The 115,067-nt window shown below is 44.7% G+C and overlaps 11 protein-coding genes across 23 annotated transcripts; 5 read left to right on the top strand and 6 right to left on the bottom strand.

Annotated features, from left to right (window-relative positions):
- Window positions 1–2,868: 2,868 nt before the first annotated feature.
- On the bottom strand, window positions 2,869–9,476 carry LOC124060959 (mitotic spindle positioning). Of its 2 annotated transcripts, none has more exons than XM_046392402.1 (5): window positions 9,384–9,476; window positions 5,145–7,221; window positions 4,212–4,471; window positions 3,769–3,807; window positions 2,869–3,505 (listed from the first exon to the last, which is right to left on the bottom strand). In XM_046392402.1, exons 2-5 carry the CDS (start codon window positions 7,093–7,095, stop codon window positions 3,416–3,418), a joined length of 2,340 nt encoding a protein of 779 aa, XP_046248358.1. In that variant the 5' UTR covers window positions 7,096–7,221; window positions 9,384–9,476; the 3' UTR covers window positions 2,869–3,415. The 2 variants fall into 2 exon arrangements, with proteins under 2 accessions (XP_046248358.1, XP_046248357.1); XM_046392401.1 differs by lacking the exon at window positions 9,384–9,476 and adding an exon at window positions 7,421–7,477.
- Window positions 9,477–15,841: 6,365 nt separating this feature from the next.
- palm1a (paralemmin 1a) lies at window positions 15,842–26,294 on the bottom strand. 6 transcript variants are annotated; one of them, XM_046392672.1, is made up of 11 exons: window positions 26,225–26,258; window positions 22,366–22,411; window positions 21,863–21,985; window positions 21,403–21,483; window positions 19,728–19,855; window positions 19,492–19,555; window positions 19,255–19,276; window positions 19,122–19,184; window positions 18,681–18,746; window positions 17,870–18,001; window positions 15,842–17,239 (listed from the first exon to the last, which is right to left on the bottom strand). In XM_046392672.1, exons 3-11 carry the CDS (start codon window positions 21,875–21,877, stop codon window positions 16,665–16,667), a joined length of 1,146 nt encoding a protein of 381 aa, XP_046248628.1. In that variant the 5' UTR covers window positions 21,878–21,985; window positions 22,366–22,411; window positions 26,225–26,258; the 3' UTR covers window positions 15,842–16,664. The 6 variants fall into 6 exon arrangements, with proteins under 6 accessions (XP_046248628.1, XP_046248626.1, XP_046248625.1 ...); XM_046392670.1 differs by lacking the exon at window positions 21,863–21,985 and having other exon boundaries at window positions 26,225–26,294; XM_046392669.1 differs by lacking the exons at window positions 21,863–21,985; window positions 22,366–22,411; window positions 26,225–26,258 and having other exon boundaries at window positions 21,403–21,581.
- Window positions 26,295–28,221: 1,927 nt separating this feature from the next.
- map1sa (microtubule-associated protein 1Sa) lies at window positions 28,222–41,940 on the bottom strand. The gene is made up of 7 exons (XM_046391828.1): window positions 41,724–41,940; window positions 38,606–38,707; window positions 36,307–36,389; window positions 35,861–36,001; window positions 31,399–34,552; window positions 30,919–31,142; window positions 28,222–30,833 (listed from the first exon to the last, which is right to left on the bottom strand). Exons 1-7 carry the CDS (start codon window positions 41,893–41,895, stop codon window positions 30,678–30,680), a joined length of 4,032 nt encoding a protein of 1,343 aa, XP_046247784.1. The 5' UTR covers window positions 41,896–41,940; the 3' UTR covers window positions 28,222–30,677.
- A 1,180-nt stretch (window positions 41,941–43,120) lies between these two features.
- trmt13 (tRNA methyltransferase 13 homolog) lies at window positions 43,121–47,491 on the top strand. Of its 2 annotated transcripts, XM_046391738.1 has the most exons (11): window positions 43,124–43,296; window positions 44,178–44,224; window positions 44,342–44,408; window positions 45,002–45,061; window positions 45,134–45,203; window positions 45,277–45,383; window positions 45,724–45,909; window positions 46,179–46,251; window positions 46,325–46,399; window positions 46,476–46,863; window positions 47,146–47,491. In XM_046391738.1, the coding sequence occupies exons 1-11, from the start codon at window positions 43,153–43,155 to the stop codon at window positions 47,321–47,323; spliced, it is 1,395 nt and encodes a 464-aa protein (XP_046247694.1). In that variant the 5' UTR covers window positions 43,124–43,152; the 3' UTR covers window positions 47,324–47,491. The 2 variants fall into 2 exon arrangements, with proteins under 2 accessions (XP_046247695.1, XP_046247694.1); XM_046391739.1 differs by lacking the exon at window positions 45,724–45,909 and having other exon boundaries at window positions 43,121–43,296.
- A 145-nt stretch (window positions 47,492–47,636) lies between these two features.
- lrrc39 (leucine rich repeat containing 39) lies at window positions 47,637–51,856 on the bottom strand. Of its 2 annotated transcripts, none has more exons than XM_046391741.1 (9): window positions 51,468–51,856; window positions 50,665–50,894; window positions 50,110–50,218; window positions 49,845–50,001; window positions 49,619–49,755; window positions 49,076–49,221; window positions 48,845–48,997; window positions 48,605–48,754; window positions 47,637–47,876 (listed from the first exon to the last, which is right to left on the bottom strand). In XM_046391741.1, the coding sequence occupies exons 2-9, from the start codon at window positions 50,790–50,792 to the stop codon at window positions 47,693–47,695; spliced, it is 1,164 nt and encodes a 387-aa protein (XP_046247697.1). In that variant the 5' UTR covers window positions 50,793–50,894; window positions 51,468–51,856; the 3' UTR covers window positions 47,637–47,692. The 2 variants fall into 2 exon arrangements, with proteins under 2 accessions (XP_046247697.1, XP_046247698.1); XM_046391742.1 differs by having other exon boundaries at window positions 47,703–47,876; window positions 48,573–48,754.
- A 132-nt stretch (window positions 51,857–51,988) lies between these two features.
- Window positions 51,989–58,182, bottom strand: dbt (dihydrolipoamide branched chain transacylase E2). The gene is made up of 11 exons (XM_046391740.1): window positions 58,036–58,182; window positions 56,964–57,096; window positions 56,534–56,609; window positions 56,218–56,399; window positions 56,006–56,133; window positions 55,674–55,908; window positions 55,243–55,409; window positions 55,076–55,153; window positions 54,811–55,002; window positions 54,655–54,726; window positions 51,989–54,413 (listed from the first exon to the last, which is right to left on the bottom strand). The coding sequence occupies exons 1-11, from the start codon at window positions 58,078–58,080 to the stop codon at window positions 54,246–54,248; spliced, it is 1,476 nt and encodes a 491-aa protein (XP_046247696.1). The 5' UTR covers window positions 58,081–58,182; the 3' UTR covers window positions 51,989–54,245.
- A 1,618-nt stretch (window positions 58,183–59,800) lies between these two features.
- Window positions 59,801–64,230, top strand: rtca (RNA 3'-terminal phosphate cyclase). Its single transcript, XM_046392677.1, has 11 exons — window positions 59,801–59,980; window positions 60,126–60,226; window positions 61,023–61,166; window positions 62,001–62,124; window positions 62,218–62,276; window positions 62,363–62,504; window positions 62,731–62,852; window positions 62,961–63,019; window positions 63,300–63,394; window positions 63,803–63,907; window positions 64,007–64,230. The coding sequence occupies exons 1-11, from the start codon at window positions 59,930–59,932 to the stop codon at window positions 64,103–64,105; spliced, it is 1,101 nt and encodes a 366-aa protein (XP_046248633.1). The 5' UTR covers window positions 59,801–59,929; the 3' UTR covers window positions 64,106–64,230.
- Window positions 64,231–66,557: 2,327 nt separating this feature from the next.
- On the top strand, window positions 66,558–83,499 carry cdc14ab (cell division cycle 14Ab). Of its 4 annotated transcripts, none has more exons than XM_046392031.1 (16): window positions 66,558–66,970; window positions 68,449–68,539; window positions 69,704–69,779; window positions 70,915–71,007; window positions 72,036–72,115; window positions 74,149–74,215; window positions 74,550–74,612; window positions 75,002–75,089; window positions 75,252–75,482; window positions 75,892–76,030; window positions 77,508–77,694; window positions 77,776–77,876; window positions 78,173–78,220; window positions 78,403–78,531; window positions 78,998–79,352; window positions 80,573–81,053. In XM_046392031.1, exons 1-16 carry the CDS (start codon window positions 66,871–66,873, stop codon window positions 80,594–80,596), a joined length of 1,872 nt encoding a protein of 623 aa, XP_046247987.1. In that variant the 5' UTR covers window positions 66,558–66,870; the 3' UTR covers window positions 80,597–81,053. The 4 variants fall into 4 exon arrangements, with proteins under 4 accessions (XP_046247987.1, XP_046247986.1, XP_046247989.1 ...); XM_046392030.1 differs by lacking the exon at window positions 80,573–81,053 and adding an exon at window positions 81,296–83,499 and having other exon boundaries at window positions 66,559–66,970; XM_046392033.1 differs by lacking the exons at window positions 78,998–79,352; window positions 80,573–81,053 and adding an exon at window positions 81,296–83,499 and having other exon boundaries at window positions 66,559–66,970.
- Window positions 83,500–84,471: 972 nt separating this feature from the next.
- vcam1b (vascular cell adhesion molecule 1b) lies at window positions 84,472–94,421 on the top strand. 2 transcript variants are annotated; one of them, XM_046392336.1, is made up of 10 exons: window positions 84,472–84,671; window positions 86,162–86,464; window positions 86,780–87,076; window positions 87,581–87,841; window positions 88,048–88,320; window positions 88,402–88,680; window positions 90,909–91,211; window positions 91,637–91,909; window positions 92,848–93,108; window positions 93,230–94,421. In XM_046392336.1, exons 1-10 carry the CDS (start codon window positions 84,626–84,628, stop codon window positions 93,388–93,390), a joined length of 2,457 nt encoding a protein of 818 aa, XP_046248292.1. In that variant the 5' UTR covers window positions 84,472–84,625; the 3' UTR covers window positions 93,391–94,421. The 2 variants fall into 2 exon arrangements, with proteins under 2 accessions (XP_046248292.1, XP_046248293.1); XM_046392337.1 differs by lacking the exon at window positions 86,780–87,076.
- Window positions 94,422–101,372: 6,951 nt separating this feature from the next.
- On the top strand, window positions 101,373–107,486 carry slc30a7 (solute carrier family 30 member 7). Its single transcript, XM_046391905.1, has 11 exons — window positions 101,373–101,548; window positions 101,836–101,937; window positions 102,949–103,062; window positions 103,179–103,266; window positions 103,379–103,508; window positions 103,625–103,816; window positions 103,974–104,021; window positions 104,630–104,765; window positions 106,202–106,292; window positions 106,412–106,561; window positions 106,914–107,486. Exons 1-11 carry the CDS (start codon window positions 101,469–101,471, stop codon window positions 106,959–106,961), a joined length of 1,179 nt encoding a protein of 392 aa, XP_046247861.1. The 5' UTR covers window positions 101,373–101,468; the 3' UTR covers window positions 106,962–107,486.
- A 2-nt stretch (window positions 107,487–107,488) lies between these two features.
- Window positions 107,489–113,992, bottom strand: dph5 (diphthamide biosynthesis 5). Its single transcript, XM_046391906.1, has 7 exons — window positions 113,662–113,992; window positions 112,745–112,869; window positions 111,701–111,809; window positions 110,512–110,632; window positions 109,484–109,523; window positions 108,955–109,058; window positions 107,489–108,094 (listed from the first exon to the last, which is right to left on the bottom strand). Exons 1-7 carry the CDS (start codon window positions 113,794–113,796, stop codon window positions 107,862–107,864), a joined length of 867 nt encoding a protein of 288 aa, XP_046247862.1. The 5' UTR covers window positions 113,797–113,992; the 3' UTR covers window positions 107,489–107,861.
- Between the last annotated feature and the right edge of the window lie 1,075 nt (window positions 113,993–115,067).

Below are 115,067 nucleotides of genomic sequence, written 5' to 3'. Positions count from 1 at the left end.
CTATTTTACATTAAAGTAAAGTGACATATTTTGTCATTGGAGGGAACTCACTCCAACGAAATTAGACTGGATTGTTTCTAATGTGGTCCATGTGGCTGGATAAAACTCACCTGCTTACTGCCAGGTTAACAGACGTGCAAAGGAACAAAGTACTTAACAACAAAGTATTTACTTTGCATCTTATTTACAGTTACAACAATCAATCAATCAGAGAAAATAATCAACAGATCAATCCAGAGTCGACCAAACAAACGACACAGGAGTCACGATCATCTGACCACAGATCAGTTCTAACAGTACAACGGTGTACTGCACTCTGCACTTTTACTTTCAGTACTTTCAGTACATGAATATACTTACATAATTCACATTTTCAGTACTTTTACTTGGAACAGAATCTGTTACTCCTGTAACGCTGCAGATCAAATCTTTGTCTTCAACTGAACACAAACATGAAGACGTGTGAAGGTTCGTTACAGTCCAACGATTGTCTCATCACACACACACACACACACACACTGCCGCTGCCTGATGTCCTGCACCTTCAGACTCATTATGCAGTTTCCATGGCAACAGTGTTGATGGCTGATGTTGAGATAAGAGCTGCAACACACACACACACACACACACAAACATGGCACCTCATGGAGATTTTTGTTTCCCAGTTTGTCGTTTGTTGAGGACACATTAACGTGGTTGTGTGCATTTTTTGTGTTTTTGTGAGAGAGTGACAAAGTGACGACTACCTGATGTACATCCTCATAACCTGGTCCACCTCCGTCAGTTCAGGTGCTGACTGAGAGCTGCGAGCCTTCGTGTTAGTGTGCAGAAACAGACAGGAGACATCAGGGACGTATCGGGGACGTATCAGGGACATATCGTGTTAGTGTGCAGAAACAGACAGGAGACATCGGGGGCATATCAGGGACGTATCAGGGACGTATCAGGGACGTATCGGGGACGTATCAGGGACATATCGGGGACGTATCAGGGACGTATCGTGTTAGTGTGCAGAAACAGACAGGAGACATCAGGGACGTATCAGGGACGTATCGGGGACGTATCAGGGACGTATCAGGGACGTATCGGGGACGTATCAGGGACGTATCGGGGACGTATCAGGGACGTATCGTGTTAGTGTGCAGAAACAGACAGGAGACATCAGGGACGTATCAGGGACGTATCGGGGACGTATCAGGGACGTATCAGGGACGTATCGGGGACGTATCAGGGACGTATCAGGGATGTATCGGGGACGTATCAGGGACATATCGTGTTAGTGTGCAGAAACAGACGGGAGACATCAGGGACGTATCGGGGACGTATCAGGGACGTATCGTGTTAGTGTGCAGAAACAGACGGGAGACATCAGGGACGTATCGGGGACGTATCAGGGACGTATCGTGTTAGTGTGCAGAAACGGACGGGAGACATCAGGGACGTATCGGGGACGTATCAGGGACGTATCGTGTTAGTGTGCAGAAACAGACGGGACACATCAGGGACACAAACTGTTCAGAATATTAAAACTGATTGGAGTCACATAAATAATCAAATATAAAAACGCATCACATATTGTAGTAACTATGCTAGACATTTAAGGAGGATTATTAAGGCGACCACAGCTCACCTCCACAGCTACACACTTTGTACTTCTATACTTGTGAGGACACACTGATACAATCTGTAGCCCTACATGAACTAAATGTGTAACATCCAACCCTGAACTGAACCAGATTTTAACCTGAACCTCAAAACCAGGTCTCAACCCTCACAACGAGGCCCTCCCAAACACAGGCAGACAGACGTGCCCAGACACGCACACACACACAGAGTTGTGTTTCCATCACTTTTGGGGACATTACATTGACTTCCATTTATTTCCTGGAAGATTAACCACCATGTAACCATAACAATAAGCATAACTTGCCTAATCCTAACCTCAACCTAACAGATTTTTGTCCCCACAACCACAGGAATACACGTATACACACACACATGCACACACACAAACACACGCCTCCCTCCAGCAGCCAGTGTGTTGCCATGGCAACAGCAACAAGGACTGCATGTGTGTGTGTGAGAGAGAGAGTTCAATTTATCATTTTAACGGCTTGGCGTGAGAACGTTTGCTTTCATGATTGGGAGTCTTTTATTTTGAAGGATCTGGCTCAGAATGCAGTGAATCTCTGGATGAAAGAGTGGCGATCTGATTGGATGGCAGCAGGTTCCTGCAGACTGACAGATGGCGCCACCTACAGACTGCAGAGCTCACTACACAACACATCCTGATGATTACTCTCACTGTCAACCAGTTTATGTTTACATTTATTACACTATAGCACAACTGCAGCACTACGTTTACCTCCTTACAGGAACAGCTGATGAAGAACAGAAACACTAAACAGTCCAGCTTCACTGAAAGACTTTAAGGGTCATAAATGTGACAGGAAGTGATGTCAGGAAGCTGTGAGTTTCCTCTGAGCAGGACTTTAAACTCCTCCACCTCATCAGTCTCAGCTAATCAAAGACGTTTGCATGTTAACTGAGGTGAGGAGAGTCAGCTAATGATGCTAACGATGCTGCTGCCCTGCGGCACAAACAGAGGAGCGATTAGCATCACAATCAGCTCGTTAATAGCAAGCAAACAGCTCATTAACAAGCAGAAGGAGCAGCTGTCTGAAAAACTGCTGCACAGGTTTTACTTTACTGTCACTACTGACTCACAGCACAGCCAAAAGTGTTCATGGCTATACATGAACACTGTAAAGTATACAAACTAGTATTATGAGTATTATTACCTACCTCAGCTCATGAGTAATCTTATATTCTGCGATCCTGGTGCGCGATTCTGTTCAGATTGTTTTCAGTGTGAATTTAACATTTCCTTGTTATTGACAGAGGTTAGAGCTCTGGTCCATTTTCACCGCCCCTCCCCCGCCCGGGTCTCTTATTGTGACATCTTAACAGTCTGAGAGCTGACAGTTTGAAAAATAATTTTTATTCTTCTTGTGTTAATTTGAGAAGCGTCAGTATGAAATCATGAAAACAATCAGAAACTTCCTGTTCTGCTGCGTCAGGTGATTAAATGAAAACAGACAGATTGCTGCTCTTTTTCACTCACTTTATCTCTCATTTATTTCTGCATTTCTTGTTTCTGTTGGAGGCTCTACTCAGCAGCTGGCAGCTGATTGGTCGAAGAGGGGTTCTGTCATCTTAACTGACCAATCAGGGGCAGTACGTTCTTTGGAGTGCTCCAGTATAAAACCATTGTAACCTCAGCTGAAGGAGAAAATCAGTGAAAAGTCCCGTAAGCGAAGAGATGCTCCTACTGAACAAACAGGAAGAACCAGAGGAGACGTCATGTCCTCGCTCCCACCATTGTCCCATGCACATCGTGGTCCTGGATCTGGTCTCACTGAGCCTCCTGGTTGGAGAACACTCCAGCCTCCCAGCGCAGAGCAAGTTTGTTTTTATGTCGAATTACACGAGTGGACTCAACTACCTGAGAACAGATGAGACAAGAAGACAGACAGACAAGGAAACAAAAGACAAAGATACAGGGAGACAATGAGACGATGATACAATCAGACAAGTTAATAAGGAGAACAAGTGACAGAAATTCAAGGAGATGTGGACTGTTGGTACTGAACAAAGAGATCTCTGAGTTACAGTAAAATAATGGAAAAACTAATTCAAAGCATCACAGGTTCAGGCAGAGGATGTCAGGCTGGTCAGGGTGCAGTGAAAGTGAAGTGAAGGTTGTACCTCATTATTCACGTCGTCGACCGGCAGGATTCCTGCGTACTGAAAAGAGAAAACAAACCTGTAACGAACGTCTGACGGACCTGCTGTTCAAAAATCATCAGATGAGTCATGTGATCATGTGCAGTTTTTCATCCCAGCTCCGGTTGGGGTAGTTTTTAGTTTCATTCCTGTCAGTTGTGATGAAGTTTTACTCAGCAGAGTCCACTGACAGCAGTTTAACTGACGCAGTACCAGAAGGCAAACCCAAGCAGAGTAAACGTGAGTTTAACAAAGTCTGCTTGGATCAATTTAAATGCAAAACAAAGTCAAATCAAGCACTTCAGTGAATGAATATGTAGGTCATCTGTAGGTCAGCTGTTTTAAACCAGCCAAGTCAAACTTTATTTTGACAGAATAAAGCATGAAACCTTCAAAATAAAAGCCAAGAGGTGCTGATGACTCACTGAGCTCTCCTCCAGTTTCAGCTGGCTTCGTCTCTGCTCAAAGTCCTGCAGCAGAGTCTCTGTCAGACCTCTGAGAGCAGGGGGTGCTGGCTGGACCACTGTGGGGGAGGAGGAGGATGTGAGGGTGGAGGAGGAGACAGGGCGAGAGGAGGAAGAGGAAGGAGGAAGAGGTGAGGAGCTCCAGGGCTGAGCGGTGACGAAGGAGATGGAGGGCAGACGGGTGAAGGGCCGAGAAGATGGAGAGGAAACGCTGGTCTTCTCTGAAACACAACGGGAAGAAAACTACATTTATGACACTGTCTGTGACATCACATGTGACAGTGACCTCTGACCTCACTGCGTCATCAACAGATGATTGGTTTTGTGACATGACTGAATATTAAACATGCTGACCAGTGAACGTGTCTGGACTGTGTTGGAAACCAGCTGGTGGTTACTGATTTACACAAAGTGAGCCTGGACCACATTCAGCAGCTGAACTTTGGTCGCGCTCTCATTAAGTTACTCATTGCTCTGCAATGTTCAGTATATGTGACAAACAGCAGCATCCGTGCTGCACCTCTGAGCGGAGCTGCTGATTGGTCGAAGGGCAGCTCTGAGTGAGAACTTTGACAGAAATAAAAATGATCCGTGTGCGGGTTAGCTTTCATTATCTAAACCTCACATCTGCGTTGGCTTTCTTTTGCTGCTCCAGCCTTTGTCTAACCTGCTGCTCATGGCGACTCATGATGGCTAACTTAAATTTATATTAGAGTTTGATCAATATATTCGCTGATATTAGCTTGTTACCAATTAGTTGTTATGGTGAGCTTAAGATGGACTTTTCACACAAATTGAATGATGGATTTATGAAGAGCTGCTGCAACACCAAAGTGATGAAGGCACAAAGTTGCCCTCAGCTGCCTGAATGGAACCATGATACAAACTCCTTACCTGTGATCACAGGTGGGTAGAACTGACTAATGGCCATCTTGGTTGCCTGTTCCACCAGAGGAGTCGGAGAGAAGAGCTGTCCATCAGTTTCCTCCCTGGATGCCCTCAGCTCCCGCAGCTCCTCCTCCCGTCTCAGAGCCTCCTCGATCTCCTTCTCAATGAAATCTGGAGTTCCTTGTCCTCTGGACTGCAGGCCGGTAGACTCCATGCTATCCCTCCAGGACCGAGGCCATGTTGAGGTTGTGTCACGCACAGGTGTTGGTGCTGTGGAGGGTGGAGAAGAGGAGAAGTGGGAAGATGAAGAAGTCATTCGATCTTGCCGGAAACCTCCTGTGTCCTGGATCTCAGAGTCCCTCACTGAGAAGGAAGATGGAGCTGAATTCATTTGACTGATATACAACTGGGTTTCTTCAGGGTGTCGATGAGGACAGCAAGGTGACGGGAAGACTTCGGCGTCTCCAGACTCAGACTGAGGTCTTTGTTCTGTCCTCTTGTCCTCATCTTGTTGATTAAACTCCTTGGTTACGTCCTCCAGCTCCTGTGGAGGATCTAGACCGTATCCTCCCAGGATCCGTCCCTGCTGCTGAGGCTCTTCCCCCCTCTGGCTCCGTTTTTGTATTTCCCGCTTGATGATGAAGCTCACTCGGCTCTTCTCTTTGGCTTTGAGAGGCGTTAGCGGCAACTGTAGACGTTTGGTTTTGATCTCCACCATCTCTGCTCTGTTGTCACTGTGCTTCAGTCCTCGAGAGCGTCGGAGGTTCTCCTCACGTTCCTGAGCTAACCGGATCTCCCTTTCAATCGGGGTCTCATAGTTGCTTGTGGACTTGCTGCTTCTGCTCTCTTGAGTGTTGTCACTTAACATGCCTTCGTCACTGGTATAGCCACCACCCACCTCCACAGATAGTTCTTCCAGACCAGAGTCCAGGTCCTCAAACACACTGCTCTGCCGACTGAGACTGTCCTCGGTCCGGTACACTGTCACCTTCCTCTCCCGATGCGTCTCATTTTCCTCTGATGGTTTAAACTGGGCTGTGTCCTCACTCACCTCCACACTGTCTGTCTCCACCTGCTTTGATGAGGACACATCAGGATTTGGCTGCAGAGACGTGTTCAGATGTGTTTTTGAGGACCTCAGAGGGCTGAGGAGTGCAGTCAGCTGGTCCTGCTCCATCTTCAGGAACTGTTGCCGCACAGTGCTGAAGTTGATCTGCTCGTTGTCAATGGTCCCAGGCTCAGCAGGCTGGGGAGGTTCTGGTCTGGACCTGACAGGACTGTAGCTCACACTGAAACCTTCGGTCAAACTGTTTGTAGATTTGTTCAGATCCAGATTCTCCAACATATTCAGCTGATCTTTGAATGCTGGTTTCTTCTTCGGTGCTTGGCTGCGAATGATCTCCTCTCGAAGCTGCTTCTCCTCTTCCTTGTGAACCACTATGACACCATTGTTCAGATCCACTTTGTACTGTGAGTCTCCATTGCTGTCTGAGAACAGACTCTGTGGCTTTTTGCTGCTGCTGTAGGTCTGTAGTTTGAATCCTCTCTCCTCCTTCAGGGTTTCCAGCTGAGTCTGCCTTTGTGGTGAGACCATCCAAGCTTCATTCAGCTCGGCCTCAGGACTAGTTGGGTCCTCCACAAAGGAGTAGAAACCACAGTGAGAGCCCGTGCTGCTGCTGGGACTGCTGGGGTTGCTGGGACTGCTCGGATGCCACTCGTCACTGGTGCTCCCTCCATCCTGTGACACTGCAACCTGCTGGACCTTAACCACCACATCCTTGGATCCGTCGCCTTGCTGTGAGGAGACGACCACTGAGGAATGACTGTGCCCGACAGAGATGCTGTCAGAGCTGAAGACTTGATCATCTGGGTTGGGGCCAGCGATGGTGCGCAGGTCTGAGGGTTGCAGCAGGGGCGACAGAGGCTTCAGCACCCATCTCCTCGGGGTGCTATCCATGGCTGCAGGGGGCGCTGTGGTGCCTGCAGGGGATGGAGGTTCTGACAGAGGAAGATGCTGAACGGAGCTTGATGTTCGGAAACTCTGAGGAGTTAGAACATCCTGACAGTCGCCTGCTGAGAGTCTCTGAAACAAAAGAGAGGATGTTAATATGGAAACAACAGAAAGGACTACAACATGACAACAACAACAACAATGAAGCCAGTTTAATAGTGACAAAAACAATCTTAAAGAACTGCAATAAATCACATTTATTTTGAAATTAGATTTGACTCAATATTCATCTGTTTGTTCCTTAAAAGTTTATTTCCTGAAACATACTAACCATAACTGTGTCAAACCTTTGAATCAGCTCAGTGTGTCACAGTCCTATAAAATGTGACTGAAATATGTAAAACATGCTTTAAGGAAGGCATGCAGACCTTTAACTAAACTCAAAGTACAAACGCAATCCTCTAAAAAAAAAGTCCCGCATTCAAAATTTTACCAAAGTAAAAATACAGTATTGTAAGCATTTGTATTATAAGTAAGTATTAACAGCAAAATATATCCTGCAATATGATCAAGTGGAAATACTGCACATACAGCACAGGAGTAAATGTACTCATCAGCTGCATTTTATGTTTTGGAGGAAATGACTCTGGAATGTCAGTAAAGCTTATCAAAGCTGATTGAGCAGCAATAACGCGGTTTATGGCCAACAGGTGAGTCTGCCACATAACCCAGAACTGGAAGATCAGTCAGTTCACAAATGTTTATCTATTCTTCACTAATAACGTCATTTTCCTGTACTTTTATTTTGAAGGCTCCCTGTTCCTTATTACTTTGTTCTAATGTAAGTTTGTTTTGCCAGCTTGGGTTTTGTTCGCATTAACCAGGAGGTCGACAAGTTTTTGAATCTGATCATAAAACAAGCACACAGCCTGAACGAGGCCAAAGATTAAAATGCAAACTGAACTTCCTCCTTCAGTTTGAACTCTCCGGACATCGACAGTGAGGTCAAAGGTCACCTGGGGATTTTTGGCTGCTCTACTCTTTGACCAAATCACTGAAAAAAAAAGTTTTAGATTTTAGTTTGAGTGGAGCTGCGAAGAGTCCTCGCTGGTTCTCCTCATCCTGTGTTCTTATTTTAGATGTTTCTTTAATGGAAGTTCTGAACGTGACTGTGGATGATGTTACCAAAGCACTGCTTTGAATTATTCACACTTTGTTTTTCTAACCAATCGGGTGTTTCTGTCTCTAAATACTACAATGCTCATGAGCCTGCTGTTGCCATGGAGAAGAAGAGTGGTGGTCGTCATGGTTACTCAATTCACCCACTCATTTGCTGACTGCAGATTGGTATCAGCTTTCTCAGCGGCTTCATCTTGAGATTCTACCTGCTGTGAACGGAGCATGTGACAGAATGAAGCTCTGTGATTGGCTGAATATGAGAGAACTGCTTCCTGAAAGTTCTCTCCTGCAACGTTTATATCCACATGCTTCTTGTAGCTTTGAGCTTTACTGTATCAGCAGAGGCTGAAGACGCTGCTGAGAAATGAGGGCTCAGCCAATCAGACGCTTCAGACGACCCCATTCAGACAAACAGAGACGCTCGTCTGTCGGTGTTACTTCTGCATTACAGCATTAGTTCAGTGTGTCTGTGGGCACGTGATAAGCCCCGCCTGCTGCTGTCGGCTGATAACACGCACCCCGGCTGCTATCAAACAGACAGACAGACGAGCAGGCAGGCGGACAGACAGACAGTGTGAGGAGTAACTGACAGAAGGTCAGAGGTCACCGTGTGGATCGAAACAAACCCTGAGGATGAGGAGAAAAGTGCAGCAGTCTGCCTCTGTCTGTCAAAGACATCTGAGCATCATAACGACCCCATGATGGGTCCAGTAGCGCCGTCATCAGGACACACTTTGCATGTGCAACAGCATCAGGATGCTGTCTGTGATTAACTCTGCGGCCTGTAGGAGGCGCTAACAGCAATCTGTTTTACATGAGAAATCTTTACAAAAAACTGTCTCATCCACTAAAAACTTTCATTCATTTTTAAAGAATGACATCATCAGTGATAATACATTAATCATTAACCAATACGTTCATACGTGAATGTATAGAAGAGATTTGTAGCTGTTGGAGCTGTGGATCTGAGCTGAACTTTTCCCAGCTTCTTCATGTTTTTCAGAGGTTCTACTAAAGTTGTATTAAACTGTTCTTGTTATTATTAAATATGATTTGCTGTTAAAGATGATTTTATTAATCAAATATTGTTTTGTTATTAAAGCGGTTTCACCTACCTGAGATCAGGTTCCTGTCAGCAGCTGTGGAAGCTCAGACTGAATAACTGACTGACATGACAAAGTTCATCTTCTATCGTCCAATCAGAGACTCCACCCACCGCACTGCACACACACACACACACACACACACACGGTACTTCCATACTTGGGAGGACCCTCCCTGACATACTGTAGCTCTGACTTTTGAACTAAAACCGAAGCATCGAGCAGATTTTTGAAGAAACGTCAATCAAATTTTATTAAAATTTTGTTGTTTACACAAATCATCATTCTGGGAAAATGAAACAAAACTTCCTCCAAACTGACAATCTCCATACAGACCAGAAAATTAAAGCATCAAACATTAGAATTTAAGGTGGAGTTAATGCATCAGTTCTTTTAATCAAAGGCAAATTTCTCTTTCAGACCTTAAATTTTATACACCAGCCAATCAAACACAAGCATCATTTTACTGTTCTTATGTCTTCTGCTATGAGCAGCTATTTAGACGTATTTTTACCTGTCAGTGTATTTATTACCACATGTAGTCATTAAGTTTATTAGCTTTTGAATATTTATGTGATTAATTTTCTTCATTTGCTTTTTCCTGTGTGTTTCTGTTGATTTGTACGGTGAGCTGTTGCTGCCCCCTGCTGGTCAAACACAAACTGAACCAAACCTGCTCACAAATGCTTTGCTTGCCTGTCTGCCTGCCTGTCTGTCTGTCTGTCTGTCTGTCTTTGCACTTTAAGTCTCACCTTGGTGTTGTGCTCCAGACTGTGACAGAGAACCTGCCAGGGAGGCGTGTACCTGAACATCCTGGTCTAACTGGATCTGATAGAATCTGACTGGTTCCTACTGGGTCTGGTCTGTATGATGACGACGATGATGATGATGATGTCGGTCACACCTTCAGCCAGCAGGAACCAATCACCATCAGCCCTGAAATAGACAAAAACTGAGCTCTTTAACCTGATTGAGACACCTGCGACGTCCTGATTGATGCCCCAAATTGTTGCTGTTGTTGTGATGTCCAATCAGAGAGCACCGATGATGTGAACAGGAAGACACAAACAAGCTGTGATACAAAACTCCAAAAAATAAACTTCATATGATCTGATAAACTGTTTTATTTATCAGTTCAGAAAAGAACTGACGACTATCTCACTACTGAGAAAACCAATGAGAAATGTTTATTTGTATCGAATGTTATTGTTATTGACAGAAATAATTGGATAAAACGTTTTTCCAAACTACATTTAAAACAGAGTCTGTTTGTCAACAAACACCTCAGTGATGTAAACAAACACCTGATATCACCAGAAAACATCACTGACTCGTTTACTGCTTGTGTCTGTGAGCTGTCAGTTGCTGTAAGAGTTGTTGAATGTTGGAGGTGGGCGGAGTGAAGATATAATCTATTTTTCTTTACATTATGATTAAGAAATTCTTCCAGCAGCTGATCAGAAACAGGAAACGCTGACAGACAGTAAGGTGATGTCATGATGATGTCACACAGGTGAGTACAAACAGAAGCACACAGAACATGGACTCACCCTGCAGGTTCAGCTCCGCCAGCTGATGGAGGACAGATCCAGACTGTCTGTGTGTGTGTGTGTGTGTGTGTGTGTGTTGCTGAGCAGTAGAATTTGTCAGGAATGCTGCTGACCAACAGAAACACACATGCACACAATAACTGACCACACCCACCTCACACACAAACACACACACAGATACAGAGAAACTTTATGAGATTCTTTTTTTCCGTCTTCACAGAAACCAAAGCAAGTAAGAAGGGTGACAATAACAGCATAATCCTGTCATTACTTCCTGTCACATCGTGGGGTTTGTTGGCTATTTGGAGTGTGTGTGTGTGTGTGTGTGTGCGTGTGTGTGAGAGAGAGTGAGTATGTGTGTGTGTGTGTGTGTGTGTGTGTGCGTGTGTGAGAGAGAGTGAGAGTGTGTGTGTGTGCGTGTGCGTGTGTGAGAGAGAGTGAGAGTGTGTGTGTGTGCGTGTGCATGTGTGTGAGAGAGAGTGAGTATGTGTGTGTGTGTGTGTGTGTGTGTGTGTGTGTGTGTGTGTGTGTGTGTGTGTGCGTGTGTGTGAGAGAGAGTGAGAGTGTGTGTGTGTGTGTGTGTGTGTATGTGTGTCATAAGATAAGATAAGAAAACCTTTATTTGTCCCACAAAAGGGAAATTGCAGCATTTCAACAGCAGGGTACAAGAACAGCACTGGAATAAGAGTTACAGGATCAGAAGTACTTAAGATAATAAAAATAAAAAATATATAAGAAATATAAAATAAGCATAAACACAAAATAGCATCTACCTATCTACAACTCAACTACAAAGCTCTGCATAAGTAATAATTTCTTGATGTGTGTGTGCGTGTGTGTGTGTGTGTGTGTTGGGGGGGGTGATGAGGTGTGTGTGTGTGTGATGAGGTGTGTGATGGGGGCAGGGTATCAGACAAACAGTCTGTAGCTTTAAATTTAAATGAAAGTTCAAGTTTATGTGCCATCAGGAGAAGTTGTTGTTTCCTGCAGGGGGCAGCACTGAACCTCAGTCAGCAGGTTGCCAGGACAACATGAGGCGGCTGTTGGTTATGTGCACAGAAGGAGGAGGAGGACGAGGACGTGTTTCTGTTTTAACTCTCTACAAACTCCCTCAGTGTGCTGCAGAAACAGAGAAATGTCTTGTAGCTGTTTAGTTAGAATTTTATTTGTGGCAGAATCTTTAAACACTGATTACTGATCCAAAAGACGACAATTTTTTGATGTTTCTGGTTTTATTCATGTTGGATTTTTAACCTCCTCTGGTCGGTGAGAAGTGTCTCAATCTAAGAATCTGAAAACTCACCGACTGAGAGGCAGCAGGCGTCGCTAAGGTGAGAGTTCAGCATCTGTAAAACTGTGGTTCAACACGGACAGAAAGTGATTCATGAAGTCATTTAGCTTCTGTTCTGTTTTTACAAAGAAATAAACCAGCGTGATGTGTCTGAACCTGCTGAGATCTTTATAAACCACAAGTTCAGAATCTGTCCGATTCCTGCAGTTTCGGTCTGTTGTTGGATCATTTCAAAAACTGTGACGGACACACTGAGACCCTGAGAAAAAAGTTCAAAGGGCTCAGACTGTCTGAACATCTTACAGACCAATTTATCCTCTCAGTGAAGTTTGATACCTTTTGATATCCTTATCCCACGTCAGCCCAGCTGCAGGAAAAGTATTCACTTTTTTCACGACAGGGTTGCCAGTTCTGATAATTACGATTTGAATGTTATAGAGCTGTGTATTTGAATGGATAAGCCAAGAGAATTCATCGTTCAAAGTGATGCCATATGCAGATGACCTCCTCTGTAACAAACTTCCATCCACTCTGGACAAACTTGATCAGTTTGGGAAATTGTTTGACTAGAAACTAAAGGTGAAAAGAAGAGAATCCTGCTTAGGATCTTGGCTTAGTGGTCTCTAGATCCTCTGAACTCCTTCTGAAATTTAATCTAACCCATTTAGTGGATTAAAAATGATAACAGTCCCTTCCAAACATTTTTTAAAATGATTCTAATTTTGATCCCACCCAAAAGACTTGCAGTCACCTGACATCCCCGCCCACCTCCTCACCTGCATCTCATTTCCTCTTCATCCTTGCAGATACTGAACCAACCCTTCAACTTCCTGTTTGTTTAATATCAAAGCTGCCTGGTGAGTCCTGGTGGTCTCTGGGAAGTTTTGTTGCAGAGTCCAGCAGCAGCAGGAGGAGGAGGAGAGGGAGAAGAACAAAAAGGAGGACCCAGTTTGGTTTTGATCCTGCAGCGTGGAGCTCATCCTGTTAAATTAAACCCAGAGTCTACTTCCACAGAGCCAGCCGCTAATCGCTTCCTGCTAAGAGCTAAGAGCTGAGTGCTTGAATCATATCATGAGGTGGAACAGGGACAGATCGATGGACTCAGATGGACTTCACAGACACCTGTAGCATCATCATACTGTTGAATGCTTGAAAACTTTGGTCAAATGGCCCACAGTGTACAGTAATTCAGATGACACAATAAAAAATACAACTAATAATCCTAATAATGATAATATGTACCATATTTATTTTTGAAGATGTTTGCTTTTCTTGTTGTACACATTTATTGATGTTGTGAGGTTTGATAATGCACGTACAGAAGGCTGAATCACTTGGATTAGTTGGACACATAAAGGTTGGTTTTCATCCACCCACAGCAGTGACGGGTAACTGCGACCTGGTGGCCAAGTCCAACCCTCAAACAAAAACAAGACAGTTAAGTTTACACCAAAACTGAAACACGACTTTTCATAAATCTGCTACAGGTAAAAATGTAAATGTAAAGCTCGTGCACCACAATAAATATGAGCTTGTGACATCTGATAATAGTATGATTTAGAGTCTCAGAGACATGGCATGCTGACTTTTTCCCCCAAAGACAACGACAACAAAGAAGGTACTTTAGTTTGACCGAAGTCGGTTTTGTCTGGTGTGTGTGGACAACCTGTCAGTTACTTTTCAAGTCCTGTAGTGAAACACAAAGCGAATGTCTGAGTCTGCAACTCTGTTAGCACAAATGTATTGAGGGGAAGATGAATTCTGATACAGTCCTAAAGTAAAAGGTTTTATAAATGTGTTGGATTCTTAAATTAATTGAAATAATCAAAAATAAAATACAATAAGTTGACATCACATAGGCCTGTAAAAGTCCTGATCCTGAGCTGAGGGTTTAAGTGAACCGTTTGGCAGCTCATCTGTCAGTTTCTGAGTGATGTAGTAAACCTGCAGACATCCTCCATCAGTCACCGTTAACATTACTGTTAAAGGAACAGTTCACCCAATAAAAAAATAAATGCAGTCATTATCCGCTCACCTGATGACTTAATTTTCATTGTTGGATGAAGAGTTTCTTTGACAAGCATTACAGAGTCCTTCGAGGTCTCACAGTGCATTTCATCCTTTACTTTAAAAGCCTGCAAGTCCACCAGTGTTCAGTCTGAGATTTAGAGTGCAGCTTATAAACTCCTTCAATCATAAAGTTGTTGTTTTTACACTTTGATAACAGTAATTAAGACTTTATGTATTTTTAGCTCAGCTAGCCAGAAGCTGCAGGTTGTCAACCAGTATGTCCAACACCTTGGCCCAGGACAAACTTGAAATGTATTGATCACATTCTTGATCCTCAAAACGTCTCTCAGTGAGACAAACGAGGACCGTCTGATCCGTTTCTTCTTCTTTCGTCTCTCAGTCATCTTTGTTGTGTTGTCGCCGTGGCAACCATCCGTCAGCAGATCAGTTCAGATCTGTTAATGGAAGACACGAAGCCATGTAAACCCGATGAGGACGTCTCGCTGCTTCGCGTCAGCCCAACTGATTAAAAATTTCAGCTGAGAGACAAAAATCTGCTGTGATCAGTTTTCAGCAAAAGTGACGACAGCCGTGAACTACTTTACTGTAACTGAGTCACAACAACATGGCCACTCTGACAGCAGATCAGTGAATGAGTCAGGAATAAATAATGAGCTGTACTGGGTTTGTTTTAAGCGCCTGGTCACGCTAAAGGATTTCATTCCTGATGTCAGCCTGTCCACCACTCTGGTCCAGAGTGAAATATCTCAGCAGGTATAGGATGGAATGTGGTTCAGACATTCATGTTCCAATCAGGATGAACTGTAATAACTTTGATGATCCTATGACTTTTCATCTAGTTCCACCATCAGATCAAATTTTTCATTTGCCCAATGAAATATCTCAACATCCACTTGACGGATTGCCACAGGAATTTGTTTAAACACTGTGGGCATATAGCATGTCAATGTTAGCGTTTAGCTCAAAACACCAATGTGTCTATATGCAGGAGCTAGCATGTAGACACTGTGTTTTCTGACCATTGACATAGGGGAAGATGGCTGGTGTGTCTCCACCTCCTTCCACTGTACAAAAGTGAAGCCAAAATATCCCTGATACAAGCGCTGCCATCTTGTTCTGGCGATGTCATTTGGAGCCAGAGTCTGTGCAGTAGTGATGGGGAGGTGGAGCCGTGGCATCGAGTTCCCACACATACAACCCAACAATCAGGAGCAGCGCTCAGCGGTCAATTATCATATTTAAGCTCATTTTTGTACCATCAAATAACTAATTAAAACCGAACTGGCGAAAAAATGAACAAAATGTACAAAGCTAATGATGTACCTAAAATGACCAAAACCATCTTTGGGAAAAACTGATGTCCCATCGACTAACATGGAGGGGGGAGGGGTTTAAGACTTGTACTGGAGCCAGCCACCTGGGGGTGATCCAGATGTTTTGCCTTCACTTTCAGACAACTCTCATCTCATCTCATCCAACTTCAGTCAACACAGTCAGTCTGCTAGTGGTAGCCATGTGACTGCTGCTAATTAGTGCTAGCAGCCAGAACACAAACCGTGAGCTGCAGTGAAGCCAGAAACAAACACGTTTGTGTCTGGCTGCCAGCATTAGCAACCTGTTCAGAGTCAGTTAGCGTATGTAGAACCTCTGCAAAAACAACCTGGAAAAACGACTCTGCCACTGTTATCATTGTTAGGCGAACACGTGCTGACAGGAGGGGTTCAGTGAACAGTCCGATCAGGTATCAGATGTTCAGTCAGCTGTCAGTCATGGAGGGTAAATGAAGTGAAAGAAGGGGGGTCATGTTGACTGAATGAATGAAATCTGCTGTATTTTAAGCTGGCAGCTTTGAGAAACTATTGTTTGAAACAAAGTGCAGTGATATCATGCAATGTGATGGAGGATGACGGAGGCTGTGATCTTATAGAAGTACAAAATCATTTTTTTTCCTTTCAGCACTGAGTCGAGCCTTCAGGTCATTTTATTATGTTTTCTCACGTTTATAAAACCCTCCAAAGAACTGAAAAGACTCCAACAAACTGAGTGAAACTCATCAAATAAATACAACTTTAAAATTAATTCACGGTTTTATATCATAGAGCTTATAAAGAGAGAGAGAGGAGGTTAAAGTTACAAATGCCAGGACTGCTTGGCTAATGCTAATGCTAATGCTAATCAGATGCACTGAGGCGTCACAATTGGAAACGTGAGCAGTACAAAAGTAAAAAGGCTTCAAGAAAACATAAATAGATAAAGAGAGGTTTTATAAAATGGAGAATGAGGAAATAGGAAGTGATGTCATGTTGTTAGAGGCGAGGCTGAAGGCAGTGGGTGGAGTTTAGTTTCTGTAGTTTTGTCCTGAAAGTCTCCTTCTTTTGTATTTTCATATTATTATATTTCAATGCAGCGCCCCCTGCAGGATCACATGATGCTGCAGCACTTACATGGCTGCTTTTCCTTCTTAATCTCCACTGCCTTTCCCTTCACCCCCTCTGCCTCCCCTGCCGTCTCCCCATTACTCGCCACCGCTGTCGCAGCCTCTGGAGGTTTAGTGGGAGACGGTGGGGCAGCTGAGGCAGGTGGAGACACAGCTGCTGTCTCCTTCTTCTCTTCACCTGGTGACGTTTTTCCGTTAGCGTCTTCGATGAGCACCAGCTCGGCCTTCACCGTCCCCTGCAGCCCCAGCACCTTCTTTGTCTCGTCCTCGTCCTCGACGTTCTGGTATCCCATGAAGACCATGGTGATGGGGTTCTCCGCGGTGGCCTCGGCCACGTTCGGCTCGCCGCCTGCTTTGGCTTCCAGCCCAGTGATCTCTGCTGCGATTGGTGGCGGCTGCTCGGGACCCGCCTCTTCCTGGACCTCTGCCGTCGGAAGAGAGGTCACCGTGGCGACAGTCTGTGACATCATCGAGGCCTCGTCAGCTTTGTGGATGAGCTCCTCGACCTCAGAAGAGCTGAGCAGTTGGACGCCATCTTCGCCGTTCATCTCATGGACCACTAAGGGATAGACAGAGACAGCCTCAGGATCTGAGTCCGGATCAGAACACCTGGCGGTTACATGGCTGATCTCCAGCTGAAGGACCAATTCTGCTACACTTATGTCACACTGCACTGCACCACACCTGTACACAACTGCAGCAAGGTGAGAAGACAAACAAGTGGAGGTTGCGAAAACAAGGTTTTCGTCAACAATCAGGCCTTCAGCTGCAGACGTGCGTCTTCCTCCTCCTTCAGGTCTGTACTGAACTCCGTCACCTTCTGAAGTTTGTCACCTGACTGTCAGGTGGCCTTGTTTTGTGCCTTAACCGTCTGATGAGACGCTTAACTGTCAGACGCATGAGGAGGAAGAGGACAGTGTAGTGTGACCATACGTCATCATGCTGGGCTAAGACAGGAAATCATCGTTACTGTACCCACATTCTGCACAGTTATGGAAACACTATCTTTGTGGTATAATTCGTGCAGACAGGAGTTTACAGATTGTCTCTTTAATCCCAGGAGGAGTTTTACTTCTTTAAAACTGGAAAACGTCTTGGTTCAAAAAGGATTTTACCGCCCTCTACAGTAGTTCAGCAGGTAACCTCCACTAAAACCAGCTGTATTTTGTTTTGAATTTGCTGACATCACCTTTCTGCTCGTCCTCGTAAACTTTGACCCCTTGGTGAGAAAGGTCAACAGGAAGTGTGGTGTTAGTAGACAGAACCCTGGTTTCCCCCGTCACTTTGTCCCGCTCTACTTTAATCTCCACCGAGTACATGGCTGGAGAAGGAGGGTGGGGGTATAGAGGCGGTCACACAGGGTCAACAAAACAAACACACACTCAGCCATCCTGCTGCTCATTTAAGGCACAAAAATAAAGATGGAGAGCAAACATGACATGTGGATTAAACATGAGACATTAAGGCTGACACACTCACACACACAGGGAGGGACGGACAGACAGACAGACAGACAGTTGTTAGAGACAGACAGGAGGTTAAATGATACACATGATCCCGAACTTTTCCTTTTCCTGTCACATGATGTACCTGAGGTTGGCAGAGTTTGGAGGCTCAGTGAGTGGAAGTTAGTCGAACCCAGAGTTAACGGCAAACTTATCGGCGAACTTATCGGCGAACTTATGGGGGTTTGGTTGTTGGCTGCAGCCCTCAGTATCGTGGGTTCAGGGTTTGAACACCTCGAACCACAGATGCTGACTGATGCGTTTCTTTGGTTTTGTATTATTTAGAGACAAACAGTAAATACGGTGACACATCAAGTAAACAGGAAGTGATCAGCGGCTTCTCTCTCGCTGTAAGCGCAGCTGCTGTGACGATGAACCCAACCAGCCAATCAGAACTCCACGCTAACTTCAGGTAGGACATCAACAAACTGAGTGATGAAGAGTTTTCTGTCCTGGCGCCCCATCTGTTTGTCTGTTTCTTCTTCTATGACTCACCTCTCTTCATCTCGTCAGCCGCCTCTCTTGGTTTGTTCATTCGAGGGCTTTTGTGAACTTTGACCTCTGCAAGGGCTCATGGGAAAGAAAGGAGGCGGGCACAGAGACAGAGCAAAAACTGAAGCTCTGATTGTGAGGTCATCAGAACACTTTACTGATTCCTCTCTGATCCATTAACTCAGCATAATCTGATTACAACAGCCTGCATATGATAATCTGATTATGATTACAATAACCAGATTTTTATAACGTGACTACAGTACTGATAATATGACTCGTGTAAGCTAACCACGATCCTACTATCATAATCCGACCACCAGTGTTCTGGTTACAGCAATCACATCAAAATAATCTGACTTCTTTAATGTGATCTGTAATCTGATTACTGTGTTGAATTTACAGTGACAGGACCCATCAGAACAGAGTCCAACAGAGTCTCACCTTGGACGACATGAGCTGCAGGTGTGTCCTGCTGACGGATGCTGTGACCTTTGACCTCTACAGCTGATGACAGAGACACGATGAGAGGAAAGAGAACAACGACACAAAAACATCCAGAGAAGAAGAAATTTACCTTTAACTGATCCTGATGACACCTGCAAGCACAAAGACAGGGAGATGAAGTCACTGTAGTCCAACAGGAAACACGCCAAAATGATAAACTACAGTCTGCCAAACTGCTAGCGCCACCTACAGGCAGCAGAGCAGACAGCATCGGTCACCTAACCACTGTAATTTGGCTGGTTTAATCTGATTCGAGCTACAGAACCCAGCGGGAAGCAGTAAACCAACTGTGTGAGTGTGTACTCACAGTAGTGTGTGTTATGGTCTGACACACTCCGCCTGTTTCCAAAATGAGGAGCTCCTTCTCCAACCTGGAACCATCAAAGGCACACAATAAATTCTTTGGATGTTTACTCTGGCTGGAAATCAGAGATGCTGATGTCTTCAGTCGACTTTGTTGTAACTGTGAAACGAGTTTCCTCTGGGAACGCGGCCTCAAGTCGGAACAACAAAGCAGAAACGACTCCTGGTTTTAGATCAGACCTGTTGATGGTGTCCTCCAGGGTCCTGGTCTTGGCCTCGTCCTGCTCCAGTTGTCTCTTCACTTCATCCTGCTCTGGTCCAGCAGATGGCGCTCCATCCAGTAGCCAGCGCTCCCTCAGAGCCTTCGACTGAGCACAGACAGGAAACACATTCATGCTGCGTTGGCCCTTTTTCAAAGCATTAAAATGATCAGTAATGTGGCACAAAGATCAAGTTATGAATACACGGTCACTCGGTCAAGTTTAAAATTTAGTTTTTCATTTGTGTGAACATGATCAATGAGCAAACAAACAATTTTAAATCAAATTTTCATTTTCATGGTTGACGATATTTAATTATTGACAGAATAAAAAAGAAAGCTTGAATTATCATAACAGCTGAGATAAACTGATGTCACTACTACAATCAGGTCAAACTTTAAACTGGCTGTGATGGGCTTTTGTCTCCCCCTTCTGGTAAGAAGAGTAACAACACAATGTTAGTTTATGTCGCCGTGGGCACCTCATTGCTAGGATGTTCATTTATGTTATGTTGTATATTTATATGTTATATGTATACGTCCTGCACAGCATTTTAGCGTTACAGTTTTGTTTTAGGTCATACACTGTTTAACAATTGAATAATATAATAACAATAGAAAGAAAGATGCTTATTATGAGTTTTAGTTTTTAACTTTAATTTTGGGTTTTCAGTTTGGTCGTACAGAAACAGGTTTTGTTACCAGCTTGTATGTGTCCAACATGTGCAGCACCACTCATGTGATTAGTAACTTTTAAAACTGCTCCCACACTGACAGCTTGATTCAGGTCAGTGTTGGCCTCTGCGGCATCAGTTTCTCCTCAGTTCTTCACTGACTCCAGATGAGTTGATATTTGAAGCTGACGTGTTTCTGTGTCTGAAGGTGTCGTGTGATCAGACGTGAACAGCTGCGTTAAGAATAATCAGAGTTATTTTAAAGTAGCGGCTGAGAGTCTGCGAGCGAAAGCAGTCGCAGCGTTTCTGTCGTTCCTGCACTAAAACCAGCTGATCTGAGATCTGCTGCAGATATTTTTACTCTGCAGCTGTTCACAGCCTCGTCAAGCTCAGGGTCACCACACCTCTGGATGTACACTGTAAAAATATCCTTACACTATAAAAAAACACTTTCACTGGCTCTAAACAATACAGCCAAGGCTACAAAGGGCTGTAGGTTTACTGGCCGTGCTCATTAGCAGGTTTATATTGTTTTTAACATTTATTATTTCTTATTTTATAGGAGAAGTTATGACATTCTTAAACATTTTAAAAGCAGCTATGGCATGTTTATTTATGGATTATAGATGATAAATACACAGGAGGTTGAAGAAGAACGTGACTTTGGCGGGTAGATTAGAGAAACGCGCTACAGTCAGAAGAAATCCTGATCTCTGATTGGCTGGCAGGTGTGTCCTAAAACTGCACACGAGGCCTTTTCAAACTAATGATAAGACTGAATTATCATTTCCTTTTCACTATGGCTGTTCAGGCAGTTAGAAATTAGCACAACATTGCCGTTCACACAGTTAGCATAAGAAGATCAAGTCCACTCCGAACGGTCATGTGGTTTATACAGCGTGATGGTGTCCCAGTCAGGAAGAAGAAGAACCAGACCGGACAGGGTTTCTCAGCAGAGATCCGACCCATCAACCCGTCTCACCTTCAGGTGCTGCAGAGCTCTCCTGTCGTCCTCCAGCTGCCGCTTCTTGTTCTCTATCTCAGTCTGCCACTTCCTCTTCTCCTGATGCATCATGGGAAACAGAGTGCGACACACAGAAACAGTTAAAGCTCCGAGCACGAGGAGGCTGGAAGGTATCGTCCTGTGAGACATCACCTGACACTTCAGCTGCTCTCACCTGTTAGACATCACCTGACACTTCAGCTGCTCTCACCTGTGAGACATCACCTGACACTTCAACTGCTCTCACCTGGCACCTGTCATTACAGCTAACATTTACCGAAACACACGACTGTGATTTTTTGACAGGTGATAGGGGAAAATGGTGTGTGTTCGGGAGCCAACGAAGTCAGTTACATTTCATTAGCTGCTGAACACACATCATTTTCTTCAGCTACTTTCACACACGCTGACAACTGAACTGAGCTGAAACATGAGACACCTGAAATGCTTTCATTCATTCCACCTCAGTTGATCTCAGCCACTGGAGGTTCTTGCACCTCAGCAGACTCGTCACGGATTCAAGACCTCAACATGTTCAGATGTTTCACCCTGTGTGTACAGCCTGCGAAGTGAAAACACTTCAATTAACCTAAGAAAACCTTTTACAACGTCTAAACTGTGTGTTTTACTGGGCCAAGAAGCAAACGAGTCACAAGAACAAATGTGATTCAGCGTTCTGATTCACAGCAGGATGATTGAGTTACACTGGAAGTAGATAAGAGTGTGTGTGTGTGTGTGGATCAATAAGTGCATTAGTGAAAGAGCACTGAAACAGACCTCAGATCAGCTCACAGGGTTCAGGGTGTGTCTGGAGTTTTAAAATATCTGCTGCAGTCAGAGGTTGACTCTCATACGCACCGGTGTAATCATACAGTACATGTGTGTGTTTAAACATGTGTGTTGAGGTGGTGTGTTCACTGACAGTATGTAAACTGGACTCACTGAGAGGAGCTGCAGCCGATCCTGCTGACAGAGAGCTTCACTCACCCTGAGAGACAGACAGACACGTGAGGACAGACTTCACCAATACACATATCAAGCAAGACAAAATACATTAAACTGCAAAGATTCAGGCTTAAGGACACAGTTTTTCAGCTCTGAATTACATCCACAGGAGGTGTTGGATCAGTAAAGTCTGCATCACTGCAACAGACCATCCAGTCAGTAATTCATCTCTGACACTGGGGGGGCGGCGGCCTCGCCCATGAGGTCAGTGGTGTGGGTGGGGTCACGGTTTGTTGATCGATTTATCTTCGAACACGGACAGGAAGTCACAGCATCACGTACGTTTCAGACGGACTGATGAAACGCTCTCAGTAAAATATGAGGGAACTGAAGTGAGGAAGCATTAAAGCTGTGCTCAGATTTCAGATTTCCACCTCGTCTCACCTGCATAAATTTGACCACTGGACCGTTTGTGTTTGTTTGTTCCAAACATCACATGAACACACAATACGGACATTAGCTGTAAGATCTAATGATCTCATACTGCTGTTAGCATCAGCAGGACCTGCTGGACCCCGCTAGGCCCTGCTGGACTCTGGCGGGTCTCTAAGGTTTTGCTTCAGGCCTCCGACATGCTCTGGATGTTTGAGTGTCAGCGTCACAGAGCTGCTGTTCATCTGTGGACATCACATGAGTTAGCCGCTAGCTGTTAGCTCGCTGCTACTGAAACGGCTTTGTTCAACATGGTGGAGTGAGCCAACAGAGCTGATGTCCTGATGACAAATGTGTTTCTGTTTTACGGACAGACAGGATTTACAGTTAACAGACTTAACTCCAGAACACGGTCTTGGACTTTACTTGGCCCCCGTGCTGCATCTTCTTCACTGGGTTTAGGTAAACCACTCAGCTTGTAGGATTTTTGTCTCTTCAGACTCTGACTGTGAGAAATGAACTCTGTTTCAGCTGAGAGGTTGTTTCATGTTAAGAGGGTCAGAGAAGGAGCATAAAGTCAGATTTTAATGTCCACACGTGTACACCTAAACAGGTAGACACAGAATCACTCAAAGGAACTAATAATTAAATGCGTTAAATTTATTACTGGGATAAAAACTTTAAGACAGACATACGACCTTTCGTCTCTCGGCTGACTGGTGTTCACTGGGTCTGCTGTTAAACAGTTAAACTGGGAACCAGTTGAACTCTGCTGAGCTCAGCACAGTTTTCTGGTTTTGTTTTAGTGGAGCTGAACTCAAAGGCACCGTCTCCATGGAGACCGGACTCAACAACAGACCATCTGAGCTGCAGAGAGAAAACACTGTGTATACTGGATCCACTGGAAACCAGCTCAGACTGCAGAACAGCAGCACTGGACAGACAGGAAGTTAACCGAAGAGAGCAGAGCAGCTTCTCCTCACATCCTGCTCTTCCCCTCCACCTGCAGTTTCCCCACCCACATCCTCACCTGCGGCTCATCCTCTCATTGGTCCTTCAGGTTCACTTTCAGTCACATTGTGACCTCTGTTGCGTTGTGGCCACAGCTTCGACTCTGGTCACATGATCGAATTCAGGGTGTGGTCATCACCTGTCCTGGTTTTGACTGCTGCCTGCCTGAACTCAACTCATCTGCCTCACGTCAAATCAAAAGCAGCTTCCTGTTGTTGTGTCCAGTCCTGACGCAAATCAGCTGCTACCCGCCTGCACCAGTACAGTCCAGCACAGTCAGCGCAGCACAGATGTGGACAGATGTGGACAGATGTGGACAGATGTGGACCAGTCGATGGATCCCAATCAAATGTTTTACTCTGGTGGGTGAAGTGATGCTGCCCACAGTTCACAAGCACTCGAGAGAATTCACAGAAAGGTTAACCGGCTGTGAGAGGCCACACACTCATAAAATGGAGGACGGTAACTAAAGTGACACGTGAAGTGAACAGGAAGTGATGTCAGCACATCAGCGGTGCCTTTAAAGAGCCGCTGCACACACCGAGTCAAGTTCTCATTCGATGTTAAAATGCATTTTGTTGTTGCTTTATTCTGCGCACGGACAATAAAGTTGAATTGAATGTTATTCTGTATGCTGACAGTTTTCGGAACTTAATGTGGTGTTTTCTTCCCTCTTTGATCCACAGGATTGGAGTCGCTGTTTGGACTTCGTCGATTTTCAGATTAAAATCTGATCGCTTCCTGATCAATCAGTCAAACTCTGACTTGTTAATGTCTGATTCATCTCTGATTTTCTGTCTTTTTTCTCAGAGTTTATTGATAAACTGATTAGTTTTCATTTTTTGTGCTCCAGGGCAGCTTCCTGTTTGGTTTTCAGAATAAAAATACTCGAAACAGTTTTTTTGATTTAATTCATCAGTTCAGACTGAGTGAACGCATCTGTGTCCTTGTCATGAATCCACCCCCCGAGACTCCGCCCTCCCACCGCTGCCGCAGACACACTACATACAGGAAGTAAGCTGGACTCACTTTCAAAATAAAACTACAGTGTTGAAGTGTTACACTCGGCACACTGAAACAGGTTACTGGAGATATTGTCACCAAATTTACTCTGCTGAATATTTTTAATGTGTAGTTCTGACCTTCAGACCAACATAAACACCAGACTGACGCAGAAAATGAGTCAAAGTCCTCCCAGGAGGACGACACTGTGTCTTCAAGTGTTTTGTCTCTCTGCTGTGTGTTCGTTGATCAGCTTTCTCACAGGTCAGAGTTCACTGACTGGAACTCACAGAATTCATCAATAATAAATGAACATTTACAAACTTTACACAAAGGTCTTTCAAATAAATTATTCAGTGCATAAACTCAGCACACGCAATTACTTCAATCTCAGATGTCCTTGAGTCAAATTAATGAGAAAAAAACTGTCAAGAACTTGTTTTAACTTTGCTTGAACTTCATGTAGAAACTCCGAGACAGCAGGATGTTTTCTTAAAACACAGCAGAACAATGTGGATTATTGTGTCAAAGTAAGTTATCGGTCAACAGACTTCAGTTTATACCAAACGCAGCACCTCAATGTGACTTCCACAGACAGAAGTCTGAACTCTGTGGTAAATATTCAACATGTAACTTCAGCCGGTTTCAGAAACATTTTCAGATTCACGTTTATATCCTTAATTTTAAGTCGTCTGCATCCTGTTTTTGTTAAATCTCACTGCAAATTTACTTTTATCTCAATTAAACTTATTTTTTGTATTGCACTGTTTTGTTTAATTCGTTTAAATGTTTTATATAATTTCAAGTTAAGTACTCTGAACTGCACAAAAGGATCTATATAAATAAAATGTAGCACTTTTAGTAATAACAGTAATATGTGTTATTTTGAAACCGACCGGAAGCCATCACGTCTAACATGTCTAACTTGAGTTATTGACCAGAAATCAGGTCCTACATTTAAAAAAGCTGATCAATATGTAATTATAATTGCTCGAGCTGCCCATTGATGAGTGATCAGTTTTGTTCGGCCTGCTTCCGCCCAGAAAAGTAGAGCATAGTCTGTTTGTCACTCCGCCCAGATTTAATGTGACTTAACCCTTTAATGTCTCGCTGCAGTGACTCAGACACTCACTGATCACACTGTTCACCTGACTGCTTATCCTTCTGGTATTTGTGCTGGACTTTGGCGCAGTTTGGGCGCAGTTTTCCTTCCGCCGCGCAGCTTTTTCCCGGCAATAAAGATCCTGACTCAGCGGTCTGACGGACTGATGCCGCACAATGACGACACACGAGACACCGCACGCTCACATTGAAGTCACACTTTACGTCATAAATGTATAGAAAATTATACACAAGAAGAGAAAGAAGAAACGATGTTATTAAAGAGAAGAAGAAATAAAAGTGTACTCACTCCATGTCCGACGGCAGATCAGTCCGCTGCAGCCCGAATCATCTGATGTACATCCCAAAGAGAAAAGAGACCCGCCCACCGAAAAGGAGAGAGGAGAGGAGGGGGGGAGAGGAGAGTGGAGAGGAGAGGAGGGAAGGAGAAGGAGAAGGAAGAGGAAAGAAAAGAGGAGAGAGGAGGGGAGGGAAGGAGAAGGAAGAGGAAAGAAAAGAGGAGAGAGGAGGGGAGGGGGGAGAGGAGAGGAGAGGAGGAAAGGAGAAGGAAGAGGAAAGAAAAGAGGAGAGAGGAGAGGAGGGAAGGAGAAGGAAGAGGAAAGAGGAGAGAGGAGAGGAGGGGAGGGGGGAGAGGAGAGGAGGGAAGGAGAAGGAAGAGGAAAGAAAAGAGGAGAGAGGAGGGGAGGGAAGGAGAAGGAAGAGGAAAGAAAAGAGGAGAGAGGAGATGAGAGGGGAGGAGGGAAGGAGAAGGAAGAGGAAAGAAAAGAGGAGAGACGAGGGGAGGGGGGAGAGGAGAGGAGAGGAGGGAAGGAGAAGGAAGAGGAATGAAAAGAGGAGAGGAGGGAAGGATGAAAGGAGGGGAGGGGGGAGAGGAAAGAGAAGAGGAGAGGAAGAGAACAAGGCTGGAGGGGAGAGAAGGGAGGGGAGAGGAGGACGAGAGGACAGGAGGGGGACGAGCAGAGGGTAAAGCAGGTAGCGGTCAGTCACGCTTACGTCCTACTTTTGCATAAAGGAGCTCAGTCCAGCTGAGTCACCATCAAACAATCATGTGTAACCAGAGAAACTACTGAGAACGTTTCTATCTCTTCCCTTCACTTCAAAACAGTATCAACCGTCAGGTGTCTTACCTTGATGATGTCAATATCTGAAAACTATTTAAAGAAAAATCGTGTAACTGCTTTAAAAATTAGCTCACAGAGCTCAAGCTGTTTGCTGACTGGTCACAGAGGCGTCCCACAGGCGCAGGGATGTTGTATGAACCAATTAGGAGTAAATGTCAGAAGCAGTACAGTTCAACTGTACACGGGTAACATTTTACATACAACAGCGCCACCTGCTGCTCAGGTACTCCAAAACCTACAAGCAAGGCATGAAGGACAGCAGAATCCAGACTGTCCAGTCGTTTGGACCTGTTATGGAGTAGTGATGGAATTTTTCTGCATGTGCAGTCAGTCTGCCCTCAGAACGCATCATCGCTGTAAAGACAAAAGAAGACGGGACCAAGAACACAACCCTGAGGGACCCCTGCAGTGAGGCTACGAGGTCAAAAGGAAGAGAACTCATAATAGACGAGGAGGCTGGATTTGTTTTCCTCCAGTTGTGTGTACTCAGCACCGACTGAGCCTGCCGAGAGGTCAGAGGACAAAGACGACAGAAGAAGAGACAGAGGAGTCTCAATGTGGAGGACACCTAATTCCTCCAAGTAGGCAAAATCTCTTTGTATACTATACAAAATAAATAATTTATTTAATGTTATTGTTATATACTATACTGTTCTTATATTGCTACATTAATACAAACACGATTTATGATTACTAAGTCCTGTTATGTATCATTGGGGTGTTTACATCCAGTCAACGTGCTGCTTCACTGCCATTAATCTCACAGTCACTTCACCCGCAAATTTGTCTTTAACTGCTCTTGTACAGTTTCTTCTTGTATAACCCTGCAGGTTTGTTGGACAACTATAACAAATATTGATAAATTTACCAGTGACAGTTGCGTTTGAGTCCAGCAGGGGGCAGCAGCACACCGCAGTACAGTGACTGCCCTGGAAAAAGTAGAATATGAAATATTAAACTGATGATTGACAGACATCTGAAGTCTGCGTGCTCAGGTAAACATACTGTTTAGTTCAATATGTGAAATCTGTTAAGTCTGTGCACATCATAAAAGTGATGCTGTTCTGATGAATTACAGATTTAATGTTAAAACATTTGAACCAAAATTCGTTGTTAGAAATCTTAAAAGTATTTCCATGAGTTTCACAATAAAACACACTACAGACACTCTGTCAAAGGCTTCTTTTATTTTGAAAGAATCATTAAAATTAGTGTTTCAATACACACATTACCTCTGCGTGTGCGTGTGTGTTGAGGAGGGGCATTTTCAAAATAAATCACGTCTCTCTTAATAAATTTATGGCTTTAACATCGGCTCTATTAAAACCCGACTGAAAAGATCGTCTGCAGAACAGCAAAGTTTGTCAGGAAAGAAAAAGAAATCCGAGGTGTCCTTACTCAAGTTACGATACGATGAATCGTTATTTGGAGAAAGTTTGAAAATATTCAGAGAAAGTAACAATATTTTTAACCTTATTCTTAGAACATGTTAATTTTAATTCTTTAAAATTTAATTTTAAAGTCAATCGTGCAAAAAAAGGTCAAAGTGTTTTGACAATGTCATAATTTGAGTAGAAAAAGGCACATTATAGTATTATAAACGTATATTATATCTTAATTAAAATGCAATATCAATTGAAAAATATCTGATTATTAAATCATAAATTGTACTTTATCATGTTCATATTTATTTTAAAATGTGGCTTTTATTTCTCCAAATTAAGACTTTGAATAACCTCAATTTTTATGTCTCAGTATTTTAACTTCATGGCTGAATGTCATTTTATTGTATCGCAACAGTTACACTGCGATGTTATTATAAAAACAGTCTTCTGCTCCTTTAACTCAGGGTTTCGTTATCCAATCTAAAAAAAAAAAAAAACACTTTGGCAAGAAACTGAAACTCTTTAAATTTTTTAAAGACATTTCTGTGTTTTAGCCCTTAAAAATATTTTTATTTATATCAACAAATCTGGACGTGATTTAAAGGTGTGAAACATTTAAGGATCAAACATTATCTTAAATTATCTTATTTAAATTCAGCTGATCAGTGATAGAAGTTGGTAAGGAGCTCGTACCAAAGTTCAGACTCAAAACGCAGACGTGATTTCAAAAAAAGACGATTTTTAAGGAAAAGAAAAACAAAATAAATAAATAAATTAAAGATTGAAATGTTTGTGTTTTTTGAGGCAGAAATACAAAAGGACAATCAAGTTTTATCTTCATGGTTTCAGTTGCTGTTTCTAAATTACGAAACAAGATAAACATTAAAAGAACAAAAAATAAAATAAAAAACACGGAACGCTGTGAATGAATATTGATATTCTGATTTCCACCCCACAGGCTCAACTGGTTGCTTTAAATCATCTGAAAAGTACTACAAGTCCCAGAGAGCACTGCCATAACAATCATCCAATCAGAGAACTCCACACTCTGTTGTTTGGTCCTTGTAGGTGGAAAGATTCAGACATTTGAATCGATTCGGCAGCTAACAGTGAAGCTACGTTCAGCTCTGAACACGATACGACAGCTGAGGCTCATGGGTAATGTAGTATTCAGAGCCACAGACCAAAGCGAAGGGAATAACATGAAATGTTTCTACCTGATGAACCTTTTGGATGGTTCAGAACAGAATAATCATCAAAAATTCACAAAGTAAAAATGAAGTCTATGCATCTGAACAAAGTGGAAATGTTTTCCCAAAGTGACTCGTCTTCACTACAAACGCAGCTCTGTGCCACATGCAGTCGTGTTTAAACCTTCACATGATAAAAGTGATCACAAAGCTGTGGTCCCAAATATCTCTTCATTTAAACCAATTTATGTGTGAGTATGTAAAAACTCTCTGCTGGATCAGAAGCTTCAGCATGTTTTCTTCACTGAACTGAAATGCTGTCGCATTCAATCAAGGAAAACACGAGGCTTCCGCCTGATTAATTTGCTATCTTAGAGAAAATATCTTTCACAGAATTGCGAGGAAAAAGATCACTTAGTTACGAGAAAACTTCTGGAGGCTCAGGAGCTCCCAGAAGTCACCATCTTTGGATTCGAATCTGTTACTACCTGCTGCCCAGAGGCCAAACAACAATGACCCTCCTTTACACCTTCGTACCTTTAATACAAAGCAAAGAAGCTGAATGATGACACAACATTCTCACTTTGAACAGGCTGTGTAAAAGAGGATATTAGCTATCAACTAATGTCGTACAGTATATATTATATTTGCATCCGTGTTATTTGTATGTCTGTTCTGTGCTTGGTAGATATCGTTTAATTTAGGTCCAGTGTTGCTCCTGCTGCTGTGTTAGCATTTGCTAACAGGTGAGCATAGGGTCCTGATCCAGCAGTGAGGAAGTGTGAGGAAGTGTCAGGAAGTGACAGGTGGTAACCGTGCAGTGATGTCACACAGGTGCAGGAAATGTAAAGGAAACCGTTTCTTATATACTTCAGTTAAAAAAACGTAACTGAAGTGTGAGGGGCTTTTAGCCGTCGGCTTTCTAAGGTAACCTTACTGAACTCCATCCTTTCATCGAGCCCTTCTGCTTGTAACCATGGCAACAACCAAAGTCTCTCCATCCCCTCGTTCACCTGTAAAGAGGTCAGAGGTGAAGTGGGCGGGGCTCAGAACTCAACCTTGCAGGCAGGGAAGGTCTCCTCCTGCATGGCTACAGTGCTGTTGCTGCCCAGCACAGTGATTGACAGCTCCCTCTGCTTGTCATGGGTCTCCTGGTACCACTCATGCATTTCCAGCGAATCAAACGTTGGGATCAGAGTCACCTGAGGGCACGTCAGAGAAAGACCAATCACAGAACAGTTCATAAGAAGTTGAAGCAAATGAACATCATTCAGCGTTTTTACCGACCTGAACCTCTGGCCAGCTGCCCTTCCCATCCAGCAGAGCATCCAGGATGCTCCTCATGGCCACCTCCTTCACAGGATCGTCTCCACTGATGATGTAATGCGAGGAGCGAAGACGTTTGAAAAACTCCAGGTCCACGGTGGAGGCTGCAAAGCCAGAGGGCAGGTAGGCAAGGTCCACGTAGACCACAGAACCATCAGAACCTGCGGAACCTGCAGCTTTGGAAGCTGGGACAAAGTGAGAAGAATGAGAGTGAAAATCTAAACAATCTTTGTTAATCAAGTTATTAGAAAAACACCCAAAATCACACAGAAGAGCTGAACAAAGTTGCTGAGGAAAAGTAGCAGTTATGTTGCTGTGTTGCCACCAGGCTTGAAGAACAAGCAACTGAAGGATGGATGACAGAAATGGTGAGGGGAGGTGCCCGAACAAATGAAGCACAGGTGCACCCTCCTCAGTGTTTTCTGAAGTTTGCCTGCCTACCTGAGGATGAAGATTTTGCAGATGCAATTCTGGAGCCTCCAAGTGAATTTCGGGTTGATGGCTTTGTGTCTAGGCTGGTGGTCATCTTTAGTGACCCCATGGCGCTGCCGACTTTGCTCTTTCCGTTGTGGACTGCGGTACTTCCAGAGGTCACCTTCTGTGTTGTGCCTGTTGGTTTCTTGCTCTTGGCAGCTGAACCCTTCAGGTTCTTGCTTGAACCGTCAACCTCTGCATCGGCCATGCAGGCTCCAGGCTGTGGTGGTAATGGCGGCAAATCCTTCACCGGGGCTGGTGGCGGGTCATGGGAGGAAAGCTGCCCTCCCATGTGGGAGTGCTGCTGGCTGGGATAATCTTGTGGGTGATTGGGTGGGAAAAGGCTACTGGAGTCATCATCGGAGTCGATATCTGCCGTGATGGAAGGACAGTCCTCCGTATTAGGGGGAATATCAGAGTCTGTGGCTGTGGGGAGCGAGTCGCTAACTGATGTGGGTGGAGTTTCCTGGCTGTAAGTCGATGGGCGGTCACTGCTGCTTTGATCCTGTGAGTGGTTGTTGTTGTCAGAGATGTCTGGTGTGTCACCGGTGGCGAGGCCGGGACTAACATGCTGCTGATGACTCTCCGGAGTCTTGGGGTGCTGGAACTCACAAGGCGACACCAAGCAGAGATCAACATCATGAGGAACACCCGAAATGACTTCTGACATCCTATGGATGTGTTCCTCTGATCCATTTCCATAATGGCCTTCACGGTTGGATCTCAGAGGTGAGGCCATCTCAGTGTTGGAATCTGAGTCGCTAACATGTCCGTTAGAGTAGATTCCCATGGATCCTTTGGGTGATACTGCTGCTGGTGGCAGCACTTGCTCAAACGATACAGACAGGGATTCATCAACTTCTGTAGAGTGTGGAGAGCCGACTTCAGCTGGCAAGTAGGTCATGGTTGAGGAGGAATCTGGCATAATGTCTCTGAAAGGACTGAGCATTGAAAGACTGGACTGTTTGTCCTGAGAAGACATGGAGTTGTCCAGGCCTTCCCTCATGGAGCTCAGGTCAGAGGTCCTGCAAGACCCTCCCTGGTTGTGATCCTCCAGGGCCAGACTGGATCCTCTCACCGCAAGGTCACTGTCCCCACTTATAACCTGAATGTCCTTTTCAGGGGACTGGTGGAAAAGGTTATGTCTTGCAGAAGAGACCAGCTCCAGAGTCTTTTCCTCTAAGCTCGCACAGAGATTCTCTGATCCATTTTTCAAAGAGCCCCCAACTGGCATGTCCTGGTCTGTCTCCTTACAACGAAACTTCTCTGGACTCTCTACTGTCGAGGTCTGGTTCCCATTGGCCTTTGATCCATCAGAATTCATGACTGCAGTAACCTTCTGGCCACTATTCCCATTGTTATCTTCCAATCTAAGTCTTTCAAATTCAGCCGCCATGTCCTCAGGTGCCGACACCTTGGAACGATCTGCCTCCTTCTGGTTTTCCGGCTCCTTTGAACCTGCCTTACTCCTTGTCCCTTTATTCAAAGTGTCTTTCTTTGAAAGAGTGCTGTCTTTCTTTAAAGTCCCACTCTTTCCTGAAGCTTTCCTCACTTCTGTACTTGCTGATGATGCTGCACTTGAAACTCCACTTGTTGCTTTCTTCATGTCTTTAACAGCTGCTTTGGCAGTTTTATTCTCCTCTGTTTTTGAATCCTTCTTGTTGTCTTTTTTTGGTTCGGCCTTAAAGTCTTTCTTTGGTTTTGTACTTACAGGTTCCTTCTTTACTATTTCTTTTTTTTTCTCTCCGCTTTCTTCTTTCTTCACAACAGAAGCAGGCGCCTTATCGTCCTTTCTCACTTCCCTTTTCTCTTCTTTTGACCCATCTTTCTTTGGAACAAGCTTTTCAGTAGGTTTAAGTGGTTTTGATTTTGCATCTGTGTCCTTTAGTTTGGACTTTTCTCCCCCATCTTTCTTTTCTTTAGCCACAGTGTCTCCTGCTGCTTTTGGCTTCGTTTTTACCTCCTGTTTTTTCACATCTACTCGTCCAAGTTTCTCTTTTTGCAAGGCACTACTAGGTCTGAAGTCCTTGGACTGAGACTTAAGGCTTTCACGACTCTCTGCTCTTTTGGGTTGTTTCTCAGTTTTTGATGTGTCTAAGTCCTTCAAACACACAACAGGATGTTTGAGGAAATCTAGATGCTTGAGTTTTTCAAGTCCATCCAGAATTTTGGTCTGTGGTGTGCACCCCGGGAAAAGGACACGGACAATCTTCTCCTGAGGGTTGGAAGGGTGCCAGACCAGCAAAGCACAAATGGAAACAAGGCATGGAAGTGGAAGATCTGAACCCTTTGCATTTGATTCACTGTTTGGCCAAATCTGCATTAAAGTCTCAAGGTTTTTGCTGCCGCTGACTGGATTCAGTGTGTACAGCTCCAGGCGGCCAACTCCCATCTTTTGAAACAAGATAACTGGTTCTATACAGGTTCCGTTAGGCCGGCTGATGGGTTCGGGTTTGATTGCCAGTCTTTCCAAGTGCTTCAGAGTGAGTGCCACCTGGTCACAACTCCGCAGCTCGCTGGGATCTTCCTGTATGGACTTCAGTCTGTCAGGTGCATTGAGGAAGACCACCCCAATCTCGGGAGAGATGAGGTTTTTCATCCAGTCCTCTTCAGTCCGAGATCCAGCAGAGTCTTCCTCCTGCTCAGCTACTTTCCTCAGCAGCAGACTATTCAGTCCCGGGAGATTATCCACACCAATGTGGGTCAGGAGCACAGAGTCGATCCTGTCAAGGTGTCGAACCAGTTTCCAGAAGCAGGATCGGGGATCAGAGCCACCATTCACCAGGACATTAAAACCATTAACAGCAAAGAAGGCAGAGTCGCCCCTTCCACCAGGGAAGATGTAGCAGCAGGGGCGTGAGAGTTTCAGGAAACCCACGGTGCTTGGGGGCTCCAGGAGGTCAAAGGGTGACTCGGGTTCCAGTGACTCAGATAGGTACTCCGTGAACTCCTGTAGACCCTCCATCTCTGGAAGCACAGGGGGAGGGTTGATCTGGATGTTTATGAAGTCTTGCAGGTTGTGTCTCTCCAACACAGAGTCCTTCCAAAGACCATAGTTTGGACAGCTGACGGTGAGGCTGGCCTTTACTGCTGGGTCTGCAGAGCTCAACAACTCTCCAACCTATCAAAACAGAAAGAAATTACATGAATATTCACAGACACTGAAATAAGCGTTCAGTCATCACAACAACGTAAGATCATATAAATATCATCAGGTTAAAAAATCTGTATCTGGTCAGCAGTAGAATCAGGAGCTCATTTTCATTGTTGTGTAATTTTGATTCTTTATTTTTAATTTGTGGAATCAGATTCTAATCTGCCTTCACCACCACAGGAAGTGTGATGACCAGTAACCTCTGGAAGCAGCAAATCTGTTTAAAATACAACTGAAAAATCACAATTAACCCAAATGAAACCACAGGAAGTCAAGATTGGGAATAAACAACAGTAAAGTAAATCTATGTTTCCATCCACCTGTTTTGTATGTGTTGTCAATTTGCACACAACAACTGAAAAGAAATGGTGAAAATTAAAAAATAAACTAGTAAATCAATGTAAAAAAAAAGTGTTTTGTGTTGTTCTGTGGATAAAAGCAGAAACACACTTAGTGAATGAATGATGACATCTAAATAATTTTCAGTTTAAATTTCAGTTTAAGTTTAAATTGTTCAAATTTCCTGTATTTTTTTTAAACTCACGTTTTAATCTATCTGTATCTCTTTGTTTAGGGTTGCAACTAAAGATCATTTCCTTATCAATTAATCCTTCTTTTGTTTGACTAACTGATGTACTTGTTCTTAGCTGTTATAATATTTAATGTGTAAGTACACTGAGAGTCTAAGTTCAGTTTACTGTCATAAACAGAAGCAACAACCAGAGAAGCTGGAAACTTCACAGTTTTTTTCTTGATTAGTCGAAAATAGCTGCTTATTTTTTTCTGTTGCTCAACTCATCAGTTCAGTTTGGGGCAGCCGTGGCCTGGAGGTCGGAGAAGCAGCTTGTGATCGGAGGGTCGCCAGTTCGATTCCCCCACCGGACGGGCAGGAAAAATCTGGGTGTGGCGGAGTGATTAATGAGAAAAAAATGCCCCACTCCCCAATTAGCCGGCTGATGTGCCCTTGAGCAAGGCACTTAAGGCCCAACATGCTCCCCGGGCGCTTGATGCTGCCCACTGCTCCTGTGTGTGTTTCACTGCATGTAATTTGCCGGGTGTTGCATGTGTGTGTTCAACTAAGGATGAGTCAAACGCAGTGTGTATGTAAAAATAAATATACTGCCAATAAAGTGATTCTTAATTCTTCTACTCTATTTATGTTCTCAATCACATACCTGCGTTAAGAGCAAACCTGTTTAATAAGAGAATACAGGAGATATAATATAGGAAAAACACAAACACATCATAAACTGTCAGTCTGACACATTTTCTTACCTCTTCATCTGCAAATATGTGGAGGAAGTGGTTGAGAGAGAAGCAGCCTTTCTGTAACACGATGTCTCCGGTGTCTTCGACACACTGACCAGCCAGGATCAACAGTTTGTGCCGGGACGAGTCGCAGATCAGCCGCCGGACCTGAACACACAAACAGGAAACACATCTATTAGATTTCACACCATTCAGCTGGTTCACAGAGGCCTGAACTGCAGGAATGTGATCAATTCAATTCAGCCGATGAATTCACTTCATACACATCGATGGACACAGAAGCAGATCCAGGATGCATGATGTGGAACAGAAGGAATACGTGGTGAGACAGTGAATCTGTTCCACACAGACTTTGACCCTGTGATCACTGAGGAACCAGGAAATGTTTTCAGTTTGACAGCTGAGAGGAACTGGTGAATCTATAACATTTTATTTCTCTCTTCAGTTCTCACCTCTGAGCAGACAAAGTCATGGGCCGGATTCACCACAACCTGAGTGTCCAGAACGTCTCCGCTGTGCTGCAGAGTCCGCTGACCTGCAGGGAAACACACCAGCTGCTCATAAAGAAGCAAACAGGACGACAGAACATCAGGCCAGCAGCTGGCATTTCTTCAGACCCAACCCACTGATAAACGTGATAAAACAATACCTTCATTACTACAAACACGTTCTAAAGTTTACCTGCAGTAAAAACGAGGCCTCTGTACACTTTGCTCAACCTTAGACCCATCAGTTTTCACAGTCAGCATGAGCAGCAGGAACAATTACAACAACCACGAACATCTTGAACGCCCATGCAGTCATGTCAGTGGACTCATTTCAATAAACTGTATGTTCTGCTGCGTTCCACAGTGGGATGTGCATGATTAGGTGACCGGTCATTTAAACGTTGCTCCACTTGCCAGTCAATTAAACTGATTATTAATACTGTATTAATAGATAGATAGATATACTTCATTGATCCCAGGCTGGAAAATTACAGTCAAGCAGCAGCAATACACACAATAAGCTATACAAAATGTTAAAAAAGCAACATACAAAGCAATATAAAAAAGTGTTTATACAACAATAAGCAGTGTAATGTGCAAAATAAAGCAGAACGTAAGGTGCAGTGAAGTGAGTGTGTAAAACATATAAAGTGCGTAGTGACTGTATGTCATGAGCAGAGTTTAGCTGTTATTGTACAGTGTGATGATGTGGCAGGAGAGACTTCCTGTAGCAGCCTGTGGGAGAAGGTGCTCCTCTGTCTGTCTGCTGTGTGATGGAGGAGGTGCTGTTCATTGTCCACGATGGATAACAGCTTGTTCAGCGTCCTCCTCTCCACCACGGTCTCAACACACTCCAGCCTGAGACCGAGTACAGAGCCAGCCCTCTTCGTGATCTTATCAAGTCTGTTAGCGTCGCTGGCTCTGATGCTGCTGCCCCAACACACCACAGCAGACAAAATGGCAACAACAGACTGGCAAAATGTCCATATAATGTCCATATAGGAGCCATATCTAGAGCTCAGTGTCTGCAGGACACCACATTGGTCCAGCAGATGTCCCCTTTGTCCTCTGGCTCCCTCACAGCACAGGTAGGGACTCTCACTCAGGTGATGCTGGACAGAGGAGCACAGGCAGTTTTTTTCCTGCCACGCTGATGCTGCGATGTTAAACTTGTGAAATGTTTGGCTGAATGGAGATTTATGGACGATGGTTATGGATTCTAACACGTGACAGAACATTTACGCTGAGCAGTAAATATTTCACCCGCTACAGGAAGAAGTCAGCAAATCAGCAGCAAACATCAGAGATGTCACAGCTGGAAACATCTGTCCTGTTCATGTAGACCCTGCACTGACTCACTTCTAGGAGAAACAACAGGCCACGCAGTGACCTCTGACCCCAAGCCAACAGGAAGTACTCCCCTTCCTTCCTTCCTGTCAGCTGGTCCTGTGGTTACCATGACGACAGCGTGTGTCTGCGGGCTGTTCAGCAGAGTCTCAGCTGACTGTGTTCATGTGTTTGAACCAGATAACAAACTGTTTGTCTCTCCATCGCACGCACACACACACACACACACAGTTTTTAAAATAACTTGTTGCCTCAGTCTCAGATGATGTCATGAGTTAAATGTTTTTACAGGACTGAGCATGTGCTCTGGTCAGAGCTGAATGGGACAACACAAACACCCTGCATACATATAATATACATGCAACTCATACCAGGATGCACAGTATGGAGTTTTTAAACAGACAATTTAACATTTATGAATTTTAAACAGAAGCTACTAACTTGTAGTTTGTGCACACCTGAGAGAAAGAAATGCCAGGATGTAGTGAGTAAAGATGGATGATTTGATATTCCGCATCAGCAGAACAACAGACCAAATTCTAAAGGTTCAAACCACCACGAGAATCCCCAAACACACACGCAACAAAAATAGAAACACTTTACGTTTTTGCTCCCATTATTCATAAGTTGAAAGACTTCTGTATTTCTCACACACTTTAAGCATTAATCTGTAAAAATGCGCGTTAGTAGCAAAAGAAAATCCATCCACTTGACAGGTGCGGCACATCAGTAACTGTGGCCTCGTGTTGTGTGCTAACATTTCAGAGCAGCTTTTTATTGTGACCTTTTCAATAATCATGTTGTTTAATAAGCTCGCTGATTAGCACACCTGTCAGGTGGATGGATTATCTTGACCAAGGACAAGTGCTCACTTACAATCTGTCAGACGCAACATCTGTCTCTCGCGTTTTCTCACCTGGGACGTGTTCTGACAGGAAGGCCGAGTGTCTGGACACGAAGAGTTTCAGCTGCTGATCGAGAACAGAAACATCCACATCCACAGGCCAACACCGCACACCTGAAACACACATCGACACTCACAATAAAATGCTTTCCTTTTCTCTGCTTATTTAGATTCTCATATCTGATGTTGATGAAGTTTCCTGACCTCCAGCTTGATTCTGACTGGAAGACTGAAACATGCGCTTCACATTATATTACTGAATGGATCAAATCTGTCAATGTCAAACATGTGACTGAAGTCTCATCTTATTGGTCCCATCAGAACTGAAACTGACCAATCACTGAGGGCCATCTGACCTCAAACTACACAGAAATCTGTTGAAAGAAGGGCTGATTATTATGCATGTTGACTCTTTATTTTCACACTTTATGGTTATTTATTAATATTAAGGATGAACAGTAGGCCTGTGTGTGTGTGCTGCCGTCTTCACTGTGAACACAGAAAACAGTTGGTCAGAGTTTAATCACACTGTGACTGAAGCAAATTCATCCAGCTGAGGAAATTCATCAGTCAGACAGCAACATAAAGCAGCTGTGAAGTCACTCTGTGCTAACAGAGTTAGCACAAACGGTTAGCGGCTCGGTGTTGTGTTCGCTCTCACTGCAGAAGCATAAATCTCCATCAAATACCATGTTTTGGCACTGGCGTTTATCGGGTTTGCTAGTCAACTGGTCGATTAAACGTTGCTTTCCTTGCTAGTCGGCAGCCGAAGACAAGAAGCAGAAGTTGGACTCTGTTGTTTCACGAGACTCCAACCACTGGAAATCGAAAGATGAACAAAGTGGAACGTGTTTCCTTCCGACAGATTCACGGGTCAGAGTCTGACTGAGTGGACGCGCTCAGCTGGCCAACAGAAACGCTGCTGCCCTGTGCAGCATTACAGGGTTTCATTATTATGGGATGTCAGCTCGGTCCAGCTTTGGTAGAAAATGTTTGTTAAAATCTTCCTCAGACTTCAGTGACGTGAATGCTGGTGGTTCTCAGTAGGTTTTCAGCCTGTTTCTCCGTGTGTTTTGTGGTGAATCCAGGCTGACCTAACTGAGCTGCATTATTCATCATGTTCTGCACAAACAGCAGGAGCAGGCCGGAGAAAATCTGGTTCACAGACGGCTTTGTTCTGGTCCAGAGGAAACCTGCTGCGCTGATTTCAGACAGAGTGAGACATCTCTACCTGTTTCCTCCTATCTCTGTCAGATTAACAGCTTCCTCCTCAGCAAACAGGAAGCTGGCGATATTTAGTAACAGCACTTCCTCTTGTGTATCAGTAAGCAGAAAGCTCATTGAACAGGCAGAAACCAACAGCCCTGAACAGAAGCAGGCTGACAGGCAGCAGACTGAGAGACGAGCTCATGAACTGGCTGATTAACAGGCTGAAGTGCCAGAGCTTGAAGACACGGTTTTCTGGCTGAGATGTAACACATGATGAACAGTCAAGACCGCGTGTTTGTGTTTTGTTCTTGTGCGCAGTCACAGTAGAATTACTGTCTGGACTTTCACAGTTTGTACTGAGGTTCAGTCGTCTCAGCTGCTTCTGCTTTAATGACCTGAGGACGAGTTTAGATTCAGCAATGAACACACTAATTATACAGGGTTATTTTTAAGTCTGACTCTCATCCTTTTGCAAACCATCTCTAAAATTATGCTATTTTCTAAGTAGAATTTGGTCTGGACCGGGAAGGCATGATCATATCCTCCTTCTTCTATCTGGATCTGCGCTTTCACTTCATTCGACAGCTGAAAAGATGGCTGTATCATTAGTTAAACATGACCTGTTGTTTACGAGTCTGACCTGACTCAGCAGGTACACAAGCTCTGCAGCAGTCAAACTAAATGCAACTCATACATCTGGTTAACATGAATCTGATTAACTTGACAGTGCTAATTTATTAGATACTTATAGGCATTTAAAAATAATTAAAACGTGTATTCTGTTACTTGTAAAACAGTTCTATTCTTAAAATGCTGTTAAAGTAAATTAATGAAGCAGTTAAACTGAGGAAATAACGGTCAACGTTCTGGATTTTTAAGGTTTCATTCTGTTTTTGACCTACTTTTACAGGAACGCAAAGAAAATCAGTCAAGTTCAACAGAATGAAAAAAAGAATCCGGCGGAAAGGGCTTTTCAAAATAAATACAACATCCAAACGGACCAATGTTTTAAATTCTGACAATATCGAAAAGAGATAATGTGATTAAATTTGTAAAATACACAAGTTGTTTCAAAGAAATGTCGATTCTCACATCATATAACCCCATCAAATGTGTGCTAGTCAATATTAACTCTCAAACAACAAGCAGAACCTAAACAACGTCACGTTAATACCGTCTCTTATTAACCTAAAACATATAACTGAGGCGTTTTAGGCGACCGCAAACGGAGCTAAGGAGAACTGTTACACTTTTACAAGACGCTTCGTCTAAAAGCTTGAAGATAAAATCCGAAAACCTGAAATCGCACAGGATGTCTTGCACGTCCGTTGTGATATCACATCTAAATTTAACCTAAACAGAACAGAAACAGCTGCTAAGGAGCTGCTGCACATACGACAAATGACTATCCCGTCAAAAGTGTGTGTCCATGGTGGGAGTATCCTCGCGTTGCGATCACGCCGAGGAGGAAACGTTTTGGAGAAATGAACCCTAAACCCACACCCTGATAAATGTAATTCTGAGTAAAGAGACCCACTGTTAGTTTGATGGGACTGCGAAGGAGGAAACTTGTGAAGGCTTTGTGGCTAAGTTAGCCTGCTACGTTCGACGTTAATTGGTTATCTGACTCGTCTGTTTGTTCCATGGAAGTGTGATTTTAGTGGTTTGCATGCCAGTGACAGGGAAGCCTACACACGTTTAGTTCATACAGTGTCTCACCAGTGTTAAACCACGGTGTGTGTAAGAAAACCCGACACATGTTTTATGATCACACAATTTTGGACCCAAACGCAGCTGCGACGTCAGCTCTTCTTCTTCACGGATTTTATTCTGAAGGACCCCGCTGACTTCCCGCCCTATGTACGGTGGCTGCAGCTCGGTTCTTGTGACTCTGGTGCCGGTCAACTTTACCAGAACTCACCCGAGTCTATCTGTCGCAGCAGCCGTTCCAGCAAGCCAGCAGGCCGCATCGATCCCACCACCACCAGCACCGAGTAATCCGCTGCTGCAGGCCGGGAGGAACCGGAGGGAGAAGAACCAGGACCGCCGCCCAACTCCAGCGCTGTAGCTGCTGCTGCCGCCGCCATCATCATGGTTTGGACAGTCCACCAATTACGTCATCCGAACACAAACACTGTCCCCGCCCCGCTGCCGTCAAAGGCGGGAAAGTATGTTAACTGGCAAAGGATGCTGCCAATCAGAGAAGAATACTGAGAGGGAACATAGCCAATAAGAAGAGAGGAGTGCGTTCACGTGCTCCCGAAGAGAAATGAGCACAGACTGTTCGATCTCCAGAGCTTTTATTACTCTACACAAAATCTATATTCAAAGGTTATTTAAACGTTTTCACCTTTGAAAATGATTGAAAACTGTTTTAAATGAATATTAATGTATAAAAATACCTCTAGGTAATACACATAATTTGTTGATTAATTTATTCAATTTATTGGGCAGTTTGTATTATAATTTACTTTGTGTTGTGTTTATTGTATGATACTAATGGTTCACATTTTTCATGTTTGTTAATATTTTTACTTTTTAAATTTGTCAGATGTAGGCTACTCCCTGTATGTATTCTTCCATAGACCATAAACACATGACACATATGTCATATTCAGAATATTAAAGAAAACAAAACAGAGGAAAACCTAGAAATGGATTAAAGTTTAAAACAAAAATGGGCATCACTAAAGTTCTGTCTCTAGACAATATTCCATATTCTTAGATTTCTTTTTTTTTTCATAGATATCAAAAGAATCTGACTTCAGCAATGATATTGAAACAGGTTTATTTGATTACTTTTGTTGTCCTTTTTTATTTGATCTTTTTCAAAATGACAACAAAATGACAAAAATGATATTTAATGTTTTTAGCTAAAGTAAATTATTTATTATTCTGGATTTATGATTGAGATATTTTCACACTTCCATTTATAGAAAAAATAAAACCAATTCTTGTGAATTTTATTTGGTCAGTCCTGCATGCAAGCTGCATGTAAAGAAGAATAATTTGGACTTGTGCATGATGGAGGAAGGAATGGGTGACGGAGGGAAGATGAGAGTGGGTGAGTCTGAAAGAAATACTGTATGACACATGCGGGACATTGTGAACATTACTGCAGATGAAGCTCAGGGCCTGCTGAGAGCTTTCAGGTCAATGAGTAGGTTTATTAATCAATGGGATGAGGAGTGGGGAAAATGTTTCCTTTTCTTACTTATAATGTAGCTTATTTTGCAGATTTGATTTTTTTCAGTACAGCGGTAGGCGGTAATGCAACATTTTGGATGCAAACCTCCTTTAAAAATCAACGAAGAAGAAATTTTCGGTTTCTCCTACGGTTGCGCGAGCTCATGAATGCGTCGGCTGCTTCTCTGTGCTCCAATATGGCGGCGCCCGTGGCCGGGAGATGTGGCTTCTTCGTGGAGAAAAAGAAGCGTTTCTGTAAAATGATCGTCGGGAAAGGAAAAGTGTACTGCGGTGAACATGCGACCATGGTGAGTTCAAGGACACGTGGTGAGTTCAAGGATACAGACAGCGTGATAACAAGTAACACGAAAACTAAAAACGGTGACTCTTTGCTCCTCGTTAAACACGTATGTTCCCATTGAAGCTATTCCTAAACTTTATTAGTTTTCAGTTTATTGACAAAAACCTGTTTGAAATAAAACAAACAAACAAACAAACAAAAAACACACAAACAACTCATATCTGTTAATATCTCCATTAGTTGTCAGTAGGTGGAGCTATTGGAGGTTCACACATCAAACAGCAGAAGAAGACGATGAGCTCAGGGGCGGTTCATAACAACAATAAAAACAATTTTGATTTTTAAAATGCAGTGATTATACACTTGGTTAAACGTTTAGACCATCTGATTTTTTCTGTCCCTTTAAACATGAAAAACTAATCATTTTTTGATCAGATGTTTATTGCATTATTATCAATTTCATTTTCTTTCGTAACAAAGTTGCTCAGCTCACATTCATAGAAAGTGAACTTCATAAAGTTTGATAAAGTGACATTTTAGTGATTCATTCAAGCTAAATAAGTTACAGACAAACTCTTGCTAATGCTAATAATTGACTAGCAACAAGTGCTCACTCATCTCTGCTGTATTTGCTGTAGTTCAGGGGTATTCTGTTGAACAGAACCATTTTGACTTTGATTTCTGTGAAGTGTTTTAGTTGTTCTGAGGTTCTTTCTTTGTTCAATAATCGGAGTGAAGTAGCTTAAGGTGAGGTTGTTCCATCCGGTTTGTGAAGAATACAAGTAAAACTTCCTCTACTACCTCTGCTGCTATCCGTCATGTGTCTCTAACAGGTGAGCTGTGATGTCATGACACGTCTATTAACAGCTTCCTGTTTCCTGTTTTCAGGAGGAAGGAAGCAGCAGGAGGATTGTGTGTCCTCTGGACCCAAAGCAGTGAGTCAGCGCAGCTTGATCAGGATATTGATCTGGTGTGTTTAACATGAAAGGTGAAGGTGCAGAAGATGTTCGTTAACGGTTCTGTCGTGGACACTTTGTGGCTTTGTGTTTCAGTACTGTGAGTGAAGACAAACTGGACAAACACCTGAAGAAATGTAACTCCAGAGAGAAACCCAAGCCTGTGAGACAAACTTCCACTTTATTTCATATCAAAGACAATAGTTTAATGTGATGCTGTGTTCACTGTCGTACAGTCTGAGGTCAGATTAACAGTGTTAGTGGAGTAAAAAGTACTGGAGTTCCCTCTGAGGGGTGGAGGAGACGTAGAAAGTGGAAAACTGAAATACTTGTGTGGTGTACTGCAATACTGCGTCATTCTGTGTTTATTTCATACTTGAACTCCTGAAGTTCTCTGAAGTTTTAAACTAAAGGAACAGTTCACCCAAAAATGAAAATTTAGCCATTATGTCCTCATGCTGATGGAAAGTCAGGGGAAATGTCTTTGTCCACAAAACAACAGTAATATGAAATGGCTACAACTAATCCAAGTCTCCAAAAGCCTCAAGCTCCCAAATCCAATTGAAAATACATAATCTGACCGTGACCTTCACCAGTTACCTCTGAAGAAAGACTCTCCTGGTGGTCAGAAGTGGAAACATAAGTAACACAAACATAACTCCTTCAGCCTTTATTAAAACAAACCGATGCTGAAACGTGTCTGTGAGCTCAGTTTGAATGCAGCTGATTTAAACCTTCCTCTCTGACCTCCTGCAGGTTTATTATGTGGAGGACATAAACTCTGGGTCAGCTGATGGAGACGAGACGCTCCAACAGGTAAAGCCTAACCTGTTAACTCTAATAATTTTAATAAGTTAAATAATGCTAATGTGGCCGTTTGTATGTCAGGTGAGTCTGTCTGAACGCAGCCGCACACAGCTGGAGTCTCTGTTGGACAAACTGAAGTCTGCAGTCAAAGGTGAGTTTCAGGTCAGTTTTAGTCTCATTTGTCTGAGTGATGAAATGTTGTTGAGCTGTTGTTGTTCTCGTAGGACTGCAGTTTGACATGGAGGACGGCGTTCTGTCTCACCCTGTGCTCCAGGAGGAACTCAACAACCCCAAGAATGGAGACTCCGCCCACAAACACCTGAAACAGCAGGTAAAAAAAGACTGGACACACCTGAGTACACCTGAGTACACCTGACTACACCTGAGTACACCTCAGTACACCTCAGTACATCTGTGCAAACCTTAACTGCAAAGTAAATATAAGCTGAATCAGATGTTGGGCTGCTGTGAGGAGGTCATTTTTAGGTTGGTTTGTTTTTTTCGTAAAATTGTTCCGTGACATTTCTTTAAATCTTTCGTGCTTATATGGACCCAGTGTTTCTGAAATCCCGGTTATGGCCCTGAACAGGTGAACACCCATCATAAGCCACACCCCCTGAAGAGGCAGACTCTTCAGTGTTGTTCCTCTCTCACCTGTCAGGTGTGTCCAGTCCTCTATCTTAGGTCACCTGGAGGCGCTGGGACTGCTGGAAAGGGGGCGGTGCTTCGTTGAGTTTGGAGCAGGTCGGGGGAAACTGTCTCACTGGATCCACGAAGCCCTGAAGACCCGCGATGAGCCGAAGACCCACGAAGACCTGCAGCTGCTGCTGGTGGAGCGCTGCACCACCCGCTTCAAGGCAGGGAAAAAAACTCCAGACTCTAAAACTCAAAAAATCTCCTAGACTACCAAGTTCCTGAGCTTCAGAGTCCTCAGGTCCAAATGATCAAAGTCACAAAAACTCCCAAACCACTGATGTCTGTGAGGTTTTCGCACCAGAATGTTCCATTTCCTTCAAAATGTGGTCACTTTCAAACCTTCAGTGTGACATCAGCAGAGAGGGCGGAGTCAGCGTTTTGGTGTTTGACATAACGCAGGTCTGACCCGTCCTGTTCTGTTCTGGTCCAGGTGGACGGGAAACATCAGGATGTTGGAGTTCAGTTTGAGCGGCTGCAGGTCGACATTCAACATCTGGATTTAAGTAAGACACAAACACCTGGAGACACATTTGTCTCAGTTCGCTTTAACTCTTCTGAACATCTGAATGTTTTCAGGTAAAGTCCCCCTGCTCAGCCAGAAGAAGCTCCCGCTGGTTGGAGTTGGTAAACACCTTTGTGGAGTGGCGACAGGTGAGAGCTTCAGATTCTGAACTCTGATTGGTTGACCCTGATCGTTGACTCAGCTGCTGTCCATCTTTGACCTCAGATCTGGCTCTGCGCTGTTTGTTGGAAACACCGAGACTCAGAGAGGAGACCGAACCATCCCGAAAACGGCTCAAAACCTCCTCAGAGCCTTCTGATCCAGAATCAGCTGTATCAGTCGCTATGCCAGACTCTAGTTCTGGTCCGGTACTGGGCCTGGTGGTGGCGCTGTGCTGTCACCATCGCTGCGAGTGGCGTCATTACGTCGGCCAGCAGTTCTTCCTGCAGCGAGGACTCGGAGCTGCAGAGTTCTCAGCTTTCTGTCGCATGTCCAGCTGGGCAACATGTGGGCTAAGACCGACCAATCAGGGCCATCCAACTGAGGTTCCAACCAATCAGAGAGGAGACGATGAAGAACATGAACCGGCAGAGGAGACGGACGCTGTGAACGGGTAAATATTTGACCTCTGACCCCCTCAGGCTCAGAATTTCTGTTGTGTTTGTAATGTGGCTTTTTCAGTTTGACAGATTGTTGTTTATCTGAGTTCAGTCAGCCACATGTTTAAACCAGTCCTCACGGGGTCCCTTTAAGGTTTGATTCACGTGATGAAGCTTTATTAACATTGTGAAATAAACAAATGGACCCGATCAAACATTCCACTGTGGAAGTGATCCCAGCCACAGAACAATCAAAGCAGGAAGAACGTCACGTCCTTCTGATGTTTTCTCTGCAGGTTTCTGTCAGCGGATGAACGCGAGCACGTCGGTCGTCTCTGTAAGCGTCTGATCGACGGCGGCAGGCTTCACTTCCTGAGGACGAAAGGATTCGACAGCAAACTGAGTCGCTACGTTAACAGTCAGGTGACTCTGGAAAATGTCTTACTGAGCGCCGTCCCCTCGTCTTCCTCTTGAACTGCAGAGACGCCCACACAAAAGACACAAATCACACAAACTGAGTTTCTCAAAGTCTTTTTATTTGTTTTTTATTTTCTATTTGTTGAGTTCAAATGAAAATCATCGCAGACTCGATATGCGTCTAAATGTGTTTGTAAAGTTTGTATTAAAGCGCTTTCAGTTGTGTTCAGTCTGACTGCTGAGTTTGCCCAAACCTGCGACAACAGACAGACTCTGAGCATGCTCAGTCTGAAGGTAGAACTGCACAATTCACACAACACAAACATCTGGAAATAAAGCCAGAAGAGAAACATCTGAACTTCGTGAAGTTTTCACATGATAAACCTTCAGCACTCGTCTTCTACCTGCTGTGAACTCAAACGGATTTCAGCCTCCAGAAAACAAAATATGAGTATATGAAAGACGAGTCTGTACAACACAGAATCTTGTATCAACAATCTGTGAATCTTCTTCTCTGATTTTAAAAGCTGCGGCTGAGTTCAGTCCAGGAAAAAAAGCCCAGAAGAAGAAATGCGGAGAATATTTTACTCTGATGAGTCGTTGTTTGGCTCTGAAACATTCAGAACAGAAACACGTCAGCTTATCAAGTTTCAATACGTAAAAATATAAAAAGTATTATTATTATTATTACATGGTTATTGTGTTAATATTTTAAACAAATCACTGTTTAGTCAAATGTGGTGAAGGTGTGGGCCTCACTGAGAGTCACAACATGATGGAAGTTCCTGACACGTTTTTCTAAATCTTTTCTCTTTTCGCTCGCACTTTTGATCTTCATTTTGGTGTGGAATCATTCACACACACAGAAATGATGAGACATTCAGTCTGTGTTCTCTCAGGTTTCATCTGTTTCTCTGCGACGACACAGACTGCAGGCCGAGATGAACGGTTTAAGATTCCCGAAGCTGAAGGAGAACACAATTCACATTTCACACCTTCGATACTTCACACAATGTGAATGAAAGATCAACAGGGAGACTGGGTGGCGTTTTGTCAGCTCTCCTTTTCTGTTTTTTTTTTTTTTTTTTTTACAACTGGATCAATATTATAAGCTGCTCAATAAAAATCTATTTAAAGGTGAAGAGGAGAATGTAGACTTTCGTCCTAAAAAGACATCATTAAGCCACAGTTAAATCGGTTAAGGTTGGCGTTAACGTCAGGCCCTGAACGTCTCATTCCAGGCTCGCATCACACAGACGAGTGTTAAAGTCAGCGTTAGCTCAGACGTGTTAATGTCCATACTAACGGCTGGCACAGTGCATGTTGAGCACCGCGTACGCTCGCTTTCTGGCCTCCTGGATGTACATCTGCATGAACTCTCGTCCAAACATTTCTCTGTCATCGTCGTCTTCATCGTCCTCAGTCTTCGTCTTCCTGCACGGCAGCGTCACATCCAGAGTCAGAGGGTTGTCCCGGAAATTCACAAACCTGCTCCAACAAAAACACAAACATCCGTCCAGTCGGAGAAATGTGGGAGACCAAAACATTTTGAATGTTGATGTTGGACAGCAGACTGACCTGAGGTTGGACATGTCCTCCATCAGTGGGGGGATGTCTCTCAGTTGGTTGCTGCTGAGGACCAGCGTGTCCAGACTCGCCATCCTGCTGATGTTGTCTGGAAGCGTCTCCAGTCGGTTCCTCTGTAGCCACAGAGTGTGCAGCTTCTCCATCCTGACCACAAACATATTTAACGCACATGTTCACTGGCACATGCCAGCAGGGGGCGCCGCCCACATGACACATTCACACCTGTGTATGTCTTCAGGTAAGTGCTGGAGTCGGTTTCCTCCCATGTCGAGCCACTCGAGCGCCGGCAGTCCGACCACGCAGTCGGGAATGCAGGTGAAGTCGTTCATGGACAGATCCAGGTGCTGAAGCTTCTTCAGGTTCCTCAGCTAAAGTGCAGAGGACAGAACAGACCTCAGATCAGCCCTCTGCAGACTCAGGTCCAGTAATTGGTTAGAAATGTGTGTTAGGTTTCGATCCCTATCTGGTCTAGAAGCTGGTTAAAGTTTGCACCTTTGGTTTAGGTTGGCGCTTGACCCTCATGTACTGTGTGGCTCACAATCTGGTTTGTCTCATTTGGAAGCTGACTCAGGTTTTGGTAGCTAGTTTTAAACCTGGTTCAGGTTTCTGCTCATACCTGGTTTAGAAAGATATTTACTTATGTTTACACTGGGTTTCTTGCTTTTTGTGGTATAGAGTTGTGCCTCAAACGGGTCTAAGTATCTGCCTGGATTCTGGTCTGTCCTCATACCAGGTATGGAAGCTGCCTGATGTAGTGGTTTGTACCTGGTCTGGCAACTGGTTCAGGTCTCGGTTCATGGCCAGCTCCAGTCTCTCCAGACTCTCACAGGAGCTCAGCTCTTCAGGAACAAGCTGGATTCTGTTGTAGCTCAGCAGGAGCTCTCTGAGCCGGTTCAGCTTCCCTGAGACAAGAACCAGGACACCATGAGACTCTGAATCCGCATTATGGTGAAAATAAAATCGTGTTATTTGTGATTGGATTAGTACTGACCAATCTGTCTGGGAATCTCAGTGACCCCGTTGCGGGACAGATCGAGAACCAAAAGGTTCTGGAAGCTGGAGATGAAGTGAGGGATCTTCTGCAGTCCACTCCGGTGAATTTGCCACTCCTGAACCTGAGTGAGCTGGACCAGACAGCCCGGCAACGACTGGTGTACGACCATCACAGAATCACATGACAGCAGTTATCAGCAATCCCATTGGCCAAATTGGGTGAATCCACCTGTAAAGTCGACTTCCTGTGTGGAGGACGTTACCTTCCACTCCTCCTGTTCTATTCGCAGAATGAGGCGTCCATCTTCAGTCTGCAGCTTCTGTTTGAGCCGAGCCAGAGCTGCTCGGTCCTCCCAAACACCAACGCTCAGCCTGAACCAGGAACAGGGTCCACATGAAACACAACACAGGGACCAGGACTGAGGGAACTCTCTCTTAAGACTTTTTCTAACGTCAGGATCAGACTGCAGGATGTTTGAGTCTTTTTTAGATGATGTTGTTTCAGAGTGAGGGATCATCAGAAGTGCCAGAGCACAAGTTACTCCTGACGTTCACAATAAAGATTCAATGTGAGTCTGGCAGCGCTTCAGGATTGATTCATCATGTTAAAGTCCTGAAGTGGGAACCACAGGCTGCGTTCAAGACCTTTATGATTTCAGTGTTCCGTATTGCTAAATTAATTTGTATTTTGTCATATTAGCACACGGTTAGCGGCCTGAGGTCAGGCAGCATAAAGAGGCCTTCAGCAGCTCACACATAAAACCACATTTCAAACCAAACACCTGTGCTTTTAACCAATAGAATCGTCACCATCTGACCTGCCCGCAGCCCCGCCTCTCACTGTCCTCTTCCTCTGCTCCTCTTCCTCCTCCCGGATCCTCCTGATCCTCGTCTCCCACAGAGCTTTGATGGAGCTCACTGAGCCGCACACCGCCACGCCCACCATGACAACCACTTCCTGTCAGCTGTGTGAGGTCACAGTGCACAGGTGGACAGGTGGGATGACCTCTGACCTCTGACCTGCAGCCGCAGCCTCCCTCTGACCATCCTGTTGTGTTAATCACATCATATTAAATTAGTCAGGCTGTCAGCGAAGCTCCAGGAGCTCGTTAGTGACACGTTAGTGAACGGACCCTCATTTTAAGAAACATTATTTTATTTTAAGTGTACTTTCGCCTCAGTCCCAGCTTGTTTGAAACATGCTGTGGGCTTCAAATTCAGAACGAGTAAACGTTTAGAAAAACCAGTGAAGCCGATGAGGTAAAACATGAAATATGTTGTCTTCACACGACTTCTGGAATCAGAGTAACAACAGGAGGACCTGAGGGTCAAGAAGACACTCAGTTGCCACAGAAATTACAAATAAAAACACAGCACTTTGTCTTCTCCTAAACTTCCTGACTTCTTTCTTCTTCTTCTTCAAACTGATTTTTGAGATTTGACATTTCTGCTCTGAGCTGGTTGGTCCTCCAACTGAAGATCAGCAGCCAAGACTGGAACCCAAACTGCAGTACTCCTATAGCTCATTCACAGTACTTCTGAGTGATGTCGTAGTATCTGTGTAGTACAGCTCTAGAATACAGTAGTACTGTTAGTAGTTTTGCCGTGTGTCAGTTCTCACCTTGTGGCAGCGCAGCAGCAGTCTCTTCAGCTGAAACCTGACCTCAGATCTGCCCACTAATTTTAGCCTGCAGGTCACATGACCTCGCCGACACAATGCACAGTCACATGACCCACTCAGTGACCCAGTATATTTAAAGTACATCAGATATGACATTCAGACTGAAGGTTCATGTTGTTTCACCTGCAGCTCCACTGATTTAATTAATGACAGAATTGACTGAACGGCTGTTGGGGACATTTTGTAAGATAATAACATGACATAAAATGAACTACATGAAATAAAAGTCCATCCAGACACAAACCTCAAAGCCACCAGAGGCTGCAGTCACAACCCATGAAGCTCGACTGCTAACCGAGCTAACGACAGCAGAAACCACAGCGAGCCGCACTCGGCCCGCCTTCACTGCTGCTGCTTTGGTATTCTGGTGATATTTTACAAAAGGGAAGGAAAAAGCTCTCCCGGCCTTTTCTTTGTTTTCAGTCACACTTGAAGTTGTCAAACTAACAGCACGTTATCGCTCTGGTTTGTGCACTTCAACTTTATTCAAAGTTATTCACCAGGGGTCAAACAGTTTAAAGGTCTGTGAAACTGATCTACATGTTCCCTCCACATACAAAACCCAACACTTTGTTTTTACACTTTTACATTTAATGTCACTAAAAACAAAAAACACAAAGCAGGAGAAACTCATGAGACAAACAAACAGTCATGTAACATCCAACCGACAAAATGTGCACTTTAGCCAGCAGCCACCAGTTCACCCAGCAAGTCCAGGAGAAAGAAGGGAGACATCGAGCCGCCTCAGGGAGGAACCAGCTGGAGCTTAACCTGTGAAGCTAACACGTTCTCCCCACTAATGACAGGACCAAGACCTGATCCTGGGTCAGTTTCACATCTACACATCAGAAAGAGGTTCTTCGGGAGCAGCAGCTTCATCGTCATCATCAGCTGCAGAAAACGGAGGGTTGACACAGGATTTAAAGAGGAAACGAGGACCAGGGCTTCGCTCAGACCTTCACACCGGCAGGAGCCAGACTCCATTCAATATTCACCTCAGTGTTAGTTTTAATTTCTAGAGGACAGACCCCAATCCAGAGGGGGCAACTGGTCGGTTCTGATCCACTCAGAAGACAGATCACGTCACGCCGTCTGACAGGAGCATCTTTAAAACTATCCAGTAATTCAGAGTAATAAACAGAAATGATGAAGTCTGAAAAATGAACAAAAACAGAAAACTAAATGAAGAAGATTTCTGACATGAACAAGGCCTCAAACAAGCCAGATCAGAGGACCAGGATCAATCAAAACCATCACGGTTCTCCGACTCAGTTTGGATTCATCAGACGTCTCACAGTCAATCGTTCTGTCAGGGTGACAGATAAAACCTTTCCATGATAATTCTGACATGCTGAACGCTTCCCTTCACCTGACAAACACCATGAGGTGTGCTGACTCCGCCCACATAATTTACACATGCAGATAATTTAATGCCAGGTGCCTCTAATGCTTTTTCTCAAGATTAACTCTCCTTTAAAATCAAATAAATGTGGATGAAATGCAGTCAGTTTCCCAGCGTCGTCTTCCAATCCAAACACTCTTCATTCACTCTCATAATTGACAAAGAAGAGCAGCCAATCCTGAACGAGGATGGAACGATGGAACAAGCAAATGTGTCACGTTTTTACATGAAAAATGACTGAAACGATTAATCGATCATCAAATTAGTTTGCAACCAATTTTCTCCAGGCGGACAAATTAATTCATCAAAGCAAAGACATGAGGTCAGACTAACAGCAGCTGGAGTTTAAAATCCATTGTGTCCTGGTTAACACGTGTTGATTGTTTATGAGTGATGACGTTGACACCGCGAGACCTTCAGGTGTGAAGCTCGTCAGCACGTTCAGCTCAGGTAAAATATAAAGCGACAGTAAGTACTCATGTTACGTTCAGATAAAAACATGCTGATATGAGCTCCGTCGTACTTTTAGTTCTGACCTGCATGTTTACAGTACATAAATATATTTTAAATCAGTGACTTTTATTCCTCAGTTGGTGCTTTCAGTGTTTCAGTGTTCGAACTACAAACCACCGTATGTTAACAGCATCACGCGCCCCGACTGGCTCTGGCAATCTCATTTAATTCAAATTATCCAGTAAAAGACAAGAAGAGACGGTCGACCGCTTGTGATTTGCAATTCATTTGCTGAAACACTGAAAACAAACCGTCAGTATGGCTGTTCATTCATTCTGGCTGTTCATTCTGTCGATCAATCAGCCAATCACTACAGCATTCTGATCCTTTGGTCTCTGAAACGTCAAGCAGCAGCCCAAAACCCAAAGACTCTTCATTTACTGACGCAAACCGTGAAGCTCCAACCAGAAAATGTTTGACGTTTTCACTCGACTGAAATGATTGATCGATTATCAAAACTGAGTAATCAATTAGTCGATGACATCAGCAGTTTGACCCTGAAAACCAAATGGAGCTCAGATGAGTGAAGAGCTGAACCCTGGTTCACTTTGACCAAACCACCTCTAACCTACACTCTGTATGTCTGCAATGTTACTGGTTGTCATGGAAACGGCATGAATGACAGGCTGACCCCTCCTCCTCCCGGTGTCTCGCTCAAAGGCAACAAGGAAACGACAGTAAGTGAAAACAAAGGCCTCGAAGAGAAAGAGGAAGCGAAGGCGGCGAGAAGAAACGCGAGGGTCTGTTAGTGTGGCGTCTCCGTCCTCCCGGGCCTCGTGGGAAAAATTCTTCTCTCTCTCTGCTTATTTGAGGTCCAGCACCATGCTGGCCGGGTTCTCCAGGTACTCCTTCCACAGGTTGGAGAAGCGACACATGGTGGCTCCGTCGATGATGCGATGATCCGCCGACCAGCTGACGTTCATGATGTGAGCTCGGACCACCTGATCGGCGGCGTCGAACCGCGGAAGAATCTGACGGACAAACAAAACACAAGACAGATGAAGTCAGGATGAAAGACCATCCATGAAATCCGGTACCCTTTTCTTCTTGGATTCTTGTTTTTCTTGATTCTTGAACAATTTTCTACACTCCGTTACACAACCTGAAGCTCCAATCAGACAGGAGGAACACCAGAGGAGGTGAACATCACTGTAACCAAGGTCAGTCTGATGTTCCAGATGTTCCAGATGCCTGGGAAGGTTTGGAACTCACCTGGATCTTCCCCAGAGCTCCAATGGCGACTTCAGGAGGAAGAATGACGGGCTTAGCGTACGTCCCCCCAATCTGATTGAAATAACAAAAAACAGCAAAGAGTTTAAAGTCAGTCCAGATGTGCGGCAGCCTCAGTTATTGTGCTGCTGGACTCACTGATCCGATGTTTGACAGGGTGAAGGTTCCTCCGCTGAGATCGTTTGCTCCCAGCTGACCCGCCGCCCCAAGCGTCTGCAGACGGTTTAACTCCTGAGCGATCTCAAACACGCTGAGCAGCTGAACGTTCTTCACGTTAGGAACCAGCAGGCCCTGACTGGTGTCCATCGCCAGGCCGATGTTATGAGAGGCCTAAAGCGCAGAGAAATACGTCACATCGACCGATGGAAACAATCGACAGCTGCTGGAGAAAGTGCTCTGTCACCTTGTATGTGATGTTCTGGCAGCCTTCGTCCACCGAGGCGTTGAGGATCGGAAAGTGCACGAGGCCGAGGGAGGCAGCCTGGGCCAACGACAGCACAGCGTTAACATCAGCACTAAACTCTGAAGCAGTCAGCATGAATGTTGTCATCATCTGCTCTGCAGTCAGACCTTGATGAAGAAGGGCATGTAGCTCAGTCTGACGCCTCGAGCCTCAGAGACGGATCTGAGCTCAGCTCTCAGGGACACCAGACGGGTCAAGTCGATTTCATCACAGTAACCAAAGTGAGGAATCTTCAGAGCTGCTGTCATCGTCTTCACCATCGCTTTATGGAAACCTGCAGACAAGAAGACCAGCAACAGACACGCCGAACCCAAAAGAACTGCAGTTACCTTAAGAGCTTATCAGTAACAAATCTTAACTCAGTTTAGGATGACATGTAGGATTTTTGGTATCACCAACTGCATCAAGAGAAAAACCCCGAAGTATCTCAGGATAAGAATTTAAAGAAAGTAAGAAACGATTCAGTCAAATTCATCAGAAACTGAAGGGTCACCTTTACTTATCATGTTTTAGTTCTGAAAATAAAACTGAGTCTGACCTTTGAGGGGCTCGGTGACATCCTTGCCAGTGAAGACAGGTTTGGGTGTTGTGGGTGGAGCTTTGACGGCTGCTGGAGCACTCACAGGCCTGGGAGCGGCGGCGGCGGCAGGGGCTGGGGCCGGAGGCGGGGTGGGAGGTAGGATGGCTCCTGTCTGCTTTGCCAGGTAGTTCAGGATGTCCTCCTTCAGGATCCGTCCGTCTTTACCCGTCCCCACCACCTCACTGAGTTTAATCTGAGAGGCAGACCAGTCAGACCAGTGGCATGTTGGTCTGGGGACAGACTGGAACCACTGTGACTAGATTGGAGACACGGACTGGGAAGAGACTTACGTTGTTCTCCATGGCGAGGCGTCTGACAGCGGGCGTGGCCTGGGTCTTGTGGCCTTTGATCTCCTGGTGGGTGTGTTCTTCTCGAGCCATGGCCGGGGTCTCCACGACGTCCTCCTCCTGGATCACCTCTGGACAACAACCGACAGTCTAAGTCAAACCAGAACAGCAGGAAACACTGAACGCTTGACTCCGAACTACAGCCGGTGTCTCACCTGAGCCAGATTCCGTCTCGATGTCCACCAGTGGTTTGCCCACCAAGGCGATGGCTTCCACGTCATAGTACAGCTTTTTGATGACTCCGTCGTAGCGACTGGTGATGGTGACCGACGCCTTGTCGCTCTGAACCTCACAGATACTGTCAAACTGAGACACCTTGTCTCCTTCCTTCACGTACCTGTGAGACAAAAACATCTGAGCGACAGACTGGGAGCAGTTTCAATAGTCCGACTGGTTTCCAGTAGTGTCTGTGGTCTTGTGGTGGTTTCACTGGTCTTTTTGGGCCAGTATCAATAAGGTGTCAGTACGTACCACTCCTTCACCGTCACCTCCATGATTCCCTCCCCGATGTCTGACAGTTTGAATTGGACAATTGGTCCATGGCTCACTGCAGGACAAAACACATCAGTGACATCATCAGTGGTGCATCGTGAAACCCGCTGATCCGCATCCCCTGAACAAACTGCATACCCACAGAACCACACCACCAAGCCCACTTTAAGGTGACAGGTTGCCCAGGCAACTTCTCCCCAGGTGAATAAAGAGTTTGTTATGTTTCCTCGACAGAATTCGACACCATCTGCTTCCTGAATTCCTGAAACTGGACCGACCGGATCTGAACTGACTGACTGTGATTTGCTGTCTTTAAACAGAGGTTAAAACTCTATCAAACACACACTCTGAGAAAAGAACTTCTAAATAATCCATGAAGAGGTTTTGGTTCCTGCTGGTCAGGACTTACCGACAGTAGTGTGCAGTGTCCTGCTGCTGAACATCTGGAAGTTTCTGTCACATCTGAAGACGAGTGGCTGCAGAGTTCGGTCAGGTCTGAAGGTCTGCAGCCGGAAAGATCGGCGGCGGTACTGCTGACTCAGCTGACAGAAAGAAGCCAGATATCAGGTACTAACTCACCTGTACAGTTCAACAGCAGGTGCTACAGACAGGTAGACAGCACTCTGTCAGTTCTGCAGCAGAATAAAAACACATCTTAAAAGTATTTTTGTCATCTGTGGCCCCCATACTGTCCCCCTTCTGGGACAAACCTAACTGATGACTCCTGTGATAACTCATACATTCAGATTAAAAATCTAAAAAAAGATAAACATATTTAAAGAAGCTTCAGTTGAACTGTAATCACTGGGTCAATGACTCATCTCTTCTTTAGAGCGTTTCCGAAGGTGACTGCAGTTGAAATACACTACATCTGCAACGAGGGTGTGTGAAACGTTAACACAGCAATAACTTCCAGGTGTCGCTAGTCAGAGCATCAATGACAGATCAGAAATTAGATCATCACATGCACCATCTGGATTTAAATGGATATAAAGCACATTTTGCCTGTAAGACAAAGGCAAAATCTGGTGCCTGGTGGATCAGCGATTCTCTCCGCTCCACCCGTCGGCCAGGCTCTCGTGTTTTCTCTTTTATCACCAGCCTGTTAGCTGTGAGCAGTCTGACTCTCCTGCAGCTCTCCGTGACCCAGCAGCTCGTTCACCTGCACGACGCTGCATGTTAATAAAACGGTTGGCAGTTGTTTAGCAGTTGTCTTTAACGTGAACAGGTCACACTGCAAGGCAACCAGACAGGTAGCAGCCGACTGTTGCCTGTGGGTTGTTTTTTTCATTCTGTTAGCGTAAGCATCAGATTTGGGCATGGCAGAAGAAGTTGGAGCAGCTAACCGGCTAAGCTAACGAGCTGACCGGGTGACAGAGTGATGGTGCCAGTCGGTGTCATCTCCACGTTAGCAGCAGAAACAAACAGAAGAAAAGATGAAAATTTTAAACAGCGACAGTTGAAACTTTATTTTTCCTCACCAGCCGTCTGAATACAGTGAAGGAGCCTCTGGTCACCGCCGCCATCTTTCCACTATGCTGTCGCTACCGCTCCACGTCACAGCTGCACGCCCCTCTCAGCTGCCAATCACCGTTCAGCATCTTGTTCTGCAGCAGACTAGACGCAGGATTGGTGTAACGCTGCCACTTAGCGGTCATCAGATGCATTACACGAGCGTCCTGTTCAGATGCTCCATAGTTAGAATAAATGATTAAACCTGTAAACAATGACAGCAAACTAAAACAGAGGCCATACAAGAGCAGTTAGGCAAAACCAGTGTTGTAGTTTTAGCTAAGTTTTTCAAAATTAATTAAGTTTGTTTTATTCAGCTTATTTTTATAACTGGCTACTCAGAAATTAATTTTTCACTGACTTACATTAAATTCAAACAGCAGGACTGGAACAACAAGAGTGCATCCCTTGTTTTTTATAATGTTATTCAGATGATTTCATTCTTTGGATTTCATTAGCTGTGTAAATATATATATGTAATATATATAAAATACGTTAAAATTTAATTCAATCTGTAATTTCTTCTAACCTAATGAAATTCTTATAAATTCTTATTTCCATAAAGAGCACAGGCTACACTTACACTCCCTGACTTTAAATATGATCACATTAACTATGAATTGATGGGTTGTGGTGTTTGTTTTGTGATTCCACTTATTTTTTTCTGTAATTTTATGTATGACAACAAAATCTAAACTCTATTTTGTACATCCTGGCTTCTGGAGCTGAAAAAATAAATAAAATACAGCACGAGATCAAAGCAAGTTTTAGTAAATTTAAAATAAAAAGATCTTAACTTTTACTGTCAGTATTTTATGTTTTGCTCACTGAAATAAGTGTCCTTAATAATTGTTTCAAATCAGTTTTCATACCGTTTGTTCAGTGATGGCGGTTCTATTATAAGAAAGTGACTCCGCAGTGACGCTGCAGTGATGCTCGCGCAGCATCCTTTCAGCGTGTTGTTGTTCAGCACGCTGCCTGCAGGAGGCGACAAATCCGAACCACCGGATGCATCAAGTTCCCTGAAACACCGGAAGCAGTCTCCAAAATCAGGTTTATACGTCGCTCAACTTAAGTTCTTCAGAAACCGATCACAGTAACCCTTTTAAAACACATCGTTATCAATACTTAACACGGATGCTCATCGGCATATGTAAACTACACATACAAACTAGTATACAAAGGATACGCACAGTGGGTAACAGAAGTAAAAATGAAATTATTAATGTGCAATGATTCATAGTGTGTATTTTTCATTTTATTATTTAATCCACAACGTGTGTAATTTCTGCTTTTATGCTGCTCCTCTAATTGAGAGAAATTGAGAGAATGCTGATGTACCTGTAGTGCCCTGTACCTGTGTAAACGAAACAAACAAACAAATGATAATAATAATGTTAGATGTACCTAGCAGAAATATAATGTAAGGGTATTTTGCTTTAAAGAATAAACTGGCAAAACATCTTTCTGTCAACATCATGTGGAGTATGTGGTAATAATTTGTCTTTTTATAACATTATTTAGTAATGTGCAATATTTATCACAATTCAGGTCATTATAGAAGCAACCAATGTGATTGTGTTTAGCTGCTTAATTTAAAAAAATCATTTGACCAAGACACTGAATTCATCATGCAGCAAAGCCATTAAATTAATTAATTACTTAATTAATTAAAAAAAAAAACCTCCAACAAAAATTTATTTAATTTTGAAAGCCACCGGAAGTGGTCTAAGTTATTCCGCGCATAACTTGACGCCGAGAAGTTCCAAACCAAGAAGAATCATAAACAGTAGAAGAAAAGTCCTGGAGGCTGCAGTTCAGCTGCAACGTTTCCGTGTGAAAGTTTTCAGCTCTCAGTCTCGTATGAAGATGGACTCCGCGGCGGTGGAGATAGACGGCAGCGTGATGGAGGGAGTGAGTACTCAAACTTTAAGCACAGGAGGAATGAGTTGCTGTTGTTCTGCGTTGCTCACATGCTAACATAAGGCTAACAGCGGTTAGCAGCCGGTGCTGAGCTGACTCACGTCTCTTCTGTTCCCCCGGTGTCGATTCACTGCAGGGCGGACAGATTCTGAGAGTCTCTGCGGCGCTCAGCTGTATCACTGGGTCCTCCATCAAAATCACCAAAATCCGAGCCGGCAGAAGCACACCGGGTCTCAGGTGAGTTAGCGGCTCGCCGGCTAGCAGGCTAACGTTAGCCTATTCATTGAAGTTGAGTCGACAATACAATAAAAATTAAACGCTCCCAGTGTTAATGTTAATGTTTATCTCATTAGATGATTATATGTTGTTTGTATTTCATAGCAGACCGAATTCGGGTTAGTTTTCCTGTTAGCTAAAAGCCTCCCGGTTTGGATGATGCTGCTGGGGAAACTAGAGCCAGAAAATATGTGCAGCTTCTATGGAGAAAGATGACGCCGACCAGACTCAATGCAAAATGTTTCCAAAATTATTTTCTAAGTTATTGGTGAACCTATACAACCTCTGAATTATGAATTAGCTATTCATCCTTTATGTGGCAGCTTGTAGATTTGTGAAGCGTAAACACCAAACTATTGCTCAGTTTTTGTGTCGCAGTCTTTCTTCCAGAAAACTCCGTGTGCGGCGTCATCGGGCAGCAGTTCTCTACATTCAGTTTTGTGACTAAAATTTGGTGCTGTGTGGATCATACATGTGCCGATTTTACTAGAACACTCTAAGCGTCCGAAAACAATTTTCGTAATATTTATCTATTTTATAAACTCTCCGCAAAGTGCCAAATATGTCAGGTTTGTGCATATTCTGAATGGAAGTCTTGGGTTTAACGGCTGTCTGTCTGAAATGGTTTCATGAAGACCCTCAGCAGTTAAAAAACGACCGTAAATCATCGCTCACTGCATTTTAGCGCACTTTGATGATGGAGTTAAACAGTTAATAAAACAATGAAACGCTGACATGTGCGTGTGTATGTCCTCAGACCGCAGCACCTGAGTGGCCTTCAGCTGGTCTCAGATCTGTGTTCTGGCAGTCTGCAAGGAGCCACCATAGGCTCTACTGACATCAGTCTGACTCCAGGAAAGATCCGGTCTGGAAACCACACGGCTGACACACAAACAGCAGGGTGAGTCTGTCCGTCCGTCTGTTGTCTTACTGACAGTGGAGTCCAGCTGTTGCACATCACCTGTAAGATGAAGGTTCAGAGCAGTTCACACAATCTAATGCCCTATTTGAATGAGTACGAGCAGAACACAAACCCCCACTGGAGCGGAGCGGCGTGGGTGTGGCGTGCAGGTCTGCGCTGAAACTGGAGCTGTGATGTTCAGATTGAGTTTATGAACACAGCTGTGTATTAGCCAAACAATCAGCTTGCTAACAGTCACTTTTGATAATTAACCCGTGTGTGTATAAACAAGTTAATTCTGTGTGGACTTGATGGCGGATGACCTGCGAGCTGTGTGGTCGTATGTGATGCACTTTGTCCAGATGTTTGTGTTTCTGCTCTCACATGCAAAATAGTTGTTGCACTTATGGCAACGAGCATCGACTCTGAAGTGTAACCAGACTTTTGAGTGTTGGTTCACTAAGAGCCCTGACACATCGCACTGAGGCAACGTGAGGTGGAGTGCGGTTGTCCTGGCTGCATGTCTGATGTCCGTTTGGTGTGTGCGTGTGTGTGAAAGAGGCAGAGACCGCTGGCTCCGCCCCTTGGAGATACAACAGGTGGAGAGATCTTTCTCCTCTGGTGTGAGATTATCAGCAACGCTTCACAGAATAAAGTCTTAATCTTAACTTAATTCGACTCGGAGTTGATGAGATAAAAGTTCTGTATTTTCTTGATTAGTTAACGTCAGACCTTAATTATAGCACCATCTTAATTGAGTTTGCCCATTAAAGACTCCATTCCTGTGTGTATATGAAATATATTAATGTGTGTGTGTGTGTGTGTGTGTGTCAGGAGTGTGTGTCTGCTGATGCAGGTCGCTCTGCCCTGCGCTCTGTTCGCCGACGCTTCTTCACAGCTCTGTCTGAAGGGAGGAACCAACGCAGAGATGGCGCCTCAGATCGACTACACAGTCAAGGTCTGAATACACATCCAGGACACACCGCACACACACTCTGTGCAAAGTGACTGCTTGTGTGTTGAGCTTTTCGTTTGTTGTTTTCTTCCTCAGGTGTTTAAACCAATCGTGGAGAAGTTTGGGGTCCATTTTGACTGTGACATCAGAATGAGGTCAGTTTTCATGTTCACAGTCGGTACAAACGGTAGAAGGGTGTCCCGGCTCTGTGTGTGTGACTGTGTGTGTCTGTGTGTGTTAGGGGCTACTATCCTAAAGGTGGAGGTGAGGTGATGGTGACAGTGAACCCGGTCAAAGAGCTGCAGCCCGTCACCATGACCGAGAGAGGAACCATCACCAAGATCTACGGCCGAGCGTTCGTCGCCGGAGTCCTGCCCTTCAAAGTAAAGTTCTGCACACACACACACAAGCACACTGAACTGCTGTGCAGATGTCAGGCCTTTGTCTGATGTCATACAGAATAAGTTGTTAAATCGTAAATGTCATCTGAACACTGGAGCTGGAGAAGAACTTTGAATAACGAGTGATACGAATCCATCCGACTCGTACCAGGAAGTGACTGATCACTGCGTCGTGCTGATCCTGTCAGTTGTGTGTCTGTGGTTTCAGTTGGCTAAAGACATGTCTGCCGCTGCCGTTCGAACCATCAGGAAGGAAATCAAAGAGCTCTACATCAACATCCAGCCGCTGCAGGAGAAGGACAAGGCCTGCGGGAACGGCAACGGCATCATGTAAGCTCCGCCCACCCGATGACATCGCTGCTGCATTCATGGATGCGCGTGACAGAGTTGTCCTCTGCTGCAGCCCTCTGATTGGTCCGTGTCCTCTCTGTGTTTCAGAATCATCGCAGAGTCGTCGACAGGTTGTGTGTTTGCAGGTTCGGCTCTGGGGAAGAAAGGTGAGGACATCACCTGCAGCGACAAACACACCTACACTTCTGACTGACACGCACACACACACACACACACACACAGTGACTTGATAGAAGATGATGTTGTGTGTGTGCGTGCTCAAAGAGACAAAGCTGCAAACACACAGGTAGACCAACGTTGTCACCTGAAGCCTGCGTCAGGTCACATGGGAGAATATTGTTTTAGCATTAAAATGCTGTGTGACGGTTTGCACTGCAGTACAGCAGGAACCCCACCAGGATATCCTGACCTGTGTGTGCTTTTCAGGTGTGTATGCAGATAAAATTGGCATTGAAGCTGCTGAGATGTTGCTGAGAAACATCAGACACAACGGCTGTGTGGACGAATTCCTGCAGGACCAGGTGAGACACAAGAAGTGGACATCAGACTCCAGGTGTCCTCCATATTAATAACAGGAAGTGATAACTGGGCTCCTCTGCAGCCACAGCAGTTGGAAACACGTCTCTAAAGATGGTGGCGGATGTCAGGGTTTGTTTTGTTGCAGTACTTGGAGTGACCACCAGGACAAACTGGACTTTTTCACAATCAGATTTCTGACTTGGTCTGTAGTTTTGGTCCAGTCTAAATTCTGCTCTCTGATCAGCTGCATGCAACGTGGATACACAAATGTGGACCCCGTTTCCATGGTAGCAGCGACACTGGCTGACCAGTATTTCCATGGTAACAGTCAGGGAGATGAGAACCGTGTGTGTGCAGCAACATGTTCAAATAAAGCCTCGTAACGGATCTGACCTCCTCTTCCTCCTCAGCTCATCATCTTCATGGCGTTGGCGAAGGGAACGTCTCGGATTCGAACCGGCGCCGTGACGCTGCACACACAGACGGCCATTCACATCGCAGAGCAGCTGACTCAGGTCAGAAACGTGAACTGTGTACATGTACACCGATTCTTTTACCTCATTGAACTGCTAAAATGGTGCAGAGATTAATGTGTTCATTTTTTTCATTTTCAGGCAAAGTTCACAATAACAAAGTCTGAAGACGAGCTGAGCAGCAACGTCACCTACATCATCGAATGTGAAGGATCGGGAGCGACCAACCCCAGCCTGTAGCCACGCACACACTGAACACACACTCTCTCTCTACTGGACTCGGTAGCTGCTCCCGTCATGGCCGACCCTCTCAGCTTCTGTCTCTCAGGGTGTTTCTTTAATAAATAAATAAAACGCTTTCCGGCTGTCAGTGTTGTTTCTGTTCAGTTCTCTGCTCAGGGTTTCACTGAGCCTCTTCATACGGGTGGGGTTGTGGGGGTGAGCCAGCCTCACTGCATCCTGCATCCCCCATAATGCACCAGGACAGTGTCTTTTAGAGCCTCCTTAGAGCCTTTGATGAGGTCAAAATCAGGCTTGTGGATGCTGGTTAAATGCGTCTGTCCTAACCTGGCAGGTCTCAGGTGCTGTGAGATGTTCAGAGTGGCAGAAAATAATCTGCTTTTCATTGAGGTGCTGTTGTTTTCCTCATCTTGGCTGTGGCTGTGATGCTATCTGCAGCCTCCAGAGGGCGCTAGCAGCACTTTGTCTCAGCAGAGGATGTGGAGCAGATGTGAACACCTGCTCACTCTCAGCTGACTGATCAGTTTTAAAAGGAGAAAATAAATAAAAGTTCCCTCCAGTGAAAACGTTGCTTCTTCTTCTTCAGCTGAATGTTTGAGCTTCACTCTGCTGAACGATGAATGTGCAGAGTCTCAGAGTAAGGCTCAAAGTCCAATGTTCCTCATTCAAAATCTCATTTTAGGAGGTGGAGTTTTGTAAGCCCATGCTGGTCCACTATAACGTTTACCCTGAGTTTACAGTGAAGCAGGAGACATCCTGTCTCCAGCACTTAAACCTGTGAAATTATAAATATGAAATGTTAAATACAATTAACATTCAATGTTCTGTTTTTTTTTATTAAAAAGAACAAATCTTGGGTTTTGGTGTGATAAGTTTTTCTTCTGCAACAGCAGCCTGGCTGTCCTGAGTAGATTCATTCTGACACCTGAAGAAAATAGTTCCTCCATGCAGCTGCTCACACCGAGGTTTGCAGATTGTCATCAGTAACTGGGAAAGAGACGACGCTGAGTTTTTTCTTTTTGTTGAGCATCAGGAGCGAAGTGTGGTCTGATGTTTCCAAATGCTGCAGCTCACAGGGGAACCATATGAATGGATGAGCAGCACCACAGGCGTCCCTTCTACAACATTCAGCACAGCAGCAGGGATGAGGTGTGGAAACCGTCATGTTCACACACACAAATCTGAACGTGATGATCGTGAGTAAAGGTTGGAGCTATCGATGAGGATCACAAGACTAAATCATAATTAGGATTTTTGGTTCGTTTCTGACATGTAAGAAGTTTTCACAGCTTTTCATCCTTTGTATTTTTCTGGAGGGTCTCCAGCAGTAAATAATGGGGTTAGTTTTGCTGTGAGAGTGTTGAATTCTGGGTGATGTAGTTGGTTTTCTAGTTGTAGCAGGACATGTTTCTGTCTGTCTGTCTCTACAGGATGAGGACCAGTGACCTGTTTGGGACAGACTTCCCCTGCTGGACCCGGACTTCCTGTGGTTCCCGTCTTGTTTCCGTGATGTCATCAGCGTGGTGTCGTGTAGACTGTCCCTCTAACCTCTTTAACTCACCTGCAGCAGGTGAGCTGATGTACAGTGTGTACAGCAGGAAGTCCAACTCAGACCTGAATGTGTGTTGAAACCTGAGGAGGCTGTAAACTCACACCTCTGTCCCCTCTGGAACCAGGAGCAACCCGATCCAGGTCACCTGACACCTCCTTGGCTCAGCCCAGCTGTGTCCCCACAGTTTGCTCACACCACCCTGCAGCATGGCGGATGCCGGGGCCTGGAAGATGCAGGATGGGCCCCGGATCCTCCAGCCAGGATTAGGACCAGGACAAGGATCTGGACCGGGACCAGCTCCAAACCGTGTGTGGATCTCTCTGATTGCAGGTGAGATTCCGATGTCATCATCACAACACAAACTCGAGGGTCGGCAGACTTTAAAGAAGTAATTCAGGGTTTAAACCTGCAATCTCTCTTGAGATAATCTCACCCGACTCCAGCAACATTCATCTTGTTTCATCAAGTTTCCAGAGCTGACATCATGTGGTCGGCTCAGCTTAGGCAGGACGAGGTCGAGACAAAGTAAAGGTCCAGCGAATGGCCTCGTTTTGAACCGGCAGGTATTTGTCCTGAGAACAGGTGGATCAGTTTCACTAAACTGATAGTTGTGTTATAATTATTTAGCTGCTATGAGTGATGAGAAACTGCCAGAGGTTTGGGGTGTAAAAGTCCCTTGTCACTAAGTCATTAGTGTTACCAATAAGTGTACAAAACTTTTGCTTATTCAATCGTATCAAACGTTTCATAAACGTACACGTTTTGCTTCGAGTTTTAGTCCTCTCGATACATGTACGTCCTATTTGTTGTATTTCCCAGCAGACCGCGAAGGCAGCACAGTCTGTTCTGTTTGGTGATTGGTTGTGGTTGTTATGGTAACGTGTCTTAAGGAGGGATTTGGTCAATCAGAGTTTCAGACTCTCAGAGCGTCGTCAAGCAGTTCGGTATTAACATGCTAACCCGGGAATGTTTACCGATGAAAAACGGAAAACCAAACAACGGAAACTGTAGGAAATACCCTTCTGTGAGCGCAGATCAGCCGCAGAGACTGATGGGAAACTGAGGAGAAAGTTTAAAACTTTTTAACACACTCCTTTCAGCCGTCTGCTAGCTCCATCGCTAGCCTACCCATGGCTAACTGAGCTGTTAGCGCTTTAAAAAGTTTCTGAAGCTAGCCGGTAGAGGTGAGAGAGACCAGGCATTAGACGGACCCATGACAGTGGAAGGAGTCCGGCACTCCCCGGTACTGTCTGCCCTGTTCAGGATGACTGCAGAGGACCCTGAGCTGCAGGGAGCCGCGCAGTTTATCAAAGGTAACTTTAAAAGCACACTTTATTACACAGTTTAATCACAGTGTTTTACGGTGGAACATTATTATTCGATTATATTGATTATTAAAAAGTGTACGATATAAACGTGGCAGCTTGAGCTAAAGAAGAGCTCAGAATATTCGAGTCGTCATTAATTGTTTCTTAAGAGTTGGCGTAAATAATGACATTAGATTGTAAATAACAAAGTTCGTAAAAGTTTACATTTATTAAGGTTAGAAGTTAATGATGAGTTAATCAAATGTACATACAGTATATTCACCAGATTTTTTCAGATATCAAGAGTTTAAGAGAGATTAACAAAAAATATTAAAGGTAAACAACAGCAACTTAAATATTATTTATATAAGTGTGTAGTTATTAAAGGGTTTAAAATGGTTGCAAACTGAAATGAATGTAAAAAGAAGTTGCTTCTTTTAAAAGTAAACCTGTCAGTGAAGATAAAGATTTATAAACCGATTATGTTATCTCTAATAGCTAAAAGTTTCATCAATCAGATAAATGTTGTACCAGGTTTTTGTTACTGTAATTGTTCATATTACCCAGCTAATTTCCTATTGAAGTGTTTGGTCGACAGGGACACATTTTGTCCTCCTGGTTCTGAGCGGACGTGTTGAGTCTGAACAGGAGGATCACTGCAGGTTTAAACTGTTTTCACAAACACACAAGCCTTTTATTAAGATTGTGTACAGAGTTCACCTGAACACCATGGCTTAGTATACATCAAACAGATATTACGCACACAGCATGCAACCATGAAGTGGAAATTCTCGTGGCTCCCTGACTGAAGAATATTTTTGATCCAGTTTATTGATGCTTAAATTCATTAATTATTTATTAATTCATTCATTCATTACAGCTGTGAAGAACAATAACTGACCAACAAAGACAGCCATAATGAGATTAAGTGTACTGAAACAGTGTGCTGCTGCGTTCCTGGCTGTCATAAACACTTTGGTTTGTGTGTTGCTGCCTCATGTTCATCCTGTTTAGTTTTACAGCTTATTTCCTGCTGGTTGTCAGGACGGCTGATGAGACGATGGTCGAGATAAGAGGGAATAGAAAAAACAACTTTTACTGTTTTTTTCATGCTTCTTTCCTTTATAGTTTTACTTCCGCAAATTTCTGAAATGATTTTAACTGCATGTTTGTTGTTCCGCTGCTTTTCTGCTGCGTGGTTGCTTTATTCTCTCCTGACAGTGTTTGGAAATTCATGCAAACAGTTCTGTCTGTTGGCAGTGAGAGATACTTAACAGCAAGTAGTGTGTTTAGAATAAATGTCCAACTAGTGTGTGTGTGTATGCAGTGTTATTTAGATTTAGATTGTTTATCTGTAATTATAGACATTGCCACTAATTTTTTTTGGGTGCAGTTTTTCTTATGTAGATTTCAAATGTAATGTGTCCTAAAATTTTAAAAAGTGAATATGCATTCACAACCCTGTTTGTCTGTGTCTCTAACAGAGCGTCTGTATTTTGCGACGTTGCGCAGTAAACCTAAAAGCACCGCAAACACTCACTACTTCTGCACCGACGACGAGTTCCTCTATGAAAAGTAAGTCCAACACATTCAGTGAGTGTGTGCAGACATGAACACTTATGTTCCTCAGTGACGTTTGTCCAGTATCTGACATGTTGCTGAGACAAAGCCAGTTTTCTCCTCAGGTTGACAATAAAGTTTTCTTCTTCTTTTGGTGTTCTTAGACGCAACCCGCCACTGATTTGAAATGTGTACTAAATGTGTCTAAAGTTCATATCAGATCATATGAGGCGGCAGCCGTGCCAACAACTTTTTCTTGGTGTTCGTGTTAACATCGTGTGAACTGTCATGCGATGGAGAACAACTTCTGCACGTCAGATCGTTGGTGGATGACACTTTCTCACCACCAGCAAGCAGTGATGATCCCCCACAGCTGGCTTCAGAAAGCGAGGCGACTAAGGGAATGCGGGTCCTTGTTCTCCTCTTCCTCCTCTGCTGTGTATTTAGGGAATCTTGGTGGAATGTCACCAAGCAGTGGTGCTAGGATGAGCTCAGACTGTTCTCCACACCGAGATACCATCCATCATGTCCACAGGGAGTTTACGTGAGTCAGTGGCTGGAGGCTGATTTTATTGTTGCGCTGATTTTAACAACCTGATAAAGATCCCGTCAGAGAATTCTAGAAACACCAGTGACCATTCAGCGCTGGAGCAATTCACATCGGCCCGCGTCACTGCGTTAACATTACAGGCTGTTACAACGCGAAGACACAGATCGACGTGGCCATTGGCTATGGATGACGTCATGTTACACTGAGGATTACTGGACATTCCTGAACCAGACGCCGTGTTTTGACTGGGACGTCAGTGCCAAACTCAAAGAAGAGACTGATGACAACCTCCCAGAGGAACAAAAGGCCTCATTGTAGAAGCTTCCAGAGTCAAATCTTCTGTCTGATTAGGGATGAACTTAAAACTGTCCTTCACAGTCAGCAGCTGCAGAGCAACCTGCTGCCACCTGACTGAAACTGAAGGAAATAAGAGTGGAGACAACCTCCTCCATGTTTTCATTAAACGTTCAAAAACACGCAGAGTGAGATATCCTTGACAGAACTGAAGTGTGAAAGTGTTTAAGTTTTAATGAAATTGCAGCTTTTGTGATTTGAAATTTCATCCTGAAACATCAATAACCAGAACATCTGAACCCTGCACTTTAATAAGTTATACTGTGTGTCTCCAGTTTCTATGCAGACTTTGGTCCTCTCAATCTGGCCATGTTGTACCGATACTGCTGCAAACTCAACAAGAAGCTCAAGGTGAGTTTCTGCTGCTGCTGCTGCTGACTTGCCCCAACAGGAATGTCCAGAATGCAACAGGAGAGATCACATTCAGGCTGTCACACCTACAGCTGCAGCCAGACTTCATCTTCATTGGCGATTCATTTGCACATTATTTTTACGCTAAATCCTTTAGTCTATAAATCAACAAATCGCGAAAAATGCTCACAGTCACTGTCTCCCAGAGCCGTAAATCCTGACTTTTAGGAAGCTAAACCCAACATTAATGTTCGACAGTTTTGTTTTTTTAAAAAAATGGCTGAAAGGATTAATAGATTATTATTATAAAGGCTGTAACAATTTTAATCTCAGTCAGTTTATTAATCGACTGATCGCCGCAGCTTAAGTCACACTGAAGCTTCACGCTGTATGTTTGTTTTTTGTTGCCATGGTGACAACATTCCTCCGGTCGACTGTTGTCATTTGTCACGGCGACCAGTCGCCTGGACGGTCTGGATTTTCAGCCTGCGATCATTCACATCGACGTCCTCATGTTGGCAGTTTACTGCAAAGTAAGGAAGCGACATGGAGGACAAACTCCATAATCAGCTGTTGTTAAAGGAGGAGATCAGGTCGAGGATGGACGCCTCCACGCGTCCTCTCGTACTTTTTCTTTTCCCATAGATGAAATGTTTGTGTTCCCTTGTGTTTTTATATCGTGAAAACTACATATGCTGTTGGTCTGATTCAGGAGAAATCTGTTCATAACACACCAGTGCTCTGTGAGAGAAGTCATCTGAAGTTAAGATGAGGTTACACACTGAGGTCAGCAGGGAGTCTCTAATGAGAAAATGCACAACGATGACCGTTTAGCAGTTGAGTGTGAGAATCTGCAGGTGCTTGTTGTTCTCTCAAGATGTCTCAGGACTTAAAGCTGTCATTTTCCATGAATCATTTAATGGTTTTGTCCATCAATAAATCAAAGTGAAAATGTCTTGTTTTGTTGGACAGACTGAGTTTGAGTTTGAGCCTGACATTGACAGAAAACAGAAAGTCCTTTAAAAGCCAGTCACAGTTTAAGGCACTGATCAAACTGATCATTTTCCACTCTTAGATTGTCTTTCTGCTTCGTCTGTAGTCATGTGAACCCTTTTCTTCTTCTTCTTTGGTGCAGTCGTTCACTCTGACCAGGAAGAGAATCGTTCACTACACCAGCTTTGACCAGAGGAAGAGATCCAATGCCGCCGTGCTGATTGGAGGCTACGCCGTGAGTCGTCATCATTGTCTCTTCCTGTCTCAGCAGCACACAAAGTTCTGATTGGTCAGAAAGTGGAAAGCAGGACTTTTTACTTCCTGTTTACATCTACAAAAGTTCCTAAATTCTGTGGATGATCAACTTACTTTGAGTTGGGGGTTAAAAAACAAAAAGAGGAGTGAGAAAATTCATGACTGTACACTGTACACTTTTTAGGTTATTTTTAGACATTACTGAGATTCTGAATGTCTCATTAATATGCTTCTACTGACAATGAAGAGCAGTCTGAGTACAGATATCTGCAGGTACACTATATATACACTGTGACAGCTTCCACTCTTCTGTGAAGGCTTTCCACAACATGTTGTTTCTGTGGGAATTTGTGCCCATTCATGCAGTAGAGCATTTGTGAGGTCACACACTGATGTTGGACCAAAAGGCCTGGCTCACAGTCTCAAAGTTGGAAGCATAGCATTGTCCAAAATGTCTTGGTATGCTGAAGCATTAAGATTTCCCTTCACTGGAAGTCAGGGGCCGAGCCCAAACCCTGAGAAACTGCTTCATTCCTCACCTGAATCCAGTAATAAAGATGTGTGTCCCAATACTTTAGTCCTTATAGTGTAGAACAGATTGACCTGGTCAGGCAGAACACAAACACACACTCTGTCTCTCCTGGTGTGTTTTGTTTGTGCTGAATATTTTATGTTGTTGAAGTGCCAGTTGACTGTGATGCTGTCAGACCTACTGACAACACTGACAGGGGTGACTGTGTCTTTGGATCACGTTATTACCGTGTCCACCAGGTCATACCAGAAATAGTTGATGATGATGATATCAAAATTCATGATTCTTAAACATGAATTGCTGTTTTTAAGCCTCCATATTTCCATATTACTGATTACCACAATCCAGATGAGACAACAACTCACCTGCCATCTCAATATCAGGTGGATCCAGGACAGAGATGAGTGCTGCTGCCTAGCTTAGCATGAAGAAGCTGTGTCTGATTTCCATGATATTTACCTGTTTGTCCCTCTCAGGTGATCTACCTGAAGAAAACTCCAGAGGAAGCCTACAGAGCGCTGATCTCTGGTTCCAACGCCTCCTACCTGCCCTTCAGGTCAGTGCCTTCACCTCCGCTCAGAGGTGCAGTCCTGCTATAATCCCCGCTCCTGTTCACACTGCGCATGAGGTGGTCTGATCCTCATGCCGTTTCAGGGGACGCAATCAAAAAAGTTCTGCATAAAGATCTAAAGCGTGTGTCAGAGAGGAGTCTTAGTCGACTGGGTTTTTATTAGTTGTTCAGGTTGTGCGTGTTTTGTGCTGCTTGTCCCTCTTCTGCTCCCTTACAGGCTGAAAGCCAATCACATGACTGGGCAGGGCAGTACGATGAAAGCCTTCACTGCTCTGTTCCCATGGAAACTACATTCACTACATGCAGGTCCTGCAAAATGTGTCAGCTGCCCTAGTGTGGAATATAGCTAACCGCCGCCAACAGTAGCTGCCATTAGCCTAGTTAGCCGAGTTAGCCGAGCTGCTGGTGGTCCTCTCACTCTGTAAATTGGTATTACAAACGTGTAACGACTTGTCGACTAGGAAAATCGGTCCAGGAAAGCCGTTGTGATGGGTGAAGGTGTCTGCAGGTCCTCTGGTACTTCAGTTAAAATTCAGGATGCAGTTTACAGGGAAGGAAGGTTCTGGATGTGGGGAATGGAGGCCGATGTGAAAACTGTGAATCTGAACCTTTAACCCACGTTAGCTTGTAAGAACAGAGCCAACTGAAAGGGATCCTTCACTTCAGGCTCTGTGCTGTGGTCGTGTTTTCTGTGTGGATTCACACCCACCAGCTGAAATGTTAAGCTTTAAAAGTCTGACTGATTCAGCAGTTTGCACTGCACTCATGTCCTGTCCTCCACGACGTGAAGAGAGGCAGCACTCTGGTCCTGCACAGAGCATGAGGGTACATGAGGAACGTGGTGTCTGTTTATGTTTTGATGTCGCCATTTAGAGCTGCTCGACCACAAACTCATACTTGCAAACTATCAGCGGTTGTGCACCTTGTTTGAAAGTTTAACTGTGGACAGGAATAAAGTTATGTTGAAGCTTCAGTTGTTTTCATCACTCTGTGTGTGTGTGTGTGTGTGTGTGTGTGTGTGTGTGTGTGTCTCTAGGATAAAGGGCTTGTTGTCTCTCTCAGTGGTTATATAACAGCAGTGTGTGCTGTTGAATGGAGGAGTTCTCTGAGTTCTCTGCAGGCTGCTGATGGATTAAACATAAGGAGGCCACGCCCCCTGAGTGGCAGACAACAGTGAAGCGTTCACTGACCATCTGAGAGATTAAATGACGAAAATATTTCCCTCCTGTCAAACAAACGAAGGTTCTTAAAGTTTGATGACAGTGAGAACTTTCTGTTTGTATTGAGTTTATTTAAAGACGGGATTTTCCGGGTGTTCTGCTGAATATATTTCAGAAGTAGTTTAAAGCCTTTAGTATCTCCATCTGCATTATTCCATGCTGATAGGTTATTACTCATGATGTGTGACCTGTCAGAGGGTGCTGTGAGTGGGACGTTGAGACCACAGAGTGGTCGCTACAGACAGGCTCAGAGACAAAGTGGTGCATATTTAGATTCATTGATTTTATTGGCAATCGTTCTAATGTTCATAAAAATGCTGACTGTCTGAGGTGATGTTCAGTCGAGCCCCCATCAAAAGCTCTGGTGAAGTGGACCTTTGAGTTGAGTGTGTCGTGTCCTCTCAGCGTTGGTCAGTGATGATGTCACACACTCTCGCGCTAAAAAAAACAGAAACTGACAACTGTTCCCGATAGTCAGACCAGGACCCTGCGTGAACCTGGAGAACCAGTTTGTAACTGGGACAGCAGAGTTCTTACTGCCATTCTCAGCTGATCATTATACTCCAACACAACCTGCACCTGTCATCTGCAGTTGTGTGTGTGTGTGTGTGTGTGTGTGTGTGTGTGTGTGTGTGTGTGTGTGTGTTGATTGTACTGTGCAGCTCTAATGACTGCGCAGCTGCTCAGTGGGATCTTGCACACGGTTTGTTAAGCATCATAAAGTGTGTCAGGTTCAGCTGGAGATCTATACAGTTGATCAGAAGGTGTGTATTGATCAGTGTGTCTTTGTCTCTGCAGGGATGCTTCGTTTGGGAATTGCACCTTCAACCTCACAGTGCTGGACTGTCTGCAGGGCATCAGGAAGGTGAGTTTAATTGATCCCTGTTCCATTGTGGATCCATCGGACTGATTCTGTTCTAATCTGAAAGCTTCAGATCCAGTTGCTCTCACAGAGGAGGTTTTCTTTTGAACCACTGATGTCCTTACTCGTGTGTCTCGGGGAGACTGTGTGTGTTCTGCTTATAAACAGTGACATCTGCTGGCTGCTGCTCATGTTTGTTTTTTGAATGAGAAAATCGGAAAACATCTTAATGTTGGTTCGTCTTCGTAGCTCTTCGCTTGTCACATTTTGTGTTCTGTTTGTCAGATTGAATGATTTCGCTCCCCACAGTCTGAGTCGTCATGTGCTTGTGTTTCAGGCTCTGCAACACGGCTTCTTTGACTTTGAGGCGTTCAACGTGGACGAGTACGAACACTACGAGGTAAAAACCAACAGCAGTACTGGCTGCCCGTACACAATGAAAGCAGCAGCAGTGCCTTCCTCCTGAACGCTGCAGAGCTGCAGAGTCATATATTATTTAGGGAGGAGAAGAAAAACCTTTTGACGTGTCAAAAGGTCATCTCAGCTTTTCAGGAGGTTTTGTTAGGTGATGTGACGACACAACAAGTCACACAAGTTCACCAAACGCAGGGCAAAGTTTCAAGAACATTTGTAGATCAAACAGTACAAAAAGAAAATACAAGAACAAATATTAGATAACTACAGACGAGCTTCATAAGAGAACATTTATCATCAGTGAAAGCTGTAGACTGTGGAGTGTCAGTGGTTTGTTTTTGGGAATTTAGCCTTTCTGTGTGTGTGTGTGTGCAGCGGGTGGAGAATGGAGATCTGAACTGGATCGTCCCGGGGAAGATCCTGGCCTTCAGTGGACCTCATCCTAAAACTAAAATAGAGAACGGTGAGCCTGCTGTCCGTCGGCTGAAGGGAAACGACCTGAAACAGGAGAAACTTGAACACACAAAGAACTTGCACCATGTCCCTGAGTGTCTTCATGAAAACTGTAGTGGTGTGTGGTGTTGGGCTGCTTTTTAACACTTGTGTTTGCTCCGCCCCCCTGCAGGTTACCCCCTCCACGCCCCGGAGGCGTACTTCCCATACTTCAGGAAACACAATGTGACCACCGTCGTCCGTCTGAACAAGAAGATCTACGACTCCAAACGCTTCACAGACGCTGGCTTCGACCACTATGACCTCTTCTTCTTGGATGGCAGCACGCCCAGTGACATCATCACACACCGCTTCCTGCACATCTGTGAGAGTACAGAGGGAGCAGTGGCTGTCCACTGCAAAGGTAAGGACTTCCTGTTTCTGTCTGTGCGGTTGTGTCCTTCCTCGTCTTGTCCTGGTTTGTCCCTTCAGTTCTGCTTCCGTCCTCTGCTGCTCACATGCACGTCTGTCCACTGCAGAACCGTGACAGTATGGACAAAGTGTCCAGCAGAGGGCAGTGTGACACGTCTGATACAGAATCAGCTCAGTGTGAGAGCTCACATGTGATGCAGGCCCTCATGGAGATCATCCTAAGATGAAAGCTGTCTGCTGATGCGTTTACATGTAGACTGAAGCAAAGTAAAAGTACCTCAGAGTTTTGTTTAGTACCCTGTACACTGCTCATCTAACTATGTTTAGAGTGACTCACCGGCTGTTTGTGCAGCAGGGGCGCAAATCTGTATAACCCATCTGTTCATCTGTCTGTCTGTCAGCTGGTCTGGGCAGGACGGGCACTCTGATTGGCTGTTACCTGATGAAACACTACCGCTTTACGGCAGGTGAGGGCATCGCTTGGATCAGGATCTGCAGACCAGGCTCTGTGATTGGACCGCAGCAGAACTTCCTGGAAGAGTGAGTCACAGATGGTTTTAAATAATTCCCTGGTACTCTGAAACTGTTCTCACTTTTCATTTTTTGTTTATGAATAAATAAAAATTGAATGTGAGCTGGTACACATCAGGGGTCAGATCATGTGAATGTGAATATTCACAGTGAAAGATTACACAAATCATGTTTCTCTGCCAGCTAACCATTATTATCCATTACATATCCACACGACGAAGGTGCAGTTTGTAAGATGTGGCCTGAATTGTAGTTTAAAGTGTTTTGAAAAATGAGCTCACGCTATCGACAGTCTGTGAAAAAACAACCGTGCTGTTATGATGTCACGGGTGTCTCTGTGTTGTGTGGCAGAGGTATCTACTAACGTTAGCATGCTAACCAGCTAGCCGCTGCCCGTCCTGTCTGTAATACCACTGTGTACCTCTAGAGGCCCCCGTACTGTCAGCTGAGAGATGAATACGAATGGCGAGTTTGCCACATTCACAAGCTCTCGTAGAATTTAGTCCGATATAAGGAAGCGAAACAAACTCAGCTGTTTTCCTTACTAAACAGAAAAATACAACCATACACCTTCAGTTTCTGCCTGTGGTGACCCCTCCCATGGTACAAGATCAATCACAATCCAGTCTGCTATAGGACTGCTAGCTCCACAGCTAACTAAGCTGTTGGTAGCTATTGGCTATAGCAGCGGGCAGAGAAAATTATAGCAAACCGTATAGTGAGCAGCGTATTTTATAAGTTGCCCCTTTTAATTTCCTGTTGATCGACTAATGACTCAGATAGAGAGACTGACGGACAGAGAAACCCCTGTCGTCATCTCCACCACTTGTTTATTCTAAAACATGAGCTTGTCTTAACTCTGGAGTCCAGCAGAGCCCACATCAGATTATCACAAACCTTTTCATTGTGCTGACCGCTGTGTTACAGTATATGATGTAGCACAGAGCTGCTGCTTATCTCGGCCTCTCGGTTTCTGTGCTGTGGTGGCAGTTTGCGTCTCCTGATGCACTCACACACACTGTGTTTGGCTTGGCCTCCCTCCAGCACTCAGACCAGGACCAGGACTCAGACAGCACAGTGGAGGTGTTACCCAGAGCCACCGTGGCTGTTTTTCTGTCATACTTGTACAGATTGTGTGTGGACATGTTGTTTGTTTTTGTTAGGAATCTGAATGGAGTCTGGTGAGACTCTGATTGGACTGCAGAGATCTTTACATATGGAGACGTGTCCTCACAACTCCAATGAGTCCAACTTCAACACTGGAAGTCTTCACATGTCTTCACATGGAATTCACTAATTTTCACTCACTGATTATCGTGGCCAATATTCATCACACTTTCTGGAATCACTGTCTGTCAGTTACAACTAAAAAGCTTCACTCATCCGCTGCTGCTTTTTAGCACAATAAGCTAAGCTGAACTGAACGATAACCTCTGAAGATGTGAAATCTGTAGAACACACTTAAAGCATGTGTTTGTGTTTACAGGAAGCAGTCAGCCATGTGGCTGCTAGGTGACAGCCAGCGTTCACAGAAGACCAAGCTGGAGGAGAGGGTGGTCTCTCACCTCATCACCAGTATGGATGACCTCACTTTAAACCCTGCCCACAACTCAACAAACTCCGCCCACAGTAGCAATATGTGCATATCCCCGAGCTGCGACCGTCTGACTGAGGTCACACACACATATAAATCATATACATGATAAACACACGCATGGACAGTCAACTCACGGTGTGTTTGTTTTGTCCTCCAGACTGAGTCGGTGGACAGTGGACCAGCTCTGACTCAGGGAGACAAACTGAGAGCCTTGAAGAGCCGACGTTCCCCCCGCCCTGCCACCACTGGAGCTCTCAGGTACTGGATCTAAGACCAGAATCAAAAACCTCCAACACACATATTAGCATAAAGCGCTGCACAGGCGGAGGCTGTAGACGGCAGGTGTGAAGGTGTGATGTAGTAGTGGTCACATACAGTACATGCTGTCTTATTCTGCATGGAGTCTGACAGGTCAGCATCCTGCCGGACTTTGTTCGGCTGTCAAATAAGATGTCTTCCATCAGACTGAAGAAGTCCAAACTGAGCACCACATGCAGTAGAAAGCACAGGAAATCCAGACCCCATGAAGGACTGACCGACATGTTTTCTTTCAGAGTGGAGGAGATGAAGATTCACAACAGATCAGCCTCACAGCCGCTCAGGTAACTGAGCACACAGCAGAGACACTTTAAATCCATCGATAAACACAAACTCAGAGATCTGAAGAGTGTCTTCAGGTTTTAGAACACCTCTGACATTTCACAGACAAAACATTTAATCAACAACATAATCGGCAGGTTAATTAATAATCAGCTATTGATTTGATTTTTGTCTATGTGAGCAGATTGTCAATGGGTGTAGGACAAGGCTCTGTCTCCCCCCTCAAGTCCTCCAAATTCCCAGCATCCTCTGCTTCTGCTGCAGCCAAGAGGATTGGAAGAAATCCAGTGACCTCAGTGTCCAACATCAGGAGGTCAGTGTTGCCACAATTATATAGAGCTATAATAATCAGTAGCACGTTGTATGTAAGGTCACCTTAAACTATACAAGATGAGTAATGAAACAAATGAAACAAAAACCAAAAGAAAACGTCACTACCATCACTATGCAATAAGCATTACAGCAACAGATTGCAGTTAAAATGCATATTGTAGTATAAATTAAAATGCAGCTGATGCATTTTAAAGTGCTGCCTCCTGTCTGCCTCACCCGACTTCCTGTTTGACTCACCAAACTTCCTGTTTGACCCACCACAAACTTGATTTAAAATGATGTGAACCAGGTTTATACTGGGATTAAGTCAGGTGTAAAGTCACACTGATTTAACTTGACTTGATGCAGGTTGAAATCTGACTGAAAAAGGTTAAACCTGATTTAAACCTCAGTTAAACTGACCTGAAGTCAGGCTTAAGCCTGAATTAACTGTGATTTATCCTCAGCTCTCGGTTGGCCAGCTCTCTCAGTGATCTGTACAGTGCAGATGTGGAGGAGAACACAAACACTGCCTACTCCTCTCTTCCTCCACCATCCTCCTCCTCCTCTGTGTCTCTCAGCCCCTCCCCCTCCCCCATGGCCCCGCCCTCTCCGTGTCGCTATGGTAATAGTCATCGTGGGGTGCAGCTTGAGGTCAACAACAACAGCGGCCTCTATGGGGGCTCTGCAGCCCCTGCTGCAGGCTCCAACTTCGCCCTCAGCAGCAGGCCAGGGCCGCTGGACTTCAGCCCATACAGGGCCCCGGGGCCCTATAGCGCTCTGAAGGGCCCGTCAGGACGCTATCTGAGCCGCTCCATACCTGTAAGTCCTTTGACACAGCAGCAGCTCAGCTCCACCCCCTCTCTCTCTCTCTCTCTCTCTCTCTCTCTCTCTCTCTCTCTCTCTCTCTCTCTCTGCTGATTGGTTCTCCATGATCTGACATCATCAACACGCTGACCGCAGCTACAGACAGACAGACATGTGTGAAACGGAAAATAAGCTCCAGAGAGAACTGATGACAAACCTGCATCATCACATTATATCCCTGTGGGAGGTTTTAAAATCAAGAGTTAAACCTGCTGAAGAGAATAAAACCAGTTCAGGGTCGTCGTGTCTGACGCAGCCAGCGTGTTTCTGATCTCTGTGGTTTCTCAGCTTCATGTCAGAGGTCACATGACCTGGTGTCACTACGTCAAACTCAATCTGTGCTCTCCATCATGCTTAACATGAGACACCTCGTCACCCGGACCCTTCATGAGCTGTCAGATTAATCAAAGTCCTCCAGCTTTCAAGGTGCAGTCAGCTGTTCTAAGCCAAACCACGTTTTGTCAGACTCTGTGAATATGTCACAGAGTCTGTCCTCTGCTGCGTCCTCACCCACCAAGAGCAGAGCCACATCAGAGATATTACCTCGCCGACTTGGTGGCAAAATATTTCGCTTGGTACAGCACACCTTGCAGTCGTTCCTTATAATTAAACGTCTTTTCTTTGGTGTAAGCCTGTGAATATTCTCATTCATCCAGGTCATGGTTATCTCAAGGAAATTCAATCGAATGCAACTGGAGGCTGCATGGAGGCCAAGAGGCTTCATCAGTTCATGAACTGATGAAGCCTCTTGGATGAGAGGTGAAACGTCTTCAAAGACAAATAACTAAGTCCAGTTGCATTCGATTGAATTTCCTTGAGATTTTCTTTGGTGTGTTTGTTTGACTGTTGGGCTCAAATGTCAGTAATTTGTCCAGAATCGCTGACTCCACCTTCAGCTGGCACACGTGGAAGAGAAAATCTCTGGCTTGACTGATTTCCAAATGTTTATAAAACTAATGTGTGTGACTTAACATTATGTGTTAACATTGTGATAAACCTGCTGCGTCTTCCTGCTGGTGTGTTTCAATATGTTGATTTATGGGACTAACGTCGCCAATGCAAAGCTGCTGCTGAGCTTTAAATGAGCCACGAGGACAGAAGTCTGCTGTCCCGAACGGAGTGAGCGGTGAAACACCTGAACATCAGCAGCATTCACACTTCAGTCTGACCTGCAGATCGATGTGGTCCATCGTCATTGAGGAGTTTCCTGCTCTGACAGCGGAGGAGGCTTCTCAGAGGAGGTCTGAGTGAGGACACGGCAGACTGTCCCTGTGTGGACACCCTTTATCAGAGGGAGACCGAGACACCCACATGCTGCAGTTTTATGCTGGTGCAGACGGACATCTTACTTACCGAAGAACCTTCATGCTTTTTTGAAGTAGAAGGACGTCACATCCTCAAACCTCAGACTCAAATTGTCTCCACGTGGTCGCCCTGTAAAGCAGCAGAGCCGTCACATCAGGGGGCCTCGGGGGGCCTGACCTCCTCACAGCCACAGCATGGAAGGCCCCTTTGCCCCGGGTTTCACCTCTCAGGCTGCTGAAAACTATTTGATGATTTTTTTTAAGGAGGATTTTCAAAATCTGTATGTAGAAAAAAAATGTGATCTTGTTGATTCTTACACCTAATTATTAAAAATGCTGCAGTGAAAGAACAAAAAGTACTAACGGATGTGCATTTGACTAAAAAAAAAATTGCACATGAATGCACCATGAAGTCCTGTCTGTGTGTGAAAGTCCAAACAAGACAAAGACAGCCTACATGACTGTTAGCAGGAAGTGAGCCTCTCTGTTACTGCTGAGCTAACGGACCTGAACAGAACCGCCATCAGAACCAAACTCAGCTGTTTACCTTCACATGATCTGATTTCTCACCTGCTTTTACCTTTTGTCTTTCAGTCGCTTCAGTCTGAGTACATCCAGTACTAGAACTACAGATCTGACCTGAGGACACATTACCCACAATCCCACCTGTGCGGGTGCTCAAAGGGAAGCTGATACAGCAGCAGGAGTTCAGCTCAGTCTGGACTGAAGGGACTCTGAGGCTAACAGCCACTCTGTTCATACTGTATGTAAATATGATGTAATCTACACGCGTGTGCGGCTGAAGCAGCAGAAGAAGAAATATTTAGATAAAGACAACAGATTTTATATTTGTGACAGAAGAAATATTTTTGGTTTAAAGATGATGATTTTTTTTAATATCTATCTATATACATATATATATATAAACGGAAGGCTCGGCTAACGATGAGTCTCTCCATCGTCATGGTAACAGTATTTACTCTTCCTGCAGATGGTCAATGTTCTCAGACAGAAAACTGATTCACTTTCTAATTAACAGCAATAATAATATTAATATTAAGAAGAAGAAGAAGAAGACGGGATAGACTCAGGGGATCACAGCTCTGTGTGTGTGTGTGTGTGTGTGTGTGTGTGTGTGTGTTGAGAGGGCGCTACTATACCGCTATTGGCCCCGCCCCCTCAGCCTTAAAGTAGTGTCTGATTGGTTGTCTCGTTGGTCCTGATGGAAACACGAGTCGTGTGTCACGGATTCGACGTTTAACTGAGGTCGATTAAAAATCTGTTAATCGCGTCTCATAATGAACAAACTGAACATTAACGCTAGTTTAATCTCGTTAGCGTTTAGCGAATTGGTGTCAGCGTTGAACTTATTCTAATGCGTTCTGAAGGTGGCACATGAGATTTTAAAAATTAGCACCAAAAGAATAATGTCTTGTTTATCTGAGGGACGATGAAGGATCTCAACTGATTTAAATATTTATTGTCCTTTCACATTTTTAACAGTTGTTGTCTCGGTAGCGGCCGGTCGTCTCAACACAAACAGCAGCCCTGTGCTTCCTTATTGTTGCATCAACAGAAGGAATCGGGTTAAATTTGTGTCGAGGGTGCGTTGATACAGCACTGAATGTTTTGTGTTTTAGTGGTTGTGGTGTAAAAGGGCCAACGAACTGCAGGAAGCTTGAGCTCAGACGTGTTTTAAAGCAGCAGCTAAAGTTAAAGTTTAGTCTCAGTCTGTACAGCAGCAGGAAACCAAGTGAAAACGATTTCTGTGCGTCCTAAAACCAAACGGTGACGTTTTTGTTTTGTGTCAGATGAAACGAACAAAATCGAATGAAACACTTTTAAACACTTTAAACTCTGCAGAAAATCCAATAATATCCTCATATCCTCACTGATTGTCGCCTTGTTAAACGGAGCTTAACTAAATTAACTAAATAGAAGTTTAACTTTTTGTTTTCCTTCAGTGAATCCAAAGAGGCTGAAACGGAGAACAAGGAGATTTATAGAAAATGTTGGGCTGCTCCTTTTAATGTGACGCCTGCTAATTTGAAAATATTTAAATTCTTGTTTGCGTCTTTAGGATCTGACTCTGGCTGTCTGACAGCTGATTGGCTGTTCTTAAGGCTCTGATTGGTTGAAACGGCGATGTTCGGTGTTTTTACGTTTAGATGAAGGATATTTAATGTCAGCCGGAAAGCGTTTGTAATGTTCGAGTCTTCTACCTCTGACGACGTCTTCATGATGCGTTTCATACATGTTAAACACATGTTACACACACGTCACGGACTCGAAAGCCATTAAGACATTCAGGAGGAAACAACAGACTTTTTCAAAATAAAAGCTCAGACAAAGTAAATGTTTTGTTCTGTCCTTAAAGGGAAAATATTTTTGCTAACAGTTTAGTGACAGAGCGCTGACATCAGCCTTCAACTTCCTGTGACTCCTCTGAGTCCGTTTACCTGTGAACAGGTGTAACAGTTTGAGCAACATGAATGAGTACATCTGAAGGATCTGAACTCGCTGAAGTGCCTTAAAGTGTGTTTGACCCATCTGGAGTTTTTTTCTCCATGTACGTGTGAACACGGCAGCACAGGGCTTTTATTTTGAAATGAAATCTCCAGCCACACTCATGAACTCTACTTGTTGTTTCAGTCCTGAATGTCCTGATTCTCTAATTAATGTTGTATTGAAATATTTTATGAATAGAAAAGTTAGAAAATAACTTGTAGAGTTTTGTTGTATCTGACAGCAGAATTTATCTGAGCAATAACTGAAAATAAAATAATTATCCTCCTGAAGTTGTTTACTTTATGTTCTTTGTACATCTCAGAGGGAAATACTGTAGTTTTTATACTTCAGTACATTTTCCTTCAGTACGAATTAAGATTTGAACATGAAGAGTTTATAAAATACCATTACAATATCCACTGATTTGTTGGAGTCATTTTCATGAAAAATGTCTGAAACTGTCTTTTCTGTTGATTTTCTTTGTTTAAAAGGACTAAATTGAATGAATTTGGCCTGTGGCTGATTGTAACCACATTTGTCATTATTTTCACAATTTTTACAAACCAAATTAATGGATTAATGGAGAAAATAATCAGCAGATGAATCGTGAATGAAAAGAAAAATGACGAGCTCCAGCAGTAAATCCTGCTTTTTGTTGACTGTAGTTTGGTGAGTCCTGCTGCCTCTGGTTCAGTCTGACAGTCCAGAGGTCAAAGGTCAGAAACGTTTCTGTTAAAGAACCACCTGAACTCCACACACACACACACACACACACACACACACACACGAGCGTTTAATCAGTGAAAGTGACTCCGGTCACATGACTCCATGTCGTCCAGTGGAGTTCGTCCTCACCGAGTCACCATCAAACTGATCAATACACAGACTGATCACAGAGTCACTCAGTCTGCTATCACACACACTGAAGATCAATCAATCAGTCAATCAATGAGAAGTCTGAGTCAAACATTATTTAAACATTAAACACTGTTTTTAGTATTTTTCTGAATTATTTTTGAATCATTAAAGAATAGCGTATTTAATAGTTAAAGGAATTATAATTTCATTTAAAAAACAATCCAAAGTTAAGGTCACTGACTGGAAGAAAAATGAAAGAAGAGGGAAGGAAGGAAAATGTTTTTGGTGCAGTTTTGGTTTGAGTGTGTCCTGCAGGGGGCGCTGTGGTCTGCAGCCCCAGATCAACACAGGCAGACAGTCAGAAAGATGGGCAGCAGAGAGAGAGAGGGAGACATAAAGGAGGGAAGGTGGGAGGGAGGCAGACACATAAAGGGTTGAGAGGAGCAGAGGAGGCGTTTTGTTTCTGCTTTTCAGACGACTCACACATCGACTGTCGACCTGAAACATCGACACAAAGGAGGAGGAGAAGAAGAAGAAGACTTGATCATTCACAGGACGATGCCTCTGCTGTCTGTCTGCAGGATTTATTCCCAGCTGCTCTCAGGTCAGATTTTCACCTTTAATTTCACTGATTTTACAGGTCTTGGTGTGTGTGTGATCAGTACTGACTGATGTGTTAATACTGAAGAGCCACGACTCATTTGTCTTAACTGAAACCACAGGAATCAACGTCTTGTGTAGTGAAGGTTTCTCACTTCATCATTTATTGATTAGGAATCTGTCAGACATCAGCTGATCACAGCTGTAAACATCAGCAGATCCACGACGGGTCACGACCCCATGGTGCAAATGGTAGATTTGACTGGTTTTGATCCTCCTCCTGATTTTTCCTTCCTCTTGAAGTCAAACCTGCTATGTCGATCACTGATTATTAATCCAATCGTTCTTATTGATCAGGTGTGTTTAGAAGCTCATAACTCACAGGTTCTGTTGTTTGTTCTCATCTCACATCGTCAGTCTGAAGTTTTTCTGTATTTTTCTTGTAGTCATTGAATCCCACGTTTAGCCTCAGAATCGTTAGTCTTCCCACCAAATCTTTAAACTCAACTCACAAACATGTTTTTCTTTTTAAAAGACAAAAGTGGTTCAGTGGTGTCAGCGGCTAAAACAACTGCTCACAAACAGGCTGAAATGGCAGAGAACTATTTTCAGCGGAGGATTAATCCACATTTGGAGCTCCACTGCAGCGCTTCACAACCAGCGTGTGCTCTGAGGTATCCAGACAAGACAGTCAGAGAAGGGAAAGCTTAATGCTTCAGCACACCAAGACATTTTGGACAATGCTGTGCTTCCAGCTTTGAGACTGTGAGCCAGGCCTTTTGGTCCAACATCAGTGTGTGACCTCACAAATGCTCTACTGCATGAATGGGCACAAATTCCCACAGAAACACTCCAACATGTTGTGGAAAGCCTTCACAGAAGAGTGGAAGCTGTTAGAGCTGCAAAGCTGTCTGAGTGTTTACAATGAGACGTCATTAAAGTCCCTGTTGGTGTGACGGGCAGGTGTCCCAAAACATTTGTCTGTATGTGTCGTTTCATCAGGTGGCTAACGAGCTTGTTGTTTACCCTGCTGCTGGAGCATCAGTTGTTTATGAATGAGATGACGCAGCTGAAAAACTAAAACGGCTGCTGGTTCATCAGTATCAGAAAAGAAAGTAAAGCCAAAGCTGGAGAGACGCGTTGGTTTTTGTTTCACCAAAGGACGGGACAGAAAGCGTGAAGTGAAACGACACCCGGGGGTCACTGCTGGTGCTGCGAGGACAAAAGGCTGGCAGCCGTCGCTGCAGGAAGTGTGTGTGGGACTGAGTCTAAATAAACCACATCGCTGCGTTCAGAACCACTTTAACCCTCGCAGCGCTCTGCTTCATCTCTGTCAGTCCGGTGCTGACCAATCAGAAGAGTGAAAACACATTCAGCCCCACTTGCGTACTTGTTTACATGAAGTGTATAAACATGTAGTAAACGATGACATGAAAACACTGTGTCTGCAGGAGGTTACATTGCTGCTGTTGTTGTTGTTGTTTACCTTCACAGCTGTGCTGCTGATGTCATCGTGGTGCGTTCAGGGTCTGCGCGTGGAGGTGTTTCCCAGAGAGCCTCTGCTGAGACTTGGGGAGCGCCAGCAGCTGGTGGCTCAGGTTCAGGACTGTCCCACGATGCCTAGCGTGTCCTGGTCTCTTCTGGGCGACCGACATCTGCCCGCCTCGATCAGCACCAACAGGACTCACTCTGTGGTGACCTTTGACCCCGTGACGACAGAGCACGACGCGGCGCTGCTGTGTCGAGTGAGCTGTGGAGGCGAAAGCAGGCAGGTCAAAACAACTTTGCAAGTTTACTGTGAGTACACACGCACACACACACACACACACACACACAGGCAGTGATCTAGTACTCATATTTTTTATTCTACTACATAAGAGATAAGCTGAGGGATCAAGTGTTCTTCATGTGTTGAGAAAATTCTTCTCCTTCTGAAGCTGAATAAACTTCTCAAAAGCCTCTTGAATTTCAAATAAATCAGAGAAACATGAAACTGCTGAGTCACGATTGGTTGGGGAGGCGATGAGCCATCAGCTAAATGCTCTCTGATTGGACAGTTTGTATGTGATCAGACCGAATGAATTCCACCCTCTGCGTCCCTGCTGGTTCCAGCCTTCCCATCAGCCCCTGTGATCAGGGGTCAGGACCACCTGAGGCTGGGGGCCGAGTCCAGCCTGACCTGCCTGGTGTCTGATATTTTCCCCGCCGACCAGCTGACGCTCACCTGGCTCAGAGGAGACGTGTTCCTGGAGAGCACTATGGGAGATTCTGGATCCAGCTCAGTGCAGTCCGAGTACAGATTCACGCCCCTGAGCCAGGACTCGGGCGCAAACATCAGCTGCAGGGCTACGCTGAAACTGCAAACTGAGGACAGGACCAAGGAGACCGGCGTCCCCCTAACCCTGCTCTGTGAGTACGAGTCAGGACAAATGAGAGGGAAGTCCAGATTCTGAGGTCCAGAATAAACTCAAAGTGTTTCCTGATCACAGACACATTTCAGTCATGTGTGCCAGGAATAATTTCCCCATATTGTAAATTTCCAGCTGGAAGGTGTGGTTGTCATCTCAGAAACACTTTCACCAGCTTCAGTATAAAGCGATGAACAGATCAGTGCATCAATAATTAAAACCCCAGAATATAATATTTGTTATTCTGCTTTCTATTTCTCCTCATGAGTGTGAACTTGTGTGCTGCTCTGAAGTAAGAAGCCTGCATGTCTCAGTGGTTTTCACTGATCCCTGATCAGTGATCCCTGATCAGGTTTTCTGTGTCAGCTTGAAAGGTTCAGAGTTTCAGATTTCCTCACTCTGTGAGCTCTGTGATTTAATTGTTAAGAAATACATTTTGTTTGCGAGTCTTCATGCTGTCTAAATATAACGAACACGAGATCTGACTCCTCTCGTCTCGTCTTAGACGCTCCAGTTATCACGACCATCTCAGAGTCTGTGTTGGTGATGGCTGGCTCGCCGCTCACTCTCACCTGTTCGGCGGAGGGAAACCCTGAGCCCAGCATCACCTGGAGCTTCAGGACGGCAGGTGGTCATCCTGTGGTGCGGGCTCAAGGCAGGCAGCTGGTCTTCACGGCGGTGAGTCCGTCTGAGGCCGGATGGTACGACTGCGAGGCCCGGAGCACAGAAGGAAACCAGAGCTCTGCTGTGGAGGTCACAGTTCACGGTGAGAGTGAAGCTCTGTTTCATATACAATCTCTGCAGGCGCTGCACAGAGCTGATGAGCAAGACGCTGAACCACACAGCAGCTCAGTAGTACCATAAACTACCATGTGTCCTTTATGTCTCTTTAGTGTCCTTTCTTGTCTTGTTGCTGTCTCCTCCTTGTCTACCTGTCACCAGCCCTGACACACCTCTCTGTCCCCCCCACAGCTCCGCCTTCCAACACCTCCCTGTCAGTGAGTCCAGGTGAGGAGGTGGTGGAGGGTCAGCAGGTGACGTTTACCTGCCGCTCAGACGGAGCTCCGCCCACCGCGCTGGTGCTGAGGAGAGATGGGGCGGAGCTTCAGAGGACCGACCCCGCCTCCTCCTCAACACTCTCCTTTAACCTCTCCTCCGCCTCGCTGGAAGACTCCGCCCACTACCAGTGTGAAGCCTCCAACCAGTACGGATCCCAGCTGGTCACCAGCTCCGTCACCGTCAGAGGTACTGGTTTCACTTCGGTTCTGCTGTTAGAACATAAATACTCGTGGTGACAGAAAATAATGCCTTCTGTGGTTCTTTCAGCTCACCCTCTGCAGGTGGAGGTGAGTCCCCCGGTCTCCGTGGCAGAGCGAGGTTCACATCTGGTCCTGACCTGCAGAGCCTCCGGATGTCTCCACCCTCCCACCCTCACCTGGAGGAGGACAGGTGAGGACCAGACGGTCCTCCTGAGGACACAGCAGCAGGACGGATTGTCCCTGCTCCACCTGCAGAACCTGGACCTCCAGGATCAGGGAGGATACAGCTGCGAGGCAGAGTGTGACTCTGTCATCAGGACCGGAAACACCCAGATCCACGTCTTCTGTGAGTCCTACACACCTGACACACCTGAGACGGTTTCTAAAACACCCTGGGTCAAGGTTTTCAGTCCAAGTTTATGTTTCCTTGACATTAAAATATTTATATTTAAAGTTAGTTAAAAAGTTGCACAACAGATCTTAAAACCAAAAAGGCTAAAGTATCTTTGAGAAAATGTCCGAACTCTTCGTCAGTCCCTCAGCTTAGCTGTCATATCTCAGGTGTTTTGTGCAGCCAACCCCACGTCGTTACAGCATCACTGATAACCACTATGACCTCCATACGGCGGCTCAGAGAGGACAACATGCTCCATCACAACAATCGCTCTGTTTTAGATTTACTCACTTTAATCTGCTGTATTTTAAATCAAGACATTCGGTTTCATATTCAGTTTTATTACTCACAGTGTTTGTCCTACATGTTGTGTTGTCAGAAAGAAAAAGAAGATAAATACTGTACGTCTGACCCAAACTGTGACTCACTGCTCCGCTCAAAGCCTCCTTCACTTCCTGTCTGTTAACAGAAACGTAATCGCAATCTAACATCTGGCGTCTTCTCGCCACCTTATCACCAGAAGTACCAATTGAGCTGAGCTGCCATCAGCTGCCGTCAGAGCTTCCACATGAGATTAATTTCACTTTCGTTTGTGTCATGAAATTCTCACGCAAAACGCTGATGTCTTCTCAGGTTGACTGCAACTGCACTTTTAGCATCTCAGCCCTCAGCACAGGCTGACAGGAGCGACGCTGAACCCGTCATCAGCATCGAATATGAGTGATGCTCCTCATCCTTTTAAAGTGATAAAGATGGATGACAAGAGAGAAATAAGTATAGTTTAATTGAAACCGATGGGCATATGGGTATAGATACTCATGTGGGTATAGATACTCATGTGGGTATAGATACTCATGTGGGGGTTGGGTGACAGTGAGCATAAAGTAATTCTCAGATTCAGAGGACTCAGGACCCAGGAGCAATAGGTAGGATATAAAAAAATATGAAATGAAAAGTTGAATATAAAATAGAAATATAAGCTAAGTAAAAATAGCATATATAATAAGTAAATAAAGAAGCCAGTTTTAGCATGTGCAGCATAAATATGCATGTGCAAGTGTGTGCCAGTGTGAGGTAGTCCAGGAAAGAAGTCCGTATTGCACTTGTAGGTGTAAAGTGTTTTTAGTGCAGATGTGTGTTGTCAGGGGTGTGTGTGTGGGGGGACTACAGGACATGGCTAGAGTAAGACCTTCGGTTCTGATGACTTCCTGTCGGATGATGCCAGGAAGAAAGAACTAAAAAAACTGAACGAAGAAAGCTGAAAAAGAACACTTTTGCTGTCTGTTCTTTCTGAGAGACGACAGCGTGAGTCATCAGGATTAGATCTGGTACTGAGACATTCCTGCAGGTCTCAGTGGGCTTCGGAGTCCGTCTGGAGCGGATTTATGAGCGCTGGTCCGAGCAGAGGGGTCAGTGTTCAGAGAGCTGCCCTCTGAGAGCAGGAACACATCTTCACACAAACTCCAACGCGTTGACAGACAGGAAGTGTAACAGCATGGGAGAAAGATGCCAAACAGCCACTCACACTGTGAAACCCCCCACCCACACACACACACACACACACACAGGAACAAACAGGAGGCGAAGCAGTTCACTTCATCAGACAGCTTCCAGAGGAAGTCACTGACCCCGGATCAGTTTTATCTTGTTCAGGAACATTAGCCTCCTTTTTAGACTTTATCACATAAACGTAGGCAGACTCGAAGGTTATTAAATCAGACTGAGGAAGATTTATTAACAGCTTTTTCTCTCTGGTCCAACAGGTCAATCAAGTGTCAAATATGAAATTAATTCCCAACTATTTTGTTAACTGATTGAGGAAATTTTAAAGGACAAAAAGTCAAAATTCTTTGATTCCAACATCTTGAATGTGAATGTGTTCTGGTCCCTCAGTGACACCTTCTGCATCTGAATGAGACGCTGTGGGACGTGCCAAAAGGGTGATGTTTGGTGTCCTGGTAACGAGACCGGGCTCCACAGTTCAGACTTTGGAGCGTCTTTGAATGCATCAACAGGGAGATTTAAAACAGTCAGGATTTATTTCTCTGCAGGTTGATCTTTTTCTGCCTGAAGGAATGAATTCCATCTGCAGACTGAAAAGGATCTGAAGGGCTGCAGATTCAGCAGGATTTGTTGTACTCGGACCTCCTGATGTGTCGTCTCTGTGTGTTTTGCTCCAGCGTTTCCGTCTGATCCAGCTCTGGAGCATCCTGGTCCTGTACTGCTGGGACAGGAGGCAGCTCTTCGCTGTGATGTCAACGACGTCGTTTCAGCCAATCAGATGAGGATCCAGTGGCTGTCGGGGAACACAACGCTGATGTCGAAGTCATTCGGGTTCTCTGGTTCCCTACAGAACATCTCATCTGCTCTACAGTACCGGGTCAAAGAGGATCAGCAGGCTCTGACCTGCAGAGCCGAGCTGCTGACGGAGGACGGAGACGTGTGGAGGTCCAGGAGGACCAGCATCCGCCTGCAGGTCCACTGTGAGTAAAGAAACTAAAGATTTTTATTGTGAAGCAGCTGCAGAAAGCGTTGATGTGTCCTCGTGATAAACTTTGTTTCTAAAGACTGATGAGTTAATTTCAGTAGGAAGTCCTGGTTTATGATTAAAAACTATAATGAAAAGACAATGAGAACACATCAAACCAGTTTGTTCTCTTTTAAACCAGTTCAGCTGACTCCAGATCAGTGGATCAGATCAGTTTATAAAGTCTCTCATGTTCGAGTGCTGCTAACGAGTGGAACGAGTCACGTGTCATGTGAACAACACCACGGATGTGTTGAGGAGGGGCTCTCTGAAGGGCTCTGCTATCTCCATACTTGGTGGGCAGATAGAAAAGGATGGACAAAACGTTGCTCAGATTCTCCTGAAACCCACCGTTCTGGTCCTGGTCTGTTGGTGTTGCAGATCCTCCGAGGAGAACCTCCCTGTCAGTGAGTCCAGGTGAGGAGGTGGTGGAGGGTGAGCAGGTGACGTTTACCTGCCGCTCAGACGGAGCTCCGCCCACCACGCTGGTGCTGAGGAGAGATGGGGCGGAGCTTCAGAGGACCGACCCCGCCTCCTCCTCAACACTCTCCTTTAACATCTCCTCCGCCTCGCTGGAAGACTCCGCCCACTACCAGTGTGAAGCCTCCAACCAGCACGGATCCCAGCTGGTCACCAGCTCCGTCACCGTCAGAGGTACTGGTTTCACTTTTATCTTTAAAAAAACATTACAGTTGATAATAATAATGATAAGCTTTGTTTATATCCTTCATTGAAAAAAATATAAATAAAATAGAGCAGAAGCAAACACATCAACACAGCTTTGAGTGGTGTGTTCAGGTCTCCTCTCAGACTGCAGTAAATCTGACCACAGCAGCGGGGAGTCAAAGGAAATGACCCACTGGGTGTTTAAATGAAAACTAGTGGATCCACAGCACTTCACACTGAATATCTGTTCTTTGTGATGAGAAACTTTGAAATGGAGATTTCCAAATATGTTCAGACCCCCTCGACGCCTGTTCAGCCTCCAGTTCTTCTCCTTTTTTGTTTGACGGCTGTTATCTGAGAAGTGACCTCTCACTCCTTCTCATGATGCTGAGTGCTTCTCTGGACAGAAATAAACTCTGACTCCCACTGCTGAGTAATGTGTGAGACGCCGAAGGCCGGCTGCTGCCTTCACAGGCGAAACCAAACTGACCTGCGTAAGCTGCGTAAGACTTCATGACAGAAAAAAACCCAAACTTATAAATACGTGGTTTTTAATGGGTCAGAATGTTCCAGATGCAAAAGTTTATTTAAAGACGAAGTGAACCAAGAATATCCATACGACCACGTGAGTCGTATCAGATGACGACGTGCGAGTTAAAGGTTTGTCAAAGGTCAACGGGTTCAGCTCAGCAGCTTTCACAGGCTGTCGTGAGTCTGATTCCTTCTGTGTGACGTGTTTTTGTTCTGTTAACGGCAGCCTTTGTTTCTTTGCTATGATAAACTCTAACACAGTTCGATCAAAGACAAATCAGTGTGAGAAAACAAGAGCAAGTTAAGTAGTTTAACATAAGTTTTTATGTTTGAAATGGCCTCTCTGTGAATCATGTGACCAAGCTGTAACGTTAATTTGGTTTCTGGTGGTCCAGCTCCTCCACGGAACACCACAGTCCTGGTCCTGCCGTCTGCCGTGGTCCAGGAGGGACAAAACGTCACCGTCTGCTGCCAAACTATCAGCTTCCCACCGTCAGCCATGATCCTGAGGAAGCTGACCAATGGGACGGAGTTATACTCCCCTAACTGCACTTTCCTATTGGTCAACGTCACGGCCAAAGACTCTGGGCTTTACCAGGTCAACGTGACCAACGACCTCGGATACCAAGTCAGAGTGTTCAGCATAAGCGTCAGAGGTCCGTCACACCGGTTCATTCTCCCATTTATGTCTGCCTGGTGGTGAAAGAGTTTAACTTTGGAACAACAATTTACCGTTTTAGGTCGCTCTGATGTCTTTGTCTGTTTTATTTCACGCAGAGAGAAGAGCCAGCCTTCCTCTCTGCCTCAGCATCATCATCCCTGTGGTCTGCGCTGCTGCTGCTGGGCTCTCAGCTGCTGCTCTGCTCGTCTGCCTGCTGAGGAGATCCAGGAAGAAAGGCTTCTATCAGCTGCCCCATCCTGCTCCTCCTTCAGCCTGAGGCTACAGCCGGGACCACCTCCCAATATGTGGCTACAACATGCTAACATATGGCTTTGGTATCCCAACATGTAGATTCCTTGTCCCACCGTTTGACTCCCATCGAGTGTGTGGCTGCTACAACCCCTACATGTTGCCATTGGTGTTCAACATGTGACTACTACATGCAAGTGTCCCAAAATGTGGCCCCCACCACCCACTATATGGCTTCCACATACTGACATGTGGCTCTTATATTCCAGGATGTGACCACCACCTCCGAATACCCAGATGTGTTGTTTCTGTAACACTCCAACACCATGTCCCATCATGGAGCCACCACATTCCAACGTCTGCCGAGCAAACGCCAGCACATGGCTGATCCATTCAAAGACAACCCGTCATGTGACCAGTGATTGATATGACGGCATGCGACTGCCACGGCCCAATGTGATTTTGCTGTTCCTACATGTGGCCACCAACTAGCAATAACCCAAAATGTGGCTACCGTGTCCTACTACACGACTACCACTCCTCGGCATGTGGCGTCCATAGTGCAGCTCAAAATACTGATGGTCATGACCGGTTTCTTCATAATGTAACTTATGAACAGCAGTTAAGGTGTCCATCTTTTACTGTCCTGTCAGCTTGCAGCAGTTTTGCAGTTCATTCATTTTTCTCCAGTTTCTGTGGAATCACTGATGTTTTTTTAGCAGCTGTGAACGAGCGAATCGTCCATTCGATCGATCAGCCTGAGGATCCGAACAGAAGCTGAAACGTCGCTCTGACTCAAAGTTTTGGTTTCACCTCCCTAATATGAAGGGAAAATTCCCATCATGGACTCACTGAATGACCAGAAGGAAGTTGATGGTCTCCCAGTTTTCCCAGAATGCAGTAGGTTTGATAGTCCTGCACCTTCAGTGTTTATGTTGTGCATACAGAACCATGTTGTGTGTTGAATTAACTGCTGGATTTCTTGTCTGACTGCTCGTTGAATGTGTCCACTCTGTCAGAGTGAGCTTTTATTAAACATATTTATTTCTTCACTTCTGTCCCAGCTTGTTGGAACATGATTTCTTTACTTGAGAATTCCCTGTGAGTCATCGTTCAGCTTTCCCTTTCACTTCTGTCACATTCAGTGTTTACTGGAATTATTCAGGTCCTCTGTGAGGAAATCAAGCTGTTGTTCTCTCACACTTTAATTTTCTCGAGTATTCATGACGGATTGTTTGAAGCGAGCTTTCACTCAGGGCTTCTTATCGCTAATGTGAGAAGCCCGGAAGGCGGCGTTCAGTCCGTTGGCTCTCTCCCTTTTTTCATTGTTGGCTCCCACACACTCTTTGATTGTTTATTACTGCACACTTTTAGCTAGTGAAAACACTTTAGGGACCTTTTTAGACCTTTGAAGACGTTGAGCTTTTTTCAATTTATTCCTCACAGTGTAAGTAAGAGGGAGATGTACCTACACAATGAGCACACAAAACACACAAACTCACTGTGGGTGCTGACTCTCACACACACACAAACTGACAGCCTCCAGCTCTGCTACGCATTTTCTTTCCAAAAGGCAAACATCTGGTGGAAGCTGCTGTGAGCTTCAGCCGTGCAGGGAGACGCCACATCAGCAAACCTAAGAAATCCTTACCTGTTGTGGATCAAATCGACTGGCGTGTTCAGCTGGACGACGCCAGCTGGAGGGCCCTCAGAAGTATTTTACTGCTCACGTGTTGTGTATCCCTAAATGAACTGCGTTCACCAGGCCTGCGACTGACAGCTATTTGTATTATTGAATAATCCGCAGATTATTTTCTGCGTTTGGTTTATAAAAACACAGAATTTAAAATCTTGCATTCAAGCTGATGTCTGATCATCCGGAACTGATCAACAGTCCGAAGCAGCAAAGACACAAACACAAAGTGCAGCAGATTCACAGACGGAGACACAAACGCCACAGACTCTTCCTGTGAAGCCGTGGGATCAGACTAATTCCTGGCTCCCTTCTCAGGTTTAAAGAGCTGAACGAATTAATTAGACGTTCTGCCAAAGCTCACAGGGTCCTCAGCTCGTCGTCATGGAGACCAGAAGGCTTCAGATGTGAGGTGTGAAGAAAACTCTCACAGCGTCTCTCCTCTCTGTTTCCTCTTTCTCTCTGAATATTCGCTTACAAGAGAACTTGAGGTTGAGCAGAGTTTACACTGAGATAAATGTGCCTGTTCTGATTTTAACTTTCTGTTGTCTGTAAGGCCCCCGTTGCTCTTGACTGCACATTAGACTTAAAAGTTCAAAGGTCAAACAGTTTTTTCTTCTCTCCAGCAGGACACAGCGTTTCTGCAGAGCTGAAGCTGCTGCTGCACATTCAGCTGAAAGGCTTTAAAGGAAAAGCGTTGATAAATGTGTTTCTCGTTGCTCCATCTGCTGTTTTTCATACGTGTGGCGTTCAGGGTCCTGCTGGGCCTCCGTGACCTCTGACGTCCCGTTGTGTAAGAGAGGATGAAGCATTCTGCTGCGTCTTGTCATTTTAATCTGCTGCTCTGTTGGTATTTCCTGTCGAAGAGGAGAAGATGGAGCTCTTTGTTTTCCTGAAGAGGCTCCATTGGCAGCTCGCGGTGGAAACTGACACGCGTCGGTTCAGAGATCACCTTCATCATCAGAAATCAGAAATCAGAAATCAGAAGAGACTTTATTGCCATGTAAGTGAAGAGGTTTCACATTACTAGGAATTTGTCTTGGTGATTGGTGCATACATAGAAGGTAACAAGTAACATATAATTGAAGAATAAAATAAAAATAAAATAGAATAGAATAAGGTAACACAAAATAAAATAAGTGAAATAAATATTTTTCTGGAGGTAGTCCAAAGGTGAGGTAGTGCAGGGTGGAGTATAGTGCAAGTGGGTGAGGTAGACAGTGCAAATGAACAGCAGGTGGACAGTGAATGAGCAAAATCAATTGCTAAGGTGCAGGGCAGCATGTTAGTCAGTTGTGTTCAACAGTCTAACAGCACAGGGGAAGAAACTGTTCTTGTGGCGTGAGGTTTTGGTCCGAATGGACCGTAACCTCCTGCCTGAAGGGAGTTTCTCAAAGAGTCCATGTCCAGGGTGAGAAGGGTCAGCTGTGATCCGACCTGCACGCCTCAGAGTCCTGGAGGTCTACAGGTCTTGGAGAGACGGAAGGCTGCAGCCGATCACCTTCTCAGCAGAGCGCACAGCACGCTGCAGTCTGAGCTTGTCCCTGGCGGTGGCCCCAGCGTACCACACGGTGATGGAGGAGGTGAGGATGGACTCGATGATGGCCGTGTAGAACTGAACCATCATCTTGGCAGGCACCTTGAGCTTCCTCAGCTGCCACAGGAAGAACATCCTCTGCTGGGCCCTTTTGATGAGGGAGCTGATGGTCAGCTCCCACTTGAGGTCCCGGGTGATGGTGGTACCCAGGAAGCGGAAGGAGTCCACCGTGGAGATGGGGGTGTCTGTCAGGGTGAGGGGGAGCGATGGAGCTGGCACTTTCCGAAAGTCAATGATCATCTCCACCGTCTTCTGGGCGTTCAGCTCCAGGTGGTTGTTACCGCACCAGGACACCAAACGGTCCACCTCCCTCCTGTAGGCGGACTCATCCCCGTCCGAGATGAGACCGATGAGGGTGGTGTCATCTGCAAACTTAATCAGCTTGACAGACTGGTGGCCGGAGGTGCAGCAGTTGGTGTAGATGGAGAAGAGCAAAGGGGAAAGTACACAGCCCTGGGGGGTACCGGTGCTGATGGTCCGGGTGTCTGAGACATTCTTCACATGCTGTTTCCTGTCTGTCAGGAAGTCAGTGATCCACTGGCAGATGGGGTCAGGCACGTTCAGCAGGGACAGCTTGTCCTGGAGGAGAGCTGGGTGGATCGTATTGAAGGCAGAGCTGAAGTCCACAAACAAGATCCTAACGTAGGTTCCCGGGGAGTCCAGATGCCGCAGGATGAAGTGTAGCGTCAGGTTGACTGCATCGTCTACAGACCTGTTGGCTCTGTAGGCAAACTGCAGGGGGTCCAGGAGGTGGGTTGTGATGGACTTGAGGTGGGACAGAACCAGGCGCTCAAATGACTTCATGACTACAGATGTCAGTGTCACAGGTCTGTAGTCATTAAGTCCAGTGATCCTTGACTTCTTGGGGGTCTGGGACTATGGTGGAGGCTTTGAAGCAGACTGGCACATGGCATGACTCCAGAGAGGTGTTGAAGATGTCTGTGAACATTGGAGTCAGCTCGTCCGCACAGTGTCTCAGGGTGTACAGTAGAACTCGTTCAGACTGTTGACTAGTCGCAGGTCGTCAGTAGAGTGGGGGGCTTTGGGCTTGTAGTTGGTGCTTTGCCTAAGCCCTTTCCACACAGAGGCCGAGTCATTAGCTGAGAATTGCTGTTGAATTTTCTCAGAGTACAGTGATTTAGCGCTTCTCACCTCCTTGCTAAACCTGTACTTGGCCTCTTTGTAGCTGTCTCTATCCCCAAACATCGGAGACTCTGGGACCTGGTCTCAGAGTCTGGGACCTGGTCTCAGAGTCTGGGACCTGGTCTCAGAGTCTCAGTCAGTATCAGCACGGGGTAAAAGGCTGCTCCTGGTTTTGTTCTTTATCTTTGTCCCAGTCGAGAACTTTTAGGACCAGGAAAAGAACCAGTAGAGACTGACAGGACAGAATTACACTGGTCTAAGACCTGCTCCTGATCTGGGTCTTTGTTTTGGTCTTGTCTTTATTTAGGCTGCTGGCCTTTTCTCAGTTCCATTTGCTGTGCTGGTGTTGGTCTCTGGAGCAGAGCATCAGGACAGCGTTATACTGGTTCTAGACTTTGTTTTGGACTCGCTACTGGCCCAAGTCGTGGTTTTGTTCTTCAACTGGTATTTGTCTTTCAAGTTCAAGGCTTGTTCTGGACCAAGTCAAGTTCTGGACCAGGACCCAGACCAGTGCAGACTAACTTTGGAACAAATTAGTGATGTATTTTCTGAAGCCATCACTTACATTAAGAACTGATCAGCATTCAGTATGAACAAGATGAATGTTTTCAGCCAGCAGAAACTGCCTGAATGTACTCTTGGTCATGTAAGAGTTATTTTAAGAATGACCTTAAAGAAGTGAACTTCTTCAGCAGGAAACAGGAAACGAAACTGAACTTCAGACTGAAGATGATCCATCAGAGGCATGCAGGAGGCAGTGAGAAGAGTGGCAGAACAACACAACATGGCCGCCTTTTATTTACCTTCTCTGTTCAGGATAAATTGATGATTTGATCATGTGAATTTTAACAAGGATACGATTAGATTAAGTTAGAGCCAACTTTATTGTCATTACACATGTACAAGTACAATGCAACAAAACGCAATTTGGCATCTAACCAGAAGTGCAATAAGCAGTAAGTGCCAGGTATACAGTAATTTACAGTATGTACAGGGTATGTACAGGTGTCTATGCTACTGATATAATATAAGCTACAGATATACTATAACAAGATCATTAGTGTCTAAAAATGAGTTCGGTTCATTTGAACTGATGCTGGTACCCGGCGGTACCTTTTGTTGGTACTTTACTGTCTCTGTAACAACAAAAATGTACCTTCAGTTTTAAGCCACCAAATATGTTGTAACAGTAGCTGACCTGAACGCAGCTGGACAAACTGTTTTTAGCCCACCTGGTTAACTGGACTGAAATGAAGAAAGTGATGGAATATCAGCACAGTGTTGAACTCCAAACAGACAACACACCACTGCAGCGTCTCATCAGCCTTATCCATGAAGAGGAGGACACACCAACATTACCTGTCTGTTATGTTGTTGCACACTGTAATATTGTCTTAGCATACAAAACAGTTGTGTTCTGTAACGCTAAGCTAATGTCATCCAAGACAGCAATAAAAACTCAGTTATCTCCAACAGCAACCGATTCAACCAGCTAGTTGATAAACGAGGATGAAGTCGATGAAGTTGTCAGTGCCTCACTTAAAGCTTTTGTGAAGATTTGCACACATGCTAACATGCTAACATGCTAACGTTGACTGCAGCTGCTGCAGGGGACTCAAACACGGTTCAGTCTGCAGCTTTTAGACATATTAAGCGTTTGACCGAATGTTTCCTCGGGTGAGACGTGTTGCTCTGGCCAGCTCTACGTTTCACATCACAGATGTTACAGTGAGTGTTGTCTCAGTTGAGTTTTGTAAAGCGTAGCCAAGCAGAAATTTGGCACTGATTTAAGCAACCAAGAGTTAATCTTGCAGGCTGAATTATAAAATTTGGGACGTGTAAAAATTACTCACCAAATGATTCTGTATGGCCCGTTGAGGCCTAAAGAGGAGGACATTAGCCTTGATTGGCAGGTGTCTCAGCCTATCAGATTCACACCTCAGAGGTCTGAACATAAACTTTTAACAGGCTGACTGAACACTTCAGCATTTGCTTTAGGATGTTTCTCTTCAGACCTGCAGTATGTTCTGGCAGCAAGCAGCGATAACCAATCATTTCCACTTCCTGTCCACTCTGACCAATCATTTCCACTTCCTGTCTCTGCTCTGACCTGTGGCTGCTGGTGTTTAATCACAGGATCTTTTCAGTGTTGAGGGGGACGAAGCTGTTGATGGAGTGTCGGCGTCTTCCTCTGATGATGTCACTGAGGCTTGCGGTCGCCATGGAAACTGATGAGTGAATCCTCCATCACTGCACAAACACACCACATTTCATAACAGACTGACTGATGGAGAATAAAGCTCCTCCTGTGAACATCACTGGAGGAGGTGAGGACTGAACCTTCACTGAGCACCTCAGTAAATGAACCCTCAGCAGGACGAAGGCCTCCAGCAGTAAAAAGTAACCCAGTGATGATTGTCTGTACATCAGCTACTCTGCTGCAAAGAGAGCAGCAGTAAGTGCCTGTCACTCACACTGCAGCAGTTCTGGACTTTGATGGCCTTTTCATTGTTCGCCCTCCTTTATTGATGAAATGTGATGTGAATTTGTTGTTTTTGTGTGAATCTGTGAGCACACTTTGTGGAAGCTGAAGGGGAGTCCAAAGTGTGAGGAAGAACACGCTTCAGTACGATGTAAGCCAGGAGCAGCTCAGACTTTGTCCTCCGTGATGAAACCTCGGAGTGTCAACAAACCCAGAGAGGTTCCACTGGAGGGAAGCTCGCTGCACGTTTTACCATCTGAATGTTGCACTCTGGCGCCCCCTGCTGCTCACGCCACAGCTGCAACTCAACAAAGAAAGAACGTGATTTTATTTTGAAATTCAACACAGGTACACCAGAGGTCAGAAGACAGAAAAAAATGCTTGTTTCCGGACTCGACCATCTTTAATTACTTTATATATAAGTGAGTTAAATCTATAACAATCCTGTGCCATCTTATGTTTCAGATGGACAATAATATGTAAAATTATAAGGATCAGATAAATAGAAGGAAATAGAAAATACAGTATTTCATCTGAATTTTAACTACTACTTCCTTCTAGTTCCTCGGAATAATTTACCCTTCAGTCCGGGTTCAGTTCTTCAGGCACTTTGGGTCCATCAGACAACTGTGACTTAAAGTGTTGTTTAAGTCAAAATTCTGAAAACTGTCATCATTTCACTGTCAGTTTGAGCTTTTTATTTGAGATACAATGAGAGATTAGAAGTATGAGAACAGACGGTAAGTCATCATTTTAACTTTTGACTTTAATCTCTTCAAATAATTTTGCCCGTGGGGATTTTTAGTTTTCTTGTTCCAGATGGAATTAGCTCCCATAAATAGTGCCAACTACAACAAGTAGTTCAAACAGTTCATTAATTCCTTGCAAGTGAGTAACGTGGCTACCAAAAATAAGTTAAAGTAAAAAATACATTTAAATTGTTTTTTTTAAAAAAATTGATATAAAATACATAAAGTCTTAGAAAATGTGGGAGGGGGAATACAGCTTTTAGCGGCGTCGTGGTAGCGGTACAAGCAGTCAGTGTGGTAATGTCAGTTTATGGGGAAATTGAGCACCTTCAACGCCTTTATTGTGAAATCCGACCAAACCGGAAGTTGACAGTTAGCATACCGTAGCTAAGTCTCCCTAGTGAGTGTGTGTGTGAGTGTGTATGTGTGTTCAGGTGTGAAAATGTTACCTTTATCTATTAAAGACGACGAGTATAAACCTGCCAAATTTAACCTGCTGTTGAAGCTCTCAGGATGGTTCAGGTAAACTCACCGCTGCTCATTGAGCTAACAGCGGCTAACCGAGCTAACTGTGAGCCAGCTGACTGACGAAAAGCTGCTAGCCTTATGCTAACCGGCTAGCCTAAACATATCTGCCCCACGGTTCTATGTCTTTACTAAACCGTGTTTTGTCACACTGTCAGTCATCGATGTGTGTTATTGCCGATGTTTTCTGAACGGATATGACCGCCAGGTGTTAACTCGGGTTTTCTCGGGTTTCTGGCTCCCGTGATGGAGGTTTTCTGATCGTTTTTGGTGTTTTTTTTCAGGTCGATACTCGCGGATAAAACCTCCAGGAATTTGTTTTTCTTTCTCTGCCTGAACCTCTCGTTCGCCTTCGTGGAGTTAACGTACGGAATATGGAGTAACAGGTAGGCTAACAGTGTTAGCATCAGCTGCTGTCTCTGTTTGTTCTGCTCAGGATGTGCCACGTATGTGTTAGCATGGAGGAGCTGTGTGTGTGTGTGTGTGTGTGTGTGTGTGTGATTCAGTGATTGTAATCTGAAGGCAGAAACTCAGTCAGCATCCACACTTCCTGTTAGTCAGTTATTACTAATAGCAGATGTGTAATTTTACTCATGACCAGTAGTGAAGGAAGTACTGAGATCATTTACTTAAATAAAGTTCAGTAAAAAAATCTTTGATTTAACGTGCTACTGAAGTACAGAAGTATTGAAATCAAAGCGTCTCTACAGCTGTTGGACTAATATTCCGACACGTTTTATGATTAAAACGGATTTTGGACCGAAACTCGAGTGGTTTTCTTGGTTCTCCGAGCTGCTGTGGTTCTTCTGATATCTCACCGCCTCTCGTCTGCCTCTTCACAGGATTACTCATCAACTACTGTTGCAGAAATAAAAACTAAAGTCCAGTGTGATATGGTGTTATTATATTTGATACACGGACTGGAGGCAAAGCTGCAGATATGATCAGCTTACTGATAAGGCGATACCGATTCAGTACTCGGAGGCAGTTTACCTTCTCTTGTGTACAGTTGGCCTCATTTATTCTCATCACACTTGATCTTAGAGCTCAGCGTCAGTTGTCTTAAACAACAAAAAACAAAACACTTGCTGCAGTTTGACTCTTGTGTTCGCCTGGATCCAAAAACTTTTATCTGCTCAGTTATGAAACAAATATTCAACATGTTTCACAAGTTGTCTCGTTTATGAAAACCAAAGTGGTGCAAAGTAACTCATTACTTTTTACTAAAGTACTGGAGTACAAAGGTATTGGGACTTACTAGTATTAGCAGCACACTATACATCCTACTACTAAGATGTGAGTACTTCTTCCACCCCTCCTCAAAGCACAAGTGATGCTGATGTTGCAGATGCTGCGACTCGTGTGTTTGATGTGTGTGTTGTGTGTTTTCTCTCCAGTTTAGGTCTCATCTCAGACTCCTTCCACATGTTCTTCGACTGCACTGCTCTGCTAGCAGGTCTGGCAGCCTCCGTCATCTCCAGGTGGAGATCCAACGACAGCTTCTCCTACGGGTGAGACGACTCTGTGCTCTGCTAGTCGGGTCTGACAGCGCTCATCTGGGCTCTGTGATATTTACTGTCCTGCAGAACCTCAGTGTGTGAGATCTGTTGTTCCTGCTGTCTTCCAGTTATGTCAGAGCGGAGGTTCTTGCTGGTTTCGTCAACGGACTCTTCCTCATCTTCACAGCCTTCTTCATCTTTTCTGAAGGAGTTGAGGTAAGAAACACACAGACAAACAGATAAAACTGAGAAAACGTTCTGCCTGCAGTCTGTCTGTCTGTATTAACTCGCCTCCCTGTCTGTCTGTATGAACCTGTCTCCCTGTCAGAGAGCTCTGGAGCCTCCTGATGTGCACCACGAGCGGCTGCTTCCTGTCTCTGTGGCCGGGCTCATCGTCAACCTGGTCGGGATTTTTGTTTTCCAGCATGGAGGCCACGGCCACTCACATGGAGAGGGAGGTAATGACTGCAGCTCTTTGGAATCTCAGTAAAGCTCTGCAGAAACTTAGCATAAGTCTATAGAAAGCTCACTGCAGCTGCGTGGAGCCTCACTTATGTCCTCCTGTGTCTCTCAGGTCACGGTCACAGCCACTCTCTGTTTAATGGCAGTCTGAACCACGGCCACAGTCACGGTGGCCACGACCACCATCACAAACACGCAGACCAGCACAGTCACGGAGGACATGGACACAGTCACGGTGGACATGGACACAGTCACGGAGGACATGGACACAGTCACGGAGGACACGATGAACCACACTGTCACGGTGAGAGTCTCAGGGGACATGTTGGAAGAGACGACGGTGGACTCGTTTGTCTTGTCATCTTCATCCTTCAGTGTATTTTTAAAAGTGAGTTCACCACGTTGTGAATTATTTTAAGCATAAAGTGAATTGTTCTTCTCTTTGTGTGTTTTTCTCGCAGACGAGCTGCACACTCCGGGGAAAGGATCCAGTAAACAGATCCTGCAGGGTGAGAACAGATCACATCTCAGAGACCGACGTCATCGTCACACACACGTTTTAGCAGCAGAAAAATTAACTCATTTTAAGATCTCTCAGGCTATCTGAAGCATTTCCAATGACTGGTTATTTTATGATTTTATTTGTGGTTACTGAAACACAGACACAGTAGATAAGAGGTGTCACTTGGTGCCTCAGAGTTCTCATACAGTTAAAAGAGAGAACAGTAGGCAGAAGCAAACGGTACAGAAGACAAAAGAAGTCGTTCAAATCACAGCACGGGGAGTTTGTCATGTGACGAACTCAGAATCCGTAATGAGGACAGCTGATCAGCCGAAACTTTTCTTTAGAGATCAGAGATTCAGAAAACACACAAATGATCTTCCAGGCATTTTCAACTTGGCTGAAAACCTGAATCTGAATCTGAAACTGCAAATAAAAATGGAGCCTGAGGAAACCTTTCCAGCTGTTCTGACCTCAGTGTTGTAGAGCAGAGGACCCACCAGAGGGCGCTCGTGTGTCTGTGTACACATTAGTGTACACAAAGTGTGTGTGTGTGTGTGTGTGTGCTCCCGCGCTGTACAGTTTAACGTCTGTGTGTGTGTGTGTGTGTTTCAGGTGTCCTGCTGCATATCATCGCTGACACTCTGGGCAGCGTCGGTGTGATCATCTCTGCTCTGCTGATGCAGAAATACGACCTGATGATCGCTGATCCCATCTGCTCCATGCTGATCGCCATCCTCATCGGAGTCAGGTGACGCTCTTCTTCATCTTCATCTGCTGCGTTACTCGTTGCTCATCTGTCTGTATAATGACAGACCACAGCAGGGTTTGTTAAACTGCTGCTATGTGCGTGTGTGTGTGTGAGAACAGGAAGGTGAACAATAGCAGTAGAGTGAGGTCACTTCCTGTTTGCCTTCCATGAAATTCTGGAAATTGTTCTGCACAGTTCAAACTGCAGCTTAAATTTCCAGTTTCAGGTTGATATCACACCAGACGCTGGTTTCACGTGAGTTCCTTGCAGAGAGAACATCCCTCACAGTCTGACACTCCCTGGAGCCTCAGTGACCACAATAACCTCTCAAAAGACCCTTCGAGCATCTCAAGTGGCCCCCCAAGAACCTCTTCATAGGATACAAAACTTATTAAAAGTCCTAGAACCTCTTAAATGACATCTATCCTTAATGATAGTTATATCTCCTAAAAGACCAATTTCTGATCTTTATTACCACCTGAAGAACTCCTAGAACCTTCCAAAGCAGCTTTAATATGTCGGCGCAGCAGTGAACTCACCGCCGGGTGTGAACAGTCTGCCCTCGGCTGCATCGTCACGCGACGGTAACCAAAACCGTTAAGTAAACATGAGCTGTGATGGATTTTCTCTCAGGTTTCAACTCCGCAAGCTGATTCCACAGAAATGACCTGAAACCAGCGTCTGCCTGCAAGGAAGGAAGGAAATCAATCCAAAAGCTGAGAGATACTTTGGAAAATGGTTTCCACTAATGTAAAGAATGTGCAATTAGTAGTTAATGGGCTCCAACACGCCAAACCACCGGTATGGAGCTGGAAATAGTTCTGCAGTCCGGCCTCGTCTCGCTGGTCCTCTGGATGTAAATGCAGCGGTCAGATTTCCCAGAAGCCCCGGTGATAAATGGAGTCGATGTGGTTTGATAGGCTGGAAGTGAACACAGCTGCAGATTTAAACAGTCAGCAGAGCGGAGCTGTGGTCAGCTGAGAGAGAAGCCTGCACACAACCGCATCGGCTTACTGCAGCTGGAAACTCCACTTTCTTCATTATACTTCATTTTGTACACCACAGAAATATCAGTGACTCTGAGTGCAGCGTTCAGCGTAGTGGTGATAGTCACTGGTCGGCTGTGTTTTTCTTTGTGCTATTTGTTGTAGCTGTCGTTGCAGTTGAATTAACAACTGCAGTATTATCATTAGTAGTATTTGCAGTAATAGTTGCACTAGTGACTGTAGTGGTGGTATCTGTATACTACGGCAGCAGTAGTAGATGCTGCCTTAAAGTGGAAGTTCCTCAAAATCCTCATCCTTGGTAGTAATTGTACCCTTTATTGACAGTGTAGCAGCAGTAGTGCATATGGTTTGTGCGAGTGTCCAGGTTGTGTTCGCACATGCTCAGTCCAGCCTCAAAGTGCAGTCTGACCTTTGACCTCTGACCCTCAGCGTGGTGCCGTTACTGAGAGAGTCCATCGGGATCCTGATGCAGAGAACTCCTCCGTCACTGGACCACGCCCTGCCAGAGTGTTATCAGAGGGTGAGTAGAGGCCACGCCCATGCCAGACTCCGCCTCCAGCAGCACCTGGACCGCTGCTGTCCGTGTGCGTTTGGCTTCCTGTCAGGGTGAGGCTGAACTCCTTGCGGTCTTGTGTTCAGGTGCAGCAGCTGCAGGGAGTTTACAACCTGCAGGAGCCTCACTTCTGGACGCTGTGCACTGACGTTTACATCGGAACATTAAAGCTGCTGGTCGCCCCTGATGCTGACACCCGTTGGATCCTCAGCCAGACGCACCACATCTTCACACAGGTACCTGAATGCATCACTTCAGACCAAATTGCACACAAGTATTTGAATGCACCATTTCAGGCCACATCACACACAGGTACTTGAATGCACCAGAAACGTTTTGTAGACGCTTTAGTTGTATTAGTAGTATTGGTAACTTTAGGTAACTTTGGTAACGTCTAAGTATGTGTTACAGTAGTACTGGTGGCAGCAGCATTGATAAAACTTGCTGTAGTAGCATTTCCAGCACCAGCATATATTGCACCTGTAGTAGCCTTGGTACTGTGTGCTGTAGCCCAGTTTTCAGGTGTGTTCCCCTCTAATGGTCTGGAAAACACATTTGTAGTAGCAGTAACCTGTTGGGTCTCTGCAGGCTGGAGTGCGACAGCTGTACGTTCAGATCGAAACGGCCGCCATGTAGAAGCTCCTCCTCTGAACACCAGGGACCAAGCACCTTCAGTCTGCTGCTGCAGGTGACCTGCCCCATCCCCCTCCACCCCGACTACTTAAAGGTCAGACTGAGGGGGGGCAGTGAGAATTTGACTGTGATCTCCCCCTATGATGCTCCAGCCCAACGCATCCTGGATGAACTCAAATCACCCCCACCATTTTAACCTTATGTGTCCCAGTCGGCTGGCAGTGTGCCCCCCTCCTCCCAGCTGCACCTTGTAGACTGGAGCAAAGCATTCTGGGTAAGTGCCTTCATCAGAAATCAGAGACAATCTGAGCCCACCTCCTGTCTGGATGACCCCTCCCATAATGTGACATCATTGCTTGGATGAGACTGTTGATTGGTCTCTAGTGTGTGATGTCACTTTGTGCGTTTTTTTTCTTCTTTTTTTTTAAACGTGCCAAACCATGTGACCAAACCATTTGACCAGTCGGCAGGTATTAAGTTTGTTTTTTTGTTTTTTTTTAACTGTAATAAATATTTCTGTTTCTCTGAGCTGATTATGGATCTCCATCTTTATTGATGACATCACATTGGACAGTTTCCCAGAATTTCCCAGTTTCTACGAATCAGCGTGTTTCGCCTGGTTCATGTTTGTTTCTTCAGGACACAAAGAGAATTAAGGCTCATAAATGTTTTTTATCGTAATAATTCTGTTGAAAAGCAGCAGCGTCCTGCAAGTCTGTGTTGCTGTCTTTCTGAGGACCAATTTTAAACTGTTGTTGTGAGGACACTCCTGCATTATGAGGACCGGTCCTCACCACTCCAAAGGTTTGTTTGAGGTTCAGGTTAGAATCAGGTTAATATTACGGACTCAGGAACGCTTTATGTCCATGACGGTTCTCACAAGCACAGATAAAGACACTAGCGTTACGACCAGTAGGTGGAGCTGTCGATCGTGTGCAGGTGTTGAAGTGCGTTTGGTTCCGCGTTCACTCTCAACATCTCCACCTCCAGTGGGTGGAGTCGCCCTGTGACGACCAGCGAATGCAGCGGACTGCCAAGGTCACATGACACCAGCTGTTGTAATGTCGCGGTGCGGATCATCTGGTCGTCTGCGCCAAGCCGGGCCACGCCCACGCACACTGTGTCCTCTGTCACACCTGGGGGGAGCAAAGAGGCTGGTCTGAGAACAGCTGATTGGCTCTTTAAGGCAGGGTGGCGGCAGCCAATCAGAAACAGACGCTTCAAGTTTAAGCACAGTAGCACATTTAACATGCTAAGAAACAGTAGCATTAACTAACCACCAGGCTAACAGAAGCTTACCAGCAGAGCTCATTGACAGAAATAAGTTAGCTGTGTTGGCGTTCTGTGCTAATAGGATAGAAACACATCAGCTGGTTAACCATAACTGTTGTAACATCTGTATTTATCAAAACACAAGAAATCATCCTCCACAAAGATTCACCTGCTGATTAAAGTGTTGACACACTTTAACCTCCTGCTGCTCTGTGTGTGCGATGAAGGAAACCTCACACTTTCAGGTAGCTAATATTTAAAGAAAAACATAAAACTCCTTGAAGTATTCTTAAAATCATAAAGCTCTTAGCTTTTGGTCTTGGGTCGGCCTTCAGAAACATGACTCAGCAGGCATAAGTAAAACTGTCAACAATGTTCAAAGAACAAAAGACTTTCCACAAATTTTCTCGTGTCCCGCCTTGACGCGGTGATGTCACAGTATGCCTCAGTACACTGTGACATCACTGATGGGTGTGTTTACAGTTTTCTTTTAATCTCTGAATTTTTACTAAACTGCTTAGTACTTTTCCTGTGGCTTCATTTATGACTGTTCAGATGACTTCTGGTCATGTGACTGGTGGGCGGAGCTTCAACGCTTCATATCTCATGACGATGCATTTCTGTGACTGTTCGGCGTGGTTCAGATCATGCTTGGCAATAAAAATACATTCAGCTGTGTGTGTTTGTGATGTGTTGAGCCAATCAGATGACAGTGGTCACTTACCTAGCTCCGCCCCCTCCTCCCTTCTCCTCTGGATGATCTGAATCAGCTGGTCTGCAGCCTGACTGACCGTCATGAAGCGGGGAGGCTCGTAGATCTTCTTTCCTCTGAAAAGTCAAAATAAAATCAACATGACATTTCAATCTGAAATATGATGACTTGGTCCCCAAATTACAAGTTTCAGTCTGAATAGAAATCAGCTCAGCTTGATGACGAACTGGTTAATCAACAGCTGTGAGGGTTTAATGTGTGTGTTCTGTTTCGTTTGTGTGCTACAGCTTCCTGTTTGCTGTGCAGGTCAATAAGGCCACTGAAATCAATGTGAGCTAAATGGTAAAAATGACCAGTCAGTGGACCCGTCTGCGGGTCAGAAGAAACCGGTTTGTGAGCTCATCCCGCCACCACCGCACGTGCTCACTGAGGTTCACCTCAGACCGCCACGCACGCGCTCAGAACAGCTGGATGACATCAACATCATCAGCTGAGAGCTGCTAAAGACATCAGATGAACCCAAGGAGGTTCTGGTTCTGACCTCATCATGTTCTCCAAGCTCTGCTCTTTGACTTTGATGTCTGTCGATAAAAACAGAAGAAAAAACATTCAGTTCAGTTTCTCTCACATTCAGATGGACAAAAGAGCACTTTAAATATGCTTACTTGAAGTATGTTTCATATGTAGTATTTTTACTAAAATCCATGTCCCGGTTCAGACCAGTTCAGACCTTTACTGTCCCACAGGAGGAAATGAAATAAAAACAAAACCACTTAAGACGTTCAAAGACGTCTGCTGCTGAAATCGTCACAGCTGCATCCAACAGTCACTCTTATTAAGGATTCATTTGATTGATTCATAACTGAATCAATGAAAAACTGTACACAAATGTCCAAAGTGACGTCTTCAAATGTCCAACACAAAGACGTTCAGCTCACAGTGGAATAAAACACATTAAATCTCTTTTCATCAGCTGCGAGACTGGCGGGACTTGATGGATGAGTGTCTGTCTGTGTGTGTTTTTATGGCCTTTTATTTCAGGTAATGAATGTAAAGAACCAGCTGAGACACACACACACTCAGACCTCATTACACAAACAGTCACCAGTAGGTTATCCAGACCCCACAGGACTCTGTGTCCCCTGGGGTCCCTTCGGTGTCTCTGTGTCGGCTGATTGATGGCAGCCTGCACTGGATAAACTGGATAAGCTCCGGGTGCTGCTCGACCCTGAACGCACCATCCAGCTGCTGCATCCCAGTTCTGATCCAGTAAATCTGACACTAAATCTGAGCAGACCACCTTCATCTGATCAGATCTTGTGACGTCTTCACTGACAAGAGAGCAAAGAAGGATGTTCTCGGTGGAAAAGATGTTTTTGCTCTTTTTGCTCTGACTGGCTTCACCAAGAGCTTCATTTCATGACGGCTCATTGATCTGATTGGTCAAAGTTCATCTATGATAGATGGTGAATTTATTTTGCCTGCCTTTTGTCAAATGGTTTCCTAGGATGACTTTCCAGACAATTCCGTCTTACAAACCGTGTGTGTGTGTGTGTGTGTGTGTCTCACCCAGCAGACAGAGCGTGTGCAGTCCAGCCGTTCTGTTTTTACAGATTTTGTCGTAGAAGCTCTCCGGTCTCCATATGTCTGTCCAAAACACCAACGACACCGTCTCCCCGAAATTGTACAGCTGACACACACACACACACACACACACACACAGGTCAGAGGTCAGCTGCTGCCACATATCCATGTGGTCGGTGTGTTTATATAAGATGAAACTCATAAAGGAAATAAAGACTTGTGTTTGAACCTGTTTCCTGTTAATGTGACACTGAGGTTGAAACCCTCACATGTCCAAAGCCATCCACAGCAGCTGACCGCTGGTCTGAGATCAGCCGGTCCTTGGAGGTCTAACCACACTCAATGCTATTTTTCATTTCAGGAAGTCTTTAAGCAGCCATTTTGGAAGCTTCCACTTGACTGTAGTGGGGAATTTACGTATGTAGAAACAGTAAAAAAATAATGTTAAAAATTAAAGCTGAAAAAAATTAAAATAAATATTTCGTTGAAGACAAATATTCAGTTAATATCCCCTGTGTCACAGTTTCTATTTGAGCCTCAGAGCTTGGGGGGCCCGTGGTGAGTGGGTGGGACTTGTGCATAATACAAACGTCCCACAGACACAGCAGGGGCTGATGGGATTGACTCCCAGTGGAGTGAACAGGGGTCTTATTTACATACCCCGCCCCCTCATTAGCATATTAACGACCTCCCAGTGGAGACGCTACCTGCTCTGTTAGCATTAATGCTAATCTGTGTGTGTCTGTGAGAGCGGACAGCTGGGTCCCGCCCTCTGATTGGCTGCTCTGACAGGTCGGTTATTGATGAGTTCACATTCACTATTGTAACAACATCAGTTTCATCAGCAGATGGGACACGCGGTGGGTGTTTCAGCCCAGAGTTAAGACTCGCAGGCAGACATGTGACCTGCCATTAAACTGCCAAACACTCAACATGAAACCACAAAACAAAACCAAGAACAGTCTTAGTTCTTAGAGACGGCCAGTGTTTTGTTTACGCATCAAAAAATAAATAAATAAAGAATAAGACTTCAGCCTAAACGCCAAACTTTAACACGTTCTGCTGCTTTAATAAACATCAGAACGCGGGTTTTCTGACTGAAATGTTGTTGGTTTAAAAGCACATGACAAAAATGATCAACAGATCATAAACAACGGCCTGCTGGCTGACTTACCTGCAGACCACAGCAGCCCACTGCGTTCATGATGGAAGCGTTGTGGATGACTTTGTATGGTATCCCAGCATTCACTGCTCTCAGGACCAGGTCACTGTGGGTGGTGGCTCTGCAGGAAGACACACAGCACCAAAAACCCCACATAACAGGATTTATATTATATAAGATACAGGATTTATATAAGTTTTTATCTGTTTCTGGGAAACTAGCGGAGCTCTGCCGATTTACCCTCAACGTGTTGAAAACCAGTTTCTGTTTTAAAGGATCCATCTGCTGTTTTTCTTCTTATTTTCGTCAAAAAAACACCTTGCAAATGTACAGTTTTATTTTTTAAAACAGGTTCAGCAATTTCCTAAGACAGCTGCTAGTGCATTTGTTGGGGACTATTTTCAGCAGCGGATTAATCCACATTTGGTGCTTTAGGGAGCATTTGTGGCAGCCGGACATGCATATCAAAATAAACTATTTTGTGTGTGTTCAACCAGTGCAAATGTTTTTCATTAATGAGTTTATAACAGTTTTTGGGCAACAGAGGAGCTCTGTGACACAAACAGTACAAGGAGCAGCACAGCCTGTGGAAACATTTGGTTTGGATTTTTTTCCCCTCTGATTTGCATTGGAAACACTGCGTGACCCAATCACAGAGAAACGTACACATGCTGAGGTCACGGATGGAGTTAAACCAAAGCGCGATGAAAAAAAGATCAGCATTTTTAGTCTTCAGCTGAACAAAAAAGGAACCAGCATCTCTTTTCATGTAAACTGTAACACCAACATTCACATGAACAAACGTCAACAGAGTTTCAGACCACAAGCTGCAGATGCCCTGCGCTCTGTTATTAACTCTGAGAGGAATCTGGTGGTTTTAGGGAGAAATCTGCAGAAATGAAGGCCGAGCCGCTCCGAGAGAAGCTCTGTGGTCACATCAAACTCTTCACGTGCTGACACAGCAGTCCTCAGAGCTGTGGGATCAATACGAGCTGCTGCTGCTGCTGCTGCTACACGGAGTTTATACAGTCCTAACACGTGGAGAACAGGACTCACCCAAACGGGTCACCCACCACCAGGAACGCCACATCAGTCACATCTGCATCCTTCAGGATCTCATCAGCCCCCTGTTCAACCAGGTCTCTGTCAGCCACGATCAGCTCCTTCCCATAATACTCCTCCTGAGGACAACAGATGACAGTTCCTGAGACGAACTGATAAGTTAACACACAGCTAAAGTAGCTAGCACACTGCTAATGCTAAAGACACTAACACACTGTACAGTGCAACTAACTGTTAACTTAGCTAACACAGCTAATGTGTCCGCTGAAGCAGCTAACACATCGCTTAGGAAGCTAACAACGATGCTTTCAGCCATGTTTGCTTCCTGATGAGGTAATCGCTTATTTGTTTTAATTAGTCAGTTTTGTAGTTTTTAGTGGAATCTGCCTGTTTCATGCACACGAATGCTGTTAATAAACCAAAAACACTTCTGATGAACAAGCTGAAGTGAACTCTGAGGGCTTTTGGCAGAAACCAACGCTTGAATAGCGAGCTAACTAGTCCCTCCAGTCTCTGTGAATTCTGCGTCCAAGCGCCACAAATCTGACCAATCACCACAGTTTCCTGTGAGCTGCACCAATCACAGGAGTCCCCTGTGATTGGTGCATCTTTCCCAAATTTTCTTTACATCTACTGTCATTTCTTTAAAATTCACTCACATTTCTATTCATTGTGCTATGAATATTTATTTGATTTTGTGTCTTTCAACTTCCATCGTGGCATATTGTGACGCTCAGGCTCAAATCTCTATAAATCATGTTTATGTTTTAAAAATGCCTGCAGACAGACAGACAGACAGACAGACAGACAGATCAGATTCATTTTCTCAGCATCACTTTTCATTAACATCTTCAGACGAGCACACAAACCCCAACAGCCTCCTGTGTGTCTGTCAGTCTGTCCCCACTCACCAGAGCTTCCTTCCCCACAGTCAGGACGGAGGTGTAGGCCTCCAGGTAGACTCTGGAGCAGCTCCTCACCGCCTGCAGACCCTTCACCGTGATGTCCGCCGCGTCTCCCAGACCCAGGCCGATCAGATACAGCATCCTGCTGGCTTCTCTCTGCGCACCGACTCGGTGTCCCGCTGCTGCTACACTGAACACCACAGAAAACTTCACAGCCGCTTCATTAAGGACTTTCCTCTGTCATTTAACGGGCTGTTTTCCTCCTCTCACGTGTAGTCTCTTTGGACTGACTGGAATACGGTACGCCGTAAACTGTTTACGTTTTACGACAGCGACAGCCGCGATACGGACGGCTCGCGTTGGCATCAGATTCCGCTTACAAATCTTTGTATTTTGTATCTTTCGGCTTTTTGGCAAAGATTTGTTCGTGAGCAACGACTCATATAATATTTTGTGGTGTAGTATGAGACAGTCTTTTATTCGGCACACATTTAGTAAACGAATTCATTTATTAATTCTTTTTTTTTTCAATAAAATATTATATTGAACGTAATTCCACCGATTACCGCCCTCTACATTAGACGAGCCGAAGTTCGGGATAAACTACTACTGCTGCATTCACAAAGGACGGAAAAATAATTACTCATTTTTAGTTAAATTAATCTATGCCAGGTTAGATTAAAAGATAAATAAGCAATAAGTAAACAAATTTATTAATGGATGCAGCTCCAACTGTACCTGATAAATGATATTAACCGGCCTGTCTCATCTCTCATGATATGTTCAGAATTCAGTGTAGTTTTTAGTACATACGAAACTTTGAAATCAGAATGATAGCTCAGTCAGTTAATGCAGTTGTATTGTTTTTTCTTTGACAGACTCTGGTCTCAAATATCAGTCGACGTTCTTTCTGCGAGAAGCCAAAAATAATGACAACTGGTTCATGTTGAGGTCAGGGCCTTTCTGAGCGGAGTTTGCGTGTTCTCCCTGTGCTTGTGTGGGTTCCCTCCACCATCACACGTGTGTGTTAGGTTGACTCTGCATCAGTGGGCTCCACTTGACCGAAGTGCTGGTTCAGATGTGGACTCGGTCCCCAGGTGCCCCTCAGGTATGGGATTTCAGATGTGTTGAACTGACACTTTACCGACTTTGAGGGAATGTTGAGTTCGTATGCCTTTGGCTTTGTCAGCACAGGGTTAAGTTAGATGTAAAATAGTTTAAGATGGACTCTTCCTCCCTCTCTCTGTCTCTCTCTGTGGTAGTTTCCATGGTAACGGTGGTCGGCAGCGCGGCGTGTGAAAGCAGTTGAGTTGTGAATGAGTTGGTGGGAAAAAGTGCTTCTCCTCCTCTTTTCTTTCTCTCTCTCTTCACAGTCTATTTCTCCCTCGTTCAGCGCTTGTTGTGGTAAACAA

Source organism: Scatophagus argus, chromosome 6 (genome assembly GCF_020382885.2).
Source record: "Scatophagus argus isolate fScaArg1 chromosome 6, fScaArg1.pri, whole genome shotgun sequence".
Lineage (NCBI taxonomy): Eukaryota > Metazoa > Chordata > Actinopteri > Scatophagidae > Scatophagus > Scatophagus argus.
This window is presented reverse-complemented; position numbering and strand designations above follow the sequence as displayed.

What these genes read in the sequence shown, in the direction of transcription:
- LOC124060959 (XM_046392401.1), bottom strand. An exon ending in CTACCCACCTGTGATCACAG is followed by an intron (nt 4,472 to 5,144) that starts GTAAGGAGTTTG and finishes GTTGTGTTTCAG; the next exon opens with AGAAGACCAGCGTTTCCTCT. An exon ending in TGAAACTGGAGGAGAGCTCA is followed by an intron (nt 3,808 to 4,211) that starts GTGAGTCATCAG and finishes TTCTCTTTTCAG; the next exon opens with TACGCAGGAATCCTGCCGGT.
- palm1a (XM_046392669.1), bottom strand. Translation starts at nt 21,573, where the DNA reads ATGTCTCACAGGACGATACCTTCCAGCCTCCTCGTGCTCGGAGCTTTA. An exon ending in TGCAGCTCATGTCGTCCAAG is followed by an intron (nt 18,747 to 19,121) that starts GTGAGACTCTGT and finishes GAGCCCTTGCAG; the next exon opens with AGGTCAAAGTTCACAAAAGC. An exon ending in GGCTGACGAGATGAAGAGAG is followed by an intron (nt 18,002 to 18,680) that starts GTGAGTCATAGA and finishes CTCCTTCTCCAG; the next exon opens with CCATGTACTCGGTGGAGATT.
- map1sa (XM_046391828.1), bottom strand. Translation starts at nt 41,895, where the DNA reads ATGATGATGGCGGCGGCAGCAGCAGCTACAGCGCTGGAGTTGGGCGGC. An exon ending in GCTGCGACAGATAGACTCGG is followed by an intron (nt 38,708 to 41,723) that starts GTGAGTTCTGGT and finishes TGTGTGTTTCAG; the next exon opens with GTGTGCGGTGTTGGCCTGTG. An exon ending in TGCAAAATCTTCATCCTCAG is followed by an intron (nt 31,143 to 31,398) that starts GTAGGCAGGCAA and finishes ACTTTGTCCCAG; the next exon opens with CTTCCAAAGCTGCAGGTTCC.
- trmt13 (XM_046391738.1), top strand. Translation starts at nt 43,153, where the DNA reads ATGAATGCGTCGGCTGCTTCTCTGTGCTCCAATATGGCGGCGCCCGTG. An exon ending in ACTGAAGTCTGCAGTCAAAG is followed by an intron (nt 45,204 to 45,276) that starts GTGAGTTTCAGG and finishes TTGTTCTCGTAG; the next exon opens with GACTGCAGTTTGACATGGAG. An exon ending in CATTCAACATCTGGATTTAA is followed by an intron (nt 46,252 to 46,324) that starts GTAAGACACAAA and finishes GAATGTTTTCAG; the next exon opens with GTAAAGTCCCCCTGCTCAGC.
- lrrc39 (XM_046391741.1), bottom strand. Translation starts at nt 50,792, where the DNA reads ATGGTGGGCGTGGCGGTGTGCGGCTCAGTGAGCTCCATCAAAGCTCTG. An exon ending in TGAGATTCCCAGACAGATTG is followed by an intron (nt 49,756 to 49,844) that starts GTCAGTACTAAT and finishes TTCTTGTCTCAG; the next exon opens with GGAAGCTGAACCGGCTCAGA. An exon ending in TGAACCAGTTGCCAGACCAG is followed by an intron (nt 49,222 to 49,618) that starts GTACAAACCACT and finishes TCTGCACTTTAG; the next exon opens with CTGAGGAACCTGAAGAAGCT.
- dbt (XM_046391740.1), bottom strand. Translation starts at nt 58,080, where the DNA reads ATGGCGGCGGTGACCAGAGGCTCCTTCACTGTATTCAGACGGCTG. An exon ending in TCACTGTATTCAGACGGCTG is followed by an intron (nt 57,097 to 58,035) that starts GTGAGGAAAAAT and finishes TCTTTCTGTCAG; the next exon opens with CTGAGTCAGCAGTACCGCCG. An exon ending in CGAGACGGAATCTGGCTCAG is followed by an intron (nt 56,134 to 56,217) that starts GTGAGACACCGG and finishes GTTGTTGTCCAG; the next exon opens with AGGTGATCCAGGAGGAGGAC.
- rtca (XM_046392677.1), top strand. Translation starts at nt 59,930, where the DNA reads ATGAAGATGGACTCCGCGGCGGTGGAGATAGACGGCAGCGTGATGGAG. An exon ending in AGATCGACTACACAGTCAAG is followed by an intron (nt 62,125 to 62,217) that starts GTCTGAATACAC and finishes TTTCTTCCTCAG; the next exon opens with GTGTTTAAACCAATCGTGGA. An exon ending in GGGAACGGCAACGGCATCAT is followed by an intron (nt 62,853 to 62,960) that starts GTAAGCTCCGCC and finishes TCTGTGTTTCAG; the next exon opens with AATCATCGCAGAGTCGTCGA.
- cdc14ab (XM_046392030.1), top strand. Translation starts at nt 66,871, where the DNA reads ATGACAGTGGAAGGAGTCCGGCACTCCCCGGTACTGTCTGCCCTGTTC. An exon ending in AGTGGCTGTCCACTGCAAAG is followed by an intron (nt 75,483 to 75,891) that starts GTAAGGACTTCC and finishes TCTGTCTGTCAG; the next exon opens with CTGGTCTGGGCAGGACGGGC. An exon ending in TCAGTGTCCAACATCAGGAG is followed by an intron (nt 78,532 to 78,997) that starts GTCAGTGTTGCC and finishes ATTTATCCTCAG; the next exon opens with CTCTCGGTTGGCCAGCTCTC.
- vcam1b (XM_046392336.1), top strand. Translation starts at nt 84,626, where the DNA reads ATGCCTCTGCTGTCTGTCTGCAGGATTTATTCCCAGCTGCTCTCAG. An exon ending in AACAACTTTGCAAGTTTACT is followed by an intron (nt 86,465 to 86,779) that starts GTGAGTACACAC and finishes TGCTGGTTCCAG; the next exon opens with CCTTCCCATCAGCCCCTGTG. An exon ending in TGTGGAGGTCACAGTTCACG is followed by an intron (nt 87,842 to 88,047) that starts GTGAGAGTGAAG and finishes TCCCCCCCACAG; the next exon opens with CTCCGCCTTCCAACACCTCC.
- slc30a7 (XM_046391905.1), top strand. Translation starts at nt 101,469, where the DNA reads ATGTTACCTTTATCTATTAAAGACGACGAGTATAAACCTGCCAAATTT. An exon ending in AAGCTCTCAGGATGGTTCAG is followed by an intron (nt 101,549 to 101,835) that starts GTAAACTCACCG and finishes GTTTTTTTTCAG; the next exon opens with GTCGATACTCGCGGATAAAA. An exon ending in TCTTTTCTGAAGGAGTTGAG is followed by an intron (nt 103,267 to 103,378) that starts GTAAGAAACACA and finishes TCTCCCTGTCAG; the next exon opens with AGAGCTCTGGAGCCTCCTGA.
- dph5 (XM_046391906.1), bottom strand. Translation starts at nt 113,796, where the DNA reads ATGCTGTATCTGATCGGCCTGGGTCTGGGAGACGCGGCGGACATCACG. An exon ending in TGGGCTGCTGTGGTCTGCAG is followed by an intron (nt 110,633 to 111,700) that starts GTAAGTCAGCCA and finishes TGTGTGTGTCAG; the next exon opens with CTGTACAATTTCGGGGAGAC. An exon ending in GGAGGAGGGGGCGGAGCTAG is followed by an intron (nt 108,095 to 108,954) that starts GTAAGTGACCAC and finishes TGCTCCCCCCAG; the next exon opens with GTGTGACAGAGGACACAGTG.